Below are 144,179 nucleotides of genomic sequence, written 5' to 3' on the forward strand. Positions count from 1 at the left end.
GTTACATGTTAATGTTAATGTTTAATGTAACATTAAAGATGCAATTTTCGTAAGTGTGCACCTTCGTTTCTAAAACTACCTATGCACCGGGCCCAAAGAACTTCTCATTGAACTATATATATATATATATATATATATATATATATATATATATATATATATATATATATATATATATATATATATATATATATATAGCTCTGCTGTCCTATGGCTAGGATCCCAGGATTTTTCGTGGCGTAAGGTCGACAGAAACAGGTGGGCCGATATCCCGGCGCCAGTGCTGGGCAGAGCAATGGCTTATACCCTGGTGTCATACGTAAGTGCCGCGAGTCGCCCCTAGAAGATCGGAGCGGCCACCAAGCTCCGTGAACGACGAAGACAACGGGTGCACGAGCACGGCAGCACGAGGGCGCGCTCGCAGTGTTCGATCCAGGCGGGCAGCAGCTCCGAGCTCCTGGGCGGAACGAGGCGAGGGTTCCTGCCAGGCGAGCCGTCCGTGGCAAGGTTCGGAGGACCGCGGAGCCGAGCGTGGACGACCCAGGGCCCCTGCTGCCAGTGCTCGAGACGCTGGCGGACCCGAGGGCCGCCGGTCCCTGAGCTGTCGCACCTGAGCTGTGCCGAGCAGCGTTTCAGTCTGGCACAGATGTTGCTGTGCGAGACGAGGTCCTCACGTGTGACCGCTGTACGTGGATTGCGAGCGGCGTACGAGCTGGGCACTGAGGTCGTGCTGGACGTGCGACTGTAGCACGTCGGTCGTGAGCGGCGTCCGAGCCGGACATCGAGGACGCGGGGAATAAAGAGTCCCCTGGCTGCTGCCGCTGCGGCTCCTGAGCGTGCCGAGTCCGAGAAACGTGCTGAACGGGGCCCGAGCGTGTGGTCGTCGCGGCCAGCTCCAGCACGGGTGACCGCACGGTGCCGTGACGACCGAACTGTGAGCCTCGCAACCCGGGACTGTTTCAGCCCGTGGACACACTGACTACAGTTACGCTGTCATCAACTCTCTGTACATATTCATATTTTAAAGGTTGCTTTGAGTTTCATAAACGCACATAAATGACTCTCTGTCTTTCTTCCGCATCACTGCGCACTAGCGAAAGTGCCGAACAGTCCTAATCACCACACCTGGTAAGGCAGAGGCTGCAAGAACTCAGCAAAATGAGGCGAACAGAACATACATTCTTTGGAAGCACGTATGTAACATACAACATACGTTTCAATAAAGAACAAGCTCAAAACGAGCATCTGAGCCTGATAACTAACTGATAAGACGCTCCTGATAACAATGCGAAGCACGTATAGCACGTTGCACGTTGGGAGTGACGTACCTAGGCTCCCGTATATAAAATAACCAGCCCAGCAACTGATTTCAATGTTTTTGGAGCACTGCTTCGGGCAGCGGCATACTGTAAAAATTACCATTACTCAGATTACTATATATCATTACTCTAAAATAGCATCGCTAGCATTACTCTAAAGCCACAAAGCACTGCGTATACCCCCTCAGCAGTTGTAGTGGTGGTTTTCTAAACTTCGCTGGACATCCACTTCCGCAGAGCGGGAATGGCGGCAACTTTTTGTTGTTGTTGTTCTTAACGAGGAGAAATCTGCGCAGCGTGAACCTGACGAGCGACCGACCGACAGACAGACCCAGGCGAAGCTGCGAGATGCTAGGCAAAGAAAGCTTAATTCGTCTTAGAACGATGCCTAATTGCACGAAGCAGTGGTTGCGGCGCGCACCGTATTGAGCCTTTCCACGGCGATCCCGTGGGCGCTGCCATGTTTGATCACGTGGTCACGCGTTCATTGCTTGCCTCAGCTGCCTTCGTTGCCTCTCTATTTACAATGAATGTACATGACGCCGGTGCGGCTCTGCAAACCTCTGTTTCGGCGGACATCGTAGACGGTGAGTGGGTGGACGACACGCGAAGCTTTGGCGACAGATTAAAAGGACATGTAAGCGTTTTCGGAGCTCATCACGCTTTGTCTAAATGGCGCGAGAAGGGTATACGGAGCTTGTAGTAAAAGCGGGGCTAAACATGTATTCCAAGCTATCCTAACTTTCAGCTTATGAATTGAATCAGTATCAGTGCGTTAAGCTCTCGGTTCAACCTTTTTTAGCAAATACCTTTAAGCAAGGGCTTGTCAAGTTTTGAATTCATTGTTGTGCCACACTGCGTGCCTTTCATCGAGGCAACGGGCGCTCCCCCCTCGTTCTTCTGAAATATTTGCCCTTGTGCTGGCTTCAATCATCCACTGACGACCTTCAAACTTCCAAGAAACTGTCGACCTTTTCCGTGAGTCAAACTGAGGAGCCAGGGGGCACAGAGCACCACGACGAATCCACTGACAGCCTTCAAAATTCCAATGAACTGCTGACCCTTTGCCTTGGAGTCCGGTGGTATGCAGTTTGAACCTCTATCGAGACGGAAGAGGGAACGTCACCACCCGCCTCGCGTCGTTCCTGCCCAAGGGATTTAAGGCAGAACCGGCCCATGGTTAGAGAGTAGCCACCAGCCGCCCTGCTATTATATGCTATTGTATGCTATTGTATGCTATTGTATGCTATTGCATGCTATATGTACATATTGTATAAAGCTTTTTGTCTCCTCTTCGGCTAAACTTAGGGCTAAACTGACCTAAACTAAGGGTTTAGAGCTAAACTGACCAACTTCATACACGTTCTTCGTGTAATATCTGGACTGAGATGGGGCCCCTCTGAGCGAAGTTTGCTCCAAGTGTACCAGGTACTTTTTGTGGGCTACATACGCTACAGCATGCCTGTGCTATCTAACATGGAATCATCTTGTATGCGCACGCTGGCGAGCCTTCAGGTACAAGCACTGCGGATATGCCTTGACTTGCCACGCTGCACGTCAACTAAGGGCACAATAGCGGAAGCACGGGCTTGTCCAATCGACATGTACAGGTCTTGTGGGCCTGTGCGAACCTATCTTCGCCTGCTGGCCAGACATTCACCCCATCCTCTGTCAATACTTCCAAGAACGAACCATGACTGTGGGTTTTCTAAAGCAATTGCATGTCACGCAAGCATTATACCTGCAAGGTTCCAGGCCACCAACAGCACCGAGACACCTCTATGGACATTGCCAAGATCACTAGTGAGGCTTCAGATACCCAGAATTATGGAGAAATCCCACGTTTCCTCCATTGGCTTGAAACAGCTCACCCTGTCCCATATATTTACATTATATAGTGGGACTATACCGTTGGTTCGGTCACACCATCTGCCAGAACGGCCGCATTTGTCATCCCACAACTTGGTATTACTCGACGATTTCAATTAGACCACAAATCGACATCTACGGCTGCGGAACTTACGGGAATACGGGAGGCTGTCCGTTTTATGAGAACGTAGACACCTCACAAATAGACGGTATTCTGCGATGCCAAATCAGCGCTACAGGCGCTGAAATGCTTTTTTAAAGACAGGACCATATTACCTGCTTGTGCTGGAAATCACCGAACTTCATTACAGTACCGAAATAAGTGGCTACGTGATCACTTTTCAATGGGTGCCTAGTGACACCAACTCTATGATCATGCGCTCATGCATGACTTTACAAAAGCATATACAGAACCCACAATGACAACATTCACAGACGCCTACATACGACCGACCCAGACGGTAAATTCTGTTTGCCCCCGAAGGTTACGCGGAGCAAAACGTCATTGCTACACAGGATTCGGCTGGGCATTGCTTTCACCCGTCGCTACGTGCACCTCATCGGCCAGTCGAACAGCCCCGATTGTAAACACTGCGAGATGCCTGAAACACTAGAACACATACTGTGCTATTGCCCAGCATATATGCTGGAGCGAAGGACGTTGGAAAGCTTCCTAGCCAGCGTTGACAGGCAACCACTGTCGGAGCAAGCTATCCTCGGCCCATGGCCTAACACTGCAACTTCAATGCGTGTAACTAAAGTGTTGTTGAAGTTTCTGCAGGACACCAAGCTCGACGAGCGGCTCTTGCAAGGCAACTGTCTTATATACATAAGCACTAACCACTTCTCTTACCATCAACCATCGCAGTACTTTCACTCCCTTTTCCTCTTCCCCAGTGCAGAGTAGCAGACTAGAGCGCACTAGCTCAGGTCGACCTCTGTCTTTCCTGTCAATAAATTCTATTCTAATTAAAACATTCTTCGGCTGAGAGTTCGTCTCTCGTCATCGACCCCGAGGCGCTCACTATGTTTATTTTCTGCCCGATTGCTCGCGGGTATGCTCAGTCGCGATATGTTTCTTCTTGCTGGGCACAAGGCTTGCAACGTAGACGTTCTGTACGTTACAATATATTGTAGCAAATACTTATTATCGCTAGGCTCTAGCAGACTGTGTGGACCATTACGAAACGTTCAGCTTCGAACGTTAGTGTGCTGTGACCACTGTAATCGCCGTTACCCATGCTTCGGTGCATTGCTTCAAGTACGTGCCCGTTAACTTATTCTTGATACGTTGGTGATAGAGTGGGAGCAAGTTTTCGTGTGAGTTGGGGTGCATGTGTGTAGATAACGTGCGAGAAACCTAATATGTGTCAAGAATCGGAGCTATTCCCTTTGTCACCGTGTAGCGAGCGGTGCTCACTCGCGCAAACGTTCCGAGGTTGAAGTCCTTTCCTTGGATGTTAGCGCTACAACGTTGGCGGATGAGCGATTTTTATCCTCGAGGGAAGCCGTACATCGCGAAGAGCCGGCAACACAGCCAGTCCTTATGTATAGCAGCGGTTCGTGAACTTGGACGCACACATACATTCCATACCTGAATATGCCACTCACAATTTTCGCAGCTAACTACTGCGCACGTCTTCACTTCTCCGCTCCATATTTCGCAGAATTAATGGAGCAATGTACGTTAGAGAAAACCCAGTTGCATTTCCGACAGCTGATCGCACAGAAGCAGGGCAAAAGAGGTAATGGCTTCGTATTCGTGCGCTTTCGCTGAGGCAACGTGTGGCGCCCCGCCGAAAGCTCTACCTCGCTCCTCTAGAGCAAACTGCTTAGCGAAAAGGGTCAGTACGGTGCACCAATGCACCAGAACGAGGGTATATAACGGCGCAGCAGGTTATCCGCGTGCCGCTGAGAATGCATCTTCGGCAACTCGCACTGCACAAGACACTGTTCATCTACTTCTTCGTGAATGTCTTCATTGTCGGTGTGATCGAGCCTCAAGGAGGGAGGCCCCGGTGGAGCCAGTCTCCCGGCCCCGCCTCCCTTGACCCCAGCAAGGAAGTGTTCTTTCTCCACCTCTCTCTCTCTCTCTCAAGGAAAATAAACTAAAGTGTGCACGTCATACTGTCGTGTATGCTATAACGCTGTCACTACGTTCTTCGTCTTATTTTATCTCCGACCGTGCTATGTGCCACGCTGCCATATGTCTGCTTGCATCCAGCCCGCACTCTCCTGCCACATGTAAAAAGCCTTTCACGATCACCAAAGCGCGAACCCCGCCTGCTGCTTCACTTTAACATACTATACGACCTTCACTGTACTTCACTATACAACCTTCTGTTGCGTGGTCAAAAATGAGTTTTACTAATGTACACCGTTACTAAATGACGTGGCACGCGCGGCGGCACTACGCTGTCGACGGCACTGCGGCAGCCAGCGGCTCAGCCTCTGGTCCCAAGCCAGCGGGGGGCAATTCCTCGGGCACAGCCGGTTGCGGCATCGGCTGGTTGACGGCGGGCCTCGCAAGCAGCTGCGGCGGCGTGCGCCGAGCCGATCGGTACACGGGGCCAGGCGCGCCCGCCTTGGTGGCCACCCCGTAGACGTGCCGACTAATCAACGCCAGGATGGGCAGGTAGACCTCCTTGAGGGACACCTCCCGGAAGCCGGCTTCGACTATCACGGCGCTCGCGTCGCGACCCAGGTGGCAGCCGCACGTGAGCAGTTGCCACAGCGGGTCCAGGAAGAGCTGCAGCTGGTAGACCCACGAGTCCCGCGGGCAGGCCACGTGCTCCATGAACAGCATCTTGCCACCCTTAGGTGCAGCGTAAGGAATATGGATGTCTTAAGTGGAGAACGAAACAAATAAGATTGTGTCGAGCAGCAGTTTGGGGGGTGCCCATGTTTAGGCTATACTGCGACTATTTCGTACTCATTGTCTCCTTTCAGTTCTGTGTGCCCGCACTCACGAAGCAGTTTGAATGCACTTAGACGCATACAGGTTAGGAGTCAGCCAATCTTGATAGCGATGACAGCAAAGGCTGTCGGCCTATGGATGACAGTTCTCAGGAAAAGCTTGAATTTCCTGTTCCTTTCATCGCAATGCCCAGTGGTCGATCTCGGCGAGCGACGCGACGGTGTACAAGCCAATACGAAGGGACAAATGAATGGATCAGAAACGAGAAAAGTTACAAGCCCGTGTTTTGTAAGATTTAACGCGAAAATGAGCCCTTTTGTCAAAACCGTAGTGCGGGGCTGATTCACGGCATCCTGCGTTCGCCATGATCGCTAAAGCAAGTATACGCGCGCAGTGTTTCTTACGGGAGCGAGGACCCTTCGGCACTCGCTGACCAGCTTGCGGGCGTCGGCAACGCTGCAGAGCACGTGCGTGGCGATGACCGCGTCCACGTGGTTGTCCGGCACCTGGGCCAGGTCCTCGCCGCTGGTCAGCAACCACTGCTCCAGCTTGATGTGTTCGTACTGGCTCTGACGCCGCAGGAACTTGGACCGGGCCGTGGAGGTCCGGTCCACTGCCACGTACCTGTAGCAGGAACACCCGCACAGCAGTTATCATTTGAAATCTAATCTATAAAAGTACAGCGCTTCAGAACACACTGGCAGCGCTTCTGAGATATTGCCATGATCGCACTCGTAATCTCAACCGTAATGGGGGGGGGGGGGGGGAGGGCAATAGTGAAGCTTAATTAGCGGTTGGAGCTCATTAATTGGTTTAATGCTGTAGAAAAAGCTTCATGAATTTCCTGTTCCTTTCATTGTGGTGCCTAGCAGCATGTGCTACCCTTGTAGCACTTCTTGAACGCTGCGAGACGATATTTACGTTGAAGGGTTTTAATAAACTATAGAAAGCGGGCCGGGTAATCAGGATATGAAAGTAAGGCGCGATAAGCGCTTCACTCGCCAACTCGAAAGTGCGAGATTGTTTGTCGACTCTAAATTTTTCTGTCTGAACCGCTTGTCTTTAATTAACCCTGCTGCCCTGGTAGATTCGTTTCAGAAACAAACATGAACGCCGACCGGTTAACTCTAATCGCGCCATCCTGTTGCCCTGAGGGCATTTTTTTCTTTTTTGTCTGTTAGCCTTTAACACTGTGATGTCAAAGGCAAATCTAGGCATGAAGACTTTGTGGAAATAAATTGTCAAAATGCGTGCTGTGTAAAAGACGATTTATTGTGACGAAATGATTTTATATCAGTGTCTGGTGAGCTAGCACACAAAACGGTTGGGATGTGTGATCACACATTTACGTTGACTTGTAGGCAAGCAGGCAATAAAGGAGCAGAGAAAAAAAGAGAGATGTCATTGTTACCTGACGTTCCTGAAGATGTGGCCTAAATTTCGTCCCGGTCCGACGTCCACTTCAAGCACGCGGATGGCGTCCTCGCGCCGCAGCTCGGGGTCGTGCGAGACGAGGTCGTTCAGCTCGAACATGATCTCGCGCCGAATGCCCTCGAAGGCGCGCTTGATGAGCGGGTGCAGCAGCGGGTAGAAGACCCAGGTGGCGAACAGCTTTCGGCAGCAGTGGCTGCGCTGCAGTGCCAGCAGGAGCACGGCGGCAGGCAGCAGCATGGCCGCCGACAGGTACGTCGCGAGCGTCAGGAGCGAGACTCGAATCATGTTGCCCCCCTCCGAAAGGTTGCCTGTTGTTCTTCCTCGGAAACGTCAAGGACAAGCCGACGGAGAAGAGCTTCGCTTCCGTTTCTTCTTGCCCAGGCGAGTGCCGCGTTCGCCACGCGGCGCATCGCACGAGACGTTCCTGGCCAACGTTCGAGAAAAGACGTCGACGACGAAGTTTTGGCTACGAAGTTCATTCTCGCTTAGTTGTTCCCTAGTGAAATGGCGCAACCCACTCTGGGTAATCGGCATTGAACTGGGCGGTGAAAAAACTGTTCTCAATTTTTTCTGTCTTTATTTTCTTTGAGGAAAGTAAGGTGAAATGAAATAGGTATCTTGTAAATGGGATTTCAAGTGTCCTCTGTTACAGGCCTCCCACTCTGCCCGGAGAATCAGGTCCCTCCGGACCTGAGTCTCCGGGGCATTCGTTTAATATATGTGGAATATCTGCTTTTGGATGAGAGCATAGCTGACATGTGGCAGAGTATACGTCTGGGTATATGAGTGACCATGGATTGGGTAGTGTGTCTGTTTGGAGTTTTCTACGTGTTACCTGTTCATGTTTGTGTAGATTTTTGTCCGGGGTTGGGCAATACAACCTGTGGTTTCTATATAGTGTATCGTAATATTTTGGTATGTGTCAATTTGGTCCTTCGCCGATATAAGATCCGGGTCGCCCATTGCCCTGCTGATAAATCCCTGGCGCAGTATTGTGCCAACGGGCAACACGCGGAATCCCTCCATGAAACTTTACTTTCTGCAGCTGCCGGCAGGCAGCGAAATGAGTTTATGCTTGGGCCGTCGCCCCCGTCGCGGCCAATGTCGCCAATTCCCGTTAGTGCAGGCAAGTTCACACTTAAAAAAAGAACATGAAATTAACTGTGCCAAGTATTATATTTAACGCCGCAGACTGTAAGATGTGATATTACTGCGAAATTCGAGCAAGAACAATGAAGCGGTCAGCGCAAAATCTTTTTTTCGAAGAGTGCGAATGCGCCCCCTTCACTGCGGGGCGACGGCGGGGAGCCACGGAGGAAGGAAACTCAGGAGAGGCCCTGACGTCACTTTCTGTGAAAGTGAAGCCGGAAGTTGGCGTTGCCCATGGCGTTGCTCCGCCTATCGGGTCAGCTCTCCCCTCTTGTTTACATTTATCGCGAAACCACGCCGCGCTGCGCGCAACCGTGGTGCTCGGACGCGCGCGCTCCGCAGCAATACTAAACAATCGTTTGCACGTTAACATGATTCCGCCAAAGAGGGCAATATTTCCCGCGGATATTCCTTCGTCCGTTGCCATTACCGTAGTGCGGTACATTGCGTACAGCGTTGCATGCGCGTTCATTTCACGAACTTTAGTTCCTCGTGTCCCACCTGGCCACAGCAAAATCCGGGATAGCACGGTCCAGCTAACGCAACAAAACACGGAGACTAACGCGAACCTTCCCGCACAGCGCCTTTGCCACGGTACGAAGCCTACGGAGCAACACGTGTGAATGCACAGCAGAACCAAACCAAAGCCGCCATTGTGACCCGAAAGGCGTGGCTGCCACGACAAAGAAATAAAAAATCAGCAAAAAAGAGCAGAACCTACTACGTCATTTCCTCCACACTTTTCTCCTAGCGCACGGCACCGTTAATAAAGATCTATAAACGGTGGCGCACGGAGGGGATAGGGCCACAGAACACCTATACAAACTTAGAGAAGGGAAACTGTACCTTCCACAGTGCTACGGAAATAAGCGTAGCGGTGGCGTCGTGAACTAAAGTATGTGACCACGGGTGGCGCTGTACAACAGGAACAGGTCAGGGAAGCAGTACAAAAACTGGAAGGAAATTGGACAGCCAAGTTCGAGGAGCTGAAAGCAGACCTGAGGGAGGAGCGGGAGAGGCGGTTAGCTTTGCAGGCGAAAGTCGCCGAGTTGGTCAAGGTGGAGGCGGTGCAGGCCGCGCAATTAGTAAGAACCGTGGCCGAGCTTGGAGAAGAGAAGGAAAGGAGAGCAGAACTGCATAGGCGGCTCGATGCGCTTGAGACGCGCGCAGCGGAGAATGATGGGTCGGGACACCAAGGCGGGGGCAAAAACACAGAAAGTAGGGTAGACCCTGCATGCGAAGTCGGGGACAGGGTGGCAGAGCAAGCGGTAGTCAGCTCGCCGCCGGTGAGTCGGCGTAGTTATAGCGAAGCAGCGCAACACACCCCGCGGGAGGCGACGCTGCAGCCACAGGGGCGCCAGCGAGCGCGAGGAGAGGAGGGGAACAAGCTAACCCCAAGGAATGAGCTTATAGCCAATGATAAGCACAACCTGGAAGTTAGGAGGGAGGGAAAGAATGCCCTAGTACTTATCGGTGGTGATTCAAATATGAGGAGGTGCAAAAGAGCTATAATGGAGCGTGCAAAGGGCGATAGGCGGGTAGCAGTCGGGACGTTCCCAGGCAGGACAATGGACGCGGTACTGAAAGAAACAAAAAGCGAGCTTTCTGAGAATGTTGCAGAGCGCAATTTGGTAGTGGTAGCGGCGGGGCTAAATGATGTGTTGAATGGTGAAGCTGCAAAAGTAGTGGAAAGATTAGCGGAGGGAGTGGACGATTTAAGGGCGATAGCACAGCAAGTCCAGATCGTGGTATGCACAGTGCCGGAGGTGCAAGGAAGGAACGGAGCAATTGCCAAGGACGTTGTGGCTGTAAATTGTGAAATAAGAAAGCTAAGCCAGGAGAAAGGATTTGAAGTGGCAGACATAAACAGAGAAGTGCATAGAGCAGGCTTTGGCGGAGGCTTTACACGAGATGGCATCCACTTTAATGGAAGGCTAGGAGCCGAGATCGGCTGGCGCCTGGCAGGTCGGGCAGTAGCTTTTTTAGGGGGTCCGCTGCGCCTCAGGGCGTAGGGGTAGGTAGAAATAGTGTAGAAAGTGCAATAGAGGCTGACGCCAATAAAATGGCCACTAGGAGGTCCAGGAAGAAAACTACAAATAAATTTAACACCAGGATCAGGTACATAAACATGCAAGGTGGTAGAAAGAGAGCGAGGTGGTTAGAAATAGAACAGCAGTTAAAGGACGAAGAAGTAGGTGTATACGCGCTATGCGAAACACACCTCAGGGATCTAGAAGACCCACCGCTTATTGAAGGCTACGTCTGGGAAGGGAGCAATAGGACAACAACGGAGAGGAAGGGAGGAGGAGTAGGTATGCTCATACACCAAGGAACAAATTGGCAAAGAATAAAGTTAACTTGCAAAGAACATGTCTGGGTATCAGGTACAATTGCCGGTAAAAAGGCATGGCTAGGAGTAGTTTATTTAGGGACAGGGGACAAATACAGGCAAGAGAACAAAGATCTAGTGAAGTGTCTCGATGACGATATAAAGCAGTTTGGAGAAGGTGCCGATATTTGTCTGCTGGGTGACATTAATGGCCACATCGAGGATCTGGATGGATACACAGATTGTAATGGGAAGTTGATGCTAGACTTCTGTGAACGACACAACCTAGTTATAGTAAATAGAGAAACTAAGTGTGAGGGACAAATCACGTGGGAGTCCCGTAACAGACAAACGACCATTGACTACTGCTTAATGTCGCAGGGATTGTATAGCAAGCTAGCAATAATGGAAATAGACGAAGAGGGGAAGTACAGCCTCGGAAGTGATCATAAGCGTATTAGTCTACAGTTGGGAGCCCTACTCAAAAGAGAAATACAGGGAAGCCAAAAAGAGTACGCAAAATTAAATGACACGCAAATAGCGCAAATAGCGGCGGGCATAGAGGAAGCAATAATGAAACATCCCATGGAAAGGTGGGATTATAATCAGTTAGAACTACTCATTAGTACAAAAATAAAAGAGGTAAAAGGAGTAAACCGCTGGAGAGGAAAGGGGAAGCCACGTAGTTGGTGGAATAAGGAAATTAGAGAGGCCATCGAACAACGACGGTGGGCATCTCGGGAACACAGAGAAGCAAAGAGGGCGCAGTTATCTGAAGAGGAAATAGGCCAAAAATGGGAATATTATCGACAAAAGAAACAACAAGTGCAGGTCCTCGTCCAGGCTAAAATAAAGCAGTCCTCTGATCGCTGGCTGGCTGAAGCTCGCGATGCAACTAAAGGGGGGTCAAGAAAATTCTGGAACCATATAAGCTGGCTGGGTAAAGCTAATCACAGAAAAGAGGAACAGATTCACGATGCCGAAGGAAATTGTTTAGAGGGAGATGACGCTGTGAACTACATTGGTTCAGTTATAGCAGAGTCATTTAGGAAAGACGATAGGGTAATCGCCCCAAGTGAGGGAGCAACACAGAATAGCATAATAGAAAACAGCTTACAATTGACCAATCTTAACTGGAAAAAGGCGGAGGCAAATGTTCCAAAATGCACGTCCGCGGGGATAGACGAAATTCCAATCAAGTTAATTAATGAACTTGGCCCAAGAAGCAAGGAAACGCTGATAAAAGCATTGGAGGCAGTCATAACAAATAAGCAAATTCCGCACAGCTGGAAACAGAGTAAAATGAATTTGATTTATAAAGGAAAAGGTGATAAGAAGAACATAAAATCTTTCCGACCAATTACGATAAAATCAGTTATATATAGGCTGGCGATGCAGGCGGTGAAATTAAAAATGCAGTCATGGGTAGAAAGTAATAGAATACTTGGAGAACTTCAGAACGGGTTCAGATGTGGTAGGCGCTTAGATGATAGCCTGTTCGTGCTTACCCAGTGCATAGAAATAGCTAAGGCGGAAAATAGACCTCTGTATTTAGCCTTCCTGGACATAAGTGGTGCATACGACAATGTGAACAGGGAACTCCTGTGGAACATATTAAAAGCTGGAGGTATCGGTAATGAGGTAATTGATTTTCTACAGGAACTATATCGAGAAAATAATGTTGAAATAACATGGGAAGGAATCAAGAGTACGACAACTGTCGAGGTTCACAAAGGATTAAGGCAAGGTTGTCCTCTATCACCGCTGCTGTTCATGCTTTATATGATAAGCATGGAAAGAAGGTTATAACGAAGCAATCTAGGGTATAATCTGTCGTACAGATTAGGCGAAAAGGTTGTTGAGCAACGACTACCGGGTTTAATGTATGCGGACGATATTGTACTGTTCGCAGATAGCCAGGAAGATTTGCAAACTCTGGTTAATTACTGTGGGGACGAAGGAGACAGTTTAGGTTTCAGTTTTAGTGCAGCTAAGTCCGGTGGGATGTTTTTCAACGATACAACTGATCAGGAGCTTACAATACAAGGCCACAAAATACCCCGAGTGGCCGAATGCAAGTATCTCGGGGTATGGATAAACAAAGGGCAGATGTACACGGAAAAGCACGAACAGTCTCTAATAGCAAAAGGGCGAAGAGATGCCGGGATAATGAAACATAAGGCATTGTGGGGTTACAACAGGTATGAGGTACTGAGAGGCATTTGGAAGGGAGTAATGGTGCCGGGGCTTACTTTCGGGAATGCGGTCCTGTGTTTAAGGGCAGAGGTTCAGTCGAGACTAGAGGTAAATCAGAGAGCTGTGGGAAGGTTAGCACTAGGTGCCCACGGGAAAACCACAAACGAAGCAGTACAGGGAGATATGGGCTGGGCGTCATTCGAAGCACGGGAAGCTCAGAGTAAAATCCTATACGAAAAACGTCTGAGGAAATTGGATGATAACAGGTGGGCAGCTAAGGTGTTTAAATACCTATACAGAAAGAGCGTTGACTCACAATGGCGGAAAAGAACTAGAAAGCTAACCAGTAAGTATGCCAGACACGAGGACGAAAAAGGACAGAGCATTAAACGAAAGGTTAAAAATGCGGAAGGTAAAAATTGGATAAATTCAATGGGAAAGAAGCATAGTGTAGAACTATATCGATACTGGAAACAGCAGATCAGGAAGGAAGCGTTTTATGATAACTCAAGAGGCAGTGCCCTACTCTTTGAAGCTAGATCAGGATGTCTTAGAACGCGGAGCTATAAAAAGAAATTTAACGAAGAAGAAGACACATGTACTGTGTGTGGTAAATATGTAGAAACAATGGAACACCTCATACTAAAATGTGATGGTATCAACCCCGATGTCGATGCGGCCACAGTCACCCTTCCTGAGGCCCTAGGGTTCAGAGATAATGATAGTCATGTAAATAAAGGTGCGGTGGAAATTAGCAAAAGGCGATTGGAGGATTGGTGGCTCAAAAGCAGAGAGGTGACATAAGGTTAAAAGGGTAGGAAGACGTATTTAAAGAAAATCGAGAAATTCAATAACACACAACGCAGATAAAAATAAAAATTAAAGGCAAAATAAAAATCTGAGCATGGTGGCAACTGCCATCGCCCCGTTTCAAAGGGGACGCTCCTACCTTCCATCCATCCATCGGAAACGGAGCTTTGCACACGCTTCACCAGGTTTGCACACGCTTTACCAGGTGTTCTGTGGCTTTACTGGGTTTCTGGCTGCTGCGCCTCGATCGTGCTCCCGCCAGTTTAGTTGCTGTGTAGCAAACGTAGCGCCTAGATATTTATGTAGGCGCTACGCTTGCCACACAGCAACCAAACTGGCGGGAGCACGATCGAGGCGCAGCAGAATACATGTAGCGCTGAGTCATATCGAGTTAAGGCACACTCTGAACTGACTTTTAAGGGCATTCCGAGCGGTTTTTCGTTTATTACGCCGCCGTTACGGCGAGTTGTGCCGCCGCGCTCCAGCTGTTGCATTTCGTGTAGGGCTACTGACAGAATGCGGTTTCCAGGTGGCACGATGGCCTCGACTGGAATAAACGCACACGACACCAAAGATTGAGTAAGCCTGAAAATATTTTATTTGCATTTTACAAGTACAACAAAAAGCACACGTCTACGCATCCACACAAACGCGGTTACATAGTCAAGAACATAGTCAAGAGATGGCTCATTAATAAGGGTAGCACAAACGCACACGAAAGAAGACCTAAGCTACAAGACGTACGGTCGGCTGCTAAGTATATTAATTTCCCTGTCACCGCGTGTCACTTTTATACAGCATCTTTACAGCACTACCAGGCCGGGTAGTTTGGCGGAAAGAACGCAACAGCTTATACGGCCGTCAGCTGCCTCTTCCTTACGGGTGTCATAATTATCCTAATCTCCGCATCAACGTCGTGCAAGTTCGCATACAGGTATCTGTATCTGAACCACATGTGCCAGCTTAATACACGTGTAGTGAAATTATGATAACCACTGCGTCTTATCAAACGTATTGGTTTTGCAAATGCGCATTACAGCTGACGGAACGACATACTGTAAGTGAAGCACAAGAGAACAAGGACAAAAGGAGGATACAACACTTGAAGAAATTAAGAATTAGTAGGCATACAGCAAACAAGCGATGACGGAGAACACACAATGATGCATCGGGTGTTCTGCGACATCGGTTTGCGTACTTACGGTGTTATGGAGATCAACGGCATAAAAACGTACCTTCAAGCGTACTCCCTCAACCTCCGCCGCATTCATTATGATAGTCAACGCCTAAACAAAATGAGGCACTATTCTTTGCCAAGAGTAGACCTTCTTACAGCAAGTCTATGTAATGACTCGCAGACGAAACCAGCATGCTTTCGAAAATGTTTTACCGCCGAAGTATTCGAACGCCAACGGCCAGGAAACACATCGATACCAATAGGCTGTCGGCTGTCGGTGGTTAATCGAGCACAAAAACCTTGACGCTATGACTAAAAAGCAGCTTCAACAATCAAATTAAAAGAAAATCAACTTCCTATTTGCCTGAGGTAAAAAAGCATCCTTAGACACCTCGATTGTTCATGTCAATGGTTTGTGTAAATTAAAAAATTCAGCATGTTCAGCGCCCCTAGCAGAGAAAGCACAAATTAAACTATTCGACCAAATTACAGTAGCTCCACTTACGCGCTTATGCTGAAACGCGCCTCGATTGATTTTTCGCCCTCTGTGGCCATTTGTTGAACTTGAGAGTGTGCGGGGCCTGGTAGGGCTTTTCCTCAGTTTCCTACCTCCATGCTTTAAGCACTGGTTGGCTCATTTATCCCATGTTGAACATAACCAGTATTTTTTCAATTTACCTTTCTTCTTGTTTAATTGCTTACAACTATGTTATGTTGCTCCAGATCCGCGAAATATCGCAAGATGGGTTTCTGTTTCAATGCTCTGCTATACTTTTTTTGAGCGCAACAACGCAATTGTGAGCGACACTAGCACAATCCAGACTTTGACTTTACTTCAAGCCCAACAGAGACGATCCAAGCCAATCCGTTAGAGCGTCTTGAAGTAAACAATTTGCGCGCTACATAAGTTCGCGGTAGCATAAGTGGTCTCGATAACCGAAGTTAGTGCTGCATACCGAAGCTGGGGTACCTGTCGCCCAAATCGCGGTTCTCAGCCCGGTTCAAGGTGTTCAAATGATGTCTACCCAAAAACATGTTGCGGCGGACTCGGGAAATGACGGATTCCCGCGAAAACGGTCGCTCGTACGTCAAGCGACAGACGTCGAAGACGACGACTTCTCTCCGTTCCCGTCGACGATCGCCGACTTTGGATACTTCTTCAACGATTTCGGCCAGCTGAGGCACCTGAAGACCGGGGAGCCATACCTGTTTCAGGTGCGCCCTGACGACCTTAGCTACAACCAGCGGCGCTACGAAGCTCTGGGTGACGTTATCACGGAACACGTTTACCAACTCCTGGAGGAAGAGACACACCTGACGCGAGTCACGGTGCCCGTCAACGTCCAGGAAGATGAGCCGAGCTCTTTCATCTTCGTGTCGGAAGATGCGTTCACCAATAAGGACCGCCTCTTGATCCTAATACACGGCAGCGGCGTCGTGCGCGCTGGTCAATGGTCACGGCGGCTCATAATCAATGATTCGCTCAAGAAAGGCACGCAGCTGCCTTACATTAGAAGAGCGCAAGGGCTCGGCTACGCCGTGATTGTGCTCAACACTAACGATACTCACCGCGTAATCAACGGCGTGCGGGTCCCCGTGCGGGAGTGTGAAACTGCCGAGAAACATGGGCGCCATGTCTGGGAGTACATCGTTGAGAAGAGAGCACCGGCGCGTCATGTCGCCGTCGTGGCGCACAGCTACGGAGGTGTCGTTGCTGTTAATGTGGCAACGGAGTTCTTCGCCTCGTTCTCCGCTCGCGCTTTCGCTGTCGCCTTTACGGACTCCGTCCACAGCTTCGCACGTCAGAAGTCTCCCCCTCGTGTTGGGCAGTTTTTCCACCAGGTTGGCCGGAATTGGGTTTCGAGCCCGGAACCCCTCGATCGGCCTCTCAGGGAGCGACATGATGGCACCGTCGACGTGAAGCGCGTGTCCGCCGGCACGGTAACCCACGAGATGACGTCGTGGTCCAGCTTCGCGTCCGTCTTCGAGTTTCTGGAGACGGCATACCTTAAGAAGTCGGCCGGGAACGGAGAGCATAACGATTTGTAGTTTTCCTTGCGACTAGGTAGCGCAGCCGTCGTTTTCTTGCGGAAGTGTTCTGTGAAAATTACCTTACTGCTTGCCAGTATGTTGACAGAACGAGTGTGTACCTCACCGAATAATGTAGACACACAAAACTGCCAGCATTGTCTAAAACGCCAAGCTTTATGCATGAGCACCGATGGTAGCCTTGGCTTTCTTGTTGATCAGCAGTACTCGTGTAAGTTAATCAAGTGCCTCGATTTGCTGCATATTTAGGAGATTGTATAGCGAGGTGTACTTGTTGAACGGTCAAGGTGCTGTGGCCCGTTTCTTTTGCTCAATGCGTATTCTTGTAAAGTAACAGTGCAGGAGACAGTAACTTAAAAAAAAGAAACACTCGATGGACTTTGTGTGCAATACCTGAAATGACTTCCATTGTTTCTTTAAAGCCACTGTCAATTTAGTTGAATAGACCTATGCAGCATGAAGATTAGTTACAAACTGTAGCAATCAAAAGATATGAGCAGGATTCATGTATAGTACAGTGGAAAAGTATAGATACACCTACATCAGGCACTACATTATTGCACCTGTCTAGTTTTTATGTCAAATCTTGGCTGTCCCTATGGTGACAAACAGCCCTCCATTCCTAGTGTGTATAAAGAATTGCTGTATTTGTCTGTCTTGTATGTTCTCTGCCCAATGCCCTGTTCCTTCACTAAAGTGAGCCCATTTGCTCACTTCAATACTATGCCATTTGGAACAGCACATGCTGATGCCATATTTTGGTGTGGCTCTTGCAACTTATGTGCTTCCAGAGTTGTTGTTCTTGGTTGTGAAACATTGTTGCATTCAAAGGGACACAGAAGGAAATTAATCTAGTTTAATAGAATGATGCTATAATATAGCATACACACTATGTTTATCATTTACACAGCAAGGAAACTGCACAACAAGACCTAGTAATAAAAGGGAAGTCATAAAGTATATGGGAGACAGGTAGTTTTTCACCGCTTTTTAAGACCAAACCAGCTCACAGACATGCATGCCTTGATTAACCTTGTTGGCATTAACCTTGTTCTCTGAGCAGTTTTTCACCAAGTTGACTCTGCCACAAGTTGTTTTCCTTTTCAACTGTGATGCTCTCTTAATATCCAAAGAAGAATGTCTTGCAAGAACAACTCCCCAACACGAAACAGCAATTCCACTGGTTGATTCCGGACAGGTTCTTTTTGCTTCTCAACTTTGAACTTGTATTCCAGTGGCAGATTCAAAAGCACATTCACACTTTCCATGGGTTAACATGCACCATCTTTCTCTGCGATGAATGGATCTCTCTTACTTCACCACTTAAACATGAATTAACATGGAAGTGCTAAAGTGTACAGCATCACTTCTGCAAGCTCCACTACCCAAGTTCTGCCGTGCTCAAGCATGGAGTATTATGTTTTCTTCTGGCAGGTTAGCGTTTAAGAAACCTGAGCACTCACTCGAGATATCGGGTAGCTCTTAAAAAACAACCCGAAAAATCAACTGTAAGGCACTTTTCATATAGAATAGCTGATTGAGGTCAAGAGGGATTGTTTGCCTATAGTATCTCTTTAAGTGCAACATGTTTTCTGGTACTTATACGCTAAAAAACTCAACAGGAGTAAGCTCTAGATACACCTCTGTTGCTACCTCACCTGTCAGGTTATCTGTTGTGCTCATAGTTGTATAGAACGAGATGAACACAAGACAGTATGCACTGTGTATAGAATTGACCTTGTGCTCTGCATATCACCAAAAATTATTGTGTGATAGTCACTTGTGATGTTCGTAATTGAATGGAAACTGAAGGAAAATCTTGGAAAATTGCAGCATTAGTGTCAACATTTTGCAAACCTTAGCTAGTATTATTGTTGAGATCAACTTCAGTATTTTATTCTATTTTAGCCTGCAAAATATCTTTCCCTGCAGATATCTGTTAGGAATACGGTTGCCTGCGTTACATGATGCATCCACCCACTTTTTATAGTGCTTGTTCCGTATTGCACTCAGGAAATAAGAGCATTGTTTTATGAGATTTAGTTCTGTACATATATAACATCCTTCGTTTGCTTCGGAAAAATACAGCAGACTACAATTTAATTGTTATTTCAGTTATCACTTCCCACAAAATACTGCAAATAGTGCTTATCTTGTCTCAAGCTTAAGCTTTTCCTGTGGGATAGGCAAAGATTTCAGCATGTAATGTGGCATTAAGCAAAAGAAACGAGTTCCTGAGCTAGTGTTCTTACTTGTACAATGATTTTCTATTGCATTTAAGACAGAACTTTAGGGGACGCAAGTGGCCTTAACACAGCATTCTTTAGACTGTAATTTATGAATGTCTAGGTATCCTCAACAGAATCTTGGGGAGATTGCACAACCACACTATTTTGCTCACAACAGAGGGAGATATATATCTGGTGGGACATTTTTTTTTTTTTTACATCTGCACTCTCCATATTGCTTCAGGTCAGAAAAACAAGGTATATGCTGGAGCCATACCTATGATTTCACTTGTTCGTAACAAGCATTAACATTGGAGACTTCGATTCCAGCATGGAAGGTCACCTTGCTCATTGATTCTATGTTGTGAGGCACATCCGGAACACCTTGAACGTGATTCTTGTTGATCAGTTATGAAATCAAGATGTGCCCAGGTATCTGCGCACTTTTTCTCCAAATAGAAATTTACTCAAAGGGGCACCTAATTGACAGGTTTAAGTTGTCTGTAATACCAAGTTTCAAAAATGCCATTGGCTAAAGTTTGCTACGATGAGATTTGTTCCATCATAGCCAGCAGGTCCCTTTCCTCATGATTGTCCTCATAGCCTTAGGCAGTGCAGATATTGGTAGCTTCTAAATGCTTCATGAACAAAACATTCTGAACAAAACAAAATGAGAAGAGAGAGAAGCTCTAGTTGCCAGATTCTCATTAAAGATTAAGAACTTGATTTTGCAAGACTGGCATTATCCTTTACATGTGTTAAACAAACCACCAAAGGACTAAAGCAGCTAAATACTAATGCACAGGAAGCAAGATATGTGCTGGCATTTAGGGAACCTGCTCACTTTTTATGTTATGTTCAGAGTGCAGACGAAGCACTTGATATTCCAGTCTTTGCTGTTTCTTGCATTTTGCTATCCTATTTTATTTCACTTTCTATTTGTTAATCCACAGATAAGGGTCAATTATGTTGAAACTTGTACATTGTAATGAACACATTCCATGTCCTTGTGTTGACGTAATGCTTGTAGTGTACTTGGTTTGTAAAGCTGTGGTTTATAACTCTGGGCCGATATCTTGTACACGCTCGAAAAGCCGACGTTCCCTTTCACCTCACGTGATTGGCCTAGGCCGCGATATTGGCACAGTCTAGGACACTTACGTGAGACAATACCGAACGACGGTTTTTCGAATGCATAAAAGATAACGGCCCTGGTCACACTGTGTTGTGCAGAAGCTGACAACCTGGATGCAATCCTTAGCAGTTTCTACTACTGCATTGCTATTATGGAATGCATCATAATACAAAGGAGCTCAAATCCGAACTCTGTATTGCTGAAATATCTGCATTCAGTTTTATTTTCACTGCTATTCTTGGTGTAAAATGGCCTGGCTACATTTCAAGCAGCACTTCCTTTGAATTTGAATCTTTGTCTTTAGCGATCAAGATTGCTTGGGTGTCATCAGTAATGACCCATACATGTGTTAAGAAGCATATTTTTATTACAGCATTTGTTTGTTGTATTACAGTGCTCTTTTTTAACAAAATAGTTTGAAGCACAAACTTATTACTATGTAGAAATATAGGAACATTTAGTTATGTATTGTGTACACAGCCTACTATCATTTCTGATGAGCTTGTGACCCATCCAAATCCCAGACACTCTTTTAAAGTTTATTGCTTTGGAAAAGTAAACATGTCTTTGTTACAAGTGGTCATTTCTTTCACTGTAGCTATTTCCATTTAACAGGTTCTTCTACATATTCTAATACAAATGACAGCTCTTCTTATATAACACTTTTAAACACAGTTCAGTACCGCTGGATACTTGTATTGCACAATTATATTTTGTGGCACTTGCAAGAAATCGAGCTTGCAAATTGCTATTTGCAACAAATGTCCCAAGGCCAGCTTGGTTTTCAAACACATAGTTTGCGAATGTAGTTGACTAAGTCATTCCATATCCACATTAGTCTGGATTATGTTGCTGTTTAACTTTTCTGTTGCACGCTGTCTTTTCTCAACCTTATAAATGCCCTCAGAAGAAAAATCACACAGAGCAACTGTCTTGGTGCACGTATGTTCTTTGTATGAATTGTAAATAGAAAATGATAAATGCATAGACAGCAGGAAATAACAAATGCACTTGTACATTACAAAACACTGTTGTACATAAATAATGGGAAATAACTCTTAAGATGAGAACACACAGTGCATTTGTCTTTGTTAGTCATGACCTACGTGAGTTTGTGCATATAGACAATGACAAACTACTTCAGAATAGACACTGCCTGAGTTCCAAGGGCTCTCCAATCATCCTAACAAAAGAATGCATGCCACTTTGTGTGCAATCTACCATTATCTGTATTATTTTTTCACCCACTGAACTGTAACTAATACGTTTCTACAAACTTAAGCAACACCACTGTAAAGTTGTGCCTAATGTATTATTTGCCAAGAGTCCTTAGTGAGACTGTCTTAGTTTCTAGAACTTAGTGCTGATGCAGCAACCACAGTTGAACAAACTGCTGCAGTGTACATTCAGCCCTGTAGTAATGTAGGAAGCAGAGTTCAACTCTTTCAAATACAACCTCTTCAACTACACTTTATGGTGTACACTAGTAGACCAGTGACCACTTGACCTGCCTGCTGGTTCTCTACCAGCGTCACATACTCTCAAATAGCCAGTGGCTGGAAGCACATTGCATTCAAGCAGTGAAGAGTAGAGCACCACTCAGTAGTGTGTCCAGAACTTTCTTTTTGTGGTGTGTTCCAGATTTGGTGTGTGCCTGTTTTGGGAGGGAAGGTAACAGAAAAGGAAAACAACCATTTAGATCTTGAGGGAGGATATAAGCTTTGTTTGCGCACCCACTTCACTCCACCACTGCCACCACTTTTCACCTAATTATTTCTTCAGTGGAGCAGTCTTGTCAACAGAGTACAATCTAATGTTGCATTCAATTTACAGAATTTATGGGGAAAATAAATCGATGTAGGAAAGACTGAGACAGAAATCACAGTGCACACACAACTTGTCAGTCACTGTTCACTGATGCTTTGAAAAACAGTAGAACCTTGCTGCCAGCAGGGGCAACGCGCTGTAAAAAAATTCTTGCGACCTGACGTGGCAGATGCATGGCCACTTCCTGAATAGTGCAGTAATGCGAGATGTCATTCACTTGACAGCCTTGCCAACGAGTGTTGGCCGCACCAGGAAGGGCATCTCCTGTGGGTAGTGGATCTTCTCATACATCTCCCGGAAGCCAAGAAACTCAACATACTGCGGCACGTCACGTGTCAGCTGGCAGCCGTCGCTGACCAGCGACCACAGAGGCTGCGCAAGCTGCTGCAGCCGGCGTGACCAGCTGCCTTCTTTGTAGCCTATGTGCTCCACGTAGTAGAAGCAGCCACCCTGCATCAAGGAACAAATGGAAGACCAACTTTATCACTGATTTCCTTTTGCATTGCTTATTGGTTTCTAGTGAGTTGGCCCTGCAATTGCATTGCGCTGCTGAGAGAGATAAAAAACGGCAGGAAAGGTGATTAGATGGTTTGATTCCTGATTATGGTGGCCATGCTCTTATATGAGTAAGAAATGCAAAGGCACCTTTTCACAGATTTCGGCACACATTGTGGGTTAAACTAGGTGTAGTAATCCAGAGAACTACACTGCAGTGTAGTATCTCATGGGTGTAAAGGTCAATCCTTTGCCACAGATTTTAAATGTAAATGGCTCGCAGTGTTAAAGAAAGGAAATGCAGGCAAGACAGATGACAATTATTGTTGTGAGAAGAGTCCCAAAGGTGTTTTTTTTTTAAGAGTGTAGAGTACAAATCAACGTACAGGCCACATTTCTTTGCAGTACGACCACCCGTTAGTCATCATCGTGCATTGTCATCTCATCACGCAAATGACACTTGGCACGAAACCATTTTGGTAGAACTGGCGCGCTATCAAGTGTAATGGCGCTCCACCGGCCATTATGCTCCTTAAGTACTCCCTATGTGACTCCCTTTCCGGTTCACTGCATTCACTCGAACGGTTTACGCCCTTTGGGTACACTCTAAGAACAATTTACACCCATTGAGTAGTATCTTGCCACACAACAATAAATTTCATCTGTCTTGTCCGCATTTCCTTTCTTTAACGCTGCGAGCCTAGTACTTCCCAGTAACGAACGGCATGCACGTTATCAGCATGACATAGCATTGCCAACAGGAAAGTAGCGGGCACGGCGTTTTCAAGAAAGGAAACGCAAGCAAGGCAGATGATGAAGATTATTGTTGTGTGGCAAATATACACCCCGAAGGGTGTACATTTTTTTTAGAGTGTACGGGTTGGGCTGCCTACTCTCGGGTGGACGAAGTCGGGACAGTGGGGTGTGGCTTGTGGCAACCGACCATAATTTGAACGCCTGGAGTTACTTAACGTGCACCTAGATCTCAGCACACGATCGAGTGTTGTTGCATTTCTCCCTCATCGAAATGCGGCCGCCGCGGCCGGAATCGAACCCGCCACCCCGAGCTGAGCAGCGGAACGACAGCCACTAGTAAGCTAGTTCCCGGAGCAGGTCTGGTTGTTTACTGAAATACTAAAGACCTATTAGTCGACAACATTATCAATGTCACGAGTTCACACGTATTTAGACTATCTATAGATTTCACGGGAAACCTTACGTTCAAATTCTGTAAACCGTATACACAGTTATAAGGTTGTGTATATTAGCCTGAAGAAACGAACTGCCTCGTGACGGAGACACAATTAGAAAAGTGCGCATTCCTTATTATTCTTTTCGTGTTTCTTTATATTTGTTTCCTTGCGTCAAATCGTGTAACACATTATTCCATCCGTGGCACGTTATTCATCCATCATTATTCCACCCCCTCACTCAATCCCTCTTTGGCTGAGGGGGGGAGGTATTCCTAAATAAATAAACGAAACTAAACGAAACAATTACAGCTTTCAATTCTTATGTGATACGCGTACATGAAACACAGATATTGCTAGATCAAATATCGATCTATTGTTTTGTCATTTCAGTCATCTGCAGGAGATATAATCGGAAAAGAAACAGTTACTTGAATAGGAGGGAGGCATATCAGAATAATCCTGTGAAAAAGTACGAGGCCTGAAGGTATTCGTCTGTAAAAATCAACTATACAGGATAATCAGAACGACAGAAAGCTGAGTTAGTTTGTAAGGATTCATAACGCAAAGAATGGGTAAGGCGTGCAGACACGGACACTATAGAAGAGAAGTGGACAACACGAACGCCGTATCAACTAAAGGAAGCACTGAGGCGAAATAAAGAAAGAAGACACATAACTAATCTGCGCATGCTCTGAAGTGGAGTGGTAGCACCACGTGTCAATCGGGTACACGTGCCGGTCTACGTGAGAGGCAAGTGTTATGGCATTTCATCTCTTCCTTATGTAAGGTATATCGAAGGCTGACTCACGCGCGCACTTCCACCATTATTGATATGCCAAGCATCGACCATAAGACGCGTATCTTCATTCCTATGCTTGTACAATATCACGCATTCAGCTAACTGAGGCGTGCACTTTCAATCTTGGCAGTCTTGGCAATGTAAGCAAAGATTAGAAGGCGATCCACCGGTTAACGACCTTTTATGTTCCATTAGCCTCTGATTGATACACCACCCCATTTGCCCGACGTAGAAATGGCCACAGCTAAAGGGACCTTTATATACCACACCCATACGACAGTCAGTAAAATTCTTGTTCTTGATGTGCTCTACTGGACAAATATCTTCTTTTCTTGCCTTTCACCTGCTCCTTTGTTTCTCTGTACGGCAGCGCATATCTTACATAGCATATTGGGGGCAGCGAAAACAACATTAACACCATATCTATTTGCAACTTTTTAAAGCCTGTGCGATACTAAATGAATGTAAGAAATAGCCACTACTCTTTTCTTGCTATTACTGCATGCTGTAATCACGTCCGTCCCCCTCGAAATCGACTTCCTTAGGCGTTCAGCCACAGTAGCCACTGCTATGCTAGGATGCCCTGCTTATAATAGGCGCCGGACCTGTGCATCAAAACTAGCGCTCATTTTGTGCATGCACGATCTGGTGAGAGAAGACTTAAGGCACGACATGGCAATTCCGTTTTTTACTACTTTGGAATGCTTGAATTGAAAGTTAAACAATGGCTTCGAAGATCTACGGCAGTACTGCCAACACACGTGATTTTGTTCTAGGACCAAGAAAATGTCTAAAAACTGTATTACGCTTCTCTGAGGAAATTTCTTGGTAAACTGCAATCCCCCTCCATTAAGTTTAAATTGCTCAGTTACTGAGGTAGCAGCGGAATCAAATTCGTCCCTATTGCAGAAAATCAGGTGATCATCAACGTAACGAAATACCTCAATAGCACAATCACCCAAGACCTTCTCTAAGCAGCTGTCAATCTCGCTCAGGTAAATATTACTAAGAATAGGGGCAACCTTTGAATCAATACAAATTCACGATTTATCCAGAAACATGCCATCTCTCCACCCAACCAGCGTCGACTTTAGGTACATTGAAAAAATTTCTAGAAAAGCACCCGTGGAAACACCGCCTCTATCTATAAAAGCCGACTCTTGCACTTGTTCTTTAATGCACTCGTTTACGGAATTTAACAACCCGTCATGCGGCAAGGAGTAATACAAGTCTTCAATATCAATACTAAAAGCTGTACAATTACCAGGATTTTTCTCTGTCCACTTCTCTTCTCTAGTGTCCGTGTATGCACGCCTTACCCCTTCTTTGCATTATGAAAGGTGAATCACGAGAATCGATAGCGCTTGAAGCTAATGCATACATACCATTTTAACACGTGAACAAGCATGCCCGCGCGCGTTACGTACCCTCACAAGAATCCTCTTGATTTCGCGTATCACCGCTGCCATGTCCTCGACGGAGCAAAGCACCAGCGTGGACACGACGCAATCCACGCTGTCAGACGCTATCGAAGACATGTCCTCGGCGCAACCCAGCACGAACCGCTCGATCTCCACGTTGGGAAACGCGCAGCGATTCTCTCTGAAGATGTTCTCGAAGTACCGATTGGGTTCCACCGAGATCACCCTGCTGCCCTGCGGGTAGTAGGCCAAGTTGGTTCCCGTGCCGACGCCGATCTCCACGATGCGGATGGCGCCGCGCGCCTGCAGGATCGGGTCGTCGGACACGATTTGTGCCATGTCGGCGAACAGTTCTCGCTTGAAAGGAGCCAGGATAGCTGCGTTGTGATCGGCGTAGTACTTCGCGTAGATCCAGGCGAAGAAGCGCCGCTGGGCTTCCTTTCGCTGACGGCGCAGTATCAGGCACATCACGAATAGCGTGAGCGGAACGCCGGCGAACAGGTACAGCGCGAAGTTCTCGCGACTCCTGCTGTACACAGGAGGAGACATGGTCTTCTCCAAGGACGGGATCGGAAAGGTCCCCCTACATAAACTCATACGGCACGCGCCAGACTCCTTTTGAAGGCGAACAAAAGCGAGGAAAAAGAGCGAAGAAATGTAAGTGGCAGCGCAAACAAACGCTTTCGGATGGCCACGACCAATGTGCCGTCGTCTGCTACTACGGTGAGAACCCCTCTGCCGCTGCTGTCACCTCCTTCCCGCGGCCGCTGCTCGCTTCGGCAGACGCGCTTCTTTTGGCGTACGCGCTAGCGCTGGTTCCTGGTTTCGGTTGGAGGGGCACATCGCTGGAACCGGTTTGCTGCTTCTCTTGCCTGGAAGAACGAAAAAGAAAAAAAAGAAAAAAGAAACGATGCTAAAAGGGGCAGCGGCGGGCCGCAGAGACGCTTTGGAGCCAAAGAATTGGGGTTCCTCCGGCCGACTTTGGCGCGTACACGCACACGACACAGCGCCGTGAAGAGGAATCTGACCTGAAAGGCTGTAGCGGGCATACACAGCGCTCTCAAGTCTGCGTAACGGACGAGGAAGAAAAAGGAAAAGCCGATATATGGGCAAACCTCGGAGCGTATAGCCGTTTAGCCGTTTTGCGCAGACTCGCTTATTTGCCCGGCCTCGTACTACGTACGTCTTTCCCAGTGAGAAAACGCCCCTTTCTAATCGAGCGGCCGCCCCGATCGCAGTTTCCGGAAGGTCTTGAAAACTTGAACGCGACATGCAAAGACGAGTATGGGAAGCGTACATGTAAGATAAATTGCACCAGCTGTCATGGCCTGCGCCTGTAAAGATTTCCTTGCCTAATACATTCTTTTTTTCGCTTTTCTGGCATTCTTGCGTATCGAAAGACGTAATATGGGCTCGTACAGCGATTAACAAACACAATAAAGATAGCCTTGTTCTCTTGTTCGATAGTACGCTCATTTTAGACCGCACTGTCTCGAAGGCCTCAGCATACATAGCACATATATGTTGCAAGCACTTTTCCGTTATCTTGCGCCTGGAAATGCCAGCAAATGTGTAGCTTTATCGCGGAAACTTAAAAATTTGCTCAGCGTTGCTTCAATCCGTTGCATAATGGCGCATATATTCGCGCCTATAGATTAAGTTCGTTGGCACTAAGCCTGAGCGATAACGAGCAGTGCACGGTGTCACTTCTACACCTAGCGCAATGCCCTGACGTGCGTTCTTCGGTATTTCACGCTCCCTGCCTTCGCGCGTACGTCTTCTTTTCTTTCTTTTTTGAGGGTGGCGCTGTAGTGGCGCCGAACCACTATAGAGCACGACACTATACGAGCGCTGTTATACGCTGCCAAGGTTTAACGCCTTGATGGCCTACATAACCTATGTTGAGGGCACAGTTCTTGTCGCCTTACTTTCATGTGCTGCCACGTGCTTGCAATGAAAGGCAAGAACATAAAGTGAAGCAGGAGACGCTTTTCTGGCAGTGTAACTATATGCGGCATTAAATCGTGTATGGGCAGCAAAGAGTAGGTTTGCACGTATTCCGTTGCAGAAGACCGGTGCATGCACAACACGTCCGCGTCTGTTTCACCGTCCCTCTTTTGTACAGCTGTGTGGTTGTGCAGTGTTTGTAAACGTGCTTTGAGAGCATTTTAGCGCCATGGAGAGAATTAGGGACAACAGCGCGCCTTACGTAACGTCTGCGTCTCCCTCTTTTCCTGTTTCCCAAACGCTCTCTAAATCAAATATTTGTGTCACTGTGATGCTGATCTACCTGTTACAATTCGTAATATGCGGAATTGCGTTATACAGGATAGATCTATCTACGAAGGAAAGGTTCTTGTGATTAAGTTGGTCATAGCGTGCACCGATGACACTAAATGGTGATTAACTAGATGACAAAGATATGAATGGTAAACATTGCGCTAGAGGGAAAAAAAGGACGCGGAAGAGCGAAGAGTGGACGACAGGACACGTACACTGTATGGACTATCAACTATGTGTCGTAACATTCTTCATTCTGTCGGGAGTTGACTGTAGGCTGTCATGCCTCGAAGCACCCGTGTGCCTCTGTTTTCGCGAGGCAGCGCCCTAAGGGACCGTTTCCGGACACGTTTCCTTTTGTGAAACATAATATGGCGCGATTCTCCTTCGGCCGCATTATTTCAGCATGTCTATGCGGCGCGTTCTCCACGGCAAGACCATATACATACGAATACGGAAGACCTTCGAAAACGACCGTCCGGGTGCCTCGAGGAAAAGCGTAAATGTATGTGGGATGTGTAGTTATACCTTCAATTTGCCTCGCTAACTTATGTTTCAAGGTGTCCGCTTCCCGTATTCCTGGAATTGTTGGCTAAGTATACATAGGTGTGAACTGTACGCCGAGCCTTTTATGCCTCATCACGTTCGTCGTACACGGAAAGACGCTTCACAATAACCTTCCTCATTGTCTTCCTCGGTACTATACAACACGCGAGCAGGAACTGCGCCCTATGTGCATCAGAGAGGCAAAAGAGTTGAAAAATGGAGCTTCTTTATGAAGTTATTAAATTATGGGGTTTTAAGTGCCAAAACCACTTTCTGATTATGAGGCACGCCGTAGTGGAGGACTCCGGAAATTTAGACCACCTGGGGTTCTTTAACGTGCACCTAAATCTAAGTACACGGGTGTTTACGCATTTCGCCCCCATCGAAATGCGGCCGCCGTGGCCGGGATTCGATCCCGCGACCTCGTGCTCAGCAGCCTAACACCATAGCCACTGAGCAACCACATTTATGAAATTATTGAGAGGAAGCTTTGGCTCGGGTGCTATCTAAATACATGTAAAAGGCGAATTCGTTTCTCTCAGCAACCACTGCACCAAATTTGACGAGGTTTGTTGCATTTAAAAGCAAAACTTAAGATCTACTGACTGTTGGTTTCGAATTTTGATTTACGTCAATTTTTTATTAAATATTGGCGAAAATCGGAAATTTTCAGAAAACGACACTATCAAGTTTATAACTCCGTAACTCAGCAACGAAAAGTGATATTACACTGCTATCTAAAGCGGACAAAATGATTTTGTTAACATGAATGTAAAAAAAATTTGTAATATGTAAATACGGCTTCTGCACAACCCTTGTACGCAACGTAACAAACTCACGTAATATATAGATTGACATATCGAATCTATCCGCGTTGAATGATCTAATGGATGCCGTTTACAGAACTGCGATATCTGCTCTCGACGGAGAGCTATAGATTTGTAAACTTCGTGCCTCTATGTTTTCGAACTTTTGTAATTTCTTTCTACAAAATTCAGGCCCTGAATCGAAATTCTGCTTCCAGCAGTCACTGGAATCTAACCTTCTCTCTCAAACGCAACAAATTTCATTAAAATCGGTCCAGAAGTTATCTGAGAAGCGTTTTTGCGTTTCACATGTATTTGAATAGGCCGCGACGGAGTTGGGCCCAAGCTAAAGCTTCCGCGCTATAGTTGCGACGCGCAAGTGCCTTTGGCATATTCTGAAATTACTGGGCAAATATGAGGCAACGGGCGTCCGGTTCTTTTTCATTGCGCCCGGGGCGAAACTTGTACGAATAACTTAATTTATGGCTCGGCAGTATGCTGCTTATGAACGACAGATGCGGGACACAACTAACTTGTTTAAACCAGGCTGACAAAAAGGAACTGCACCTCCACTTCCCTTAAAAAAAAGAAAAAAGAAAAAAGGACAAGTTTGACGTTTAAGGCGCCATGCAGTATGTGCAATCATTCATTATGCAGTTCCCTTTAGGCCTTTAGAACATAATATATGCGGGCTTGCACGCTCCGTGTCTCCCCAGTTTCTTCGCTCGGCCCAGACGCCCTTCCTTTCTTTCTTTTTTTACAAATCCGTTCAGCGCATTCAGATGCACGCATACCAAAATTCGAAGGTGATAGTTCGTGAGCGAAATCTGTTAAATACAAGCCCAGCACACAGGTTTTCGAAAATACCGTTACAGTGAGCTTCTTTCGTAACGGGTACGCTGCGTGCGCCAAATCGAGGAAGGCACTCGCTCTATGTTGCGTCGTATATCGGCGCGAACGAGTATATATGCGAGTGCACACCTTGCAGCTTCGTTTTCCCGCCAACGGCGACACTGCGGCATACCAGGTCACAGGGGTCCACGGAAGGTACCGAGTGCCGCTCGCGCTCACGGCGATTTCGATGGATACCGTGTATGTCTTTATGTAAGGGCTAAGCAGTCGCGGGGACACAGATCTTGAGAGAGAAACCTAAAGATAAATGAAAATGTGCTATAGAGCATATGGCAGGCACTCTTCATTAATGGCTGCTCACCGGTATCATTAATATAAAAACATATAGCTAGTGTATTTTGCAAGAACTAAATCCATACAGCCAAACATGGAGCCAGCAAAAAAAAAAAAAAAAAAAAGTAAGAAGCTTGAAATGGAGCTATGGACCGTTCAAAAAGTGATAGAAAGCAAAATGATAGGCATAGCAGGTTCACATGGCTGCAAAGCACGTAGCTTAGTCAAGATAAAGAGAAACAAGTGAAATTGGACAGGCCAAGTGATTAACTGCAGATAACGGACAGCATAATCATAGTAACAACTAAAATCGGCGTCAAGATCAGAAATGCAGAGTTCATGGCCAGAACTAACAGCTGGCAGGGAAACTGCGTTAAACGCAGTAGGTCAAACATGCAGAGCACAAAAGGGCAAAGCCACTAAAGGCATCCCATGCTGTTTATGCATGGCACATGCCTTCATCAACAGAACTGACACTGAGTACAAAAATAAATTTATTGGTGTGGAACATGAGAACAGATCATACAGCATTAAATTCATGAAAAAACTTCCAAAATGATCCTTTCACTTCACTGACAACAGCAGTAATGACACAACCTCAACATCAAACAGAAGGATAAGACAATACAGTACTTTGGGGCAGCAGCAGCCATGTAGGAGATAGGGTCTGCAGGCACTTGCAATAAATTTTTCCTCTGAAATGCTTACTCAACAGCCAACTTCTAATTCAGTGATTAAAAAAACAAAACAAGAACATAGACAGAATATAATACCAAGTGTATAACATAAGCCACATATTGTTCAGCATTGCAGATACCTACCCATACATAAAAATGCAAATCTGGGGACATATAGCCACAAAAACACAAGTTCTATTAAAACAAGTGAATTCAGCAGACACACAACATTTACTAACAACCACAGTGTCATGCTCTTAAACACTACAAACCCATAATAAAACATAAAAGACAAAACTGAGCAATAAACAGCCTCAACTAGAAACATACTATATATAATTTTATATCTGTTATTTGCAAAGCACAGTGGAACTCATGTAGTCATGTGCTTTGTAGGGATCAAGTGAAACTTGAGGGCAATAAAATTTCCTTTCACTGCAGGAAGAATATTGTCACGCATCTTGAGAACTTTTGGTGCCAACAGACAGTTATGAATCCAGTGGCTGTTGATTGTTCAGACAGTCATGATCTACACATTGTAGAAATCAAAGGGCATGCTTTGAATTTTCTTTCAATGTAGTACAAGCGAGAGGCAGGAGGCAATGCAACTTTTAAAATTTCCGTGTCAACTTTCTCATGACCTTATAGACTGTGGCAGCCTCTGGACCAAAATTTAGCAAACTGTTTATCAACATAAAGAGAATAAGATAACATGGCATTAGAAAACAAATGAAAGCATAAGATGGCAAAGTTTGTAGACTTTTGCAAAGTCAGACGTGCAAAAATACCACAAGGTACACTATGTTACAATAATATCACTGGTGCAGTTGTCGCGGCATGACATCTAAGAAGGGAACTTATGGCCTTTATTTTCTCTGCCAACAGGCTATTCTCCTTCACCAAATAACTACATAAGGGGGAGCTTATAAAGAGTTATCTATACTAGTAGTCTTTAGTGTTCCCATTTAGTGTCCTTTTCAGTAATATTTGCACCAGAGCATGCCTTATATTTTTTACAGTCAGATTTTGACATTTATTTAGTTGCATGATTGCTGGAGGTTTTCTTGAGAAAGCATACCTTGACTCCAAGTTTCATCAGCATGGCAGCAAACTTACTACATGCTTCATGCGAATTAAGCAATTGCATTGGTAAAAGTCATTATCAGTGCTGGAGTTTATAGATTGCCGAGTTTTACAGACAGGTACTGCAGGACACCCAGTAAGACTGAAATGAAATAAACTGCTTTTCACGATCCTAATCATACTACAGTGCTAAAAATGAACTGAAGATGAAAATAAACTGAATTTTAATAGTGATAGTGGTGGGATGGCTATCATCCAGCTGGAAACTTGAGCATTCACTGCAGCACAACCTAGTTATAACTACACAAAAGACATGAATACATTAGACATGTCATTTACACACAAGAACTTGTTCTCTTATCATACACATGCAGCTGTTCAGGTGAAAGACAGTGGTTTATGTTGGTGAAGATTGTTTTTTTTTTGGTATTTATGTGGCAAGTGAAAATGAGAGAACTAGAGTAGACTTACATTAATTCGATTTCTCGGCTAAATTGAACACAGCCTAAGGTCCGGGCTGGCACCCACGCATTTCAATGGGCCCAAACTTTCGTAATTTTGATCCTAAAATTGGCTTTTGCTGGATAATTCAAACTTGACCAGTCAGCATGTATGTGCCTGACCCCTGTGGTGACCCCTTCAGTGGCAGTGTCTGTCTCGGTGGAGCTTAGGTGACAGTGAATGCGTTGAATACATGTCATCTCCCACTTAAAACGCCTCTTTTTGGCCCACCCTAGGAAGATATTCAAGCAATAACAACAGTTCACAATGTCTGATTACGGTACTCACGCAATTGTAACAAATGCTTTTTTGGAAAAAAAAAGGAAAATTGGGTGAACTGTTTGCACGGTGAAATCTAATACGAAACAAAAACTGCCTTCACAATGCATGCTTTACCGCATACCACGGATGTATTGCGGCGAAGTTGACTTTAAAAAAAAAAAAAAAGTCTGGCAAAGCTGACTTTAAGAAACCGGCCACCATTGTGCAACAAGTTTCCTGCTAAAATATCAGGTGTGCGTTAAATCTGTTTCATTTAGTAGCTTTATAGCCATGGCTATGTTACACACATGTAAAGTAGGCGTGCGTTTGATTTGGAGGCATGTTAGCATCAGGCAAATACTGTCAAATGAATTGCCAGTGTGTTCTGGCATTTTTTATGAGTCTTGTTTAACCCTACCAGCCGAATAATTGAATCAATTTTGTCAGTACCATCAGGGTTGAATTAATAGAAGTCGACTGTATAACACCGAAAAACACAGAGAAATTAAAAAAAATACAGAGCAGTGCACCACTGTAAAGGGTGGTATATAAGAGCAGAATTTTAAAACACCAGCATAAACAAGCACCGTCGCATTAAAAAGCACCCAAAGTATATAATACAATGACTACCTAAAGAAATTAATGCTCACCTAAAAAGTAAACACAAGAAGCCTGTCATACAAACAAAAGCTTACGTGAACAACCTAGAGGAGCAAATAACACTCTTTGATTTGATAACTAAGCATAACAGTGTAAAACAAAGAATAGGGACTCTTCTTGTGTTGAAACGCCCCAAAGATGAGTCCCTCCTCTACCAAGTACTAAAACAAATACCTGAATACATTGCCAAATATAGGAACAAAGAATGCCTGTGCTACACAGATGCAAGAAATGCACAAAACAATAAGACTTGTATGTATAATGTGTAAAAAAAGAATTGCCTGTCAGAACAGTAGCTATTACTGGCACACAGTGTGTAGTACATGCCTTGATAGAGTGTTTCGTGGCACAGAAGCAAACGGTATGCATTGAATTCCTGTGCAAATGATTAAGAGCATCTAAAAGACATCTAAGCACAGAGAAACATGATATGGTGTTCAGATCTCTACTCATTGATGCTGATGCATTTTGATTCACCGCTTCAACACAGCATGTTGCACATCAGATGCACAATAATTCTGTTACTGTTCCACTTGTACTACTTTGTCTGGATTAGATAGAGCAAAGGGTGCATTAGAAGCCAAGTGTAGCCTATATACTGCTTGCAGGGCAAGGCAAATGCATAAAACACAACTTAATTGCAACTATAAGGGCCTCAAATGCAAGCTTCTGTTTCCCAACAAAGTTCCCGCACTCATAAATAGTAGTGCAAGCCAAAGAGAAAAACTTTAGCTCTCTGAGAATACTCCCAAGGCTTCCATGGCTATGACACAAGTCAAAGCATAAGCTAACTTTTTTTTTACTTCAGCTAAGGTTATTTCTGCTTACGAGTGCAACTCATGCAAATAATCTGATGAATTAAATTAACAATCTTGATTACATAGTAACGACCTTGCAAACAAATAATTGTGACCAAAATGCATCGTTGTCCAACATACTACTTAAAGCTTATCTTGGAAACCTAAACTTGGAAAATGGGAGGGGTTCAATCACATCTGCTATCAGCTAATCATGCTTGAGTAACCCACAGCGTTAGCAAGCACAATTCTGATTCTCTGATCTGTGTGTGGACCCTAAAAATGCAACAAAAGCCTAGAGCTTGGCAGTGCAGCCAGGATGAGGCACCAGTGGCCACCCCACCTCAGATGTGGTTGGCAATGTGACGGTTGAGACTGTGACGCGCCGTCTTCTGGCCAACCACCTCAACTTGGAAGCCGATGGATTCGAGCTTGGCGATGTCAACAATGCGCCTCCCGTCAAAGAGAAACGGAGGTTTGAGCATGGCATTATAGATCTGTTGGTAGTCCAAGGTCTGTGTAAGAGAAAATAAAGGCTGATTACCAAATGGCGCTATTGTGCACATTTTACTAAGCTGCAACAGTAGGGTTATCAGTAATGTGTTCTGTAGATGTGGCCAAAAGAACTTGTTGCCAAAGCTCAATTAGTATTATAAAATGTATTACCCAAGTGCCAGAAAGCCCCACAGTGGTACTGATAACAAAATATCTTTTACCTATAGAAGAACTAGGTACAGACCTTGAATTCATCCCACTCTGTGCAAATAACAATGGCATGAGTGTCTTGAGCAGCAGAGTAGGCATCCTGGAAAATCTCCACTTGCTTCAACACTGTACATCAATAGAGAATGCAGCTGAGGTCAGGACTTCATCATCAAAGCAACATAACATTGTAGAGGCCCTCTCAAGCAGCATGTTACAAGCCCTTTTACACACATTGCTGCAGAAGCTTGGTCTAATACATTACAGACTTGTGGTGTAATTCACTATTTATTGCTCTTCAATAATGATCTATGATAGTATAACAATGCAGTGAATGGACAAAGTCAGGAAGCTATCACACATCAGCAAATGCCTAACCTATCTTAGCCAAGTAAGTTACCTCCTGAGGAGAATGACAGTTTGGGCTGGTTTGTAAAGTAGCACACCTAATATAAAGAACGCCTGCCGACCCGAAGTTTCATACACTAACCTAGACAATATACATAATGAAACTTTGTAGGTAAAGATTTAGTAACGTCTTTTTACCTACACCAAACTTGCATTTGCATTATCCCTGCCTCGGGAACTGCGCAGCATTTCTCCATCAGTAACTTGCACAGCAACGAAAATTGCAATAAGTCCTGCAGTGAACTATTCTAAATGGGTACTGTTAGTGGAGGGCACAGTGGTCTTGCACATACCATCGCCCTGCTCTCCCGAGCCAATGAGGTCACTGAAATGATATCACAAACACAGGAAAGTATAAATTAATACGATGAGCGAGCGACATTTCAACAAAGCGCAGCATCTCATGTTACACACTCACTCGATGATCTGCTGCTTTGGAACTTTTGGGTCATAGATGTTGAGAAAGGCTCCTTCTTCCATCAAGTGTTTGCACACGTAGATAGCGGCACTTTCTCTGCATGTTGGTAATGGATTGAAAGGTGGGTAATGAGTTAAAAAGTGTGCACCGCATTGCAAACAGGCAAACACTGAATGGATTCATTTATTATACAGACACATTTGGTAGACTGTATGCATACTGTTTTTGAACTGTTCACATCAGCAAATGAGTTATGAGCGAGTTCACAAGGTACAGGAAGCTACAAGAAAGACTTGGCTCTATATATCTTCATACACGCATCAGCTTTCCCTTTAACAAAAGTTCCTCTATCTAGTGAATCCGTAGAATTGATTCAATGCTCCGACACTAGAGTTGTTGATTAATTTGCCATGGCCCTATTATGGGCTAGCCTCCTGGTCAGCTTAGTTAGTAGAGTAACTTCCCAGGGCAAGGCTGAATTTTGGATCAGGTCAACTTTTTTCCTCAACAGAACCCACTTCAGTTTCCTTCTTGGTATGGTGTGACTTTTTGAGGTTAAGCTTAAAGGGGTACTGACCCAAAAAATTCTAACTCGGAATAACTCGTATTTTACACTGGTGCAAGCTCACAGGTATAATCTGTAAAGTATCAACAGCAAATGCTGCTTAGAACACATTTTAATTTGATACTGCAGTTCATGCGAGTGGAGAATTGGAAAGTGATGCATCTATTGATGTACTTATCAGCATGGGCTGTTTTAGTAAACAACGCTATGTCACGAATTTTGGCGATTGATTTCAGTGACGTGTGACATGGTTGGCTTCTCTCGCCATTCAGAAGACGTTTCAGCACTGTTTGCACTGAATGTCTTGCACTGACCGCACACAAAGCGTACGTACATGCACACACGAAGCTTAAGTGCATGCTTCTTATCGTTTATGGATTACCAAGTTACTGGTGTCATGTCACTAGCAAAGCTGGTGGCTACATCCTCTGACAATTTGTTTAACTACAATGGATGTGAATTTTTTTTTGTAAAGTGTGCTTGCTGAAAAAATTATAATAAAGGTACTGTATGTACGTTAACGATTATGTTGCTACCGACACTTTACGCAGTAGTTAGGCAGAATATGCAAGCTGCAGCATTAGTTTTGCATGCTCTCTGGTTAGACACTGTCACCAGATGTCACACTGTCAACAGCAGTTTACCTTGAAACTGCCGTTGTGTGCAGGCGTCCATCACAACACAACACATGTGCACCGCGCCCTAGATACCACATGCATAACACAGTGCATTGAATACGATGTAGTATAGACACAGAAAAGTACCTATTGGACTCCTGCCAATGTGGCCAGCAGCTCAACGAGAATCCGCTATCCATGTAGTGTTAATGTCTGTGCGAAAAATTATCGAGTACTGCGTAAGAGCCAACTATTAAGCGTCAGATGCTATAATTAGGACTGGTACTTATGGTAACTGGCAGTACAAAGTATTTTTTCAATTTCAGCTCCGATGGTAGTACAACGATAGTGGATATTCGTTAAACTACTGGCTACATTAACAAAGGCACTGAGCAACAGTGGTAAAGTTGCTCCACTATAGCTCTCTTTACCTTCAATAGCTTCACCTCGTGCGCAAGAGGGAAAGTGAGGCAAGACAAACCGACGGGCGAGGTGCGAAATGAACAATAGGGTGAGGAAAGCAGCATAAACAGTGCCAGACAAGCCAGCACCGAAGCATGGCACGCGGCTCTCGCTCCGTTCGCGGTTTGATATGGTGAAGCCTTTTATTTTTTTCCGTGCAGTTCTGCAAAATGGAACCATGAGCAGTCGTGCCGGTGTATTGTTTCTGAAGAGGATATTCAAGGAAGGAAAAAAAATTCTAGGACTTTCAAAGGCCTTGAAAACGCACTTTTCAATTTATTACAAGGACCTCTATACACCCTGTTGGGGCACACTTACGCATGTTAGTGGCCTGAAGCCAGACTCATGACTACAGTGCTGACACTCGTATTTATTCTTTAAAATCACTCCTATTCATTTCTGCTCCAGCTACTGCACACATAGAAATTGTTCCAATGATGAAAAAAAAAAGACAGTTTTATACAGAACATTCCTGATTACTTGGTTTGAGATGGCATGAGAAGATAGTTTACTTTCTGAGAAAATGTGTGATCTAAATTTGATTCAAACAAATTTTTTAATTGTCTACATAGTGCATGTAAACAAAAAATAGCAAAATTGTGCGAACCAGAAACAAATGAACAAAGTGCCACTGTAAGCAGCTCTGAATATAGTATTTCAAGGATAACGCTCCACTGTGCGCGCCAGTGGTTCATAGTGGGACAATACACACCTCGTGTCACCAGTGTTCTTCTTGAAGGCAAAGCCAAGCACGGCAATCTTTTTCCTGGCCACAGTGTTGAAGAGCCGCTCAATAATTCGTTGGGCAAACCGAGTCCTCTGGAAGCTGTTCATTTCCACAACCTGAAATGTAATAATGCCTACATGATGTTCCCCCAAAATCTGGTGCAGACTGAATTCTGTGCATTAGCATTTTCCCTATAGACAAGAATTTGTTTTACTCTCACACCCGCATTTAGAAGCAAGCATGCACAATCTCGACCCCTGCCATAGTCTGTTGGCATGGCCCACAAAGGGACTGCAGGTTTGATGACGTGAAAGCTAATGGTAAGTGAACACCAGGTGGCAAGCATGCGATAAGAACAGCCTTGGGGCTATCGTGGACGTTTCTTCACCTGTTTTTACAGCTCCAGCAAAACATGGCTGCTGCCTACAAGTGCTGAAAATTCTTGTCTATAGAGTGCAGAGTGCAGTAAAATGGAGCTTCATTAGATTCTGTGTGCAAAGGAGGCAGTAAACCTTTACCTGATACCAGTAGTTGGCAACCTCTGGAAGCTTGAGGCATTCACACAGGTAAACCAAATTCAGCACATCTTTCTGGAAGCAGCTGCCTCCAAAACCTTCCAGGGAAAGATAAGAACCACAAATGAGAACCAAAACTTGCAATACACTTGGTCAACAATAACAGCAGCTAAGTATACATGAGCCTTGCTGCTAAGCTTTTTGCCGGACGTTGTTTCAGCAAAAAGAATTTCGAACCCCGCATACCTAGGCACTCCATGTGGCACAAGGCAGTTACTGAACTAATTGAATTTCTCAAGCTAAAATACGTAGAAAAATCATAATGTACGACTTACACACGACCTAAAGACATGATAGCGTCGGATTGTAATTCAAAGTATTTCAATGTTTTCAATCAGGACTAAAGTGTACAGTGCTATAATGCTTTCTAATCTATTCCAGCAATCTCTTCAGACAGCCTGCATTCCGGAAAACTGGAAGGTCGGGACGGTGATTCCCTTGCACAAGTCTGGAGATAGCCATTCGCCACATAATTATTGGCCTATTTCACTTATGTGCATTTCATGTAAAATTATGGAACATGTCATTTACCCTCACCTTGCACCATTCTTTCAGTCAAATGCCTTTTTTACAGATCATCAGCACGCATTTTGCAAGCCATTTTCCTGTGAAATTCAACTTTTATTTTTTAAACATGAGCTAATTTCCATACTTGCAGGAGTTCCATTGTTGACTGTATATTCCTAGATTTTTCAAAAACGTATGACAAGGTTTCTCAACAACTACTTTTTTAAAGCTAAGTAAACATAACCTTGATCCTAACGCCATAACACCAAGACTGCAAACAACTGACACATTCACAATAAATGGCAAATCTGAGCGATATGATGCTTTGGTATGCACGGCTTTTAACGATTATTTCAAATCAGTATTTATGCGAGACGACGGCTCTCTTCGCACTATTCCACAAATCTGCCTTCAATTCATGATGTTGTGGTTTCCGAGGCAGGTGTTTTCAATCTACTTCTGAAAATTGATGCAAAAAATCTCCTGGGCCAGACGAAATTTCCAATGCCTTTCTGAAAAGTCATGCACAGTGGTGTTCCAAATATTCATGCATCTCATTCAATAGGTCATTAAATGAAGGCGCATTACCGGATGACTGGAGAACGGCCAGAATTAAGCCTATTCATAAAAATGGAGACAGAACATGCATTCAAAGTTACCGTCCAATATCTTTAACCTCAACCGCATGCAAAATTTTAGAACACATTATTTTTAAACATATAGCTGATCTCCTTGACCAAAATAACTTTATAACTGATGCACAGCATGGCTTTAGACGTGGATTTTCTACTAACAGCCAGCTAGTTCAAACTATACATGATTTTGCAGAGGCAATAAACAAAGGAAAGCAGACTAACACTATATTTATGGATGTTAAAAAGGCATTTGATAAGGTTTTGCATAATAAACTTCTTCAGAAGTTAGGCAACGTATTAAAAAATGATAAACTACTTACATGGATAGCAGCTTATCTAAAAAACCACCGCCAGTTTGTGGCATTAAATAATACCTCTTCTACTCTACTCTCCGTTGATTCTGGCATTCCCCAGGAATCAGTTCTCGGGCCGCTCCTTTTCTTAATTTTTATAAATGACATTGCCTCTAATATATCAGTTTCTGTCAGATTGTACGCTGATGACTGTGTGTTGTATCAAAAGATTAATAATACTGAGGATCAAGTTAGGTTAAATAATGATTTTACAAAAGTAATATCTTGGTGCGACCGATGGCAAATGCCTGTTAATTATGATAAAACATTGTTCATGCATATAACACAGAAAAGGAAGCGTCTCCTGTTTAACTATACCGCTAACAATAATCACCTCTCAGAAGTGAACAGCTACGAGTACCTAGGACTTCGCATTTGCAATAACCTCTCCTGGACGGAACATATGGATAATGTTACTGCTAACGCCCTTCGCAAATTCTTTTCCTTCGACGTGCCTTGAAACTCACGTCCCACAGTTGTTAGATACGGGACCATGTTAGATACGGAGCCTACTTCGAGTTCACCAGACCACATCGAATCACACCACAGCTAATTGAGGAGCGAAGAAGCACCGATGCCACATTCCCTAGGCGCGGCACGAGCAAACAAGTTGGCGGACCCCACTTCGTGTGCAGCCGGTGGAGCTATTCACTGCTTGACTCTTCCCGAAAGCGAAGAGAGAGCCTGGCACTGTTCCGGGTAAAGTGGGTCCCGGAGCAAGACGGCTGTAATGCGCCGTGACAACCTGGCGGCGTCGCCCCCTGCCCTCTATGGTGACAGCGCATTGCAAGTCAGCACGGCAAGACCGCAGGGGGACCAAGGAGCGACTCCATCACACGGGCGCCTACCATTGGCCGAAAATGACGACACCCGAGCGGGCTCGCCGATTGGCCGAAAATGGCGTCACCTGAGCGGGCTCTCCCATCGGCCGAACGTGACGTGTCTTCGCGACACCGAAGGGCTTAAAAGACGCAGACCGGGAGCAGCAGGAGAGCATTCCTAGAGCATTCCTGGATTCATTTCTTTCGAACTTCTTGCGACGGGCCGCAGCGTCCGAGTTGCTGCCGGCCCATAATGACTTTACTACTGTTAATTGACCCTCACTGTAAATAATGTAAATAAACCTCCCAAGTGTTTCATCCCGACGTCCTCCTCAACTCCTACACAGTGTACGTTTTCTTACATATAAAACCATTATTTGTCCCATGTTGGAATATGCTGTTATAATCTGGGATCCCTTTACAAAATCTAATATTGCTAATCTAGAAAGAGTGCAAAAGAAAGTGGTACGGTTCATTTACAACTCATATGGTCGTACATCTATCACTCATCTAATTAATCAAAGTGGTTTGCTTCCAGTCTCTGATAGAAACCGAATATGTTGTTTAAAATTCTTCTTTCAGATCATCAAAGGGGAATACAATATTTACGCGTCCAATATTATATCGTACTTCGGATATGACACAAGACAACAGCACAGTCTTACAGTGACTCCATTAAATGCAAGAACTAACTCCTATAAGTATTCTTATTTCCCCACAACAATCACAGACTGGAATAGTCTTACTAATGATGCATTATCACAAATTTCACTGAAAATGTTTGAAACCTATCTTTAATTACCTTACATTTGTTTGGAACTGTAATATACCCATGTGTTGTGCTTGCCTTTTCTTGTATCTCTATCGTTTGTGTTCCTTGATTGCTTGATTTTTGAATTTACTGATAATTTTTGTGTTGCGCTTGCTCTATCTGTATCTTTTATTTTCCATTCATTTCTGTTTCTTGATTGCTTGATTGTTGAAATTTACTGATGATTTTTGCTCATGTTGAAATTTGTTTCCACCAATGTTTACATTTCTGTTGTATGCCCACCCTGGGAAGGTCTTGTATTAGATCACAGTATTAATAAATAAAAAGAAATAAAAAACGTTCTCAAATGGCTGCAGTCTTTTCTCACTGATCGTTCACAATTTGTCGCAGCTAATAACACTTCCTCTGTCACTTCCACAGTTGAATAAGGTGTGCCACAAGGCTCTGTGCTGGAACCTTTGCTTTTTCTCATTTATATACTAACAATTTACCTGATAGATTATGCTCATCAATTAATCTCTTTGCAGACACCTGTGTCATATAGCATGAAATTAACAGTGACTCCGATATAGGTCTTCTTCAATCCGATGTCAACCATGCTCTTGATTGGGCTAATACGTGGAACATGGAACTAAACATTAACAAATGTAAGTACATGCGTGTTTCTCGTCCTAACACTACACTGTCTTCATATCATCTTAATACTAGTAACCTTGAATCTGTGTCCTGTTACAAACACCTAGGCGTATTCATTTATAATCTTTCTTGGAAGATGCATGTAGACCATATAACCAACAACGCTAATCGCCTGCTGGGCTACATACACTGAAATTTTTATCTTTCTTCTAGTTCTGTAAAACTACTTCTTTATAAATCGTTAGTTTGCACTAAACTTGAATATGCTGCATCTGTCTGGGACCCCAGTGAAGAGACGCTCACCTATTAACTTCAATCTGTTCAGAACCGAGCAGCTCGCTTGATTCTTTTTGATTATCACCGTAAGTCCAGCGTCACTACTATGAAAGCAAGCTTATCATTACCAGTGCTATTACAAGGTAGGAAAATATTCTGCCTTTGCTTGTTCCATAATATATATTATGGGAACCCCGTGCTTAAGAATAAATTGATAACCCTCCATTGTAATGTTTCACCTCGCATCGACCATCGTCATAATGTGGGTGTTCCTTCATGCCACGTCAACCATTTCTTGAATTCACTCATCCCCAGTACATCAGCGATTTAGAATATCCTTCCCCGATCTGTCGTTGAAATAGGTTAGTTAAAGAAGTTCAAAGCTTCTTTAACTAACCTGCTGTTGTCATAAACACAAGAAATTGTAGCATTCTCATCCTTTTTATTCTTGCTTAGCTCATCTTGTTTTTCCGTTTTGATCCCACCAAACTTTGTTTTGTGGGCATACATTACTGTTTACATCGTCATTTCTTTTGTTTTCTTTCTTCGTTGATAAGGTCTCTTTATGCTTTGTATGCTCAACGGTACTTTTCCCCTCGTACTGTGCGCTATTGATTGTTAATTTCCTTCATTGTATTGATGTAACCCTTCCTTTTCCTTTTTAGTTTTATCCAAATTTACTGCTTTTCTTTTTCCAATTTATCCAATGTATTCACTCCCCTCTGTAATGCCCTCTGTAATGCCCTCTGTCCCTGAGGGTAATGAAGTAAATAAATAAATAAATAAATAAACAAACGAGAAAACATAATTATGTTACATGAAAACTCAAGCCCCTTTTCCAGCATTTCTACCATTCATAGACCGGCCATGACGTCCGCCATTTAAGCGCACCGACGCGCGAATATCTTGGGAGGCTACAGAGTGGCACACCCGGTTCCTTGCAACACCTCCAGATGGCGCTCGCCTCCACCGCATCATGGCCAACGCAAGAGGCCGCATTTCTACCAGAAAGCCCACCTTCGTGCATAACGTTAGCCGCCAGCATTTTCCGGTTACCATTACGGTTACATAAGCTGCATTTGCCGGGAAGCAGTGGGGGGTCTTTGAATGCTATCGCGTTCCACACTTAAAGGTGAAGCTTAAGCGTCCTCCAAATTTTTAACCACCAGATCCCTGACACGTTCGCTCACATGGATCATGTCTGAAACTTTGGTTTCCGTTATACATCAGTTCAATAAAGAGGGATGTGGGGCTGTGAGAATAAACGAAGGAACTTCATGACCACGGAGACTTTCTATAATTGGGTGGGTTAAAAAAATCGGCTGGCTACAATTGATAAATTCTTTTTCTTTGGCTTGTACTGTCTTTGAGCTGTCTCAATAGCAACTCGACTCACTCACTGAAACCAGAACTGTCAACTGTACATGTTTTCTAATTCATATTGGTACATTCTAAATACTTCAAAAATTCCAAATAATGAAGTTTGAATTGGACAGAATACCAAATAGCATGATACATTCGATTGCATATTAAAAAATTATGAGTATTTGCACAACCCTAGCCGGTATTTATCAGGATTTGGTAGAATTGTTGAGAGAGGGCACTCTCTGCTATAGCATAGTTAAGAAGTATGCTGCATTATTTAAACAAGGGTGAATGAGCATCGAAGATGGCCCACATTGTGGCAGGCCAGCATAAATCAGCATGTAAGAAAACGTCTATGTGTGACACCATGTGTTGGCAGATTGCTGGCTAAACATTTGGAGGATTGTGGAGCTGACAGAAATATTGAAAACCACAATCCAGCATGTCATCATCAGAGATATTCATTGCTCACTCATGGACAAAAGCACATGCAGTGCACAAGGTCCAGTAACAATGTGGAGATGTTCTGAGCAGATTTTGCTAACTTATTTTAACGGTACATGACCACTGATGAAATGGAGATGCACCACTTTCATCCTGAAAGTAAATGGCAGTCAGAACTATTAAACATTATCCCTTTCTACTGCAAAGAGGCAAATAATAAATAAAGCCTGGTATGTTCCATCAACAGGGAAAGTGATGGCTTCCGTCCTTTCGAATTCTGAGAGTCTGTTGCTGGCAGATGTTTTTCATTTGGTTGGGGGAGACCATCACTGAATAATACTATGTTGCCTCAATTCATTGCCTGCAGAACGTCATCAAAGCTAAATGACATGGTATGCTTTGGAAAGGGGTCATTCTCAACTAAGCTCATTCTCAACTGCCTACCACGTTGACTGCATGTCTTCAGAACTGTGTGGTTGCTATCCATGACCGCATCGATACCGACCACCTTCATCTGCAGTGGTTGCAGCAAGCAGTGGTTTAATTTTGACTCAGTGCAAAGCATGCGCGATGTCCCTAACCTAAAAAAAGCCACTGTGGATGGAAAATGATCCTACTGTGGCTCATGTGTTGGCATCAAACCAGCGAGTGACGTGATAAATGATCAGTTGCCGAGGAGCTTACAAGCGACAAAATAATCCAGATGTGGTAGTGAAAAGCACGTCCACTCAGATGACAACACATGTCCTACACCACTGCGGCCCTGTGAGGAAACTTGCGAGGCCCTTGCCACTGCAAGTTTTTATCACTTACAAGACAACAAGAATCACAGCTTCTGTGCTGATTTAATGCAAAATGGAAATGAGGGCCGCAGATCTCTTGAGTTGATAAAAGCAAGTTAATGTACCCGTAAGCACTTGTTTATTGTTTGCCTGAAACATTCAATAATTCTATATTTGGTTTGTTCAGACATTTTTTCCAGTCTCGTGAAATCCAATTCAACGAGGTTTTACTGTGCGTGCAACATGAAATGCTAGCTGCTAAGCACTCGCAGCCACTTGAGCAAATATGATAGCCGAGTTCACTGAAGTACTTCCAAATTTTGACATATAACATTGCCTCACTGCATGTGAAAAAAAAAATATTAAAGAATGCTATATGTTCACTTGGAGCTTACACAAAACAGCACATCCCACTTACCAACACTAGCTTGTAGAAACCTTGTGCCAATTCTGCTGTCACTTCCAATGGCGTGTGCCACTTCAGAAACGTCAGCTCCAGTTGACTCACAGATTGCAGAGACCGCATTGATGCTAGAAATCCTCTGGGCTAGAAAAGCATTTGCAGCCTGCAAAGGCAAGATCAAACAACTCTAGCAAGCCATAAAAACCACTTATTAGAGCACATTTCTTCCGAAAAACAATAAGCGGATAACTTCAAGGAAACAAAAGCATCATAGTATAAGAGCCTGCACACTGTCCTTTTACTTGCTCTGCATCTCGTGACTGATTGTTTGACTGACTGATCAATGTAACTTAACATCATAAAGCAACGCAGGGCCTCGGAGGCATTGTAGTGGAGAACTCCCAAGTTTATTTGGACTGTATGTGGAAATGGAAGCATGATCTACATTCCAATAGCAGAGCACCACAGTCACCGAGCCACCAGGGCCTGTGCTAGCTGTTTATGAAAGAACGAACACTAATTAGTAAAGAAAGCATAACTAATCATGTCACAATATCACCATTTCAGGCATAAATTCTTCCTAGGCCATTTGAAAATGTGAAAGTTAGTCCCGAGGCAGTACTTACCAATTTGGAAAGCTCCGACGACCAGGTGTTCATGGTGATGATACGGTCTTCAGGAATCCAGTGCTTGTACACCGAACACAGCTCTTGAATAGCCGCCTGGCCTTCGGGTGTCTGCTCTCCCCCAATTAGGATGCGGTCTGGGTGAAGTAGGTCCGCAACAGCTGAGCCTTCAGCTAGAAATTCGGGGTTTGAAAGAACCTGCAAAATAAGTGAAACATTTAGCATGTTGTTAACTTGTACAGTCACCATCATACTTAAGCTGAAAATGTCTCAAGCACCTTCTTGCTTCTCATGGCGAATGTGTTGGAGTTATATAGTTGGGGTGCCTTGAACGAGTGCTACCTTACTGTGTAAGATTATGTGGTTTTACATGCCAAAACCACTTTCTCATTATGAGGCACGCCGTAGTAGGGGCTCTGGAAATTTGGACCACCTGGGGTTCTTTAATGTACACCTAAATATAAGTACACGGGTGTTTTTGCATTTTGCCCTCGTCGAAATGCGGCTGCCGTGGCCAGGATACCTTGTTGTGTCTTCCTTTCAAAGCATTCGATGCTTGCTTTTTAAAGTCGGTGTTTGCTAAAGTTAAGCCCCCATATATGTGTTTTCATTGTTTGGGTTAAGTTTGACAGCAGTTGTACATGGTGCCAATAAGGTACAGAAAAATCACATTAATTCGACAATCATTAATTTGGAAAATCGCATAATTGGGACTTTTTCTCTGGTCCCGGCAGGCACATGTGTTATTTAATGGCATTAAACTCTCATTCATTCAGACGTATTTGGCTGTACACCGGTTCATTCCGACAACTCTCACAGCGGGCGGAGTGCACCACAAAAGAGCAAAAGAGGAGCTAGTGTCCAACCAAAACTAAGCAGCGGAATCTGCATCACCTTAGTCATCAGTGGAAACTGTACAGGAATGCCGGAATAGCCTTCATACTTGTGTTTCATGTCCCGCATGACACTGCATTAGCCATGTGCCTTCAGAACTGTGTGCTCACCATCCATGATTGTGTCGACAGTGACCACAGCTTTGCCTGCTGTGGTAAGGAGTAGTTTCACTTTCACTTAGTGCACATTGGCCGCATGCTTTCAGAACTGCATAGCCACCATTTGTGACTGGGTTGATAGTGACACACATTCTTATTTATCCTTTTTCTGGGGACTCCATTTCATCCACGAACTTAACGTTATCACTCAGTGCAAAACGCTCCTGCAGAATTTGGAACTTACTCGAATGTTATCACTGTTTCTGCATGTCACACATATTCTCACTGAACCTTGTGTAATCAGATTGTGTGCATCGTTCAAATAGTGTTGTATTTTCTGGAAGGTATGCGAGCACCAGCGATTACACTGGAACCTTCAACGAGTCGTGTATAGAGGTCGATGCGCATGGCCCACAGATCAGATTTCGATAATCGCTGATTGCACTCATGGTTATGGTTGTGCTTTGAGTGTCACTTGCTTTTGTGGCCACAGGTTAGCCCCAAAGTTAGTTTCACGATTCACAGTTTTGATACTGTGTTCTTAACCATCACTAAGTGACAATAGCGACCATGATTTTGCCCACAGTGGTTGCAGCAAATGAGTTCCACTAGCTTCAGACTCAATGCGCATTGGCTCCATGCCTTCAGAACTGCATGGTCGCCCTCCATGATCTTATTGATAGCGACCACAGTTTCAACAGCAGTGGTTAAGGCGAGCAGTAGTTTCATTGTAACTCAGTGCAATGCAAGCGCAATGCAAACACAATGTCACAAACATGGTAGAAGCTGTTGGGGATGAGCGATTCTACTGCGGCCTGCATGGTGGCATCAAATCTGCTGGTTACATCGTGAAGGACATACGATCTGTTGGCAACCGATTCACTGGAAAAAAAAAATTTAAGGACGCTTAAGCTTCGCCTTCAAGAGTGGAACGCGATAGCATTATCGCACCTTATTCGCACCGTCCACTCAAACGATCTACGTGAGCCAAACGACGCGATCGGCATGGACAGCCGGGCCTCGACGCGCCATGAAGGCGGACGTGATCATGGGGCGAGTGGCGCGCCACGTGTCAGGGCAGCGCCGTTGCGAGGAGGAGGTCTTCTGTGTTTGCCGCAAGATAGCTCTGCGTGTGCGCAGAGCGCAGAAGAAATGTAGTGGAAACGTACTTCGCTACTCGTGTAACTGCAACTTCTGTAATTTACATGCTCATAATTACCGATATACACTGCAGTATAACTTTCTACGGCACATTTTTAAGGCAACACCGCATTCACTAGAGGCACTTTTGTCCCGCTTTGAACCATCGAACTCGTGGCTAAGTGGTAGCGTCTCCATCTCACACTCCGGAGACCCTGGTTCTATTCCCACCCAGCCCATCTTGCAAGTTGTTTCTTTATTTATGAAGTGCCTTCCGGGATTTATCGCTCACGGCCAACGCCGACGACACCGGCTTTTCTGCGACACGAGCTCCTTAACGCTATCGCGTTAAAAAAATCTGGACACACATGGAATTGAAGTGCATATCTTCAATGAAGACGCAGGTCTTGCACCGCAGCTACACAGCAAAGTCAGTCGCAAAGCCTTCGCTGCTGCAAGCACTAATCAGTCACGAGATGACAACAATTGCAGCTTCCACGGTGCTTTTGCGCAATGTCTAAGAGGATTTCTGATTCTGCCAGTAAATAAAGGCGTGTTGATGTAGTAAGCATTCCCTTGATACCCTCGATAATTTGACATTCGGTTAATTCAGACATTTTTTTTCTGTTCTGGGAAATCCAAATTAATGAGGCTTTACTGTAGTGTCAAGAAGACAGAATAGCAAGGTGTCCTCTGAGAATTTTGAAACTCACACACCTCCTATAGCTGCTTTAGATACCCAAGCACTGTCCATTGCTTTCTAATAAATAACATAGGAAGTAATAAAGAACAAACACAAAGCCAAGACTGCTGATGCTTGCAGGTAATTGTCAGTTTATGCTGCACAGCTTTCTTTTATTCAAACATTACCTTCAGAACAAGAAACGTGCCATCGGAAGAAGGATGTGTTCAGATCAAGGTGTCAAACTGAAATCTTTTCAGGTTCAGTCCAGACTGATCCTTTTTGGTTTGGCTCTGGTTCAGTCCCAGAGCAAAAATTATACAGGTTTGAACTGGTTCAGAGCATCCTAGACTGGCTCATTTGGATTCAAAGAGGGCTGCAGAAAAAAAAAAGAATTTCGCACATGCCTCCCGTTGAAAAAATGCATGATGCGACTTTTGGAGAAACATAGCTTGCTTGGCTACTAGCTGTGTAAGACTGGTTTTTTTTTAACGGTCACTAATGAACAGATTTTCACCACAAAAATTATGTGCCCTACACAACTGTGTCTATAGGGGGGGTCAGAATCATTACATTTACTGAGTTTCGTGGTGCCCTCTGCACCTACTATACAGTGTTTTGCCATGATACTACTCCCCAAAATTTTATCCATTGGATTTGCCCGTGCTGTGCAAATTGAATACCTCCTCTATTGTTAACCACCCATGTATTATGTGTTCATTTTACTTTATTGAAATAAGGCACCCTGTTCTAAGAGAATGTTTAATATCATAGTAAAACAGGCTGCTGGGCTAGTTGATACATGTGCATAGCTAAAAATACAATACAAATACAAGACAGGATGGACGAGGTGACTGGATAGGTGCTCGACTCACATCAAGAGAAATATGTGATGGTGAGTAGAAGTGCAGATTGTACGGAGGTGAGTTCTACATGAAGCAAGAGCTTGGAAATGTTGGTCGCGAAACGGGTGATGCATACAGCACATAGGAGATACAGAGTACTAAAGCATTTTGAGAAATGTGAGTAAACGGGAGGAAAAAATTTCCAATTTTGTCCGAAAGTAGTTTAGATGTTCAGGAAACGTTATCAGTTCAAATAAATGTTTTTCGTTGGCATTTGAATGTGACACCATGAACAGTGGGGTTGTGAATTCAGGTAGAAGTATTGGTATGGCTAATGGAGAAGTATAGGAAGCACAATTTCTCTGTGCTGATGGTGACTTTTGCTCAGGCAGAGATAACACGAGCACCTCGTGTCTCCTCCAAACAGTTGGATGGGTATGCCGAAGGACTTTGGGTGTTCACATAGATTGTGTGACAATGTTGCACATGATACCATACTTGATGCTGTTGAATCAGCTGGCCTTGGCGGTCAAGTATATGAACTATAATATTCCATAGTGAGCCCTCAGGACTGAAGGTATAGAAATGAAGGTCTGGCCCTCAGGATGGCCACACCCACAGGAATTGAAGGTCTGGCTTACACTTTGCAGACACTAGAGTGGTAAATAACAGTTTGATGTTCAAGGAAATATTTCATTAACCGGTAAAGGTTTTTATGGCAGTTATGAGACCTCAGAAACTTTAATACTTTGAGATGTCAAAGGCTGTCAAACGCACCTTATAAATAAAGAGAAATGAATAAAACATGGAGCTTTTATCTGTATACTTAGACTTAATCTGTATATGTAGACTTATCTTTAATTTCATTGAGTGTTTTACAGAACACGTACAGGGTGAGGGGCAAACTCTTGTGATGTGTAAAACCAACTTGTTTAAGATGGAGTAAATTACTACAGTATAGAAAATATTGTATTTATTCGAATACAAGCCAAGGTTTTTCTCAGAATCCTTAGCCTCGAAGTCAACCCCAACTTTTATGTGAGGGATAGTAAAGGTGGAGTGTGTACTATTTGTAATTTTTTCCTTTAGGCGTGCTTTCACGGCAGCACGAATTTCACCTTAGGGTGTGGCTTTGCAGCAGTGCATAACGCAATGCCGTGAAGTCACACCAAAAGGCAAAATTTGCATATGAGCTCCACTCCATGTGTTGAAGCTCCCTTCTCCCATATTTCATGGTCACCATTTTGCGTTCTGGCTGTGTTAGTAATTCAGTATTTCTGGCAATTCATGTCAAGTCTGAATAATCTGTCGGCTACTCTATATCGTGCTATATTACAGTGCTTACTAAGTTCTTTTTTTCTTGGGTCCTTCAACTGCACCCTCACCTTATAATCGTGACCGCTTTATAAACGACCAAATACGGTAGTACCGTGGTGAACTTAAAAGCCCTAAAATTTCTCCAAAAATGGCATTCATTATGTTAGGTCGGTAGATAACATTGGCTGGTCCGTTCGGTTTCGCTAGAACCTTTTCGCCTACAAATAGGCAAGTGCATTAGTGTTACAGAAGAATTAAATATGAAATGGATGAATACTCGTTGCTTATGAAAAAGAATTTTCACCATGGAAAGAGCGAGCCCATTCCAACCCTGAGCAGAGCCCAAGGTCTTGGTTTCATACAAGGTATTGTATGCTCCAATGGTGAAAGGCACATCGTTAGTCGGATCATGACAAGCCGCTAATTGTCGGAGCCAGGTGTACTAATCGTAACTGGATCTACAGAAATGTGGGTGTCGATCAACTTAGAGAAGTCACTCCTCGTGAAACCACAGTCCGAAAGAGGAAGTGATGAGTTGTTGTGTGATGTGATGTTTTCCAAATGAAATTTGGAATTAGAGGTTGAATATATTTCGCTTTCCTGCTGATGTGCAAAGCACATCTCTGCCTGAAGATCACATATCACATGTGATCTCCCCAAGATCTCTGTCACATCTCTGCCAAGATCACATATCTGCCTGGAGGCAGATATGTGATCTTGGCAGAGATCTTGCTCACATATCTGCCTGGAGGCAGATATGTGAGCAAGATCAATGTGCACATTATAGTGGCAAAAGTATTGTATCATTAATAGAGAGTTTGAGTTTAGGGGACGCAAGCGGCTTGCGTACGCAAGAACTAGGGGCAACGATACTGCGCATGCCCAGACCGCTACGTCTACTTGTGTCCTTGGGTTGTTTGGCCGACCGAAAACATCGCTGCCCCTAAGTGGTCACGTTACCTATGTGACTCTTGCGGTGTCGGAGAACTTACGAGTAGCTAGCGGGTAGATAATCTAATAAATCTAATAAAAGCAAGTGTCGACAGACGTCGTTTTTATAGAGAGGTATAGCGTGTCCGGTATTCGGATAAACGCAGTTGGGGCGGCGCCATAAACGGGAGCGGCCTGCATGGTGCATCCACCTGGCGGCGCAAAGCTCAAACGGACAAAAGCAGCTAATATTGCTGTAACCAAGTCTATTCTACTTTGCTGCTGGTGTAAATTTTCAGCACTGGCGTAATTGTGTTGCTGCCAAAAATTTATACCTGCAGCAAAGTAAAATACACTTGGTTACTGCAATATTAGCTGTTTTTGTCTATTTGAGCTTTGCGCCACCAGGTGGCTGCACCATGCAGACCGCTCCTGTTCATGGCTCCGCCCCAACGCCCCAGCCTGCATTTACCCGACTACTGGACACTCTAAACCTCTTTATTAACTGCTTTTAATAAGAATAGTTTTATGTGCTTTACTTCATATGCTTGATTTCGTGTTTTAAAAAATGATAACGCAAAGATCAGACGTTGATGGTGCTGTGAGCGCATGCAACCTCATTGCGGCTTGCGTGTGGGGCCGCTAACCTATAATGTGTTTCTGCTTGCGCACGCAAACGCAAATGCACCCAAGCGCTAGGGGGCCCACTGCCTTGCGTCCCCTAAACTAAAACTCTCTAATGTTCGTAAAAGTCCCCGAGTTGTAGTTCTGTTGTTTTTCGAAAACATCAAAGCATTGCCCCAATGCGTTTATGTTCAATCATTAAATCTGGTCAGGAATTGCTCCTGCCTGGTCGCAGAACAACTGGTCGCGAATGAGTTTTGCACAAGTGTCTGAAAATGTAGAATTTATTAACAAAAATTTTAATACTTCTATTTATTGAATGGGAGTTTTTGGAATTAAAGGAAGCAATTAGAATTGGAGAGCAATTCCAAAATTTTGTGTGTTCCAAATATTGTAAGGCATTTTAGTTGAGGCTTCTTTTTTGACAGGAAAGAGAGAATTGAATGTTTTGATGATCAAAGTTTCAGTTTCAGTTTATTTTTTATTCAAGATACATGGTTGTTAGTAGTATACAGGTGAGGGTCCTAAAGTCAAACGACTGCTAATGGAATCGCTAACGAACCATGCAACCAGGTGATAGCAAGAGATGCTAATGCACCATCTATCCAGTTATGAACAACATGTGATTGAAATGTAGGTTGGGATCAAGTGTTACTGAGCACAACGAGATCATTGGGGGAAGCAAATTGTGATGACTGGGCGCCACGTGTATCTGCGTCAACGGGGCCCCATAGTTAAGTACTTTGCATTTCACAAAAGTTTGTTAATCCGATGTGGCGTTTGTAGTAACGAGGTTTCACTGCACCAATGCAAGTGTAAACCTTTAAGTCCAAAGGTACAATACAGCTTTTATTGTAATAAAATGTGCCACCCTCGCCTGATGAGTTTTCATCAAATAGACCTGCAACACAGCTTTTAGGGTGTACATCTCTATTTTGAAACCAGTTACCTCCAACAACACAGTGTGTTACTAAGACTTACCTGGAAGTTAGCTCCCTGCATTATGTTGGCCTTGAGGATACGGCTAATGCTCTCTGCAGCCTTGACTGGGACAGTGCTTTTCTCAACAACAATCTTTGGTGTAGTGGCCTTCTCGGCTATGTTCCTGGCAGCAGCCTCCACATACTGCAGGTCGGCTGCCCTTCCCTGAATCAGAAATGATCTCATTGCAACTCAGTGCAAATTGTTGCCTCTTAAGTTCTAACTCAAATAAGATTTCATTGTTCTTTTCTAATATGGACGTACTCTCCATGAAAATAAGTAAAGGTGAACATGTAGCTTTAGTTTTGCTTCATGTGGAACCGTGTTTGGGCATTACAAATGAAAAATTACATCCCAGGATCAACAGTGGCCAAACAAGGGAAACCTCAGCCTGGAGCCGACGTTTTGATAATGGAACTTGTTGAAATGTTGGTTCCAGACTGAGGAGTCCCTTGTTTGGTCCTGCTGATCACTTCCAACCAAGTCTTCATCTTCCTTTGAGCCTCTGTCTCATCTGAATTACATCACATGTTAAGCATTAGTCATGCCATGAAATCATGCTGCACAACACAGCATTACACACTGTACATACATTACATACATTACACAAACACAACACAACATCAGCATTACAGTGTGCAGGTGGATTCAAAAATTAGCCACAGGAAATAGCACCATACCTTCTGCACTTTTGACAGCACAAAAAATGCTTGTGAACCAGAAAAACTAGATTTCTAGTTCTGGAGAATGGAACTCGGGTATGTGGCTTGCGCTTGAAGCAGTTATGAACCATGCAAAATGCAGGGCTATTCATAACCCGACTCACGAGTATGAAGGCGATAGCAACGTCGAGATGGACGAAGCCTTCACCGAACTGGAGCTGGTTGCGGCCATCGATGAAAGTAATCAAGGCAGCGCACCGGGAATTGACGGCGTTACATACAAGATGCTAAAAAATATGCGCGACAAAAGCCGAGCTGAACTACTAAACCTCGTCAACGCGTCCTGGGAGAAGGGTTCGTTACCAAAAGAATGGAAAGAAGCCGAGGTGCATTTCATTCCCAAGCCGGGGAAACCACCCCACGTCGACAATCTACGCCCCATCTCCCTCACGTCATGTGTAGGGAAGGTGGTCGAGCGTATGGTGTTCAAGAGACTACAGAGACATTTGGATGTCACTGATCAGATGCCACCGACCATGTACGGATTCCGGAGGCACCTGAGCACACAAGACGTCTTGGTGCAAATACACGAGCTGGTTATCAAGCAAGCGAAGACCCCTACGCCAAGAGCTATCCTGGCACTCGATCTCAAGGGGGCCTTCGATAACGTCACACACGAAAGTATTCTCCGTAACCTACACCAAACGGGATGCGGAAAGCGAACATTCAAATATGTACAAGATTTCTTAAGCAATAGAACGGCAACCATCAAAATTGGAGAGGAGAAGTCGACACCGATAGCCCTGGGAGACAGAGGCACCCCGCAAGGATCGGTTCTTTCGCCGCTTCTCTTCAACCTGGCACTCCTCCCTCTCCCGACTTTGCTTCAAGACATAGAGGGCATAGATCACGCTCTCTATGCAGACGATATCACTGTGTGGACGTCGAGGGCAGGGTCGGAGAGTTGGATGGAGGAGACCCTTCAGACAGTGGCAAAGACCGTGCACGAGTTCGCTAAATCGTGCGGCCTCAGTTGCTCGCCACAGAAGTCCGAGTTACTCGTCATCAAGCCAAGAAGAAAGAAAGGAGACCAAGAGAACGTACGCATCACCATCGACGGGACGACCATAACACCAACCACGCAAGCACGTATCCTGGGTGTCATCTTCCAGAACAATGGCAAGGCGGGGGCGTCGATCAACAAAATCAAAATTTCAACGGAACAAATTTCGAATATGATCAGAAGAGTCACAAACAGACAAAGGGGATTGAAGGAGGACGATGTACTGACGCTCGTCCAGGCCTTCTTGACGTCGCGCATCGTTTACGCGGCGCCGTACCTCAAATTACTGAAAAAAGACAGGGACCACTTGAACGTCATTATACGAAAGGCAACCAAGATGGCGCTGGGCATTCCGAAGCATTCTTCGACCGACAAGCTTCTCGGCATGGCCAAGCACAACGTCGTCGAAGAGTTAATAGAAGCTCATCTGTCTAATCAAAGAGTTCGGCTCAGTCAGACGCCGGCGGGACGTCGCGTTCTTGCCAAGTTGGGCTGGCAAGAGGCAGAGCGGAAGGAAACGGGGCCGTTACCCAGGTTGTGGGCGCATAAAATCCACAGTAAGCCGCTGCCTAGAAACATGAGGTCGGGTCGTAACGACGGCCGTAGAGCGGCTCGTATAGCGGCCTTGACGGAGACTTTGGGTCAAATAGTAGAAGAGGAAGAGGGAGTCACTCTCTTCACAGACGCTTCGTTACCCAAGTTTTCATCAAAAGCAACGCTGGCAGTTACGACGCGGGATGTGCTCGTAACCTGCGCCTCCATCAAGACGTCTTTTCCAGAGGTGGCAGAAGAGGCCGCGATAGCGCTAGCACTCGCGCAGCCCAAGGTGGGAAGAATTGTCACCGACTCGCAAAAGGCGTATAACAACTACAGGAAGGGGTGGGTGTCTCTTGCGGCACTAGATATTCTCCAACGTAAACGCGACGTACCTGAAAGGAAAGTTGAGTTAATATGGACACCGGCTCACTCTGGGCTGGAGGGCAACGAACTTGCCCACCAGTTCGCCCGAGAGATGGAACACCGGGTTGAGGAAGGTGAGCCACAGTCCATATTTAGTTACAGAGACATTACGAACCATTATAAGACGGAGAGGCGCCGTTACCCCGATCCTCACAAATCGCTTAGCAGAGAACAGCAAGCGATCTACAGGCAAATACAGGCAGGATCATTCCCGCACCCTTACCTTCAAAACAAGATGTGCCCGGAAAGGTACGACAAGGATTGTAACTTCTGTAAAACTCAGTTAGGCACGCTCCAACACGTCATTGGAGTATGCGATTTCATCAAGGCGATCCCCCCACCTCTTAACTGCCCCGCTACCTTACCCCACCCCTCATCCACCCTTACCGAGCGATGGGAGACCTTGCTAACCAGCACCGCCCTGGAAGACCAGCTCGTCCTGATCTCCAGGGGCCAGGCGGCTAGGGAAGCATATGGGTCCCGTGAAGAGGGAACCACTTCCATCGACGGCGTCTAAGAAGATGTCGAGCTCGGCTCAATGAAGTTGTTTCTCTCTCTCTCTCTCTCTCTCTCATATGCTAGGCCTTGATGAATATAACCTTTCTTGTGACACTCATGCTTTATTAACACTTGTTCCAGGGTTATATTTTGCATAAATGTGAGCATGCTCTGTAATCAGAGAAGGTAACACTGCAATTTTAGGCTATACTTCAAGCGAGCAGCGAAAAAGAAGTGTGCAAGGCTGCATACCTTTCCAAACCCATAGTTCTTCGTTGGCGTGTTGACTGAAATGAAGATCAGATCAGCCTCCTGAATAGCCTTGTCTATGTCGCATGAAAAGAAGAGGTTCCGTCCACGACAGCTTTTGACAATGTCATCCAAGTGAGGCTGAGTGAAAGAGAACATTGCATGGTTTAGTATAGGCAACATTAGTCTTGCTCTAGGTATGCAATACTGAGATAAATAAAAGTATCTCCCAAATTCTTACTTAAGTAAGCCTTAGGCATTCCAGGCATTCTGATGCCTCTGTAGTTGCGTGGTAGGTGTGCTGCCAGGGAAACCTCTAAAGGATTCATTAAAGAGCCTCTTTTTCTTGCTATACATATATATATATATATAATTCTGTTTCACTAACTAGTGGTAACTGCATCTTAATGATTAAATCAAATAGAGGGGGCACTTTACCAGCCATAAAACACCTTCTATAACAAAAAGTTATGTTAAAAAAAGACATTTGCACAAAACAGGGTGATGTGTGGAACAGGGACTACTCTACATATGGCTCGTATTCCAACAAGACAACAACAAAACACTTATAGACGCATACTGAATAAAGAACACTATTAGATATCGCAAGGAGAATGATGAAGAAAAAAGCTATTTCTGCCAGCAATACGGTTACATTACATTCTGGTTAGCTACTGTGGTGTCAGGCAGAGTGCACAAGATCTACAAGGAGTTAACTGCTCAAGCAAGACTGGCTTAATTCTTCTTTAAAAACAAGAGCAAACAGGGGGTATGCAAACTAGTGTAAGCAGGTTTTCCCACACATGTAGGTTGCCTTGCATGAGACAGTCGACCTAATACTCACAGAACTATTGAAGCTGAGAGTCGTGTACAAATGGTGATGCCAGAGGCATCAGCTCATATGCTCAACCTTATTTCCACATCTCACGCAACATTAACAATCTTGCATGGGTCAAACTAGATGTGTGGAGAAGCACACTGTCAGAATTCCACGTCTCGTGTCCTATATTAAATGAAACAAAAAATCCCTCATAATGGTACTAAATGTTAAGAAACACAAGATATTTTTATGCAATACTAAAGTTAGCCTCAAGATGATGGACGTGGTGTCCTCGACAATATCATGATGTCATGACGTAGATAAAAATTTGATGACGTGTAGCAATAACGTTAGGCGTGATGATGATGCTCATATAATAAATGCTAAGTACGTGCCTTTTGGCTCCATTCATGTGTGAGAGCTGCAGCAATAGCAGCAACAAAGTGAGCCAGTTTATGATGATGTCATGACACACCCGCCTCCTGGGTACCAAAACTAGTTTGTAGGAACAAGTATTAACAAGTTGCAAAAGACTGGATTTTTTGGCTTGTTCGTTTTGCACTGCTAAAAACAAGAGTGTGGAAAAAAAAGAACACAGACAGAGTGATGGAGCTGGACACCACAGCCCTGAGATGGTGTCCAGCTCAGAGTGTGAAGGCATCAATGGAGGGGCTACAAAGGGATTGGGCCATAATATGCAGGCTTCTCCAGAAGCCAAATATGTGCTAGCAGATGCTACATTGCACCTAACATTTGCAATGAAGATGGACTGTGCAGCCATTGTGCATAGCTTTCACAAAGCGGCCTTGTAGGTTTTACAAAGCGTCTACTATAGTCAATTATTTAGGGTACTCTGATGCTTTCCAGTATATTTTGTAGGGTATAGAGGATTTGTACCTTCATTTAACACAGAAGAAACAAACAAACAAAAGCCGAAAATGTCATGTAGAACTCCTTTTAAAGGCTATCATGAAACTAATGAGCCTTATCACAAAGAGCTATTCAAGTGTGCCTAAGCCTTAAGGTATAAAAGTACTCTACAAGCTGCAATATCAGATAGAAGAAAAAGAAACATGCATTTCGTTTCATTAAAGTTTATCAAAAGAAAGATTAACAAAGCGTGCAAGTTCTCTAACCTCGTAAATAGGCAGCTCATCAGAGTTCCACTGCTTGATGCGCTCTGGGCTCTTGTCCGCGACCACAACTTTGATGTCGGGGCACTTGTAGGCAATAACGCTGCACGTGGGACCCCCAACATAGCCCGCACCTATGCAGCAGATGTTTTTCACCACCATTGCCTGCGCACAATGTTCCCACATATTAATGGTACATTGAAGAGCAATATCAAGTTAAGTCAGATTGATACAGCACAGGGAGAGGCCTTCATCCTGCAGTGGACATAAAATAGGCCGATGATGATGATGATGATACAGTACACTTTATTAACAAAACTGGAGGCTTGTCAAACAATAAGGGAAGTAAAAATTGGAGATGGCTGGTGACACCACACTGAAGGAACGCTGCAAGTTACTCTGTCTCAAGATGCTTTATATGTCGACGGCCAAACTAAAATAAATTTTGACAGTTACAATTTAACATGTCTAGAAGTACTCAAGAAAAACGTGAACATACCCCCATCATGCCCCAGCCTAGAACAAATGCTTACCAGTTTATATTTTTCACAGAAACATAAGAGATTGAATCATGCTTCTAAAAGACGTCACGAACAAGCACTCAATCTACTCTTTCTTGTCTGCGGTTGCTTGTCATTTAGGAATGATGCACGCCATTTTTTTCCTTTGATTATAACCTAAGTGCAATATTTTGAAATAATGTACTGGTGATCTTGTCTTCTTACACGTTTTTTTTTGTTGCTCATTTTATTAAATTTGCGTACTTAGTAATTAGCACCATTGTTCTGTGCAGTTGCCTAAAAGCACCTATGCTTTTTTTTTTTCTATAGTGATTTGACATTATTTTTCTTTCTGAAGGTGTCTTTCTTTTTTTAATGCACCTTCTCTGCTTTGGCTGCCAAAAGACATCCAGCAGTATTGTCATTTATATAAATATAAATTGCCACACCATATCCCCAGTTGACATCATGAATTTTCATACTATGTGCTCAGGTCTACGCGATCGTTGACAAATAGAGAAAAAATGTGTGGCAATGAAAATTATGCAAGCACTCAACCTGACGACATTTGAGAAGTGTTCCTCTGCACAATAGCAGCCAAAGTGGAAATAGTGCAAAATTTGTGGCATCACAATGGCACCATCAGCATTATGGTTCAGGCATGAAATTCAAAATTAAACTGTTGCCCTTCATTTTCTCTGGTCATCATCTCGCTTTTTCAATCAATGTGTCAAAAAACGGAATGATTTGTGAAAAGTAAGTAAGGGTAACTTAATCTAGGGATATCTGCTATGCGTAACAGGGGTGTGCAAATAGCAGTTTTTGAGACCAAATTGCACAGGAATCAAATAGTGCCAGAAGCATATCAAATACGAATTGAATAATGCAAGAAGTAAATCAAATACGAATTGAATAATGCAAGAAGCAAATTAAATATATAATATTTTTCTAATAGCTCGTGAATAACATACAGTCATCTCACCATTAATATCAAACAATTTTAACATTCTGGTATTCACAACAGAATGTTTCTGTCAATACACTGCACATAATAAAGAATGCTTTATTAAATGCGAAAAGGAAGCATTAGGAAAAACTAAGCAGATTGTTTGCAAACTTAGGGCCCTTAGGAGAAACGTGGTCTTAGCAATATCATATAAAATTTATAGAGGTAACCTTGTCGACCAATTAATATCTGTATATACTGTCGCAACCAATGTTATGAGAACCAAACTAGTAATGTTGGTCCCCAACCAGACACGTATGCCATCAACAGTGACAGCAGAGTGAAAAAAAAAGTAATTTTTCTTTAGTTTGAAGTGCCGCAGCAGATAATGCCACTACGTATGTATAAGGTATATTGAAATAAAACGCATTCTGATTTAATGCAAGGACAGGAGACGCATGATGTATCAATAGTACCATACAATACCAACTGCCATATGCCATGTCTAAGCAACATTTTATTGCGAGCGATTGTGTTTAGCTGGAAAAGTTTGGCTGACTGAGTGACGAAGTGAGCTCTATTGCATTGTGTCTGCTGTGGATAGGATGAAAATCACATTCTTGCCTGAATTTCATGTATGATCATGTACAGTCAACAGCATTAAGTATTCAAATATTATGGGAAAGATATTCATATTTTCAAAAATGTGACTATTTGAGTTGAGGACCTCATCGAATTATGATAATTTGATTTGAGGGCTTAATCAAATGGGTCAATATTTGATACAAGTGAGCCGACCACATGAATACATAACGGCACTGACAGCGAAAATTCAGCCATCCTCTAGGCAAATCTACAGTGCTCAGCAGCAGAGCTGGTGTATAGTAGTTCTCTGCGTCTCCCCGGGGACTTCTTTACATCAACGCAGCTACCAGCCCAGCCACAAGAATTCCTGCAATGCCTCTTGGACTGTGTTGAAGACCTCCGGCTCACTACACAATACAATCTTCGTGCCCCCCCCCCCCCCCCCCCTCGGCCTGACCTGGCCACTTCGACACACGTTTTCATGCACCGCGACGCTGTCCAACTACCACTAACCCCTGCCTACAATGGACCATTCTGCATCCTCTACCGCATCCAAAAAACTGCTACTCTCCTACTGAATGGCCGTGCAGAGACAGCTTACACTGCATTAAGCTAGCCTACATGGAGACCATGACGAAAAGCCACACATCGCCGCCTGACCTTGTGCTAGAGTGCCATAGCTGGCCTTTAGTTCGGTTTCGACTTCCAGTCTAGGCAGGGGGCCCGAAACGACGACCGGGTGCAAGGAAGGCTTGGGGAGGCCACACAGGAGACCTTTGTTGTCTGGCAGGGCAGACAAGTGTGCATCCAAGCACGCACATCACCGTTAATTCTGGGCCAGACAAAGTGCTGGTGAGAAGGCGCTCCTGAATACCTCAGTGACATATGTTGTTTAGAGTGGAAAATGCTGCGACGTATTGAAGCCGGAACAAAAGGGTGGGGAAGATCTGTTGAGACACTGCACCACAAGGGCTCAGGCGAGCATGGATGGGGCACAAGCTGTAGTTGGAGATAACGGGGTTCTCCCAAAAAGCAGCAAGCTCGCTGTCATTCTGCTGTGTGGAAGAGAATGCGGCCCAATTGATGGTTGGAGATGGAGAGTCAACTGCGGCTATATGAGATAGGGCATCAGTGGCGGTGCTGTCGGCACCTTTCACGGAGCAGATGGCGATTGTAAATTCCAATATATAAGTGAGATGGTGCAGTTCACGTAACACATACTTCAATGAGTTGGTGCGGAAAAATATGCTAGTGGCTTATGATTGGTCAACATGTAAAATTGGCATCCTTCCAGAAAATGCCAAAAGTGTTGTATCGCAATGTAGATGGCTAGCAGCTCTCGGCCAAAGATGCTATACTGGGTCTCAGCAGGAAGTAGCTTCCGAGAGTAAAAAGACAAAGGTCTCCACCCAGAATCAATTCACTGCTGTAAGACGGCTCCAATGGCCACGCTGGAGGCATCCACCATCAACCAAGTAGGGGCGTTTCTGCACGGATGGATAAGAAGCACAGTGTTCACGACTGCTTGCTTGGCAGCAGTAAAAGCAGCCTGAATTTCTGATAACCAAAAAATGGCAGAGAAAGGGCTTGGCGGTTGACCGAAGGAGGTCGGTGAACGGGCTAAGCAGCTCTGCACAGTGTGGTATAAAGCGCCTGGAAAAATTCACAAGCCCCAGGAATTGCCGTAACTGGCACAGTGGGGTCCTTTGATTTTCCACTTCTGGCTATCCGCGGGCTGCCAGAGCCAGCCCCAGCGTCTTCATTTTTCTCGGGTTGCTCTGCCCACCTCACCATGCACTTACACCGGGTGTTCATTTTTCTGTGGCTGGACGGTTCTGGCTACCCACGAGCTGCTAGAATCTGCCAGGACCATTATTTTTTGGCTCATCTCTGGAAGTTCTCTGGCTAGCAGACGACTAAAAGAGGCGATGGGCACTCGCCACCATCTTTGTGGGGACTTCATGGATTGCAACGCGGGCGCTTGAGGACTTAAATTTACCTCGCTCAGCCTCAACCTAGGGTCATCTTCGGATTTACTTACTTCTAGCTTTATCTTTATAGGTGCTAACGCACCGTTGCGCATTGCGAAGCGGTGTGATATGAGCAGTGGTGAATCATTTGAAGCTTTTGTGTGTGTATGTGTGTGTACCCCAAGGCGTCTTTGCGGCGGTGATCAGTGCGCCGCGCTCGCATGCGTGCATGTTATCTGCATCGTGTTCCATGCAAGTTGTACACGCTCATTCATGGATATTGCGGTACAGTTTCGGTTCATCTTTCTCTGGTGGTGTTCCTTTTCACATATCTCGCATATGTATGCGGAGACATCTCGTTTTTCTGCAGTTAGCGAAGGTGTTGCAGCTAGCCCGTGGTCGCTCCGTCTCTCCGAAGTATGCTTGGGTGGCAACTCAAAACCGATATGTGTCCGAACTGCAGGCCGTCGATGTAAGAATGCACTGGTTGAGTAATAGGCATACATACATTAGACACACATACAATGGCTTATTGTTCTCACGATTGTGACCAATGTTGTTTTTCGTGTGAAACTTTTCGCTGGTCACAGGCGGCGTGCATTTTCATGCACCAGCCGCATCCCCAGCTCCTTAGGGTCAAAATGAGAAGCACCATCAGCCACGACAAACTTTCTGAAATCGAAGCCCAAGCAGGTCGGCATGAAATTTTTTGTGTATAAAACGTACCCAATATCCTGCTTTTTCATGTCTTCTGAAGTGAAGACACAACACCAACTCATCAATGTCGCTGGTGGGCAACGTGATCGCTGCGAGCAGGGATCTTTGAGCTCTCACTTTTGAGGATACAATCACTTATGCTCGATTTCGCGTCTTGTCACCGGACGCGTCGGAGACCTTCTGTTGTGCTGCACAGGGTGAGGTTGGCCCAGTGCGCTTCCTGTGCCGAGTCGTGCGAAATCGCACGAAAGTGATCGCATCCCTTAATGCAACTATATTTTCTCAAGCTGGCAACGCATAAATGGGCCGACTATGCCGAGCGCGCGCAGGCCTCACCGGGCACTGCCATGCTGGTAGCATGTTTACACTCGGCCAGCCGTCCCGGCGTTCGATTTTGCAAACTTCGGGCAGGCTCGGGTTGTCTTGGGATCCCAGCCGACGTGACTTCCTATCAGGACTAGAACTAGCTGGCTGCCATCTGGCTGCCGGCGGGCTGCCAGAACTCTGAAAATCGAAGAAGCCCAGTGTTTTAGGGTGGGGATGATCCTGGATGGCCTTGATGTTGGACGAGAGAGGGCGTGTACCTTTGGATGATATGTGATGGCCCAAAAACTTGAGCTCAGATGCACAGTAAACACACTTGGAGGCTTTCACAACCAGGCCGTACTGCTGTAGACATTGGAACAATGCACATAGATGGTGGTGTTGTAATCGCACCGCTGACCCGAGTTGTTGGGGTCTCGGTGCTGACGCCCGTTATTGCCAATGGGTCGCAAGCCCCAAGGGTAGCGTTGGTCTGGCGGCCTGGGGCACTGGAAGCATCCGAAGGTCCCGGCAAAGCATGAGAAGACTGGTAACAGAACAACTTGTTTATTCTAACATAGCAAAAGAGCGGCCGGTCAGTTCGACCGAATTGGAGAGACGGGAGAGCACGTAACTCAACAGTACAAATCGGAGCCTCTCTCTTGGCGTCCGGGGGCAGCTGCTCTTATACTCCCGGCGTCGCGGTCCAAAAGGGAAGGAGGGAAGGTCACGGGATGAAGGTCACGGGACGGCGCAGCAGGAGCCCACGACGGCGCGAACTGTCGGGCCGAGAGACCTGCTGAACCGAGTGTAGTGACGCATCGCCAACCCTCACCCACACGACGGCGCGAACAGTTGAGCCGAGAGACCTCCAGGCTCCTCATTCGGGGAACTCCGCTCCCCGGCTGCCGCGCTTTGACAAGCGAGGGCACACACACACACACGCACACACGAAGACACGTGGCACTGAAACACGCCTGGGCACGCTTGGCGGGTAGGCGTTGCGGCGGCGTCGGACGGGCCAAAATGTCCGCCGCTTTGAACAAAGCCCCGGCGTCCGTTGCATCCGCGCCGGCATTACCGCGCGTTGTAGGCGAAACGTAACAGACCGCCCCGCCGGGGGAAGGAGATCCCGATGGTCAGGGGACTGCATCCGCTGTCCGGAGGGATGTCGCTCGATGATGCTCATAACTGAAGTTGGGCGTCCTTGGGCGTTTCTTGAGCGCAGCGCACAGAGAAGGCCTCGTTCTCACGTTCAGGTGCACACAGGACACTGCAAAGTGACTTCGGGAGAGTTGACATTTTTGTTCTCGTTTCCGGCAAGCGTTAGAACCACGCCAAAAGTCAACCGCTCAGTTAGCAAGCACGGCACAACCCTCACTAAGCCCTGCCAGGCTCTTTCCCCTTTTATACTGCTGCCTATTTCCTTACAGTAGTTTAGCAGCACTCAGAACGCATCCACAAATCGGAAAAATTGCACTAAAAAGCACATCATCACTTTGAAACACTACACAAAAGCAATAAGTTAAAAAAAAATCCTGCCTCAGGAAGAAAAACATCAGTAACAAGCAATTTTGAGGCTGATTCCCACGTTAGGGGCTTCGACTTAAGCCATCGGCGTTACCGTTGAGACTCCCCTTTTTGTAACGCACCTCAAAGGAATATTGTTGCAAAGCGAGGCTCCAGCGCAGGAGGCGACCATTTTTGGGAGAGATGGTCTGCAGCCATTGGAGAGGGCAGTGATCCGTTTCAATGATAAACCTCGAGCCGGCTAGGTAACATGACAATTTCTGAACGGCCCACACGATACACGCACACTCTTTCTCGGTGGCGCTATACGCCTGCTCACGACTCGTCAGCTTACGACTAGCATACAGGACGGGGTGTTCTACTTCTCCATTTTCCCGTTGGCACAGTACAACGCCCATGCCTCGCTCACTAGCATCACACTGAACAACGAACCCTTTTGTGTAGTCGGGCGATCGTAGCACAGGCTGGCTTGTTAGGGCGCTCTTTAGGGCGCTAAAAGCTCTTTCCTTCGTCTCATCCCAGACGACTGTTTGCGGCTCTGTCTTTCTTAGAGCATCCGTCAAGGGAGCCGCGATATCAGAGTACCTGGGGATGTACCTCTGATAGTAGCCGGCAACACCTAAGAACGACCGAATATCGGTCTTCGTACGCGGTTGCGGGAAGTCTCGCACAGCGGCCACCTTTATTTCAGAGGGGCGGCGACGACCCCGACCAATCACGTGTCCGAGGTAGACAACCTCGGCCTGTGCTAACTGGCACTTGGGAGCCTTGACTGTCAAGCCCGCATCGCGCAGGCGGGTTAGCACTGCCCGCAAGTGCGCCATATGCTCAGGCCAGGATGCGGAGAATATCGCTACGTCGTCTAGATACGGTAAAGCGAATTCTTGCTGTCCCCGCAACACTTTATCCATGAGGCTTGAAAAGCAGTATGGCGCGTTCTTCAAACCAAAACTCAAAACTTTAGGACGGAATGTCCCCATGGGTGAAATGAACGCCGCATACCTACTAGCCTCTTCTGTAAGTGGAACCTGCCAATAACCCCTGACAAGATCTAGGGTGGAAATAAACTGAGCGCTACTCACTCTCTCAAGGCGCTCCTCGATGTTAGGGATCGGATAAATTTGATCCTTAGTGATGGAATTAAGCCTGCGGTAGTCGACGCAAGGACGAGGTTCCTTGCCCGGTACCTCAACTAAAATCAAAGGGGAGGTATAATCACTCTCACCCGCTTCAACAACACCGAGCTGTAGCATTTTCTTTACCTCAGCCTCCATAATATCGCTCTGGCGGGGTGACACCCGGTACGCCTTGGATCGTACTGGCTCTGGGGAGGTAAGTTTTATGTCATGAGTAAGGACAGAAGTCCTACCAGGCCTCTCAGAGAACAGACCTTGAAACTCTTGTAAGAGCTGGTGTAGTTCTGTTTTCTGCTCAGGCGACAGCGATGCTTTACTTATTAAGTCACTAATGACTTGATCGGTGTCTTTCCTGTTCGTCACTGAGCCTAGTCCCGGAAGCTCGACCGGAAGCTCTTCTAACTTTCCCGCATCGGGAATTTCCTCTCCAGTATCTGGTGCCTTTAACGCTACAGGCTCAATTTTATCCCGTTCGGGCGTGCTCTGAATACTAGCTTGCTGCGCCTCTGACCCTTTCTCATCGTTCAACAACGTCGGTCCCGCAACTACCGCCTTTGCAGCGAGCTCCCGAACCTTCGATCTGGTTAAGGCCTGAACGCTAGCCTCACCAAACAAAAGCCCCTTCTCGCGCAGGAGGTGATCGGACCTGTTCGAAAATAGGTACGGGTACTGGGGGGGCAGCATAGATGACACTGCGGCCTCCGTCTCAAGTGCTCCGAAAGGTCCTTCAATAAGCACTTTTGCTACCGGCAGACACACGCTATGAGCTTCCACTGCTTGCTTGATCCATGCGCACTCGCCCGTGAACATATCGGGTTCTACGTAAGAGGGGTGAACTACATCCATTGTAGCTGCGGAATCGCGAAGCACTCGGCACTCTTTCCCGTTCACGAGGAGGTCTCGCATGTAAGGCTCGAGAAGCTTCATGTTCTCGTCAGTGCTGCATATAGACAAAAACACGACTTGTGTTTTTGTTTCTGGACACTGCGCCGAAAAGTGACCCGGCTTCTGGCACGTATAACAAACGCGCGCTTGCCTCATCTCGAACCGCTTTCTGCGTTCGGCTTCGGTTGCCGCCGTCTCCTTACGTTCGGTCGGACTGCTTTCACTCGCATCCGAACTACGTGTGTCCCCCTTTGCTCTCATGGGTGTGAACTTCGGCCTCTCAAACTTGGAGCCAAATTCACCCTTTTGACCGTCCTTAGCTCCGCGAGCCCGACGCGTCACAAACTCCTCGGCTAACTCAGCGGCTCTAGCCACCGTACTAACGTCTGGCCTATCCAAGACCCAGTACCGCACGTTCTCAGGTAACCGACTATAAAACTGTTCTAGCCCGAAACACTGCAGAACTTTCTCGTGGTCACCAAACGCTTTCTCTTCTTTGAGCCACTCCTGCATGTTTGACATAAGCCTGTACGCAAACTCTGTATATGACTCACTTTTGCCTTTCTCATTTTCCCGAAACTTCCGACGGAACGCCTCCGCTGACAGCCGGTACTTTTTTAGCAGACTCGATTTCACTTTGTCGAAATCCTCTGCCTCCTCTCTCTCCAAGCGAGCGACTACGTCGGCCGCCTCGCCGGGTAGCAAAGTGAGCAAGCGCTGTGGCCACGTTTCCCGAGAGAACCCCTGCTTCTCGCACGTTCGCTCAAAGTTAACCAGGAACAAACCAATGTCCTCTCCAAGCTTAAACGGCCGCATCAGGTCAGTCATTTTGAACAATACTCGTTCTCCTGCACCGTGTGCCTGACTTCCATTACGAGCGCGTTCCATCTCTACCTCGAGACGCTTCATTTCCAAAGCGTGTTGACGGTCGCGCTCTTCTTTTTCTTTCTCTTTTTGTTCTTTACGTTCGCGCTCATCTTTCTCTTTCTGTTCTTTAAGTTCGCGCTCCTGTTTCTCTTTTTGCTCCTCCCTCTCCTCAATTGTCTCAAGGCATTCCGACAGCTCGTCATCCTCAGCTTCTAACTCAAGAATAGCCCTTAGCAGTTCTGGTTTTCTGAGTTTGTCTGAGACATCCAGACCCAACTCTCTTGCAAGCTCCAGCAATTTCGGTTTGCGCAACGACTTCAAATCCATGGCTGCTCTGAATGCTGCTTTCTCTACTGCCTACTATTGTTTTGCCGCAAACTAACCCGGTAGCAACGACAACCACAATTACCAGCTCTGTTTCTAACTCTAACAAAAGCCTGGCAAAACTCAGAAGAAGAAAGTCCCGCACTCACCAAACCTTGCAGCCAAGACTTCAGCGCAGTCGTTCCGCTGCAGGCAACCAGTCATCACACAGGGCTCGTTGCGCTGCTCCCGGATGGTCGTTGTGCTGCTCAGCATACAGTCAACCGCATCTCTTCGCTGCTGGCCTCCGTTGGCGCGATCTCACCGCTGGCAACCAGATGTTGGAACCGTACCGCTGGCACGAGTTGTTGGGGTCTCGGTGCTGACGCCCGTTATTGCCAATGGGTCGCAAGCCCCAAGGGTAGCGTTGGCCTGGCGGCCTGGGGCACTGGAAGCATCCGAAGGTCCCGGCAAAGCATGAGAAGACTGGTAACAGAACAACTTGTTTATTCTAACATAGCAAAAGAGCGGCCGGTCAGTTCGACCGAATTGGAGAGACGGGAGAGCACGTAACTCAACAGTACAAATCGGAGCCTCTCTCTTGGCGTCCGGGGGCAGCTGCTCTTATACTCCCGGCGTCGCGGTCCAAAAAGGGAAGGAGGGAAGGTCACGGGATGAAGGTCACGGGACGGCGCAGCAGGAGCCCACGACGGCGCGAACTGTCGGGCCGAGAGACCTGCTGAACCGAGTGTAGTGACGCATCGCCAACCCTCACCCACACGACGGCGCGAACAGTTGAGCCGAGAGACCTCCAGGCTCCTCATTCGGGGAACTCCGCTCCCCGGCTGCCGCGCTTTGACAAGCGAGGGCACACACACACACACGAAGACACGTGGCACTGAAACACGCCTGGGCACGCTTGGCGGGTAGGCGTTGCGGCGGCGTCGGACGGGCCAAAATGTCCGCCGCTTTGAACAAAGCCCCGGCGTCCGTTGCATCCGCGCCGGCATTACCGCGCGTTGTAGGCGAAACGTAACAGTGGTCATGATCTTCTGGCATAGGGCTCGCGATGAGGACATCATCAAGGTATGCGAACACAGTAGGGAGGCCCCAAGTGACCTCCGCGATGAACCGCTTGAAGGTATGAGGCAAAGTGCGGAGTCCAAAAGGCATCTGCTTGTACTCAAACAAACCAAAAGGCGTCGTTATGGCGGTATTAGGTACGTCGACAGGTTTGATAGGAATTTGGTGGTATGCCTTAACCAGGTCCACTTTGCTAAAAACGGCGCAGCTGTCGAGGCGCGATGTAAAACCTTGGATGTGAGGCAGCGGACAACTCTCATAGACAGATTAGGCATTCAACGCTCGATAGTCTCCACAGGAACGCCAATCACCGGGATCATGCTTGCGCACTAGATGGAGCGGAGAAGCACACATGCTGGATGATGGGCATATAATGCTAAGTTGCAGCATGTTGCAAAACTTCCATTTGGCAATAGCTAGACGGTCCCCAAACAAGCAGTGTGGTCAAGTAGCTGCTGGGGGACCACGAGTGACAATGCGGTGTGTCAAGCTATGTTTAGGCAGCTGAGTGAAGTTGCATGGCTTTGTTAACTCTAGAAAATCCGCCAAGGTCTTTTCGAATGGAGAGGAAGGCATCGGCATGCGGATGCATATGGGAGCAAGGTCGGACAGGTCTCAAAAGATGGATAGACAAGACAGACCATCTGTGAGGCAACGATGCCGCGCACTGACGTCCAAGTCGAAGTAGGAGAGGAAGTCCGAGCCGATGATCGGGTGAATAACACCTGCGATGAAAAAGATCCATCAAAAGGTGCGGCGAAGGCCGTAGTCGAGGGTGAGAGATTGGAGTCTCTACGTCGCTCTAGATGAGACGTTGGCAGCAAGAAACGACTGCCCTGACGACCTGAAACAAGGAGCCTTAGATGGGGGAACCACGCTGATTTCTACACCCGTGTCTATAAGGACGCTGGAGAACTTGTCAGTTACCATAAAAAGGCGGCTGGGACGACAAGCAAGACCACACACTGCCATCAGTGATCCCAGCGGGTATTCCCTGGCCATGAACAGGGAGGTGGGCACTTCGTGGCTCAGTGTCGGAAACGCCCGTGGTACCAGCAGAGAGATGGAGGGCTGGGACTCCGATCTTGATGTGTGCGCAAAAGAACACGATGACTGAGGCGAGGCGCATGGGTCCCCTGAGTGAGGGGGGTCTCCGAAGTGCGGTGATTGAGGTGGCAAGCTTATCAATGTGGGCCACAAGGCGCAAGATCGCTGGATTTGTAGGCGGTAACACAGCAGTGATGGACGGGGAAGTCGCCTTATGAACCTGATCGGCGAGCTCCGCCAGGTGGTCGAGGGTGATGTGGCCAGCCGCCGCGAGGACGAAGCGGATGGGCTGGGAAAGGCATCAGAGGAAAAGCTTTCAAATCAACGCTGAGTGGGTAGGGACGTCACCCTCCCCATGAAGCTGTGGCATCCGCCACAGCAGTTGGGAGAAGCACCGGTCACCAAGGTCCTCCTCGGTAAGGAGCTGCTGGAGGTTGGTGCGTTCCAAAGGGGCATGAATCTCTCCAGCACCTTGGTCTTGAGGTGCTGATATGGTGTAGTGCCCATGGGGGCGGAGAGAATGTCCGAGAGCTCACTGGCAACATCAAAAGGAAGGACTAAGGCGACGTGATAGCAGCGCATTGTTTCTGAGGTGATGCAGTACAGGCAGAAATGCGCCTCGATCTGGCGGAACCAAACTTGGGGGTTCTGGGGCCAGAAGGGTGGGTGGCGAAGCTGCAGCAATGAGACATCCTGTGGACGTGAGTCCTGTTCCGTGGAGGGTTCGGGCCGATCAGTCGTTGTGTTCATCCTAGGTCACTACTTGTAGGCTTATGCCTAAGGCACAAAGGAAAGAGACAACTGACCTGAATCGATGCCAGAATAGAATTGCGAGCCGTGGATTCGCATGCCACGGCCAGGCATCGTCTTTATTTTCTTCTCATGCGGACGCATGCTGTCTGGGTTCTAGGCGCTGCCCAAGGGAGGTCACTACAGGTTCATCAGAACTTTTGCTTTTGAAGCACCATCTTGGCATGCACAAGTGCGCGCAACACAGCGCCTGAAGGGGATATGCTATATTCAGATATGTTTAATTGAATAATGGTGCAAATACGGCTTACGCTAAAGGGGTGGCTGAACAGGCATTTGTTAATCGAAAGTAATGAAGTAGTGGGGTTACTTTGCTGTGTGTCATAGTGAGATGCAACCTGTTCTCATACACAGTGGCCCAAGTTTTTATTCTAACAAGTTTAAGAAAAGATTTTACACTTACAGTTGGCTGCTTTTACTAAAGAAATGCAATAGCATTTTTTGGTACCTATCATTTAATAAAATACTCCACATTGTTGCTTGCCTTGCCATGCCAACCTGGAAATAAATATGAATACTACTACTGGAAGTGTGCTTCCCAACCATAGAAGTGAGTTGCTAGAGAGATATCAGAATCAGATAATTCTTTTATTATTAGAAGTTGGGTCACATTACAAGTATTTAGTATGCAGAAGGAGGTCCCATAGTCAAAGACTGTATCGGGACCTCCTGTACAAGAACAGTTATTGTAGTTAACATCTAAAAGCAACAACAGCATAATTTTAGGAAGTATACAAGCAACAAGAAAATAACGTTTACAGAACAAAATACAGAATTGATTACAAATAATAACAAGGTTTAGCATATCTCATGGTAGCAGCAAAATTGTGCGGGAAAGAAACACCAACAGTTTATTTACAACAACAAAAGAAAAAAAAGAAGAGACAAAAGAAGAAAAGAACGAACAAAGACCGACTACAGTAATCCTTGTCGTTAATCGGTCAATAAAAGATGCATCTTTAGTTCTTTTTGAAATTGTGTTAAAGATCTTGCGTTTTTCATTATGAAAGGAAGAGTGTTCCATATTGATATGGAAGTAAATTCTACAGCTTGTTTACCATAGTTAGTGCGGATTCTTCGTAAAAGAAAATTGTTATTCGATGCAAATCTGATGGTACTATGAATCATCAGGTTAGAAGGCGAAAATGGGATCGATGGTAGCTCATTATTCACAAATCTGTAGAAGAAAATACCTAGGTTGTATTTAGCGAGTCCAGATATGGTAAGGACGTTATTCTCGTGTAGTAGGGAAGAGGAATTAGAAAAACGTGGGCCGTAAGTAATTATTCTTATGGCTCGGTTCCGAACAGTCTGGAGAGACGCGATATGAGTATTATAGGTGTTACCCCAACATATTATGCCATAAGTAATGTGAGAGTGACAAACGAGTGGTAAAGTGAGAGTAATGTGGCACGTGTGAAGTAAGGGCGTGTTTTAATTAAGATGCGTATACCATAAGCTATTTTCCTTTTTATTTGAGCAATATGATTGTGATATTTCAAATTACAGTCAAGTAGAATACCAAGGAAAGATGAACATGAACTTGGAGGAAGGCGGTGAGAACCAAAAGTGATAGGTGGAATGGATGGTATGTTTCACTGATGTGAAGAGAATACAACAAATTTAGTTTTAGTTTCATTAATAGATAACATGTTAACGTTACACCACCTTAAGATATCTTCTAAGTCAGCATTTAACTTATTAAACGAGAGATGAAATATCCTTATGATAGGTGAATATAGTGGTGTCATCCGCGTACAGAATGCATTTTGTGGAAGAAAGACAGTTAGGTAAATCATTAATATAAACTAAAAACAGAAGTGGCCTCAGGATAGATCCTTGGGGCACACCAATGTTAGTAATTCGCTGTCGAGAATAAGCGTTGGAAGCAAGGATGGACAGACTATGTCACCTGTATGCAATAAGAAGTCTGTACAAGACAGGCAAATAGTGACATTTTGTGTTCTTTTTTGGATGATGCGAACCAAAAAATGCAACCTTTTTTAGGGAGCCTCAGTGAAAAAAACATCCGTGAGCACAAAATCTTCTGTTATAGTTGCAACAGAATTTCTTTTCTTATAGTTCTTAGAACAAACACGAACGTCACTGTAATTATTATATCAGTATAAGAATGATTAGTTTTCCAACTACACTGAAGACAAGTAATTTGCTTGGCACCATCTGACAAGTTTAGGTTATAAGTTTTATACAATGACAATATTGTAACGATGTTAGTAAAACAACGATATTTATTAAAGGCGAACTTGTTCCCACAAGTAAAAGTCACTGCGGTCGTGAAGAAGTCCGCGGCAGTCGCGTTCGCAAACTGGGCTCGAACCGTCTTCCTCTTCTCCTCGTGTGACACCTCGTGCGCGTGGCGCATGCGAGCCGGGTCCAACTTGCTGCCCGTGCCACGAAGATCGCTGCCTGTTGTTGCTGAACAACACCACTGTACGGCGTGCACAGTGCCCAATGCAAAGGGCGCGCAACTTGAATGTCACCAAGTTCGTTGTGGCAATATCAACGTTGTTCTCCTGTGTCTTTCATGTGAGCCTTTCTAACACTCCTTTACAGCTCTAACTAAACCATCCTCAATTTTCGTAGATAATTCCTATGCAGTTATTTCGGTGTTTGCTGCCTGCCACAGCCTTTGTGAAATGGCTGGAATTAAATGGTGCCAAAGCAGTTGATCAACTTTTTTTTTTAATCCATAACTGTGTAAGGAGAGAGGAAAAAAAAAGCTTTAAAGAAACTTTAATAGCCCTGACTCCCCACAAGGCAAGCAGTGGCAGACATGGTACAATTCTTGTTCATCCTGATAACAGAAAAACAGCACCACACAGATTAAACCAGAACAAAAATAGACTCTAGTACAAGAAATGTTGTACACACAGCTATGAAGTCAGGCATAGGTAGGCAAAAGGCCTGTATGTGTAGTATATGGACATAGAATATTACAAAGAGACCCAATCCTGCCAGCACTCCGGTCACGTGGCGAGCAAAGCCTCAACAAAACCTTGAACCCCAGAAGTACACAGCAGCATCACACACCTTCCTGAGATAACCAAACACTTTCCTTAGATAAATATATATGAACAAACTATAATACATGTCTCTGAACATCTATGAACTTTAATTATGGGCAAAAACGTAATCATGTGATAAAGTTCAGCAATGCACAGAACACTATGTGACATCACGGTAAGCATCAGTGAATAGAAATTTAATTGTACAGGATGAAAACATTGTTTGAACACAACTCTAAATCAAAACAGCACATGTGTTCAACTAGTGTGGAGCCATGTCAAAGGATGAAGCACCACAACAAATAAATAAATAAATAAATAAATAAATAAATAAATAAATAAATAAATAAGTACAATGTAAAAGTGAGAAAAAGAAAAGAAGGAAAGAAGGCTTTGAAACAAAGAAATTTACCCTTCCCCTACTAGAAAATGGTGGTAAGTGAAGCTTGTCCTGCGTGCACCTGACCTTCGTCACGGTCAAGTGACCCACAGGTAGCGGCGCCTGACTGCTTTGGCCTCCCGCTCCCTTAGCTTGCGATCTTCTTACTGCTGTCGGATTGCCTGGGCATGGGCGGCTCTAATGGCTGGATTGGCGTACCGAAGCCTAGCGCTTTCATGGGCGAGTTCTCGCTGCCGCTCGTCGAACACTGCCCGTTCCTTCAGGGAACGCATAACACATGGCTGTCCCATCCGTTTTCCGAGACTGAACGGAACAGAAACGAAGCCGGTGCAGTGCGCATGTAGCCCTTTCCTCCCCTTTCCTTCCCCAACTGAAGCAAAAAGGCTCTGATTGGTGGTGCGCGTGGCATGAGCGCACGCCTATGCAGCTAGAACCCTTGCTAATGACTCGCGCTCCGGGGCCAGCACAGCTGTCAACTCATCAAACTGCCCTTTTTCACAGCTGCTCTGTTTTGGGAAGAACTGAGTTTTGGCATGACCATATCGCCACCAAAACTTGTGAACCAATACAAGCTTTGCTTGAAAATGGGAAAATAACACTACATGGTGTAAAGTGATAACCATTTATGCTGAAAAGAATAGTGTGTAGAGTTAAGATAACTAGAGCTGAGGTATGTCAACCATGTTCATAAGGTGCTCAGTTAGGGTATCAGGCACTTGGTACTGTAACCTTTGTGTTCCATATTTGCAAGAAATGGGTGAATTTTACTATATTCAGGGTTTCTCATACGATAATTTGTGGGAGCTTTAATCGCAAGCCTGCTTGGTGTAGTTAAGATATTTCTCTTTTGATTAGTTTCCTGTATTACAGATCTGCACAGCTGGTAGTGATAGGCATACAAACAATGTTTCTATAAGAAAATCATAGGCCAAGCGTGTGATTAGTGTCACCACTTTTCTTTCGAGCCAAGACAATTTCTTTAAGTTAGCTGAAGTAGTCGTAGCCTACACCAACACGGCAGTAGCTTAGTTGAGATAAAAAGAGTTTAGTTATACAAAAGCAACATTATATTAGAGGGAAGGAAATTGCTAAGCCAGAAAAGTAAACCTATTACGGAGGCTTATCGTGATGCTAAGCAGTTCATGTGGTAATTACCCCAAGACATGCTTGAAGCAAACAGGCTGCCTGGTGTCTTAACTCATTTACTTGGCAATGGGTGAGAAGACGCACAGCTTAACACAGCTCTCGGCACACTTGCATCGCATATGATGCTGTCATCTCACTTGTAAAGAGTATGCATTGCACATGGCACACTAGCTATTTACATATGCAATATATATGCCACACGTACCTTCTGTGCTGCATAAATGTGAAGAGCTGTAGGCGCAAGAAGAAAAAGAAGGAAGAAAAAGACAAATGCCGCATTCTGGCCTCAAGCTGCTAGTGTCATGTACTGCATCTGGTGTCAAGGAATTACACTACAACTAATTTCACGTCATGATTATTACAGTTATTACGCAACATTAAGAAAGCTAGAACTTGCAGACGGATTTAGGTATAACAGGTTTAGTCTCTACATTGATATTCTCGATAACTGTAAATGCCTCACACCCGTATTACTCTTATTGCATACGGTAAGTCAGGAATGAGAGAAAAAAAAAACTTACATTAGACGTGTTTTTAGAGTAAAAAGGAGGCAGAAAGGTGCTGACAAGCTGCTACCGGTAGCGTAGAACTGTTGCTGCACGTGGCTCATAAACTGTCCGCACAAGGGAACCAATTCACGAAAGCGCACACAGCGAATAAGTACCGTGCGGGACATAAGTACAGTACATTCGTAACGGATAGAATCGACATACGAAACACCACCCTCGGCATATCGACACCTTCTTACAGGTCTTGTCGCGCTCCCAAGAACGCGATCTGCTTCGTCTCTACCGAGGAAACGGATTCCAAGAACTGTACCCCATCACGTAGCCCGGCTCTGTACAAGATCAATGACCACTTGCGGTGAGGAGCTTACCTTAGTTTGTTGAAGGCCACAGAGAACTTCGCCTGACAAACTTCGCACGAGCTGGAGCTCACTTCGTTTGACGTCCTGTTCACAGAGTGGTCACGACTGCGGCTCAGTAGCGTTTGACGTGGCCCTTGTCAGAAATCGTCGCTTTGACAGCAATACGCTACGCCTACGACACCCACACTTTCCCCAGTCGGGCGATCAAAGCCAGAATCGCAGCAGCACGCCGCTCCGGATGGTAGTCAGTTCGCACCGCGCAACTTTGAGTGTTGCATTCGTTTCTGTTGCGCATATAGTGCGAGTTAACGCAGCCAACTCACAGAATGATGCATGGGAATGAAGCAACCACAGACACCTCAGCAACCGCACACCAAACGTTGAATTGGGCGGAATCGCTGAATGAGGAGCGAAACTACAGACCTCGCTCCAAGCGGCGGTCTACGTGACCTTCATCATCATCATCAGCAGCATACCTCTAGCAGATCATAGCGCTGTCGCGCTGTGTCGGGCAGACACTTTACGCCATCTAGTAGTAAATAATTAAGATAACAAAAAAAGCCTAGCCTTGGAGATCCCTAATTCACCTCAAATAAATAAGATAACAGAAATGTCCTAGCCTTGGAGATTTGTTCTTCACCTCACGTACGATGTTGGAATATTTCTACACCGCAACCTCACGGCACGGGTTTCTCAAGGTAATAAATACTAATCTTACAGTCCATGCGTTTGCTTACTGTAGGAACCAGAAACAATAGATGGTGTCGAAAACCCGACGTCTATGACGTGTCCTCGGCTCCCAAAATCGTTTCCGCGCATTCAACCAACAAAAGCATAGGCTTTGAGATTTGCACTTTAAATCGAGAGAGTTCCACTATATAAGGGTTGGTGTGATCCACCTGCTGGATGCACCTTTCTCCATGGTGTTAATGGTGTGATATTAATTGTGGTTCTATCCAAGGAGGTTATACAAAACTTCTGGAGTAGCAGTCCATGCAGCCATAGAGTTTCCTACAAAAATTGGCTGCATGCATAGCACGGAGGAAGGAAACTAAGGAGAGGCCCTGACGTCACTCTTTGTGAAGCAAAAGTGAAGCCGGAATTTGGCGTTGCTCATGGCGATGCTCCGCCTTTTGGGCCACCCTCCTCGCTTGTTTACATCTTTCGCGAAACCACGCCGCGCTGCGCGTGGTGTCGCGCAACATCTGGCAGAGCACGGTGCATGTAACACAGCGCAACAAGACACGTGCGGTGACTAACGCAAACCCGCCCACTCAGCGCCTTTGCCACGGCCCAAAACCTACCAGAGCAACACGTGTGAGCGCTCAAAACCATAAGAACGCCGCCATTGTGGCCCAAAAGGCGTGGCCATACAACAAAAAAAATAAAAAAGCAGCAAAAGAATGAGAACCTACTACGTCATTTTCGCCACACTTTTCTCCTAGCGCGCGGAGGGGGTAGGACCTCTCCTTAGTTTCCTTCCTCCGTGATGCATAGAGTTTCCTACAAAACTTTTGTAGGAAACTCTATGCATGCAGCCGCCTACGAGAGCAAGTGAAGCCACGGCGGCCATATTGTTAGGGGCAAAAGAGGCACGTCCTCAGCATAGGCGGCAGCGGAATACGCGCGTCATTCGGTTGTATTTTTGCCTCCACGATACAAAGATTGAGAAGCAACCGCTTTTAGTTGCATATAAGTTCTCGAATCTGTGTTGTTATTGGAAAAAAAAATTCTGCGTCCATTTCTTCAGCAGGCTTCGAGATAAGCAACCGGTGGGACTTCTTCGCTGTGTTAAATTACGAATATTCTCTCGTGTGGTGTGACTGCGTAATATACCCCACTGATTACCCCGCTGGTCGGTGAGAACGATTTTTCAGGCACCTTTTGTGAAAACTTAATACACCTTCCACGAGCAACTTCTGCAATACCGGCGCGTGCACCGACTTCACTTATTGGTTTGTTCTATCTCTCGTGAGTGGGGGTTATCGTATATGGCCGTGGACCAGTGCTTAAAGTCGGGGGGGGGGGGGGGGTAGGAGGGTCCCGCTCCCCTTCCATGTCTTAAGGAAAAGCTCGCTTCCCCCCCCCCCCCCCCGCCCTTTTCGCTTCGGCAGGTCAAATGTACGTGGCACTGTGGTACCCACTCGACAAGCGCTGGAGTTGATTTTATTACCAGTAGTGCCTTGTGTGGGGCAGTTCTAATTGCCAAATTTTTCGGTTAATGGTTTAATCTCGATTAATCGGCTGATGTGGCATGAATAAAAGCAGGAAAGCAGGTATTGTCGTTCTGCTGCGTGCATTTCCTCGTGAATTAGTGACGGTTCACTTTGCTTTCTTTAGGTTACGAGTTAATTTTTATTCGTTTAGTTGTGCATCACGAGTGCTGTACGTGTTATACCAAAGACGCATGCATTTTGTCCACCTTTGTAGGTTAGTAGGTGCAAAACCATAAAATATACTGTCGTAGTGCCTGCGGTTGTCAATGAAGAAAGGTAACTATAGTGTTTGGTATTGCAGCTATACTTATTTGGTTTGAGTTCATATATTGAATTGAATTGAATCTTTATTTTCTTGTGACGTACATGAAGGATGGCGGGCGTAAAAGCTGCACAAAACCAGCTTGACTAGCTCCCACTGCCTTCAAAAGGACTGTAAAGCAGTGACATCTAATAGTAAACATAAGACTTCAAACATGAGATATGATAATTATTACAATAAGAATAATTCAGAATTACTGCAAAACAAAGTTTGACAGGATACAATAGTTATTGCTCAAAGATAAAAATATAGAAGGGAAAATATACACGCATGTTGAAAAGACAGAATTGGATTACAGTTATACAAGTGGGTAAATCACGATGGGAGCAAAAGGCGTAGCACATCAGAAACAGGACAAAAGAAGAACACAGACACAGTTATACAGTCACAGTTATAGTGAACAGCTGGCATAAATTAACAATAAATTTAGAAAAGCAATGCTGCAACATCTGTTTAAGTCATATTTTCTATGTTTACATCAATGTCAATACGATAATTTAACATCTTTGGAATAACAATGCGTAGCATCTGGTCACCATACTTTGTGCGAGATCGAGGCACTAACCAGCGATTATACTGGCATGTGTCATATTTATCCCAAGTGGGTTTTAGGTTGGCCAGTTCAGAAATTATTGTTCTTTGTTTAAGTTCCTTTTTTTATCGCCTTACAAATGTTGTAGTTACAAAGATTCTCTATACCTATTAACTTATATTTTTCTTGTATATAACTAACAGAATGATTATACTCTGTTTAGCAACAATATTAAGAAATGTAGTTTGAAGACTTGGAAGCTTATCAATGTTTGTTTGCGTTGATTCGCCCCAGACTAGAAAACAGTAGTGAGCATAGGATAGAAACGATGGATGGCAGATAATAAGTGTTGTTTTAAACGGAAGTAGATAATGGTTGCGATAAATTACACCAAATATACGTTCAGCAAAATTTTAAACTGCGCGAGGAAGACAGGACGTGAACAGAAACATAGACGCACACACACGCGCGTCTATATATGTTTCTGTTCGCGTCTCGTCTATTTCGCGCAGTAAAAAAAAGAAAAATTGCTGAATCTTTGAACCGACTAGCCCGACAACATGCCTTACTTCAAGTATACGTGCTGTTTTGTTACCACCTGTTCTACTTGTGTGTCCCATAACATGTTATTCGAAAATATGACACCTAATGTTATGACAACGAAAATATGGCACCTATCTTTAACCCTTTACCTCCCGAGTTAGCGTTGAAAAAAAAAAAAAGAACGTTTCCAAAGTGCCAATTTTTTTCTAATTGATTGATGTTTACTGCTTGAAGAACTCAGCTATCTCTTGATTGTAAAATAAAATGATCCAAAAGACAGAAGTCTAAACAGCTCCCAAAGTCGTTATTTTTGCTCGTCGCCTAAAGGTTGGCGACAGAAAGGTCGTAAAGTCAGACCTTCCTTTATTCTTTTACGTGTTTCACTGCCGGATCCTGTGATTCAACGTTCGCTTCACTGGTATATATATATATATATATATATATATATATATATATATATATATCCAAATTACACGCGTACTTCCATTTCTGCCGTCTCCACATGATGTCGTTTGTTATACGAGCTTTCGCCACAACAAACCACGACCTCAACAAACCCAAACCCCATGGTTGCTTATTGGCGTTGGTGTTGCGCTGCTAAGCACGAGGTCGCGGGATCAAATCCCGGTCGCATTTCGATGGGGGCGAAATGCAAAAATACCCGTGTACTTAGATTTCTGTGCGCGTTAAAGAACCTCAGGTGGTCAAAGTTAACACGGAGTCCCCCAATACAGCGTGCCTCATAATCAGGTCGCGGTGCTGGCACGTAAAACCCCAAAATTTGATTTTTGAACAAACCCACAGCACGAAACTGATCACGTAGCAAACGCACAGCACCCGAAAAACAAAAGTGACGCATGCATACAGGCAGTGCACCAGCCTTTCTACCCTCAGAGCAAAAGCGCATGTAGCTTTCACGGTCACTACTATCGAACATTGCTGAAGATGCCGAGAATGTCTCAGCGAATAAAAGAGTACGCAACTATTTTCTATACAATGTAAGTATTTTGCTATAAGCAGGGGTAACCTGTCCTCGCATTAACCTTGGTAGAAAGGCTGGTGCACTGCCTGTATGCATGCGTCACTTTTGTTTTTTGGGTGCAGTGCGTTTGCTACGTGATCAGTTTCGTGCTGTGGGTTTGTTCAAAAATCAAATTTCGGGGTTTTACGTGCCAAGACCGCGACCTGATTACGAGGCACGCTGTATTGGGGGACTCCGTGTTAACTTTGACCACATGAGGTTCTTTAACGTGCACAGAAATCTAAGTACACGGGTATTTTTGCATTTCGCCCCCATCGATTCTTGGATATTTATTTGGATATTTGGATAATATATAGATATTTGGATAGATATTTGGATAGTATTCTTGGATATTTTTTTTAATGTTTCCGACGTTTCCGGAAGAAAAATCTTTTCTTTGTCCTTTCTCCATGCCTTCAAAAATTTCGAAAATTTTGCATGTGTACCTGCAGCTATCCACTCTCGTACTTCCATGTTTAAACTTTCACAAGCATTATGGAAATAAAGTTTGTGAAACTTCCAACTTTAAAGACACTGGACTTTGTTTATTTCTAACAGAAAGCGCCTGCATGCAGTCCAATAGGGAAAGGGAATGGGTGCTGTTATTTACAGGTGGCTATAGTACACTGCCGAGTTGTTGTGGCTGTTGCCCGGGATACAAGCCCATGCTTAACTTAGGTCTAATTAACAATTCACATTGGCCACGCCACAAACAAGCAAACATACACGAGATAATTATTCAACCCACTGCTTGCGGCAATTTACTGGACTCATAAATTATGGAAGACGGGATGATCTGCCTTCTCAACTCCTTCTACAAAAACAGGAAGAAGAAGAGTAGCATTTGTCCTCGTGCCACGCACCGTCCCGAGGATCGCATCACGTCCAAAGGCCAGACAAACCAGTTCTAAATAGGTCTTTGAGAATCAAATCCTGCAACCTCTTGTGAAGCATTTTAAAAGGTAAGACTTGTTTTTGAGTGGTAACTGAACGATAACTGTAAACGGAGAAACTCTGCCGTTTTAAACGAGAAGGCGTTCAAGTGTTAATTTTGGCAAGACAATGCTGACCTTGTCTGAATCGGAAAAGTAACCGCGATGTGTTTGCACAGCTGTATAAAGCATGCCCTCGATACTCATTTATGAACAAGCGCGTAACGTGTAGTCTGTCGCAAAAATACGACATTGGTGCTTTTAAAAGGGACATCAAATTTAATAATTCAAATAGTGTGCCCTTTTCAATAAATTAATGTCAGAAAGCTACCTGTTTGTGTAACTAAGTGGAAGTGAATTGTAAATAATGAAAACTGCTACATTTATTCGCACGCTTTATAGCAAAAACTTTCGCTTCGCTGCGTATAATTTGTGAGACACCGTGAGATCACCATCCTACATCCAAGGATGCGCAACCCTCGAAACGAAGCAACTTATCTGCGAACTTGAAAATCGCTGCCAAGGAGAGTGCACGGATGTTATATCTATTTTCCATATACGAAAGAGGGATCCTGTATGCCATTTTACCGGCAATCGAAAGGTTCCGCCATTTACTACAGTCATGGCGGCCGCATTCCAATGCAGGTGGGGGAAAAAACGAAAAAAGAAACCTTGCTTGTGTACTGTGCTTTGGGTGCAGGTTATATATAACCACAGATAGTGAAAACTATTACGCAAGACCCCCCAACACGGCGCCCTTCGTAACCAACGGTGCTAAAGTTTAGGGACTGTACACCTCACAATCCAATTTTAACCGTACACAGCGTCATTCTAGTGCGAGTACCCGTGCTGTTTATCTATCAATGTCTATGCTGTGACCATACGTGTGCCTTTGACTTCCCACCGGACACATGTGCGTGTGTATTGCGTCCGTTTTGTCTGCGTGTGCGCGTGGCTTGCCTTTGTGTGCGTGCACGCGTGGAGATCGACGTCTGAAGACGCTCCGGGCAGGCGTCGTCTACAGGTGCAGACGGATCCATGCTCTGGCGACAGCTGCGCCTGCTGCTCTGGAAGAGCGTCTACCTGTACAAGCTGCGCCGAAACTGGACGATCACGGCGCTGGAGGTGCTGACGCCGCTGCTGCTGACGCTCGTGCAAACGTATCTGCACTGCAACCGCGACCAGCCCTCGTCGACGGGACAGTCCACTCCGGGCCCTCTGTCGCGTCTCCTGGTCGGCGACACGGAGGCCGAGGAAGTGGTCACACCGTCCTTCTACTTCCCCTCCACCATCGCCTTCGTGCCGGCTCCAGGCAAGCGCTATGCGAACACTGTACGCAGAAGCTAAAGCTGTTCTCTTTAGCTTCTTCGTGTGTGTATAGGGTCCTCCGTATTCGAGTTTTATATCTTTTTCGAAATTCGGGGTGGGGTGGGGTTCAAAATCGGGCGATACGTTTGAAAGAGGAAAAAATCTGGGAGTAATCGGTCGTTTTGTTGTCTGGCATTCCAGAGTTAGTGATTTTTTCTGGTAACTTTTGCAAACGATCAACACAAGCAATAGCTTCCCTTTGGACAGAAACGTTCTATTTAAATAAGCGAAAGCGCTCACGGGAACATAGAGAGCTGCTGGCAAATCATGTAACGCAACTCATCTCTTTAAATCCTCGTCGTCGGCAATATTTTTACATTTAAAGGAAACCCCGTTAACAAAACAAAAAAAAAACAACTAGAGACGATTTTGGCAATCCGTGTTTTTTTTGCTTTGTTTTGTTCATTTTTTAACAAAGGAAACAAACAAGACTTGTAGTTGACACGGACATCCTTTGCAGAAGGTGGGATGGTATTCCTTATCTTATACAAATCCTTATTCACGTATGCTTAATACTATGCTTTGGGGGTATTTCTGTGTCCATCCTCGACCTGTAATGCATTTAGTCCTTGTTTGTCGCAGAATACCTCCCATGCTAAGCCAAGTTCTTCCTGTGAAGCATCTGCTGTGGCGTTCCACGCCAGTATTTGCCGCGACATTTCATCATTCAAACTTCGTCACAGGCTTTGTCACACACTTCGTCACGGAGTGTTACTGTCTGACGTAGCTATGGCGCTCGCTTGGTCTCGATGTTGGCTGGATTGAGCATTGACATTCGATGGAGAATTTCTCCAATTAGGTGCAATCTTCAAGATTATAAGAAAATGGAGTACAATGAAATGCAACTGCCTCTAAATTTGCCATATAAGCAACTGCATGCCGTCAAGCCTCTAATAAAAGATTCATTAACGAATTTTCGTTAGTCTTCTGAAACTCACGGTATTAGAAACAAAGTATGTCCTCTCTGAGAGCCTCTTAAAAAAACCTATGTTAATAATAATAATAATAATAATAATAATAATAATAATAATAATAATAATAATAATAATAATAATAATAATAATAATAATAATAATAAAATGCTCTAGAGGCGTATGCTTGCGCCGTCTTATATGCGTGTACGATCAGCAAACGAGTATTTTTTTTATTTATTTTTTTTGGAAACTCCGTGCCTTATGGTGGTGCGGCTGAGCGTCTGTGGCACAGGGCGGTTGCGAGCAGACTTGGCGGTGCTTGCCTGCAGCAGGGAATGTCTCCGGCGAACAAGTGCTGCGCCACGCGTTCCCGCGTGCGAAGCTCGAAGAGTTCGCTGACGAGCCTGCGATGGTGGCCAACCTGAGTGCGCGCACCAACGCTTTAGGGCTGGCCAACAACTACGGCGTGGTGTTCGAGCAGGCCGAGCGAGGCGTGCTCAGCTACACGCTGCGCTTTCCTTCCTGGCAGGAATTCTACACCCGACAGACGATGCGGCCAGGAGGCGTCACCCTCCGGCCGCCATTTTGGCTCTCGGGTAGGGTGACCCTGCGTTCGTTCGTTCGTTCGTTCGTTCGTTCGTTCGTTCGTTCGTTCGTTCTATACGCCGCGGTAGCCCAGTGGCTATGTTGTTGCCCTGCTGAGCTCGAGGTCGCAGGTTCGATGGCGGTGAAATAAAAAAAACCATGTTTATTTAGATTTATGTGCATGTTAAAGATCGCCAGGCGATCAAAATTGAGCCGCACTCCCCACTATAGGACGTGCCTCACAATCAACATACTTTTGGCACGTCAAAATCCAATTTTTTTTTCTATTCCTCCGTGTTGTTAAGTATAGTCGGATACCACTTAATTATAGGTCTGCAGTGAAGCCCCGCCCACGCCCTCATAACCGCCAGCCACTGTTCCTCCGCGAGGCTGCAAATAGTTTGTGTACTTTAAAGTTTCCCTTTTACCTAAATAAGGTGGTAACAACAAAAATAAAATTATTAGCGCCTAAATTTATAAGTTTTTGCCCGTATATTATAGTGGAACGGCGAAAGCATAATTCTTTATTTAACTGGAATAAAACGCTTGCTTCGCTGCAACTATTTATTGTAAAGTTTCACTTCAGTTGGCAGTGAAGTTTCATGAGTAAAACGGGCTCAGCAACGAAGTTAACTGTACCGCGGACTTTTCAAGAGTGAAATGCTCAGACTCCATACAATTTGTCCATGTCTGTTGCACACTTCATCGCTTCCGCCGATGAAAACACTCTTCAAGAACAGCAGACGCTCCGGAGCTACCAAGTACGACGCCATTTTGAAAACGACGCATGACGATTTTGTTTGCGTCTGTGATTGGTTGGCAGACTAACACAACCCCGCGCGGTTTGTGTGCCTTGGTTGCCAACTGCTGTGTTTTTAAGTTGTATCCTACTATATATATATGAATTGTTTAAAGGGTTTGTTCACTCGTTTATGCACTCACTCGTTCTTCCTATAGTTTATGATTAATTCAAGTGATTAAAGAAAATTACACGAACGGCCGATTGCAGGAATTTGTGTGTCGCGTGACCTGTGTCCTGGAATCTATGTGACCAGAGTCCGCATTAACAAAATAATTTCTTACGATATAAGTGTTCATAAGAACACGTGCCAGCCAGTATTGACGTCGGACATATTATTAGCTTTGGCTTCATGAATTGAGCGCCATGTGTTTAGACCTCTTTCTACTTTTTTTTTTTCGTATAAGGGCAATAGCCAGCACGTTAGTCCTGCTTCGCGTCAATTGAAGCTGCCACACCATTGCGATGTTCTCTCTCACTGCAGAGGCAGAAATTGCATTACAGCGACTAGAGCGCATTTCTCGATGAGCGGCCGTATTTTGGGACGATGTCGCAGCCCGAAAGTTGTCTCTCCACGTATGCCGAATTCAACAATTCAACGAACTCGCACGGCACGATGGGATCGCTACTGAAGTTGACGCTCTGCTCCGGTCCGTGCTGCAGGTATTTTGCTACCGATGATGTCGAGGCTGAACATGGCCGTTGCGCAGATGGTGTCGCCCATCGCGGGTGGCGCGCAGCTGCCGCCGGTCTACTTTCAGACGCGGCGGTTTCCGTCGCCGAAGGGCTTCGACAGCTCCAAAAGCGCACGCAAGATCACGGACGTGAGCGTCATCTACGGCTTCATCGTCCTGGCACCCGTTGCCGTCAAGCGCATTGCGGAGGAGAAGTCAGTCGGAATGAAGGTATATATACGGCGCCGCATGGCGGCACACGGCGAAATGAGAGCTTGAGAAACAGCGGTGTTCTGACGGGATCGCGTATACCCTAAACGACAACGGAACCTCATCGCGGATCCTCTCCTGCCATCCCCTCTCAGTAAAAACGTAAAAAAAAAGTCGCAAGCTTCAGCCGAAGGGCGGAGCGCTGCTAGTGGTAGCAAAATATTAGGCAATCACACGAAGGTTCGTAGGGCTATACGCCGTACAAAGTGCACTAAAGATTCTATAACTAAACAAGCATGGGGCCACGAGCGCACACACCAACATCCCAGCTGCATGGTTAGGCCAAAAGTATCGTGGCGCCTTTGTCTAATGGCGTACACAGTTGACGTCGTGAGTGCCGTATCGTCGTCCTATTCACAGCTTACGCAAAGATAATGGGAATAAGTGAATAGATGCAATGCGCACGTTTTCACTGCGCCAGCTGTATGACTGCGATGAAATCAATGCGTACCACTACGCTATACTGAGCTCGAAATTTAGAATATCTAACGACCTGCGATCTTCCCTGCTACTTGCGTAGTTTGCTGAAGGTGCAGTCCTTGCCAGAAATATACGAACTGCGATGGCTGCGACCTCCAGACTGACCACAGGCTGTTTTGGGACTCGTGTTTTAAGGACTCAAATATTAGTGCCTGCGGGCTAGTACCTGTACCTGCGGGCTAGAACTACAAGAACTTTCCACACCACACAGCTGAACAAAATGTATGGTGAAGTCGCGGAGTAGCCTGGATGGTATTTTGCAAAACGCTGTACGTCACCTGCGTATAGGACGAACACCACAGCTCATGTTCCGCCAAGAGATCATTGCAGCAAGTTGGAACAACATTGCATCTCGCGCTCGCAGGAGCTACTGCGCATCGCTGGGATCTCCGACGCGGTGTACTGGCTGTCCGCTTTCCTGAGCGGCATGATGGTGATGTCGCTGGAGACGCTGCTCATCACCGTGTTCCTGAAGCTTCCCATCTTCTGCGATCCGTCACTACTGCCTCAGAGCGATTTCAGCCTTGTGCTGTTCATGCTTCTGTTGTACGCTGTATACTGCGACCTGTTCTGCCTGCTGATAAGCTGCGTCGTCAAGACCCGTGAGCGCATGTCCAACTCGCTCACTCATTCAATTTTTTTTAATGCATGTGCTCAAAACGAGTATACGCAGACCTAGTTTTTCGAATTGTGAACAAAACAAATGAAATGCTCATTCCGAGCATTTTGACTTTATGCCCCCAAGTGAAAAAAGTTTTTACAGCATGCGGTCTGAATGGAGAAACAGTCTCGTTACCGCCAACGTGTCGCGAGTTCTCGAACCGGTACGCGCAGTTGACGCGCGAAAACATTACATTGCTTAGCTGTATTGCAGTACGAGTGGTGAAGTGGCGAGGAACATTATTCACCAACAAGCGAAATAAGTGCGTCCAGGCGTTCACAAGTGACTAGCCGCTATTATATGCTCTAGCCCCACGGCAGGGGCAATTCATATATGTTCTGTTTCAAGACCCCACTATAGCAAATGTCCTTTGAATCAGGCATATATCATTCAAGTATTTGATCAGGGCAAAATACTGACTGTTCCTGGCCTGTCGCCAACCATTCTGATGACAGCGGTGTATGCTGTGTTCGCCACCGTGTGCCTCTGGATGCTGACGTACGAGGTGCCCATCTTCTTCATGGACGTGCCCGGTTCCGTCGAGTACGCGGACCTATCGCTCGGCCAGAAAGTCGTCACATCCATATTTCCTAATATGGCCCTGCACTGGATTATCCGCATCATCAGCGCGCACGAGGAAAACAGTTGAGTGTCTCTATCACGTTACGACAACTGCATGACATCTTCGTCTCAGTAGCTCACTTCATTCGCACAAACTCAGCGCCTGAGAGTCAAAGAATGTTGAAGTACGACTAACGCAGCCGGACATGTGAGCGCTTACGTTTTCTTTTTTGGCGGGTCGAAATGGCGTCGTTGTCCGTTGGCGAGGCAACACAGACAGTTCACGCGAACATATGGCGACCGCTTCTCGAACTGCCTGGTTTATTCCGCTGATGTCACCTGAGCACGGGTATGCACGCCTGTCCGATCGAGCGGGTCGGGCTGAGTCAACCATACTCGGTTCAAGGGTGCAGGCGAGTTGACTAAGCATGACAAGCTGATATGTGCGGCATTTGTCGGTACTTGACTAATTAGTTGACGGGGTTTAAGGTCCAGCCAGAAACAACACCCGGGATACGAAAGACACCGAAGTGAAGGGTTCTCGATCAATTTCTACCGATCTGGGTTTTTGAACACGTGCCTGGCCTAAGTGCAAGAGGGAAATTGTATTCCACCCCAGCTGAAATCCAGCCGCCGCTGTCGGAAATTGAACCATCGATTCTGTGTTCAACACGACCCCGGCGGCAGTGGCACTGACCTATCCAGGCTGGTTTCGTCGAGTTTATGCAGACGCCTTGCACGTTTTTAAAAAATGATTTTCAATATACAGTCGTCTACATGCTGCCGCGTTTTCGGTGTGCTCGACATGTGCAAAGGCCGAGGTCGGGACGGCTATACGTCACACTTGCCATTTTCTGAATAAGCTTCGGAACAAGCAGAGAAAGCTTGCCTTGAAAAATAGGTGCCACAGTTGCTCACTCAAAGGTGGCATACTTAAAACGCGATGTCAACTAGGCAGGATGAGGGAACTGCGATATAAATCCGCTCCGGAAACAGTATACGTGTTCGTGTGACGTACAGAATTCGTTTAATGTTGAACTTGTACGACAACTTTTTCGCAAAAAGTGTCGAATACTCCCATGTTACGCCTTCTTTCTAGACCAGGGGGCTCGCTGGAGCAACCTTAATATGACCGGCTCGTTGTATGACAACATAACCCTGACGGTGATGATGTGTGTCGTCCTGAGCTACTGCGTGTTCTACGCCATCCTGGTCTGGTACCTGGACAACGTGTGGCCGTGGCAGTACGGCATCCCCAAGGAGCCCTTCTTTTTCGCCAATGTGAGCGGCTTTCTTGAGGAATGTAGCCTAAGTTCATCGACTCGAAGCTCTTCCTCCATTTCGCCGAGTTGAGTGCAGCTGATAGAGACGCTACGCGTCTATAGAAATTGCCACAGATGGTCATGAAATGCAGTAACCACTTCAGTCAAGGGGTGGCGCTGTTATCTACTTGAAACGAGGTGGACGGTTGAGTGGAAGAATGTTATAGAATGTGCGGGCATGAAGCGAACGTGCATGAAGCTTCAGAGCGGGTGTTTTCGATGTATACATACGCTACCCGTGATAGTGAAGGGGTCGTGTGAACACCGATATACTTACTTGTATGATGGCGTGCACTCAAGCGTAACTGAGTTAAGGTGGTAGGTAGTACGTTGTGTTACGGTGTGCAAACGGGAAAATGTCATGATCTTACATTTGGCAACGCTTAATGGCCTCAACCGTGTGTCGTACGAAGTTGTGATTGAATTTGGGTCATTTTGAAGAGCTATGTCTTCTTTGTTTGTGACAGTGAAATAAACTGATACTCTAAGCAGAATTAGGGCTTCTCCATAGTCACCTCTGAAAGGGCAGTTGTGGTGCTAAGTACGTCGTTCTAAGTAATTAACATGGAGCAATTGATCATTTGTGCAACTATCTTTACCGCGCTCAACACCGGCTGGCAAAGAGGGGCATTTATTTATTTATTTATTTATTTATTTATTTATTTATTTATTTATTTATTTATTTATTTATTTATTTATTACGTACAACCGTCCTCATTTCTATGCATTAGACAGTAGTGCGCGATACAATAAAATAAAAAAAAAGAATACAGTCGTGAGAGTTTAGGCAATAAAAAGAAGCCATACAAACTGTATACCTTATATAATTATAGTGGCATAACCAGTAATTCGTCACCAAAGTACAAAAGAGGGAATAAAATAACAAATTGAGTACGATCTATACAGAAGATGCCGTTCAGGGAGATAATATACGTAATTCACGTAACGCTTGCGTGCAGCAGACCGCAAGCCGAGCCATCGTTCCACGAGCGGTCTGCTTCTACCGTGCACGTTACGTTCATCGTCGTACTCGTGGCCTTTCAGATACACGCGGCGATATGAATGTGGTAATACCATAATATTAATCCTGCGAAAACTCAGGACGTGGATGCAGAGTGGTGAAAAGGGAAGTTAAAAAGCACCTGAACGTGTAATATGGGCATGAAAGTAAACTTCAACGGCCATCTTGGTTTATAGTACGTAGCCATGCGGCAAGTTCAGGTGGATACCTAGTTATGGCTTTCTTGTGGGCAAGTTTGTTTTCAGCATGATGAACTAATAACAGCTCAAGTTTAACGAAAGGGACACATACACAGCGCCCGCGTACGTCGTCATTTCTTCCCCAGACCTTTCTCTCCTGTTATCACGCTTTTAAACGGCCAGTTAGATGCAAACTTTCCTTTCATACTGTTTCTCTCCGGCATCCAACGAGCTGCTAGTCAACATGATATGTGAAAACACGGGAGCAGTGGTTTGCGCAAACATGCAGTGAGTGTGCTTGCAGCGGTGCGACTCGTAAATTAAGTGACTCTGTACCAATGTTCACCGCCCAAGTTAAAGGAATAAATACGCGTTATTCGCTTGCTGCCCAATCTTTAAGGGTAAGCAGGCTGAGTATAACTATTGCTACGTATACACAGGTGTGATCGTATATTCTTGTGCGTTTGCTTTGCAGATGAGCTACTGGTACCCCAAAGCGCCAAAAAGTTTGCAGCATCAGCGGAAGGATGCCACGGATGCTAGCATTCCGCTTGAGAGCGTCGGAGACCGGGACAATCCTGGCATAGTGCTGGACAACGTCACGAAGGTCAGCCAGCACTCGTCAGGTTTAGCGCAGATGGTCTACCTGGGGCGGGGAAAATTATCCCGAAATTTCCCACTACAGCGTCCCTCATATTATGAATGTCACCTTATGACGTATCAATCAATCAATCAATCAATCAATCAATCAATCAATCAATCAATCAATCAATCAATCAATCAATCAATCAATCAATCAATCAATCAATCAAATTTCCTCGCGACGACATCTGGACACTGTCTGCGATGCATAGCTATTTTTCAGCTGTGATAACTTTATGACACGTGCGGTTTAGGCTACATGTCCGTGTGAAGTTCTGCGAGGTTCAATATCAGTACATTATTCGTTCAACGTCGATCTTTCTTCACAGGAGATGGTTAAGGCACTTGTGATGCTGCTGAAAGGCTGTCCATGATTATCTGCATGCAGGCGTAAGTTTTGTATAAAGTGATCATCCTAGTTGGCTTCTCCTTAGTATTTGTCTTTGTGGGGAGGAGCCCACTTTAGCGACTGCGTTTGTTTACTTTAGGATAAACCGTGTTTTTCTCAGTATTTATGTCTGTGCAGCCTAGAATGCTAGAATGACCGGCGATATGCGTCCTTATAAATAATTAATATGCGTGTCGGTTTCATAGACAATACAGATGTTACTTTAAATCGTATGTGGCAGAGAGCGTGATTTTACCTCTCTTATATATTACTCAATGAAGTAGACATTACACGAGAAATCATATTGCGTAATTAACCTATTAAAATCGATCCATCCGTCCATCCGTCCGTCCGTCCGTCCGTCCGTCGGTCCGTCCGTCCGTCCGTCGGTCCGTCCGTCCGTCGGTCCGGCCGGCCGGCCGGCCGGCCGGCCGTCCGTCCGTCCGTCCGTCCGTCCGTCCGTCCGTCCGTCCGTCCGTCCGTCCGTCCGTCCGTCCGTCCGTCCGTCCGTCCGTCCGTCCGTCCGTCCGTCCGTCCGTCCGTCCGTCCGTCCATCCATCCATCCATCCATCCATCCATCCATCCATCCATCCATCCATCCATCCATCCATCCATCCATTCATTCATTCATTTGTCGGTCCCTCCGTCCGTCTGTCCACCCGCAGTCAGCGCGTTGTCATGTATACTGCTGTTTATGTATCCCGTGTACGTCACTTCTCTCAGAAATCGTGAGTGACCGTGTGACAAGCCTAGCCTCACCTCGAACTGTTGCAGATATACCAGAACAGAACCGTGGCCCTCCGTCGCGTCAGCCTCAAGGCGTACCCTGGCGATGTCACCGTACTTCTAGGCCGCAACGGTGCGGGCAAGACGACTCTACTGCGGCTCATTACGGGTCTCGAGCAGGCGTCCGCCGGCAGCGTCTACGTGGCCGGCCACAATGTGGCGCTAAACACGGACGCGGCGCGCCGCTCCATGGGCTTCTGTCCGCAGGAGAACATCCTCTTCCTCGGCCTCACCGTCCTCGAGCACCTGCAGTTCTTCGCCAGGGTGCGCCACTGAACATTGTTGTAATATCACCATGCAGGGAGTACAAAAAACTGAGAGGGAGCGTAATGGGATAAAATTGTGGAGCCGGAAAAAGTCGGTCCAACTTGCGATGATGTCGAGGTAGGTTTTAGCGTCTTCTACTGCCGCGCTCACCGCACGCTCTCCTGAAAAGACAACGGGTGCGAGGCCAACGTAGTTGCACAAGACTGTCGAGAGAAAGTGAGCATGGGAGCGGTTGGCAAAACAAGAACGCATCGATTAAAACTTAACTGCAACACAACACACTGGGCCAAATCCGCCGAGCGCAGGGCCGATTTTTGGAGAAACTGGGGAGAGAAAAAGGGGAAGTTGGCCTTTGAAGGCTGTCTGCGTGATGTCATACTCTCTCTCATAGTTTCTTTCTTTCCTCTATGGATATCACTAGTCTGCGGCGCGACCTTGTTCAGGGTTCTACAGCGAAGCTGTTAGCCTCTAGTTTGCTGGGATTTTCCCTGTCCGTCAGCAAAATAAAAAAATTAATAATAATAATAATAATAATAATAATTGATCCGAAAAAAAGTGCACATCTTCTTTGGAATCAGGCATACAACACCATAGCTCAGTATTCATTTCAATAAAGAAAAGCACAAAACAAGCGTCAAAACCGCATGATGGATGATAAGGCGCCTGTGAACAATGCGAGGCACATTCCTTCTCCCCGCGTGTGTTTCCGGGTGAAGATTACGGTTGAATAAGCTGCTCCGGTGGGAAAAGGGCAACAGCAGCATACGAATCAGTGAGTGACGTCGCCAAACTTCATATATACAAGGGAGACTTCCCTAGCAACTCCTTCAGTTCATTGCAAGACCGCTATGGGTAGAACACGCAAGGACTCCCAAAGAGCAGCGTGAATACGATGAGGGTCGAAGAGTGCAAAATTGTAATGCTCACCAACAGTGTCGTGCTAAGACTAGGCAGAACACTAAAGCATTCCATATGCCCATCGATGGCATTTGAATGATTTCTAACAGCTTCGCTGGCCATCCACTTTCGCAGGGTCGGGATGGCGAGTCAGTTCTTTTGTTCACTTTGTGTTCTCCATGCCGTGTTTCATGGGTAACATATGCCACCAATATCCAGCATTTATCCTACTAAAACTAAGCAATGAATTTAGATGTCCGTAGAGATATATTGAAGATTCTAGAATTTATATATAATGTGCTTTACATGAGTTCACGCTTCCTCTGTGGGCCAACATTAAGTCTATGTCATTACGCATCCTGTTCCAGTAGTTGCAAGGCTGTTTATTCTATTCGCGATTGTGCCTGATTGTGTCACTTATATTAAGCAAACATCTGTAGCAGTGGTGAAATTCAAGTCCCGGGCCTAACGAACGTTGAATTTTTGTTGTGCAGATTGCTGATTTATGCTTACACACTTTTCAAAAGGTAACTCAAGAGGATCTAAAGAGTGTGCACATGTTTTACTGCGTGCTTAATATCTCGTGCTGTCATTTTGGAAAACACATTTTACCAGTTTCAACCAAGATTCTACAGGTCAGTTTCACATAATACGTGGTTATTTAACCAGGCTGCGTTCTCCTCAAGGTTCCAAAACACTGGCCTGACTGGGCTTTCCTACTGTTATCATTGAACAGCGAACAGCTTTTAAAGCCGACTTATCTGTTTGGAAACATGGCTAAACAAATGCTATAAGGCGAGTATAATCTTATGCCGACCAATACATGAACTTGTGCATTTTGTGTGAGAGGCGCTTATTAGCGTAAAAGTAACCCTGCAATTTATAAAGCGCTGTAGAAAATGATATATTTGCAGTGACATCTGCTCCAAAATCTCAAGCGTGGCGTATTCCCGCACAGCGGAGGTCTCGGAGGCCTCCGGTGCACGACTCCTTGGATGGGAGTCGTGCAGAGGGAGCATGGGATACTCTCCGCGTAGGTTCCCTGTATACGGAGCCATATGCAGGAACACTAAATCGGCGTGCGGCCAGGGGGCGCTCGCACCATCTAGACCTGAAGTTTCGCACAGAGGAAACGGGAATCATGATCTTTAAGGAAGAGACGAGCAACGACGGGGTATCAATTCAACAGGATGTCGTAGCCCTAGTCAAGAAATATAAATACCTGTGACACATAACCAAAGGAAATACCTACTCAAGCGTCCACCAATATAATCTAAAAATGAAAGGGAAGCGGAATGCAGCATCAGTGAAACATAGAGCACTTTGTGGCTACAATAAAAATGAGGTGGTGCGAGTAATTTGGAAAAATGTAATGCTACCAGCGCTGTCGTTCGCGAGTGCAATTCTGTGCTATAAGTAAGCAATCTTGTCGGGGTTGGAGATTAATCAGAAGGCAGTGGACCGACTGGCTTTGGGTGCCCACGATATAACGACAAATGAGACAGTGCAAGGTGAAATAGGTGGGGCTTCTTTTGAAGTCAGATGAGCGCAGAGCAAGATTCGTTTTTAAGAAAGACTAAGAAACATAGACATAAAGAAATGGCTGGCTAAAATGCACAAATATCTGCACCTCAAACGCATTAAACGGAATGGAGGAAGAGGTCAAGAAAGTTGTCAACGAAGTACAGGGCAAACTGAAAGTGGAAATAAACAACCAGGAATCATAAAAAGAAAGTGAGAGAAGCAGAGAGGCTAAACTGGATGCAATGGATGAAAATAAAAAGAACGGCAAGAAAGAAATCAGAAGAAAATTTTTGCATGATAACGCAATTGCTGATGGAGGCCCGAGCTGGCTGCCTGAGGGCAAAAACATAGCAAATATAAGCCACAAGATGAGCACGCTACGAAAAATTCTGACCAACTAGAGGCTAACAGCTTTGCGGTAAAAAAATGAATGTACTGATAAAATCCGAGTCATTGCAAACGTAGGTAATGGAACAATATAGTGGTAGACGTTCTAAATACGAAAGATCGATTTCAGATAGGCAAAAGGCTAGATGGCTATATATGTAGTAAAACTTGAACAAATCAAGCAGGCTAGGTGACTATTTGTCCCCACCCCGTTTCAAAGCAGATGTCAGTAAACATCATCATAATCCCATTTTGTAGCTGTGTAACTGCGACGCTCCTATGACAAGATTCCCGCCATCGCGCTTGTGCCATGAGGGGAGCCCGAACATCAGAAGACGTTATAGTTGTGCGGAGAAGACGAACGTCTGGGTGTGCGAGAGAGGAGCGGATGGACAGGTTGACATGACAGGGGAAGCGCGATTTTAGCAATGGCCTTCAGAAATTGCGGATCGAGGACAAGCGAAAGCATGGTTCAAGAAATTCGAGAAGACGAGTTTACTCGTTTTCGAATACATGCAGTTTTCTGTAGGTTCGCGTGAAAGTGGTCATCTTTTTTTTTTTTTGCGTATGTGTGTGTGTGTGTTAGAAAGGGTATCGTGGGTTGCTTACGCACATTTTCCTCTCATACTATGCAGATCCGTAGTGACAACTGGGTGACGACGAACAAGGCCATCGAGGAGATCCTCGTGGCGTTCAACCTATCCGAGAAGCGCGACACCCTCGCCAGCTCACTTTCTTGGGGCACGAGGCGAAAGCTTCAACTCGGTGTCGCCGTTGTCGGCAACCCTCAGGTCTGCACTCCATTCTTGTGATTTCATGTCTTTCTTGGCAAAAGTTTGGCATTACAAACGTTGTAGTAAGGTATGGCACGTTGTGTAATTTTGAGCGTTTCTACGGTTGTCTTGGCCGGGAGTTCAAGCCATTACCTTGTGCTTTGCAGTAGGACGCCGTATATCCCTCGAACCATCGCGAGAACGGTATCGTCCTGTCAATGACAACAATATTATCCATGTTGCTAGAAAAAAAATCGAAGAACTCAAATGAGTTAATTAAATAATAATAAAAGCGGGCGGACATGAAATTGCCGATACTTACGGCTATGCACTAATTCTGAAATACTCTAGAAAAAATAAGCTATGGTGGATCGCGGCATTTGCCGAGACAGATTGACGTGACGCGGAATAAGGAACCAGGCACTAGGTCTGTTTGCTGGGCTCAATGTTTAAAGTAGTGAGACGGAGGTTTGAAAGAGTACAGTGCTCACGGAACAAAACGTGTCAATATAGGGCTATGTAATCTATATACTATCGTTTACACCGTTTACGTTCGCACACTTATATAAGGGTCCTCATCACCTATAGTGACTAGATTCGTAGCTCCACACATGGTACTCTCGACTAATTGCACATATGAACTGTCTACACAGTTTCCCTGTCGCGTTCCATTCGGAGAGCACTGTACACTATTGGACTTGTGGATGTCATGTGCGGTGTAGGACTCTTATCTCCTTCGTGCTTAATGCTGCAGTTCTTTAGAAGATGAGCAGTTTACATTCGCAGGTTACAACTACAAGCTTAGCAATACCCGAGCATTAGTCTGCAGTCAGGTTGGCAACTCATGCTTCAAGAAGGAAGAGAGTACGATGGCAATTTAAGGTATTTTTTCCTGCAATTCATTATTCTAAGCGGCGACCAGCTGCCAGTTAACGTTAAACGTACTCAACTGATGAACAATTAAGTTTCACTAAATAATCATTTTATTAACTTTACGCGTGCATGTTGCTATTGCGGAATTCAAAACGCTCAGCGTTGAAACCTTGTCCGCTTGGAAGGAGTCCTGGGGAGGTATTCTGTAAGTGTGCACCTAGTGGACTGTTCATTTAGGCCGCCGGCTGATTGGTTGGAGCTGCACCAGTGAGCAGGAGACTGGCTTGGGGGCGATTGTTTCCTTCTCACTAGTACCCCAGCCCAGTCAATCAGCGCTTCAGCAGCAACTTAAATGACCTGTCCACAATGTGGACACAAATGCCGCTATGTCAAGAGATGTCGCAATTTCCGTTGAATCTGAAAGTCTGCGGCAGACATTGAGAAAAGCTGCATTATTTTACTGAAATAGTTGGTGCATATCGACAGGCGTGGCCAGCATAACATCATACCGGGACGACAGCGCTGTTCACGCTTCCTTTCTGTCGTCCCTGTGTAACATTATGCTGGCCGCACCTGTTGAGAAGCCACCTCTGCAGCAAAATTGTCTCCGCTCGTACTTGTCTTCGAACGAATTGGCATCCTTCTCCATTGATCAGGTGTTCAGTATCGCCGTGCCTCGCAGATCGTCGTGCTCGACGAACCGACGGCTGGTGCCGACCCCGAGTGCAAGGGGGCTCTGTGGGAGTGCGTCCTGCGGTTCCACGAGGACAAGACCATGCTGCTGACCACACACAGCATGGAGGAGGCCGACACGCTCGGAGACCGAATCGCCGTATTGGCCGCCGGCAGGATGCGCTGCTGTGGCTCCTCGCTCTTCCTGCGCAACACTTATGGTACGTGCAATGCGGGTGCTGATTTCTGCAGCGTTATCTGTACTCTGCGTTTTGCTGCACGTTTGCGTTCATGCATACATAATTTTGCTGTGTGTGAGTGTGCCTGTGTGTCGATGTGAGCGTTTTATACGTATTTAGAATGGATTTAGCTCTGGTTACGCCATGGTCACACACCGCAATTTCAAGTCACTGGGCGCAAGAAGTGGTCCAAGTGGCTTCTTACCTATCCCGTTTATCATTCTGGTGTGATCGTATATCAGTGCATTGTGTATGCTTCCCACAAGCGAAAGCTGCGCAGGTCCGAGAGCAACCGTCTGTTGCTTTCTTGCGCACAGGTACGGGATACTGGATCCGCGTGACTTTGGAAGAAGGCATCGTCTCCGATGAGCTTACCGAATTGACCCGCATCTTTCAAAAGCACGTACCCGAAGCCTGCATTGAAGATGGCGAATATAAGGCACCGCTTAATTACCTTCATCGTGGTGGAACGCAGAATATCAATGTCGGAGACATCCGCGCCGATACCCTCATCGAGGTAAGCGTCAGGATTCGAACATGCGCGGGTGACCCAAATTACACTTGATATTTTATCATACATCGTGTTACCCAGCAAGAAGTTCTATCGGTGCTTGCATTGCAGCGCTGTTTTATTTCGACGCCAATTATGTGTTAGGTGCACGTTTGCCGTGCTCCTCACTCTTCTGTTGTTGAAATTAGTAATGTAGAGCATCACACTGCATCTTTCTTTTTATCTTTTGACAGTGAAGGTAGTACACGCTTATCACTTATAGCGATTTTTCCCTCGACTATTCTTGATCTGCGCAGCTGCTGAAGGAGCTGGAAGAAATGCGGCACGGGCGTTCGTTGCAATGGCTCTCGGTCCACGTGGCAGCTCTCGAAGATGTGTTGAGGCAGGTGGAGCACGATGCGGACCATATTAAGGCCTCACAGCAGCCGCAGCAGGCACCGAACGTTGAAGTAGTGCGACGAGAGCCGACGGTAGGCTGCCCTGCCACCGCAGTCGAGGCGAACTTTTCCTCGAGCGGCGATGTGCGACCCCGCCTGAGACAGCAGCTGGACGCACTGGTCACCAAGAAGCTGCAGTACAGTCGCCGCGACTTCAGGCTGCCCACGCTGATGCTGCTCTTGCCGCTTTCGGTCAGTGCTCGGCGGATAGACTCACTCACTCACTCACTCACTCACTCACTCACTCACTCACTCACTCACTCACTCACTCACTCACTCACTCACTCACTCACTCACTCACTCACTCACTCACTCACTCACTCACTCACTCACTCACTCACTCACTCACTCACTCACTCACTCACTCACTCACTCACTCACTCACTCACTCACTCACTCACTCACTCACTCACTCACTCACTCACTCACTCACTCACTCACTCACTCACTCACTCACTCACTCACTAACTCACTTGCTTATTATTTCACAACTATTATCACTCACTGCTTTGCTCACTCGCTCACTTTCTCACGAGTGTCCTCACTCCAGAGTTCGTTTCAAGCCACGACGCTAAACCCCATAAATAAGCTAATAGTGTTCGAAGACAAAGTGTAAATGGTCGTAAGTGTACGTACCGGGGTAGCGCATCGCCAACGCCTTACAGCGGCGCTGCGTGACATTACAAGGTCTTTACTAATTACATTTGTCTGACTTGGCGATGTCTCTCTGCGCATCGGCAGGTCCTGCTGCTGTTCGTCTTTATCAACCAGACGCACATATCTCGGAAGCTCAGCTACTCCGGGCCCGTCGAGTACTCGCTGCTGAAAATGTTCGGCCACACCGTCGCGTTTTACACCGCTGACGAGTCAACCAAAAGCGGACCTGCTAAGGAATACGAAAAGTGAGCTCGGCTTCATTCTTTGGGAGAGACTAACAATGCTAACTTCAGCGCCCACCGAGCATTCACGTGCACCTCGTATCAAGATGGTCGCGCAGCGATGTGTCACGCCCTACAAAACAATGAGCAAGTCCAGTCGAAATTCGTTTTTCTTAGATCTAGCCTTAGTGCTGCAGTTGAATTTCGATTTCGCTGTCCAAGGTCCAAATGCACATAGACAGAGAAATCATCTCGTCGAATAACCGTGCACTTAGTCAATTTGCAGTGTGTAAAAGAGAAATTCACCGTCCTAGCGAGTAATTAAATTAAAATTATTTAGACCCTCAAATCTCACACTTCAAATGTGCATGGCTGAACAATTTATGAAAACAACATTACTCGAGAAAAAGTGTTAACGAATTTCTGGTAACTGCTCGCCATAGAGCTTACAAATGCAGAAAGAAATGACAAACTCAACGCGATAATTCACAGAGAGCACACAATCACTGGTTAGGCTGCAAGTTCTACTCACGGAACCCCAAACAAGACAGAAGTTCACAGGAAGACTGTGTAAATTGCTGCCTTGATGAAGACAAGACCCATGCGAGGAACGCTAGCTCCAGCAACATTCCTTATTCGACAGCTATTGATCACATTATTCATATTGATGGTATAGTGAGTGGAATGTCACGAGTTTGGAGCCCAGTATTCAAGCGAGTGCCCACAATCCAGCCACCGTCCTGTGCATTTCGCATGTGTTTCTTATAGCGCACTGCTAACTTCTTACATCGGTGCTGCGGGACATTATCATCTCATCTCATATATATATATATATATATATATATATATATATATATATATATATATATATATATATATATACGAGGTGTGACACAAAAAAAACGAGACTGGTCCAATAACTTATTGTACTTACTGAATCAGTTCTCTGTGACATTATCATGTTCAAAGTAGTCCCCTTCAGCATTCACACACTTCTGCGTTCGGTGCTGCCATTGCTAGTAACCGGTCTGGAACGAGGTTTTTGGAAGGCCCTTCAGGAGATTCTCCGTTTTTGCCTGAACCTCTTCAACTGAGGTAAAATGGGTTCCCTTTAAGCAAGATTAACTTTAGGAAGCAAAACAAAGTCGCATGGAGCCAAATGAGGTGAATAAGGAGGATGCCCCATCACAGTAATGTTTTTGCTGGTCAGAAACTGCTTGACAGATAGGGCCGTGTGAGCGGGTGCATTGTCCTGGTTCAACAGCCATTCATCACTCCACAACTGTGACCTTTCTTTCCTAATTTTTTCACGAAGTCTTTTTAGTACTTCAATGTAGTAGTGTTGATTAACAGTCTGACCACTGGGAACCCATTCAATCATTACAATTCCATTAATGTCGAAAAAGACAATTAACATTGCCTCGAATTTTGATTTTGACATGCGTGATTTTTTGGGTCTTGGGAATCCTGAAGACTTTCACTGCATTGACTGGCGCTTCCTTTCTGGGTCATAGGTAAAAATACATGTCTCATCACATGTTACAACAGATTCCAACAAATTTGGCTCGTTTGCAATGCGTTCTAACATGTCCACACACACGTCTTTACGGCACTGTTTTTGGTCAACGGACAGAACTTTTGGAACAACCTTCGCACAAATCTTCCTCATGTGTAATTCGTCCGTTAAAATACGTCAAATAGCTTCCCTATCCAAGTGAACCAACTCCGCCACTGCGCGAACACTTAATCTTCGGTCACCACTGGTCACATCACAAACTTTGGCAATGTTTTGGACTGTAATCGCTGACCTTGGGCGCCCAGCACGTTCATCATCTTCCATACTGTCCCTTCCCCTTGAAAACCGCTTATGCCATTCAAACACATGTGCACGAGACAACGTTACATCTCAATAAGCCTCGGTTATTATCTGAAATGTTTCCGTGGCTGATTTCTTAGGTTTCACAAGAAACTTGATGTTGATTCGCTGTTTGGTTTTTACATCAGACATTTTTCCGGCATAATGCAGTTGCACGTGTTCACACAATGACGCAGCACTCCTAGCTGGCGTGATCGATTCCGTCGAAACTGGACGCATGAATAGATTAGGTGTGTGGGAGTACGTCAGCAAAACAGTTGTTGCCAACTCCACTATTTTTTCAAGCTACACACTTAGTCTCGTTTCTTTTCTGTCACACCTCGTATATATATATATATATATATATATATATATATATATATATATATATATATATATATATATATATATATATATATATATATATATATATATATGCGTGTGCGTGTGCGTATGTACTAAAATAGCTGAATGAAATATGAGACAATGTTTCATAATTGCATTTTCTTTTTGTATTATTTGCGTTATTTCTTTGTTTCATTGTCAGACCTTACAATTTTTACGGACTCTCCATTTCTTTTATTCATGTCGAGTTTTATGATTCGTATTTTTTACGCGCATGTTCGTCGACGTTGTCTTTCACGTCAACTTTGGTTGACACACCTTTCCTTCCTTTTCCTTTTTGACCATGAGACCAGGTGGACCGGTTCCGGATACAGTGAAGTCGATATAGCAACGTATCTTAGTTTTTACTATACTGACGCTAATTACGCCTGTACCGTTTGAAGGCAGCTGGAGCCGCTTTCAAGACACTATTGCCTCTCTCGACCACTGCTTGATCAAGCGAACATAAACTGTGCCGTAAACAGGCTTTGCCTCAACACGTCTATATCTACGGCGGTGCACCCTTTACAGCAGTATCGCGCAATGTGGTTGATGTTTGACTACACGCTAATTACGCTATTTGCCTACTATGCGACTAAGTCTCGCCTTTTACGGGTACCGCCAGAGCCGCCTTCAAGGCACTATTGCCTCGCTTGACCAGTGCTTGCTCCAACTAACCCCCTCCTTTAGCAAAACTGTGCCGTACACAGGCTTTGCCTCAACACGTCTATATCTACGGCAGTGCACCCTTTACAGTAGTATAGCGCAATGTGGTTAATTTTCGACTGCATTGACGCTAATTCCACCTGTATCGTTAATTTTACTTACTCTGGGACTAAGTCTCGCTTCATGCGGGTACCGCAGGAGCCGCCTTCCAGGCACCATTGCATCGCTCGGGCACTGCTTGATCCAAGCGAACCCCATCTCTTTACCAAAACTGTGCAGTACACAGGCTTTGCCTCAGCACGTATATATCTACGGCGGTATACCCTTTACAGTAGTATAACGCAATGCGATTAATTTTCGACTATATTGACGCTAATTAAGCCCGCACAATTATTTTACTTACTCTGCGAGTAATTATCCCTGTTTTTGTCCTGTTGAGACCTACGTTTTGATACCTCTTCTGACTCGCTACGACGCTCTGGAGGAGATAAAGGACCGTTTTAATTTTGTAAGTCATCTAAAAAAATCTCTTCAAAAAAAGAAAAAGGAAAAGAAAATCGGCAGAACTGGTCCACGATGATTGTCGGAAAGCTCTCCCAGACGCAGCCTGTTTTGCCCCGCTGGCACTGTAGTATTTGGCTTGAGTATCGTCCGCTATATAAGAGCGCGCGTTCGTGAAGTGCGCGAGCAGCAAGTCGATAGAGGTTAGAAATAAGCAAAAAATACCCACACCAACGTGGGGTAAACGGGCTAAGAATCCTCTCGCATTAAGAAAATGTTCCTGCAGGTTCCTATCGCAGGAGCAAAGTGCCGAAGTGCGCGACCTTGGCAAAGACGATCCGTACCCGTGGCTGCAGAACTTGGCGCTGAGCAACTACCGCCGATACCGCTCGCAGTATATCATCGGCGCTCAGTTCAGGTCCATCAACAACCTGTCGGGCATGCCAGAGAGCGCCATCGTGCCGGGAAGCAAGATAGAAGGCAACGAGACGGCTTTCGAGGTGCGACGCGACATAATGTGTGCAACCAGCTTTGTCTACCGAGCTGTATATACAAGTATCAGCGAGTTTGCCTAGTTTCATGTGGGCATGTTGGAATACATATCGGCGTACCCTGCAGCTCAATGTACCTGTCACATATATGCTTTCTTCGTACAGTTGTAACTCTAACAAAGAGTCAAGCCCCTTGGGTTTTCTTGTTTTTCTCACTATTGTAGAAAAAAATGCTTTAATCCACCAGAAAAAGAAAGTGGTGGATGCTAAGTTGTTTCAAGCGTTCTGCAATCCTTTCAATATTATACAAAATTTTGCTCGATTTAATTCGTTTTTTTTATTATTGCAGCACATTATTGCTTGACTGCAAGCAAGATCTGGCGATAATGAGGACGGTTGATACAGTGAAAATTTGCGAAGAGCAATTTCTATAGAAATCGTTGTAGGCTGACAGACCTGTAAAGCGTAAATGTTTTTGTCGGTTCCTGACTCGTCTTTCTCGTTTCAGTTCTTATAATGCGTAGCATTCTTGAGGTACTTAATGCACTTTTAGGGGGCTGGGTTTATACGCATCTTGCCGTTTTCTCGCCTTCATGGGTCATAGGGCAGTACATGGTAAAGTGGGCAGTGTATCGGGCTGCTGTGCTTGTGGAGCATGGCTCTAAACGAACCATTGCACCAACTTCCGTCACTGAGTATGACGCAATGTGTACATGTGTGCCGCTCTTCAACGAACTTCGTTTACGCCGACACAGGTCACTGTAGATGCGGGACTAGATATGTGCCGCTGTTCAGTGAAAGTGAAACTTTTTTGACACCGACTTCGAGCACTGAGTATGTGCCACTTGGTCTGGGCATGGTCTTCAATGAACCTCCTGGATGCCAACTTGGGTCACATGGTATGCGCCAGTAAGCGTGTGCGGCTCTTCAATGAACGTCTTTGACGTCAACTTGGGTAACTAGGTATGTGCCACTGGGAATGTGCCACTCCACAGTGACGAAAAAGATCCTTAAATTTATTCGATGCTGAGCGCAATCGAAGCCACGTCACAAAGGTTCCTCATGGAGCACAGCCCGGCGCATTAGCAGGCTGCTCCACAAATGCACCTGGCATGTCCTGCTTTTCAAAGGAAGCCTTTCACACCAACGCTTTAACATGCTGCGCCATAAATGCACTGGGTATGTGCCGCTCTCCAATGAACCTTCGCCCGTGGGCGAAGTATGTGCCAGTGGGCGTGCGGTGAGAGTGGGAACAAACGTCAGCCTTCTCAGGAACCGGCGCGCCACGCTTGTCGTCTCGGAGTTCACGCGCGGACTTCTTGGCAGCGCCACTAGATGGCACAGCATCTCCAGAAGAAAGCGCGAGTGAGGAGACCGGTTGCCGCATGACGCGTTTGTAAGCGTTCGCAAGCGCTGGCGCACCATGCAATTCGGAGGCCACGCACAGCCTTAGTTCCGGTGGCATGCTATAGATGGTCCCCCTTATGTACACGCCTCATACATACCTCTTTACGACAGTGGCAAAACGTTGTTTCGCTATATTGATTCAACGCTAAACGCATTACCGTCGACAGTCATCGTCAATTTAATTCTGTCCAATTCTTTCATATATTTCTTTTATGGTCTTAACTGCACCACGGAGCACTTTTATGGGGCTGTGGGTGGAAGTAAATTTCCAGATATCTGGTCATGCGTTTTTGGCGCCAAATTGCGTTAACAAATATAAGGTCTTTCCTCCCGTACTCTACTAAAGGTACTAGTGCTTAATGTATAAAAACACGTCGCATGCATTGAGCCTGCTACGATGATTTCTTGTGTCTTTCGAGTACAATTTTCCAAGCAGCGCTCTAACTTCTGAGCGAAATTGGTACCAGTACGGGGCCGAATACACGTACAGGGTATCGCAACTCGTACTCTCCTAGCTGTACGGGGCTATTCCTGCGAGGTATGCGATAACATTAACCTCGGTGCATGCAGGTGACGGCGTGGCACAGCGGTTACTCGCCCCACTCGTCGGCCGTGTCCATCGTTGCGGCGTCGCGCGCCTTCCTTCCCGGTTGGCGGCTGCGCGTGGTCAACCACCCGCTGCCCAAGGAGAATCCAAGACCGGAGCCGGACCCCACCATAGTGCTCGTAACGCGCTTGATGTGCGCCGTCTTCGCGCCCGTCGGGCTGGCTTTCCTCGGCGCCACATACGTCCTCTTCCCCGTACAGGTGCACAGTACAGACCCTCTCACCCGCGGGTTTGGGCTCTACAGTTGGTGCGTTACGACAAAAGAATTAACAGCGCGAAGCGAGCGAAGATTCAGAAAAAGAAATGATATAGCGCAAAACATTTGTTGCTTGTCAGATCAGTTCTCCCGAAATCCTAAAGCTGGAGGCGGTTTCGCAAAGGGAAATGTTGTCATCCATCCGAAAGCACCACGAAGCTACAAAGGCTATGTCGTGTTGCTGTCGCGTGGATGACCATTCATGCGAAGATGATGGTTATTATGATTATTTTATTGGCATGGTACTTCGGTGCGGGGCGGCAAATAATAGTTACCTCGCCTGCTTGCACTATTCGGGTTCTGATTCTCCTATTCTGCGTTCTAGCTGCGCCTCGAGCTGTCAGTTAATTTGGGCACGCCTTGCGATCTGCTGTAGTCTTCTGATTAGCATAACGACCGCCCGTAAACGCATCGGTCCAGGGTTCGATCTCCGTACTAGAACAAAATTGTCTACGACTGTGAACGCTTTGTTTGTCGGAAACCTGCATTGATCTTCTTTGTAGCTTCGAGCTACTTTTAGCTGGTTGACAATTATTCATTTCATTTGTTACTTGTGTTACTTGGGCGCACATTGTTTTATTTGCTGCACTCCAATTTCCAAGTGCATATTAGTGTAATGGGGCGCACGGAAGATGATGATGTATATCACAAATTTGGCGCACGGACAAGCAATCAAACATGAAACGATCGGTGACAAAACTACAAATTCAATATTAAAACACTGCTGTGCTCGTACAGGCCTTAGAGGCACAATACTACAGCTTAATCATGACTCGCTTTCTAAGAGTCGTAGGTGGCTCTACGATGACCTACGAATGACTGTGTATATATGATCTACGTGTAGCACGGCAAGAGTCCGCAGCTCGTGAGCGGGGCATTCTAAGCGATCGCTTCTTGGCTACTTCAGCAACATTCAGTGGTCATTGGTTGGTAATGGCGTCTCCGACATAAAACCAGCTGATTGGCCGAGACACGCGGTGAGGTCAAGAAGTTTGGCGTGAGCTAGTGCGTTTCTCGCATATTATAGACGGAACGGTCGCGCTACCGATGACTCAGTTAATCAGCATAGCCATATATGTATACGTACGTGCCCTGCAGATGTGCCGGTGACCGAGGCCTTGTTCCCTGTGGAATCACGCAATAAAATAACCAATTGCACCTGCAACATACTGATCACAACAAATATACTTGGAATGCATAATTAATTTGTTAAACGACGCCTTCTTTGCCTATATATATATATATATATATATATATATATATATATATATATATATATATATATATATATATATATATATCACGAGGCCGCATAGGTACACGGCGTAACGTACGTGCTGGTCGCAGGAGCGCGTGCGCAACGTGAAGCTGCTCCAGCTGCAGTGCGGGGCCAGCTCAGCCGCGTTTTGGGGCTCGGCGTTCGCCGTTGACCTGGCGTTGCACGCGCTCTGCTCGATGGTGCTCCTGAGCCCGTTTATGATTTTGGACCGACATCAGGTGTACTCGGACGCCTCCACAATTGGTACGTCGTCGCTCTGCAGTGCGAACGGTGAAACTTACAATTTTCTTGAAAATCTCAAGGATGTCGGTGAGCTTAAACAGAGAGCCCAAAGGGACACCGAAGAGCAACACTAAAGTCAGTTCAGGCTGGTATAAGGTATCTGTTCGACGAAATTTCTTATGCTTACTTATTTGGCACAGAAATGTTGAATTTGCGTGTGTAGATTGGACATGTAACTTTTACTCTTTATTATGCTGTTTTCAATGTTTATGAGTAGCTCTTTATCAAATCGATGAATATATATATATATATATATATATATATATATATATTATTTCGCGGTATTCGATTCGCACTCGACGGGTGTTGTTCGTTTTTCTTTGGCGACACAACGGTGTATATTAAGAGGAAGCTTTAGCTCGGGCCCAACTCCGACGCGGCCTATTGAAATACATGTAAAAACGCAAAAACGTTTTTCTGAGATAACCCCTGGACCGATTTTAATGAAATTTGTTGCATTTGAGAGAGAAAGTTAAATTCTAGTGACTGTTGGAAGCGGAATTTTGAGTTAGGGCTTGAATTTTGTTAAAAAGATTTTCAAAAATTCAGAAGTTTGAAAAAAATAGACGCACGAAGTTTACAAACTAATAGCCCTGCATCAAAAACAGATATCGCGATTCTGTAAACGTCATCCATTAGTCCATTCAAAGCGGACAAATTTGATATGTCATTTTACATCTTACGTGAATTTGTTACGCTATTTACAAGGGTTTTGCAAAAGTTGTAATAACGCATCGACACATTTTTTGAGGTTCATGTGTAACATATCAATTTTGTCCGCTTTAAAAGTGCTATCAGATACAATTCACAGAATTGCTATATCATTTTTTCTTGCTGGGTTACGGAGTTGTAAACTTGATAGTTTCGTTTTCTGAAAATTTGCGATTTTTGCCATTTTTTAATAAAAAAATGACAACCTAAATCGAAAATTCGAAACCAACAGTCACTAGATTTTAAGTTTTTCTTTTAAATGCAGCAAACCCCGTCAAATTTGGTGCAGTGGTTGCCGAGAAAAACGAATTCTCCTTTTACATGTATTTAGATAGGAGCACCCGAGCTAAAGCTTCCTCTTAAAGTAATGTGATGAATTTTCTCGAAAGCTTACGGCAACAACGTGAATTAACGAATTCCCTCACAGTATGTGCTACTGAAAACTGTCTTTTCTGCTCGCTAGGCTGCGTTACGGCGCTGATGTTTGCAGGCGAAAATTCAGCGCTTGTTGTCCGTAGCGGGACAAAACGGCACGTTTCTACGCGTAAAGCTCGCTGCTCTTTTGGTCACGTTGTGGTTGATGCAGCTGCATAGTTCTTTATATCATATATAGAAACGATGTGTGGGCTAAATTTGCGAAGAATCATGGCTTCGTAACGACTGCGCCTCTGCACCCTTTGGTGCAGGTTCCCTGTATGCCTTGATGGTGAGCTACGGATGCGCGTCGATTCCTCTCGCGTACGTCGTCTCGCTGATCTGCGACCAACCGTCGACGGGATACGTGACTATCGCAAGCATCAGCATTGTCGCTGGTAAGATTCGTACGCATGTCACTACATGCATACTGAGGCATTGTGACTGATATTCATCTGGAAGACCAGTAACTCATGGCACAGTCACAAGCTTTACGACCGTTAATACGGGAGCGGATGCCGCTCGATACAGGCGGAACACTCTGTCGATCGGCTGGTTTATTCTAGAAGTTTGTAGGCTTAGAGGACGCGCTCGCTTCAATCACTCGCGCGCCGTCTGCTACCATCGTCGCCGCCTGGTACCTGGCACATGCCGTGTCACGTTTGCATGCACATTGACTCAGACTGCAGCAAACGACGCGCAAATGCAATCAAGGAGCGCATACGCTTAACCTAACTTACAAGAATGTACTGGCTGCTCCCAAAAGTTATCCGCAATTATCGAGCGGCACGCGCTGACGGGTTCACTATCACAAAGCTTGTGACTGTACATTCCCTGCTGAATATGGACCAGTGATAGTCGCATCATTTATTCACGAGATAATTTTCTTGTGATTAAGAGAATATATTTGCCGCGTTCGAAAAAATATTGGAAGACTGCTTTAATTGGACACTGAAAAAAAAAACAACGCATTAGCCTACATTGATATAGATTACTGGTATCCTATTACAAATAGGTCGATTTTTCCAGCGAGCGGGAGCTTGATAAGCGAAAGACAGATGTCGACACCCCCTTGGCTTTCGCGAACCACTTTACAGCGCTTTCAGTTTAATCATTTTTACAGTGTTCCCTGGAGTCAGTTATTGGTATAAATAAAAATAAAAAAAATGGATGAACTGCATTCTATAGTGAGCAAGGACTCAATGTCCCACCTTTTGTTAACTTTTGTTTTCAAAAAAAAAAAAAAGGGCCTGCATATGCGGCGCATTGTGTAAAAGGGGAAGTTCTGCTTTTACTTTCTCTGCTAATACACGACCTTTATTTTCGCCAAAGGAATATAAACAGTGTTCTGAAAAAAAAAAAAAAAAAGATACTTCTAACGGGTCTGCTGTTGATTTTCATTATATATTAAAAAAATTGTTGTCATTCGAAAGCAGCTATTAGTAGTCTTCAAACTAGGATTTCAGGAAAATAATGACGCAGGTTTTCACAGCGCAAGGAGCAGTCGCAGTACGAAGTAAGATGGTGCTACCGCACGATAGAGTGACTCCGCGTAACTATGCTGATCGCGGCGCACCCTACCGATGCATGCACCGTCATCGTGTGTTGCGTCTGCAGGCATGATTCTGAACGTGAGCATGTCGCTGCTATATTTACTGCCGGCACTGCTGGAACCAACGAACAACGAAACGAGGGACACTACGGGACTAGACACAGCCCTGTGGGTCTTCAGAGGTATACCCAGCTTCTCCCTCGCCTGGGGCATCTCTAACTGCCTCCAAGTGAGTTCTCATCACGCGACTCAGAGGTCATATATATATATATATATATATATATATATATATATATATATATATAAACATTGCCGCTCTTAAGCTACAGTTACTCGATTTCGATGGAGTGGTTGCTCTAAGGCATAAAATTTTCGTGCAGTAACATTTTAGAGTGATTTCTACTATTGATCGTGTAAATACATTATTGTGGTGTGTTTCTGCGTGCAACTACCTTAATCCCTTAAAAGGGTGGTGAAGGAGAGTGGTGCGTTTTTCACAGGACGCGCAAGCATCCAGTGAGAAAGACACCGATCAAAAAGAAAAAAAAATGTATGCGTGGCATCGCTTATACAATGATTTTTTTTTTCAAGAGCGGCCATTGCTCAGTATTTCCTCCAACCAGTCAGCACGATGTTGGCCGAACGTAGCGAAAATGGAGGCGTATTGTTTTATCAACTGTTAGTTCTCACTGGACCTCCACCGTGCTTCACGGCCGTCAGCATGGCGCTGCTCTCTAGTTGCGAATGCTTTTCTTGCCAGCCTTCAGAGACGTGTTAGAGCCAGCCTTAGATGTGGAGTCGTATTCTGCATCTAATGTGGTCACGAATATTCTTTTTGTTTAGTGTCACTGTGGCTAGCTAAAGAATTTTTGCCTGCTTATGTTGTATGCTATCGGTGGGCACATTGCCGTTACATCATTGCGAAATTATCACTAGAAATATAAGCGCAGCTACTGCGGCTTACTCTTGTTTGTTCACTTATTCTCGAGTGCCTAAGTCGTTAGCCTCCCGCCAACATTAAGTTCCAGTTTTCTTACTAGTATTGTCATATCTCGTTACAACCAATCTGTGCTGACAATGATGAGGATGCTTTTTTGTTTTCTTTTACAGATTTCACAAGAAAGTGTTATGTGTCGCTACATGTCAACTTTTGACCGTCTCCTCTTCTGCCAGGACTTCGGCCTTGATAAAATTCCGGATCATCTAAATCGGTTCATTGAGTGCTGCCCGGGTGAGCTCACTGTTCCGGAACTGAAGTATCGTGTTTTAATGATAAGCGAAAGTATACGCAAACTTTATTCCAGTCGTGTTCTTCGCTTTGCCGTCTTATACATATTTTGTATCTCTTGAGACTAGTATTATCATTCATCTCGAACTGCATGTGTTATTCGTTTGAGACTAGTATTTTCATTCATCTCGAACTGCATGTGTTATTCGTTTCCTTACGAAGAGCACATTTTAGAATATATTTCAGTTAAGTCATCTTCTATTGGGGGTTTCTTACATATTGTGCAACGGTGCAGGTGTTAGGATAGGAACGAACGTGTAAGGGGACACCAGTGTTGATCATAAACCCTGCTTACCGCCATTTATGCCTGCTTACTATCTTAACACCGCTTGAATGACGTCTGCAGCACTTCCCGAATGCTATGAAACAACCATGAATAAAGGGAAAATCAGACATCCACCCGTTCGTTGCAATTGCTACAAAGGAAACCCATACGGGTTCCTCGAAATAAAAGCCTCAAAGTTATAGAAAAATTCGTCCTGGTCCGGGACTCGAACCCGGGACCACCGCCTTTCCGGGGCAGCCGCTCTACCATCTCAGCTAACCAGGCGGCTAGCAGATGGCAGGGCGAAGTCGAATTTGGCGACAACACGAAGCAAAGGCAAGAGTTCGACGTAGTAGTTCTGCGGAAACCCGCAAGGTGGAGAGAAGAACTCTTGCCTTTTCTTCGTGTTGTCGCCAAATTCGACTTCGCCCTGCCATCTGCTAGCCGCCTGGTTAGCTGAGATGGTAGAGCGGCTGCCCCGGAAAGGCGGTGGTCCCGGGTTCGAGTCCCGGACCAGGACGAATTTTTCTACAACTTTGAGGCTTTTATTTCGAGGAACCCGTATGGGTTTCCTTTGTAGCGATTGCAACGAACGGGTGGATGTCTGATTTTCCCTTTATTCATTACTTCTCTCCACCTTGCGGGTTTCCGCAGAACTACTACGTCAAAATGAAACAACTATGTTGATGGTGCTGTACCAAGAAATCTAGTTGGTGCAGTTAAATATGCCGGGAAAACACAACGGATGACGAGCTAAGACGCAACTGGCTCGAACGGGTTCTACCGCTTGGGTCTCAGTTAAAGACTGCGCTCGAGAATGAGCACATGACGTCTAATGACGTCTACGTGTGTCGTCTGTTCGAGACTTGTGCAGACTGCGCTTTATGGCAAAAAAACACGTATGCTAAATATATGCCCATTCTAATGATTGCTCTATCCACTAAGTTTTTTATTCGTAATTGCTTTTCGCCATTAGCCGGCTGCCTTAGCTATGTCCAACATCAATACTGATTGGCATCTAATTTTTAGAACGCTTCGAGTGTAAGAACGTCGTTAATGTGTGTGGCTACACGTCAGCTGTGGCTTTTTAACCACAACGCCGCGAGTGGTATTGCAGCAAGGATCCCCCCTGATGTCTGGCGCTTGCGATGACGGACTGATTGTTCACTCGCTTCAGTCCTTGGGAATACTCTCACTGCCGGCAAGTCGACCAGCCAGCAATGAGCGTCGTAGCGTTCCCGCATACACACAACGAATGCAGTTACACTGCGTAAACTTCGCCTTATTAACTCAGTATAGTGCAGTGAAAAAGTACGGGTCGTGTCAGTAAACAAGGAACGAAAACCAGCGGAATATCTCGCGTAAGGAACAAGGGTTGTCCCATTATTTGCCATCGAGTCCCACTGCGGCTAGCAACTGGTGAAATACTATACTAGTTTTCGCTCCACCTCCATCGACTCGACGCGCCTAGCTTTCGCTGAATGAACTTCACGGAGTTGGCGCGAAGTAATGTTTATCTAGTAGCATGGTGGCCTAAACAAGAACCATTATTGCGATGGGATGGCTGGCTTATTGGACTGCTTGGGGTACAAAGCTTTTGAATGGGCTGCAGCAGTATCATGAGAGCGCATCCGCTGCGGCCCGCAGAGAAGTGCCACGACTGCATCATGTCCAAGGGCTGCCTCACGTGGGACAAAATGAGCGCCGGCCGCGACGTCTGCCTCATGCTGCTGGTGGGCGTGGCCTTCCTCTCGCTCGTCACGCTCATCGACTCCGGCCTCGTGGGGAGCCTCGCTACGCGCATGCGGGCTCGCCAAGCCGCGGTCGCGGCCGGGGTTGGGGAGCACCGCAGCGTCCAGGAAGAGCGCGCTCGCGTCGAACAGATCGTCGCCCAAGGACGCCGCACGGAGACGAATGGCCCCCTTGCGACAAAGGCATGACGAGTTTGCGACCTACGGTGTGTGTGTGTGTGTGTGTGCGCGTGCGCGTGCGTGCGTGCGTGTGCGTGTGTGTGTGTGTGTGTGTGTGTGTGTGTGTGTGTGTGTGTGTGTGTGTGTGTGTGTGTGTGTGTGTGTGTGTGTGTGTGTGTGTGTGCGCGTGCGTGTGTGTGTGTGTGTGTGTGTGTGCGTGTGCGTGCGTGCATGCGTGCGTGCGTGTGCGTGTGTGTGCGTGTTTGACATGCACCTAAATCTAAGCACGCGGACTTCCTCGCATTGCGCGTGCGTTGGTCGTTGAACCCGCGACCTCGCGCTCGGCAGCGTAATTAGGCGCGGATTCCGCGCAGGTGGTCTTGTGCGTGGACAAGCTGCGAAAGAGCTACCGCAGCGTCGAGGCCGTGAGCGGCCTCTCGTTCACGCTGAACAGCCACGAGTGCTTCGGCCTTCTCGGCATGAACGGCGCCGGCAAGACGACCACGTTCCGCATGCTGGCCGGAGACTTGGTTCCCACGGCGGGCAACGCCTACATCGGCGATGCAGATCTTGCCACCAGCAGGAGGAAGGCGAGTGCTCGAAAGCCGCGTCGCACGAGCGTGACGCTGGTCGAAACGCGTTGTTGGGCTGTCGTTGGTTTTAGGTGGCTTGAAAACGGCGCCATAGTACACGAAGGAGACATCGAGAGGATCCAGGAGGAGCCGTAAAAGCTGAAGGTTTATTTATATGCTGCCGTGTGTCACCATATGCACCCTGTTATCAGAAAAAGGAAGTCTGCTGTCTACGGGGATTCTTGCATGTACACGCAGTAATATTGTTTTTCACTTTTTCTTTTTATACCCGAGTGCTCATGTGTATATTCGGTCCCATAGAGTTTCTCACTACATTACCTAGAGGGAAATCTGGCGCTGCTGCGCTGTGCTATGCATGGGAATGCCGGTATATTGTGGATTCGGATTGGCATCGTTCTCGTAGAGACAGGACACCTTGAAGACACGCTTGGTAAGTACCGTTCCGCCTGTCCCAATGATTCATTTTCTACTAGAACAGCACGTGATAAGCTGTTTTAGCCTTATTATTACGCAAAAACATGTTTTGTTTAACTATGAGAACTTGTTATTGTGTGTACGACTACATGTTATGTAAAGTATCAGCGGGCCGCAAAAGTTGGAGAACAGACGACAAGGTTCGCGCTCGCTTTGAAACAGTTGGTCGTCTGTTCTTGCTTTTCTTCGCTTGGTCATGCATCGTGGGTGAGTAAAGATGTAATATGCATGAATGGAAACATTTTATGAAGATTTTATTTTGAGAACGCGTTATTTGCGTAGCCATATCCACGTTTTAGACGAAGCCTCTTGCAACACCAGCCAACACGAGCCTCGCAGACACATATACCGTCATTCCCATGACGGCACGGTGCCCCCTTAAGAAACTCCCATAGACGGTGGCGCCAGATTACCCTCTAGGTGTTATAGTGAGAAACTCTATGTTCGGTCCATTGCTTGTCACCTGGCGTCTCGCTTCAAGATTCACAGTCCGCTTGGCTTATCATGTTAGATAAGCTCGATATACCGAGACAACGAAGATGCTCAAGGATGATTCCTTTGTCGAATAGTGCGTTCAACACGTGTCGAGTAATAAACTTTCAGTTGTTAGTGCGTCTTGTGATCGTCTAGATGCCTTCTTGTTTGTCCATCGTGCTCTCCGGCAAAGCACGAGCATGCGCAAACGTCATTCTGTTTCTCACCACAAACGCGTCCGCTTCTAAAAATATTTTTTTTTCTTTTTTCTTGTGCCTCTTATGTCGAAAGTGGCTAGATCTTATTTATTTTATTTATTTATTTCAGATACTGTCAATCCCAGTGGGATTTTTACAGGTTGGGCATATATACTCACAAATAGCGATAAAAACAGGTTTACCTAATTTCAACACTGATATTTGCAATCGGCACGAAGCAGATATACACATATGGTATGAAAAGGGGTGAAATTGCACAGGCAAATACAATGTTCACACATATTTTATTTTATACAACGACGTGAGTGATGTGTTACTTCCGGCTAACATATTCTAATTATTGCGCAACAGTTTTTCTACAAGGGTTACAAATTTCGGCAACGAAGTGTTAGTCGTTATGCAGGGGTCCAGGCTATTCCATTCTCTTATTGCAAGAGGAAAGAACGAATATCTAAAGCAGTCAGTTCGAAATGCATATTCTTTAAGTGTTAGTGAATGCTTATGGCGGGAAGGTCCGGTGTCAGCCAGGGATATATACGACGAAGTATTTATTTGTAATGTATTGTGTATTAATTGGAACAATAATTTTAGTCTTGCTAGTTTGGCGCGGTTTCGCAGAGTAGGAATACATGCTTGTTTTAGCAGTTGGGTAGGTGAATCGCTTTTCTTGTATTTGTTAAAGATGAATCCAATTGCCTTTCGCTGCACTCCCCTTAGTTTGTTAATAAGCTGTTGTGTATACGGAAACCAAATTGTGTTACCACATTCGAGGACTGGGCGAATAAATGCGTTGCATGAGAGCAGTTTAATTTCCGGTGGCGCAGCTCGAAGTCTTCTTCTGAGGAAGAACAGCCGTTTTAAAGTAGGTGGTATGATACTGTTAATATGCGATTCTCATCTTAGGTCATGTGAAATGATCAAGCCAAGATATTTGTGCTCATGAACTCGGGTGAGTGGTATGTTATTGATAGCGTATTCGAAGTCCGACCTATGTTTTTTGCGGGTTATAGATAAAAAGGCAGTTTTTTTAATGTTCAGTTCCATCTGCCACATTTTAAACCACTTCACTACATCATGGAGGGCGCTGTTTAAATCAACGTGATCATTTATAGAGTTAATTTCATTATACAGAATGCAGTCGTCGGCAAAAAGCTTCATTTTAACGCGGATGTTAGAGGGCAAATCATTAATAAAAATAAGGAATAAAGTGGGAGCAAGGACGCACCCTTGAGGCACCCCCAATGTAACTTTTGCAATGGAAGAAATTTCATTGTTAACAACAACATACTGAAACCGGTTGGTTAAGTAATCTTCAATCCAATTGACAATAGAACCATTGCCTAAAGTTGTTTTCAGTTTGCTAATTAGTTTTTGATGAGTTACTCTATCAAATGCCTTCAAAAAATCTAATGCTATTAAGTCAACTTGTTTTTGATTATCAATGCTTTGGGATAAGTCATGCGTTAATTCAAGTAATTGGGTTATGGTTGAAAGTCCCCGCCGGAAACCGTGCTGGATAGGCGATAATATCTGTGCTTGCTCTAGATAGCTTGTGATATGCTTTAATATGATATGCTCTAATAATTTTCCTACTGTGGACGTTAGCGATATTGGTCTGTAATTACCGACATCACTTTTGCTTCCCGCTTTATGAAAGGGGATTACTTTCGCAATGTTCCATTCCTTTGCAAAGCTACATGTTGATAAAGATTTGTTAAATATTAGATATAGATATTTCGCGCTGACTTCGGCATATCTTTGAAGAAAAGTGTCGGGAATATTGTCCGGGCGGTTTCCTTATTTTTGTGTCTATTGATAGTAATAAGTTGAGCACTCCTGACTCAGTTATCGTTAGCATGTCTAGTGGTCTCTGGTTGTAGTGATTCACCGCCGGAATGCGACCATCGTCAGCAGTGAACACAGACTGGAAGTATGTATTTAATGAATTTGCAAAACTTAAATTTTGTTCCGGAGAATTGAGAGTGTTGCTTTGTTTTTGAGGCTAAGATACTTCCAAAACTTTCCAGGGGAATGTTTTAAAAAGTTAGGAAGCGTAACAGAAAAGAAATGTGCTTTCGCTGTACTAATCTTTGCTTTCATTTCATTGACAGCACACGTGAGTTTGCGTTTATGTTGAGGACCTTTAATAAATATAATAAATTATAGCCAAATGATATTATAGCCAATCATAGCTCCTGCTGCAAATCTTCAGGTTTTACAAATACCTGCAATATCTAAAATATGAGAATGTGTAGCTAAGCGCTCAATGTGAGCTGCACGCAAAAAATAATATATATATATATATATATATATATATATATATATATATATATATATATATATATATATATATATATATATATATATATATATATATCGAACGGGAATAGAATGCGGCTCCACAGCGCGGGAGATAACCGTAAAATGTGTATAGTTGCTAACCGAGAGAGCCGTTGGAAGAGGCGCGGTTTGGACACCACCTGTTGCACAGGAGTAGTTACGACTATTGGTGACGACGGTGTACATTACAAACTGCGACTGTCCGTGTTCCTGCTTAACACGACGCGTGGCGCCGCGTCGTCTGCGCAGTACCAGGCGCGGATCGGCTACTGCCCGCAGACGGACGTGGCCCTCGACCTGCTGACTGGGCGGGAGATGCTGGCGCTCTACGGCCGACTCCGCGGCATCCGGGAGTGCGACCTGGCTGCGGTCATCGACCGCACGCTGCAGTTCGTCGACATGATGCAGTACGCTGACGTCACCACTGGGAAATACAGGTAATCCGCGCATGTGGCATAGCGCAAGGCTATAGCTCATCCCAGGCACTCTGCGGTTGGTCGGTTCCTGTCTCGCCTCGTTCCCGGCCTCTTCAATAATAACAATAACAAAAATTTGAGTGTCCAATGGTGGCACGTGCTCTCCCAGGTGCGAGAGCACGTACGCGCGCATCAGTTTCCACTAGACCGCACACATCCCGCGCGTCACGAGAGGGAGCGTGCCTCACTCTGCCATTCTTGCCTTGTGGCATCTAGCGCTTTGAAAGGCTGCGTTAGACGGCACAGCCTTCGGGGTCGGCCTACATATCCCAGTTTCTTTTTTTCTTGTAGCAGGTAACGCTACCAGGCTGCTGCGTGACGTTGTGCTGCCTTCGGGATCGGCCCTGGTCGTACCTAAACCGTTTGTAACGTTTCTACGCCGAGGCTAATAACAAAACTGTCGTCGTGCCGTCACCGTCATACATTAGTCATCGTCTTCATTCCTTCTAATGCCGCACGCAATTCTTCACACACACAGCTGCTTGTTTTGCACAAACACGTTGCAGGAAATATCCAGCTACCTGCAAAATATTTCGCAAGACATCGATTCCCACAGTGCGCGATAGCTGCTTTTTGGCGCTTTAAGGACTGAAGTACCAGCAACTTAAAAGCGCGCGGCGTTTATTAACCTTCCTGCAATGTCAAGATGAGATTTTTTCCGAAAGTTTACTACATTTATTTTAGGCCGAATAAGTTCATACGCAGCACACATGGCCGACGTCACTTCCTTGGCTATTATATACGGGGTGTTTCAGCGAACAGTTTCCTTTTTCTTAATTTGCCTGTGGCAGGCCACACAATTCTAGTCCATGAGGTCTTCTCGAGGAGGCAGTCATTACTTGCGACAAAAATTGAAATGCATAATTGACTAATTAAGAAAAGTGTACTAATTAAGCTTTTAACTAATAACCTATGGCACATTTTGCAAGTTACAAATTCTAGCTGGGGAATTCGCAAGGCGTATCAGTTTGGAATGTATTCAGAGGATGACACCAGTTCTGAGATATTAATTCCCGAACTTTGCGGAGAAGTGCATTGGCGTTCCAGTTACTTTTGTGCTTCAATTCATAAAACGACGTTTTGGTAAGAAAGTAAGTGGAAAGACAGTGGATTTTTACCACAAGTTGGACGGCGCATCTCTCGTAAATGTTGTCCACATAATTCTTTTCAAATGGATATACTTGCAGTGTCACCCTACTATAATTTGTAAGTTGCAGTATGTACCATAAGCTCAGTAGCTAAAACCTAATTAGTGAACTTTTGTTAGTGAACTTTTGATATCTCCGCCTGTTCGAGTAGACCAGCTCATGGACTACAATTGCGCTATCTGCCACTAGAAATTAAAAGAAATTTTTGAACGTGTTCTCTGAAACACCCTGCATAAACAGAGTGATCGTATGCAGGTTAAATGTGAAAAAAGATCACTGGTCATTTATGTGTCCAACACCCTTATTTGCTTCATGTACTGCTCTCATTACATGCTCGTGTACTATTTATTTTACCTTCAAGTTACTCGCAAGTGCTACCACTAATACGTTTTCATTATTTTTGGCATTCCGACATTGTGCTGGTGATCGACCTACTACTGTGCTTTAATTAATCGAGGGTTACCACACAGTCTTTGTCTGAATCACGTGATTGTGTCGTGTGACTTATTTTACGCAATATGTAAGATAACTTGTTCTATTTCTGAAACAAGCGGATCAACGGGTAATACATGGTTAACGGGTAATACAACGACTCAACGGGTAATACATGGTTAACAGGTAATGCAACGGGTAATACGACTCAATGGGTAATACAGCCCTGGTTCGGCGACTACGGCGTTCTGCTGCTCGACGCGAGCCATCAAGATTGGCGCGACATGCCGGAGTATGCAAAGACATGTATATATCCATAATTTGGAGCATGCGCTTTAATGAACCTCAGCTGATCATTTCTAAGCTCTTCCAGGTGATCGCAGAAAATGGTTAACATTTCCGCAGCTATCTGAGGTGGAGTTTGAAAACTGGTTGGCGCATTTTCGTCAACATGATGCAAATAAACCCCCCATGGAGACATCGGCAAGGCGAGTGCAAATTGTGCTCTTCCTGTTCGTGTATCTTCATGTAGTGTGTGTTTTACATGCGATAAGAAGTCGTACTTAGTGTTTTGCACTGGTTCGTGAAGCCGTTTGTACGAAGCCTCTTGTACGTCATATGCCTGAACACACACACAAAAAAAAGAAGAAAACATTGGCGAAAAAGGACCCAGAGGTGTGCACCGAAATTCTTGAACCAAAAGCAGTCATTCACCGAGTGCATGCTGGATGACGCAGTACGCCACACCGCCGCGAATACAGAAGCTTCATGAAAGCCCGTAGTGTCTGCGCCTTGTCAGCGCAAGTTCATTACGTGTAGTATACGTCAGGGGCACCACGTACAAGAGCTGCCATGAACATGCTATCGCGTCCTTTCAGTTGTATAATTTTTTACGCGGAGCTCCAATCATGTTGACCGGGTAATGTCTTGACACGTTGGGCAGAGAGAAGGGGACCTGACAAGGACGCTCGAAACAGCGTGACACGTTAGAATGTCGTGGGTGTGACGTACGAGCGCTGCAAGATCGGCCACGTTTTCTAGCGGTGGCACGCGTCGCAAGCTGTCCCTGGCCGTGGCGTTCGTGGGCAACCCGAGCGTGGTGCTGCTGGACGAGCCAACGGCCGCCGTCGACCCGCAGGCGCGCAGGCGCATCTGGAACATACTCGCGGCCGTCAAGCGGAACCTCGACCTCTCGATACTGCTCACCTCGCACTGGTAAGCCACACTAGTTCCCTCTATTCACTTTGCGGAACCCCACTGTATACGCACGAGCCGAACGCTTGCAGTGTCGGGATAATGTGGCTTTTCTAATATATTCCAATTCTGCTGCTCTCTGCGCTTCGTCATTCTCACCCGTTCCTGTTCACGTCTCTTCACGTAATGTGTGTTTTACATGCAATAAGAAGTCGTACTTAGTGTTTTGCACTGGTTCATGAAGTCGTTTGTACGAAGCCTCTTGTACGTCATATGTCTGAACACGAAAAAAAAAAAACATTGGTGGAAAAAGATTGGTTGTGATTCTCACGATCACAACCAACCAATTGATCAGTCAGTCATGGAATTGTTCGATAAGTCAGTCTCTCGATCGATTGGTCGATCGACCAGTCGGTCAGCCAGTCTGCTTGTCCCGGTGGGTTCCTTCCGTACGTTGAAAAACGATTATGGTTTGCATCTCTTTTCTTCCCAATCTAAGCCTCCGTGAGACCTTCATTACAAGTTGAGCGTCTCGCACGAGAGTTGTGCTGCCCTGTACGGAGATCACATCTCTTCGCAATGTGCGTTGCGCATCGCACAGCGAGGTTACAAGTGCTTGCGTGGTTCTGTGCTCTGGTTGCGCAGCATGCGGGAATGCGAGACCCTCTGCTCTCGCGTGGCCATTCTGCGCCAGGGACGCTTCGCGTGCCTCGGCTCCACGCAACAGCTCAAGGAGGACATCGGCCGCGGAGCCACGATTCTGGCGCGTTGCGCGCCACAGGATGCAGGTGAGCGTACACGCAAAGACAGGAAGGCCCGCGGACGTGTTCGAACTGCGCGCTCGATAACGGTTTCGGGCTAAGCAAAGCGAAGGCTGATCAAACCCGTATGTCGTGTATTTTGTTGATCGATTCGCGGGGCTTGTGTCTAACACCCGAAAGCAATACCGAGCCTATGGGAGGCACCGTAGTTGTGAGCACCGGATCGAGTTAAAGTTCTTTAACGTTGATTAATCTAAACGCGAGAGCGGAGAATGCGTCCGACGCATTCGAAAATCGAACCCACTGCAGCAGCACACCGGCAGCCAGGCCCCAGCGGGTCGACACGGCCGGTCGCTTGGTCCGTTTCGCGGGTGTGCGAAAAAAGAAAGTGGTTTCCCTTCATGTCAAGGCTCATGTCTCTTGTAGAGCAAACGCTATTAGAAAGAGGTTTTGCTTGAAACTATACTTTCAGCACTACGGCCCTTCTCCGACCCAACAAAATCCTAGTGACACAATACCTTTTAAAGTCAGTTCTTATTGTTAAACGATCTTTTACGAATCTAAGAAATGTTTGTTCAGAAGGCACGGGCCCGTACTCACATCAACACGTCCGTACGCGAAAAAAGAGTCTCCAATCTTTTCACATAAGAGAGTATTTTGTTTGCTTACCTATGCATACAAATTTAACGTGATGTTACGGTTTCTAAAGATCACTTTTCATCCTGGATTGCTGCGTCATTCGGTGGCACTTGCACAATTCTACGCATTCATGTTTGGCCATCGGTATCGATGCCAGCGGTATGTCTCACACAAAGTATAATAATCGTCTCAGCAACCAGTGGAACGAATGATGAATAAACGCTTTACATACACTCAATCATTGCATATCATTGCACATAATGGTCCTGGAGAGATTCATTTCAAGGCCAAACTTGTCTAACAAACTCGCTGGCTACAATTAGTAAATTGCAATATGTGCCATAAAGCAATCGATTAAAAACATAATGAGTGCTGTTCGTTAATTAGTTGAATATGTGTTTCGATTTCTCGTGCTAGCAATATCCGCCTCCCCGAATAATCCAGCTCAAGGAGAATAATTATGCTATCTACCAGACGATATTTAAAAATACCGGAAAACTTAAATATGATCGCCCCGGTATAGTGCTGCCTGCATTTATATAGCGTTACGTTACACCAGAATATATAAGGTTATCGTTTCTGGTTTTATTTTGAAAGGCTAATAGATATGTTGTTCACGGTGATGGACACTAGGTTTGACGAGGATGCTGAAACGTCACAGAGGCACAAATGCGACGGCGATAACATAATTAGCTGAAGGGACTGTCCATATGCCGTTAGCTGCCTTGCTAGCCGGCTAATTCTCGCGTTCGGGGATTTCGGTGCACGTATACGTCCACGTGGTTGGAGTGGAGGGCGTGCTTTGTCCTGACAGCACGCGGGTTCGTTCCGCTCACACCCCGCAGAATGTGCCGGACGGAGCAAGCAGCCGTCTACCCTTCTTGCAAAGCATTTTCGAGGACCCACGTCTCAGGCTTCTGTGGCAGCCGTTCATTCAGAATTGTCTATGACGGTGTGCACCACTTGTCAGAATTTCACGTACTATTAGCAGACCACGTCCGCTAGTGTTACTTAGCGTACTGCTATTATATATATATATATATATATAGAGAGAGAGAGAGAGAGAGAGACAGAGACAGAGAGATTAGCTGACAGAGAAAAAACTGCTGACCTCACCGTAGCTGTTTATAGCACGCGGCTGACACCTGAACACCGGTCAGCAGTGTGGGGAACGAGGAGAAGGGAGGAAAAAATGACAGGAGGAGGGTTCTCGGAAGTGGAAACTGTGCGGCGCTCTGTTCGAACGGTATCTTCGTTCCAGCTTGTCTAGCTTGTCGCACCAGCTGGCTTAACGTGTGCTTTCGTATGTCCCTGTGCAGACGTGCAGGGCCTAATTTCCCGTCCTGTGCGCATAGCCGACCTCAATAGTTCTCGGAGCGCGGAAATCGATAGGAAAAAAAAGCTTAATTTTGTCGCTTATTCATTATGCACCCCCGATTCGGAGGTCAGAGTGATTGTTGAACGGGAAGTTACGTTAGCAAGTACATTTGTTTTCTTTACTTTTTTCCCAGTAAAATCCGTGCTCCAAAACCTTGCTGTTAGGGTAGCTGTGAAAAACAACAGGCGAGAAGCTATAGACGAGCGCGCTTCCTTTTTTTTTTTTTTTTTTCATGTCCAAAAAGGACGCGTCATTAGGTAGTGGTGGCCATTGCATTAGCGTTGCAGGGCTCCGCTCCGAAAACGACGTATTTTTGTAGCGCGGTATTATTAGTTGTCGTTAGCAAATACAACACGCTTCGATATGGACACTCCCGCTGGGGCAGATAAACTGCGACTCATTTCATCGATGTGCAGGCCGTGGTTCGCTCGCGAGAAAAGCGAGATGATGCATGGACAGTAAAGGGTATGACCATGACAAAATCAACCCGCCGGCGCTCTAGCTTCCTCATAGACACATGCTCCCACCGTCAATACGCGTGTGTGTTCCTACTGTATGCATTTACTTGTCTGCGTCCCCTTACGGTCCTTCGTTCTATGCTAAACGCTCTAATCAGCGCTACTATCCGTCTTGGAGATGGCTTTTTCTGTAAGGCGTACTTGCATAGCAGTTAAGCCCGCCGCAGTCCGACGTGAAAATTTTTAAATATATAAGTACGTAAACAAGTGCGTTGAAAGTGCTTGCAGCTTTTCAGCGTTGATTGAAAAATCAGAATGAACGAAGAAAAAAATGAACGAGAATTTCGAGCGCCATTCCATTCACATTACTTAAACCGCATACAATACTGAAAAGTAAATCGCGTTATATTTTTGCAAACACTTGTTAGGCTTGCGAGAACGTAATACATTAATTTATGAGCAGGCTGTTTGTTTGTTCATTTGTATTTTGTTTTGATTGTTTCTTTGTTTGTTTCTTTGTTTGTTTCGCATTTCTTTTAACTCGCACGTGCGCCAGCAGTGTATACGGCTGAGTAAGAAGTCAGAACAAACCGTGCAGGCTCACTCGCTCCCCGCACTGTTCGCCCCCTTTTTGTACATGGCCCTACCATTTTCTGCAGGCTCCGTGTGCACATCGCTGGAGAAGCGCTTCCCGGGCGCGCAGCTTCGGCGGCGCCACCAGCGCGGGGCCCTGCTTCGCTTCCACGTGGTCGCGCAGATGTGGCACAAGCTATTCGCTGGCATGGAGGAGCTGCGTGCCGAAGGCCTCGTTTCCGAGTACGTGGTCAGCGACGTCAGCCTAACCGAAGTGTTCCTGCACTTCGCCCGACGAGAGGACAAGGGCATTTCCAGTCGTGCGACGGCGTCTCCGAGCGAGGCGTCCCGTTAGACCTCGCCGCTCGCCGCTACAACTTCGCTATTTGTTCTCGCCCAATATAAACTCAGTCCGTCTCTTCACTCGTGTGTGCATGCGTGCGTGCGTGCGTGTGTGGGCCTGTGTGTGCGTGCGCGTGCGCGCGCGCGCGCGCGTGTGTGCCTGTCTGTCTTTGTGTCTGTGTGTGTTTGTGCGCGTGTGAGAGAGAAAAGGCGAAAAGAATGGCTGCACGGAGAGTTCGCTTGCCATAACGCCCCTCGGCGACTTCAATGACGAGGAGTTGCTCGAGAAAAACGCTTTCACTAGAGTGTAGTCGAGTCGATGATAAGAGTGCCAGGTTGGAACGTATCACTCGGACCAGCCGCGGCGGCTTAGTTGGCTTATATACGTTGTTCTGCCAAGCACGAGGTCGAGAGTTCGATTCCCGGCCGGGGAGGTTGCATTTAGATGCTTGCGAAATGCAAGAAACGCTCGTCTACTTAGATTTAGGTGCACGTTAAACAATCCGGGATGGTCAAAATAATCGGAAGCCCCACACTTAGGCGTGCCTTATATCAGGTCATGGTCTGGGCACGCGAAACCACAGATTTTTTTTTTTTTTTTTTTTACTCGGGACAGTGTCAATGAAGCGTAGTGACCATTAGTCGACGAGTGATGCTGCAATGTAGTTAACACACAGAATGAAGATACACTGCTCTGTAGCTTTTAGGGCAATGAATTTATTCCAGGTTCGATGGTTCGTTAAGACGAAACATTCCTCTTAGGAGCTCCTGATCAAAAGCTTCCTCTTATGAGCTTACTCTATTCTACTGCGGAATCGCCATTAACTGTTGTAGTAGTGCAAGTAATTTTAACGATGATTGTGTGAGAGTAGTTGCGCTATTTTTGACGCTCTGTCCCTTTGTCGCGACGGTTTTCTCAATATTTGTTGTGCGAGGCACGAACTTCATGGATAGCGGTAGTTACTCGAAGCGCTCTATGGAAGCACTCGATGCAGCCCTCATAATTCTCATAAAATATTGACACGTACACGTGATTTATTGAGTTATGTGCGCAGCTCTAAAGTAAACGTCACCCTGGAGCTTTAAGACATTCACATCTATAGTTATTTGCGGCGCGAAGTAGTCAGCATCGCAGTTTACGATGATACATATTTACAACGATATGACGATAGATCATGCTGAGAAAAGGTATAGATGTTTACAGCAGGCAGTTTAAGACTGTTCCCAATCGGTTGGTAACTTGGCAAGAATACTGCTCACCAGGAGACCAAATTTGCAAGTGAGCTTCAAGAAACAGCTCCCATTTTTTTCTTTTAATCTATGGGAGCTGTATTAAAATGGCGATACTATTGGTCAACAGTTCCTGTAATGTTAATCGGAACATAGCAGAAAATGATACTCTCGGTTATAGATGCGTCATGGGAACGCCCCCAATAGAATCCGGCGCTTCCGCAACACATGGCTGCTGCGACCAAATCGTGCTTTGCTTTCTATGTAAGTCGGAGTTCCACAAGCTTAACGTGTCCAGTAACTCCATAAATCCCGTTGCTAAATTCGAGTCCGCGTAACGTACAATACGGCCGTATAAACCGAACCGACGATAAAAGGTAACGAACGTCGCGTGGCGCGTCTAGAAACGGCAGGCGACGGCGCCTACATGGTAAGCACCAGACCGGCATTGCGATGTCATCAGGTTGCCTGGGCAGGAATGCGCGTTTTCCATGTCCTGTAAGTGGCGCATAAAACTCCTACGTTATGTCAAGCCAGTACTTTTGTTTCCGTCTAAATTCAGCTTTACCGTGGGCCAGTCTCTCGCGTCTCATATGTCGCACGTCCTCTCACGGAGATCGATCGTTCCATCACTGCGGGGACGAAGGTGACCGGCCCGGCGACGCTGGGCCGAAGGGCCACAGCATGCCGGACTTCCTTCGCGTCGATGTCCGGATGCACACGGTGACCTCGCCGTTGTCCATGACGTTTACTTCGTCGCTATGAAACTCGTTCGGCGTCCCCGTCGTCTGCGCGGACGCAACGTCGACCAAGCGCAGCCGCGCGAGCGCCTCCTTTTTGCTAGCAGTTGATGACATCGGCTGAGTCGTCTCGCTGACGCCGCACGCGTAGTGCGTCCCTCCGTTCGAGCAGGCACCGTCGGCTTTTTCGTCAGCGCCGTCGTGTCGGTTCCGAGTCTTGCGTAACAACAAGAGTCGGGCCCCACTGCCACCCGCGCGCTTGACGACTTCGTGGCACGGGCCAACGTCGGCCTCCGTCACGCCCAGGGCAACGCGGCTGCTGCCACCGGATGTCGCGATGTCGTTGCGCTCGTCTTCTTCCTCGTCGCTTGCCGCAGTGCTCTCGTTGTGATGTGAGCTGCAAACGAGAGGAGGAGATGGATCTTGCTGAAGCCCACATATTTTCTGGTCCACGCCTCGAGGCTGAGCACGTGAACTGTTGTGGCATTCTGCTCTACTTTGCCAAGCGGCAGTTGCAACTACGTTATGGCCTGTTTCGGCGGCAAGGGGCTGCTCCGATTCGGTGCCAAAAATTGATAGTGTGGCTTTCGGGAGTGGTTCGGGCGATGGCGGTTCCGGCGCCAACGCTGAAACCAAAGCTATGCCGTCGACGGCAGCACCAAGCTTGGAGAGAATGGTCGTTTCATCGAAAGAGCACGAATACTTTCTCCAACTTATCGCCTGGTCTTCGTCTACGGGGAGCAAGATTTCGCACTTCGGATTGTTATCGCACCCTTCGTTGAGCCACTTCAGGTCGTCGTAAAGGTTGCGATCGTCGGGTGATTTGCAGGAAGAATTATCGGAGCATGCGGAATATGAAATCGGAGCGATGGTCGTCGACGACTTGTCCGCGGGAGAGTTGCACTCGGAGGTCGGGAACTCGCGGTCCTGTGTTGGGTCTGGAGGCGACTTCTGGTCATCGAGGTCGACCACTTCTTCAACCATCGACAGGGCGTATCCATCTTCCTGAGAAGGGTCCCACAAAGCTATTTTATCTCTGATATGTTGCTCTTCGCGCAACGATGGTCTTTTCGAAACCGATTCGTCGCGCGTGATATCGGCGACCGCGTTGGACGGACACTGCTTGCAGGCCTCGAGCTCATCTTCGAAAACCTCGGAGGGCTGTGCTTTCGCGCTCCGCACACTGGTGGTTGTTTCTGACGAAGCACCTAAGCGCGGTGGAGCCTCCGCGTCCTCCTCAAGCTCAGCTCGTCTGACGTCGGAGTGCCTGCCCCTCTCGCGTGGTGTGCAGGGCGCTCCGCCGTCGTGGAGAGCGCAACCCATCCTCAAACGGCTGCTCTGGGTGACTAAACCGGGGCAGACGCTCCTGCTGTCGTCGTCAGCGCCGTCATACTCCGAACGCCTCTTGGCTGCTTCGTCCAGAAGGATCAATCGCTGTTCGCCCGAGTACGCACTCCCGAACGTTTTCCACTTCTCGCTGTTCGCGTCGATGTCGCCGAGATCGCTGAAGGAGCTGCACTCAGCGCCTGCTCTAGATTCTAACTTCCTTTTAATGAGAGCCATCGGCCTGGGGTGAGTGACCGCCCGCGATATTGAGAAGGTACTTTCTCTTACACGTGGCCGCGGGCGGCTTTCGCCGACGGCAATGCGGTTGTGGAAGCACCGTGTGGAGCTCGGCTTGTGACTGGCATTGGCTATGTCGGGGCGTCCTGGCGCGTTGTTGTTGTCTGCGGGTTCAATAGCTTCGGAGCGCAGGTCCGTGCTGCTGAAGGGCGAGGAGCTGTCTCTTGCGCCAGCCGACCCGACGGCGGCGGGTGGCAAGGTCCCCGAGCGCGCACCGTGCAACACGTTGAACAAGCGCAGGCGATTCCTGGTCCTGGCGAACCACGAGAAGCTGCTGCTGCCGGCGGCAGCGGCGTCGCCAGTGACTTGCGGCTGGTTGTCGTCGGAGCTTGACGGGCTCAACATCCGCTTTTCGCACAGCTGCTGCTGGTCAGAACGTTGCTCTTCTTCCTCTTCGTCTTCACCTGTTCTTACCTTCATGCTGCGACTGTTGTTGGCTGGCTGGTCCCAAGTGAAATGGCACGCAGCCTACCGCGGGGAGAGGCCAAGAATCGGGCGATAAGTGGTGGTAATAATAGAAACATGAACTAAAGTTTAGAATAAGAATGATGCACATTCCACACGCTGCGAATCGCTATCGTGAGAAACCTTTTTCAAGGAGCCGTTTATCCATTATTGTTCTGGGGTTCTGCAAAACGTTACCAAAGTGTTGCCGTGTGGCATGGCACATGCGAAGAGTGTGGTGAGGGTGACAATAATTCATGTGTTCCATTCCTGCGTATGTGGCCCGCACGCACATGTTCCCGCTCTTTAACGTAAATAGTTGCTATAGGACGTGACAGACCCGAAGGACAGTAATAAGGGTGACGATAATTCCAAACCTTCCATTACTACGTCTGTGGCCCGCGCGCACATGTTCTCGCTTGTTAAAGGAAATTGTTGCCGTGCGACGTGACACACGCACGACAGTGGTAAGGGCGATCTTATTCACCTGTTCTACTTCTGCAAAGCAAACTTGCGTAATCTGTAAATTCATATACAAAATTTATCCGCTTTAGATGCTCTAGTAGACTCAGTTTACGAAACTACGATACTGTCTTTGGTGCATGGTTAAGGATTTGGAAAGTTCGTGTCTCTCTTAATTTATTTTTTATTTTTTTGCCATCTGACTTTTGTAATGTTTTGTAAAAGGTTTCAGGTTCAAAATAAAAATTCTGCTTTGTACAATTACTAGAAATAAAACAAACAACAAATTTTATTAGAATTCGTCTAGGTATCGTCTCATGAAAGCGTTTCTGCGTTTTACATGTGTTCGAAAAGGCCAGTCGGAGTTGGCGTATACGCTTCCTCTTAACGCTTATCAAGTTATTCTGTGCTGTGAATCGGTCGGTCCTTTTTTAATCGATGAGTGGAGCATACGGATTCTGTTATAACTACTTGATTCTTCTACGGTCCCGTTGGCTTGTCGTGCGAGCTACTTTCACCTTGTGCATGTGCAATGTCAAAATACCTTACTGCTGCTATTTTCAATAAATCTTTGCAAGAAAGCGCTTTCTCAGATGACGGATATAACATTGAACAATTGTACAAATCTGGACCCCGTGGTCTTGTTTGCGATCCTTAAGTGTCACTGCTTGCAAGATATTCAAGCATCCTGTTTTCAGTAACCGTATGCATCATGTGTGTGGCTATTCGTTGCTTTAGCACCCGGCTGTACTGTTTCCGCAGCGGTCTCTCGCGCGTCACACAACTAACCTATAGTTCGTGCATGATTTATTTGGTGCGCTAGACAATGAATACTCTGTCGAATGTTAAAGTTTAGGTCCTAGAAAGCCTTTGATGTGGTCCCTAATTTCGCGCTAGTTGAAATGCTGGCGTGGTTCAATATCGGCCAAGCTGTTATAAAGTGTATAAAAGATTATTTAAACAAGAGACGGCAAGGCTTGTGATAGGCGGATCATAATCAAGCGAAGCCGATGTGCCGTATGGAGTGTCACGGTCCTGCCTTCGGCCCATTTCGGTTTTTAACTTACTGAATGACGTAAGTGACGGAATCTCATTTCGCGTGGCATGACTGCGTCTTATAAATGTCATGTTGTCTATACAACTTAAGCTCGTGCTGCACTTTAGGATGACTTGAACAAGATTGCAAACTGGTGTGAGACGTGGCGCATGATCGTTAATTTGCAGAAAATTGTGCACGTTTCACAAAAAAAAGAAAGAAGCCGCATAATCATACTTGATATAAAAGGCACAGAACTGTCGTCAGTTTCAGAATTCAAATATCTCGGCGTGTATTTAACTCGAACCCTCATGGCACCGCCCTATCGACTATGTTATATCAAGGCTTCTAGCTCTTTAGGCTTCCTGTCAAGCTGGAGTGGACTACCCCGCAGCTGCTTACCAGCAGAGGTGAAGCCAGCACTTGCCTCCACGTCACCTCTGAAACAGGGCCTTATCAGCGGGTCACCACTTACAGATCAAGTGCTGTGGCTGTGTTACTGCAAACGCTAAGCAAATTTGAAATTGAAAGCTGGTTGTTTCCGAAGAAAGTATTATTTTCTATCGAGCATTGATCACGTCATGTACAATAAAATGTTCCACGCGTCGTTCAGGCTTCATCCTAAAACCAGTAGCACAAAGATACACTTCGACCAGTATCTGTACGGTGTGACGAGTATGTGACGCCCCCTCAGGCATAATCTTCGTTGGCCTTCCAGGCTCGGTGGCCCGCCAGGCTCGGTGCGCAACATTGGCCACCGCACCAAATAAACACCAACGAGCACAGCTGCTCGCGGTCAGTCATCGTTCACCACGACCACGCTGCACGGCCTGTCTCTAACGGAAAATGCCTCGAGCCTCCCTCCCACCCCGCCTCCCCGCGTTCACGAACCCGGGCGGATTGTGACATACGGCAAAATAAGTCATTAGTACGGAGTGAGAAGAAAGCATTTCATTTCTTTCATTGTAAGGTGATGTATTATTGTGCCCCTCCTAATGTTGGCGGCGGTGTGGCTTCATTCTCGGGACATCATTACCATCCAGCAAATTTTGTTTTAGATCCCATTCCTTCAAGCGTGGAAATACTAAAAAGTTGCCAATGAAATGCAAGAAACTCTAGACAAACGTGCCCTCTATTCTAGAATACGGTTGTTGCGTGGGACTCCTGGTTGCTGACTCACACTGACGAGTTGGAGCGGATACACTGCAGAATCGGCTGTGCGTTTAATAGGTGGCAATTATGATCGAAGTTTCAGAGTGTCTTCTGCTAAACATTACCTAGCCTTAGAATCTCTTAGGAACGAAAAAAAAAAAAGAAGCTCCGCTTGAATTTTTTTTTTACAAGGTGTACAACCTTGGGAAGCACGCGTATTTCAACACCTGACTACATTTCTTCATGCCTTGCCCTCATGTATAAAATAAATATGGAGCAATACATATATTCTTATAAGATGTCCTTCGTCTTGAGAACGATCCGTGATTGGAATAGACTGTCACAAGAAGTCGTCAGTTTTACCTCTAGGGATGCTTTTTCTTGTCTTTCTTGTCTGTGACTGTCTTTTATGTGTTTTTGAATACATAATGAGTTGTTACGAAAGAGACTTAGTTTAAATGGTGTCAACGTTGTGAATCGTTTGTGTATGTTCATTACAGCGTGTTTTGTGCCTGCTACCCTGCTATCTGTTTATTTATTTATTTATTTATTTATTTATTTATTTACTTACATACCTACAGCGCCCAATGTTGGGCATTAGAGTAGGGGGAAGGAATATACAAATGATGAAGATACAGATGATTGATGTTACAAAAGGATACCTCTAATACACAATACAACAAAACATTGACATTGAAAACACAGTACTTAACACAACATTACACCTAAGGTTATTATGAAATACAATATAAATACACTTTAGTACAGAATACAACGCAATGATATTATTAATAATTATAATTATAGTAAAGTAATGGAAAGAAAAGAACAGCGAGTAAGGCACGAAGCCGCGGACAGAAAAGGTTAATCTCCTATTCTGTCCGAAGCGAAACGCTTTTTAGACTAAAGATATAAATGTTTCGACAACAAAGTTTCGAACACAGATGTCGTTGCTGTAACAATTTCGAGCGGCAGTTTATTCCAATCATGTACAGTTTTTGGAAAGAAGGAATGCTTATATAAGTTCGTACGGCATTTGTACTCTTGTACCTTTAGCGGATGATCTGTTCTAGGTGATATGTAGCTGGGTTCTTTATGCATGTGTCCCTGCACAAACCAGTCTTGCCTGTGTAAATATTGAAGAAAAGTTTAAGTCGCAAATATTTCCGTCGGTTCTCGAGAAGTGGCCATCCCAAATTAACACGTATTTGTGATGAGCTCTGAGTGAAATCATAGTTGGCAGTAACGAACCGGGCGGCGCGTTTTTGTATTCGTTCCAGTTGGTTAATGGCTGTGTTTGTCTCTGGGTCCCAGGCTGAGCTGCCGTACTCTAACATCGGACGAACGTTTGTTAAATAAAGCGTTTCTTTTACCTTATGGGGGGCTCTCCAGAAATCACGTTTTAGAAAATTTAGCATACGACTAGCCTTAGACGCCACGCTCTCTATATGGTCATTCCAAGAAAGATTATTTTTAAAGACAATGCCTAAGTACTTGTAACTACTTACCTCGATCAATGGTTCAGTGTTTAGAAAGTAATTTTTAACAAGTGGTATCCCTTTATCCAGATCCTAACCTCATTACCTCCTCCCTCCCTTCCCCGCGCCGCTGTAACGCCTACGAGCGCTGCGACTGCTTCAATAAATGAATAAATAAATAAGTAAATAAATAAATTATACTTGCCGAAGGAAGTATGGTGATGTCACGTGTATGCCAAGTGAAGTACGTCAGATATCTCGTAATGTATATTTAAGTATTCTGTACCTTTTGTGACCCAACTCTCAATTTCGGGACATAATAACTGGCGGTGACAAAACATATTCCACTTTCTAGTCAAATACGTAAATATATGTTGCAATAGTTGGTGGACACCTTTAAGGACAGGTGTCATATATCTTCTGGCTTCCGACAATCCTGTTCGAAGCGGACAAACATCCACAGAGGGAGAAAAACGGGGGAGGGGGGGGGGGGGAATACGTGAAAGCGGTCGGCACTGTTAAAAGAGAAGCTTTTGAGCGGTTTTTTCTAGGAGACCATTTCCTCCCATTCCATGGTAGTCCACTTCAACAACCGTTCTTACGCACTGCGCGTTGCTTATGAACGCATGAATGCAACGAGCCACTCGTCACTTCGTTTTTGTGTAAATTGAAACAGTAAAAGCGAAAATGCGCATAAACATGAGAGTGAGAGATAATTTTATTTATAGAAGGCAAGGAGGCCGTATAGACATGAAATACGCAAGATCCCTAGTGTTTGTTGCATTTGAAGGAATGTTTGCCGGCGCACCGCTCTTCACGTGATGCCCTATGCTCTCAGACGATCTTTGGTAAACGGTCCCTCACCAGGCCACATAAAAATTTCCATTATACGCTGAAAGTTGTTACGTGCGCTCTAGAAAGCGTTCTACCGCAATAATTTTTCAAATTCGTTCATTAATAGCCGAGATAGAAATATTTCAGTGCCGCGAACCCATAATTTCAGACGGCGACCGTCACTGCCACAAAGACGCTCTCTCTACTTGCCCCGTCTAGCCTCCACCCCTGCGTTCTCCTATAGCGGAACTCAAGGTTGATCGCGTGAAGCAAATGTCGCGGGCCCCGCCTTCTTTCTTTTTGCTGCACAGCGCTGTTGCGTTTGTCTCGTTTCGCACAGCGCAGGATTTTGCGCGCTGTGCACGAGGACACCTGACTAACGGTGTAAGTCAGCGCTACACGAACGCTGAGAAGGAGATTCTTGTTGATGGGAAGGAAAGGTTGGGGTAAAGTGCAGCGCAGTAACTGTCTCTCAGCAGAGGACACCTGAACCGCGCTGCACAGGGGGTAGGGAATGAAAGTAGGGGGAAAGTGCACCAGAAACAGCAGCACGCCGCGGAAATGCTGAGGCAGACACAAGCGGGTCAAGGAGCATGATCACGTGCTGGAACACGGTGGAAAGTGACATACGTAGTTTCGTTGTCTGCGCGCGCGACTGACTGAACGACGTGGGAACAAGCAGTACATCTGTTGCTACGCTGCGAAGTAAAATAAGAACACCCAGATATACGGTTTGTGCGTTTTATTATTTCTTTAAACTTGAATTCCTCTATTGAACCAACAGATTACACAAATAACAGATGTTGGCTTGAATAATCCTCGAAATAACCTGTCACTATGAGCTACGTCACAGCACGGACATGTAAGTACGTAGGCGCACTTGCGCATATACGTGACCTCTCCCGCTGGAAGCGCGGCGCCAGCGAGAAGGGCAAACGGCGTTTGATTTGAAATTTCAGCATTTTCCACGGCACGTAGCAATGTAATACTCAGCAGACACGATCGTTAGCGCGCATTGTAGTATGTACTTGCTCTTGTCAGCTCAATATGGCCAGACTTGGTGAGAGGCCTTTAAAGGAGCCCTAAGCACTATAAAGGAAAGGATAGGGATTATTGCGACGCTGCGAGCTGCGGGTAGCCGACAAAAAAAAAAGTTAGAAAAAAAAATGTGTAGATGCCAGGTACTTGCAGGGTGTTTTCTTTTCTTTATCAAATTTAAAAAAAAAACGTGGTAGAAGCGCATTTCTAACCTTAGAACTAAATTGTTCGATGAGGCAGCCATTGCTTCTATAAAAATCAAAATACTTATCGAATAGTAAACATAATTACGCTAACTAAATGTTGAATTCATTTACGGCACATTTCACTCTGCGAACACTATGACCGATGAGTTCGCAAGGCGTATCCACTTCGAACAAATTATCAGGACTGCTCCAGTTTCGAGATATTCATTTTCATTTGCAGAGAATTCGTTGCAATTGGATTCGTTCCTTCGGAACTTACCGGCTACAATTCGTAGGTTGAAATATGTGCCGTGAAGTAATTAATAAAAAGTTTACTTGCGTAATTGTATTAATTTTTCAAGTAAGAATTTCTATTTCTCGTATAATGGCTGCCTCAAGTAATTTAGATTAAGGTTATCTGCCACAGGCAATGTTTAAAAAATGGCGCAGCTAAAAAAAGATACACCCTGTATGTGAGAATCAATGCTATGCGAATAATTTTCCAGTAGCTGGCTATGTAGCCTCGATTCGTCTGGAGTTTTCATTTTTATTTGTTTCCTAATATCTCTATAGGCCCTGGGTTGAGTACTATATAAAAGTATCGCTGGTCCGCGTGGATCACTAATAATTAAGACGTGCCTCGCATAGTTGAAGGCTGTCACAGCAGTGCTGACGGGTGCATTGCAATGATGTGATGATTTCGCCAGATCGCCCGCCTCCTCGTTGCCTGGATGGGTATTCTGTAAGTGCCCAGTAGACTGTCCATCTCGGCCGCCGCTGATTGGCTGGAGCAGTACGAGAAAGGAGGAGGCCGCCTCGTTCTGACTGGTACCCCAACCCAGCCAATCAGCACTTCGGCAGCAGCCGAAATAGACAGTCCACTAAGTGAATCCCTTATACGAAGGAGTAAACAAGCTAGGCTAATCGTCGGAAGCACCCCGCAGCAGCCTCTCTTCAGTCGGCACACATTCTTAACGTCCGAACATCGCACAGCGCCTGCGAGAGACGCCGTCATGAACGGTTTTTGATTAAGACATCGATTTCGTTAAGGTGCCTCCAATTATTTCCCTAGCGACTTTGCTATCAGCACTCATGGGCTACCGCAGCAGCTGCAAATCTAGATGTGCATAACTATTTAGATGGATACATGGATAAGTTGGTTTTGCGCCTTGAGGCAAAAGGCCCGACACAAGAATTGTACAAACTGTGTGTGTGGTCGCCCGTTAACATGGCCGAAGCTGCTCACAATACTACGTGCCATTTACTGGCCACCGGGTCAGGTACACCTTCGGGCGTTACATGTACAGTACTTCCGGTCAGTTGTGAAAGTACTGTCCTGTCACGGTTATCCACGTGCGTGAAAGAAGACCATTATTTAAGATTGTGTCCGGATATCCGATTTTAATTCCGGATGTTATTGTCCTAAAACGCCAGGATTGTCTTTGCTAGTAACGCAACGGAAAGGTGAAGAACAAAGAGTGATCATAGAAAGCCAGTCTTCCTATACTTTGAATGGCTCCCAGTAATGCTCCCATTCAGTCGGTGTCGCTTGACCAGTTGCAGACAGCGAATGTGCCATTACGAGTGGATGGCACGGCACAGTCTTCACTACATGGAGTTAGTGAGACGGGCAAGAAGAATAAGTTTTATTTCGACAGATGATTTGGACAAGGGGCAGTTTAATGCAATGCATACTCAGTACAACCAGCGCAAAACACGACTGTTAAGTAAACGGAATTAAAAGTGATTCAATGCTACTTGAGTGGACTTAATCCCAGATGCTGCAAACAGCAGCATACATACAGTGCATTAACATACATTTACGCATTTGTACAGGAATACATGTCAGATACACACCAAAATTCACATAGCACAGATAATTTCTCAGCTTCACGATACTTCGACGTATAGTAATGTAGAACAGAACAGTTTTCTTAGATCAGTAAACCGAAAATAACAGCATAAGTCATGGCGCAGTAACAGACTTCTTTGCATACATTAAAGTTCAAATAGCTTCAAGTTTTAAAACTTATCTGAAATGGGTAAGCGTAGCAGAGCACCTTCGCTGGGAGATGAAAAAAAGCTATTCTGGCATTTGTATTGAACTTTCCCAGTTCGACGCTAAACGCACAGAAGGGACTGACATTTTTAGACGATCTATATATACCACGTCACATCCTCCAATGTGCAGTTATTTAGTGCATCGCTGTCGTATTGCGAACTATTGAGTGCAGTGTGGGTTTCTTGTTTTTTTCTCTGCGTCCACGTACTAGTTGCGTTAGACAAAAAAAAAAGCTTCCGATGACACATACCAACAAAAATTGAGGTTTTACGTGCGAAAACGACGATCTGATGATGCACGCCGCAGTGGGAGACTCCGGTAATTTGGACCACCTGGGGTGCTTTAACGTGTACCTAAATTAGGTAAACGGGTGTTTCCGCATTTCGCCCCTATAAAAATGCTGCCGCCGTGGCCGGGATTCGATAGCGCAACCTCGTGCTTAGCAGCCCAACACCATAGCCACTAATCAACCACGGCGGATGCATATCAAGAAGTCCAATCACCACACTGGTCGTATCGTAAACTGATTGCGAGTATTGTGTGGCGCAATTGCAGGACTGTCGTGTAACTGAAGATGGAAAACGAATACACTTTCTACAGTAAGGCTCCATTGCGCTGTGTGTATGTTAGAGGTTAAGAAAAATGCATTCGACTGAGCACAACCGCGCATGCGTGGTTGCTCGACTTTCATCACAGCGTATGAAAGTAGCGAAAAAAACAAGGCAGAGCAATACAGCATACGTAACCATTTACCAAGGACGGTGCTCATTTTTTATTTAGTTATCGAGAAACGCAGAGGTAAGGTTATTATAGGTTGAGAACAATGGAAGCAATTCGTAATAAATCAAGTGTGCGTCCTTATATCGAGATTAGGACAACAGTGGTAGCATGTGCAAATTCAGTCACTATTCAACGCAAACGCGTTCAGATGCATGCGAAGAGCAATGGAAAGACGCAGCGTACAGCAAAAAAAAAAAAAAAAAAAAAATTACGGGGGTAACTCTGGTAAACTTAATTCGCTTCAACGCCATAAATACAAGTAAAGCGGACACATTTTCTAATCAAGATTTTTTTGAGCGTGCTCGTGCACGTCACTTCTCTAGACGTTTACACACGACTTGGCATAAGGGGAGTACATGTAGCCCCTTCGAAGCAGCTGTTTGACAATGGCTCACGCGGTGCACTTCAATCACGAAATCACACAAGTGTGCGTAATCTGAACTACAGTCAGCAGGCAACGACGTCACAGCCGCGTGAAGGGCGCCATGGCGCTTCAGAATTCTTGCCTATCTTGCAGAGTACGCGATAGTTGTGGACACAAAGATCAAACTACGGCGCGGTGTATGCGGTGAACAAGAGAAGACAGCGGGTAGCACTGTCTCATAAGCAAACGACAGGTAATACATAAGTTGGACTACGTAGATCCATAAAAGCATTTGATGAGTCAAGGACACCAAAAACTAGAAACAGCGAGCCCGGTTATCTTTACCACCAACCGGGTCTTAAAGATGGACGTCATTATAATCACGAGCAAATCAGGGAATCTTTGTTGGCGAGAATAACCACCCTCCCCTTTCCCATTCATTGACATTGTGTCCTTTTGTAGTGGCATGTTAATCTTTTCGAGACAGTGATGAGCGACGTGGAAGAACCGAGAGTGTGTCAAGACCGTTTCTGGCACGAGAAAGGCGCCTGAACAATAGCGCTGAATGCTGAAACGAGCGCAGAGGTCAACCCATGGTCCAAAGCCAAAGAAACCAGCGGTTCGACCAATCAAAAAGCGCATGTCCATAGACGATAGTAAACCATCTAACCAGGAACCTTTCAACAGGAATGAACCGGGAAAGGTGAAGAAACTGTGACGTTGGAAATGCTACCAAAACAAAAAATTCGAAGTGCACCAGGTAGCAGCGGAACTCATGCCATACGTTCTGGATCGAAAAAAAGGATCACAGAGTAGGCCACACACACACACACACACACACACACACACACACACACACACACACACACACACACACACACACACACACACACACACACACACACACACACACACACACACACTACTACGAAAGGGCACAATGAATGAACGTCCATTACTCTCGCCACCAAAAATTTATAGATCCGCTCATGAAAACATGACAGTCCTTACTAAGTACCAAGTGGTGTCCACTTAACTAGACCTTTACAGTTCTGCTTCGTATTAACCCCATTTCTAGAAGCGCTATACATTCGTTGAGCAACGTGCCACTCTTCCAAAACAGAAAAGCTTACTACACAAAACTTGAATATGCCTGCGGGAAAAGGCAACAGCGAACTGTAGGAGCACATCCGATGGACGGTCTCGGGACGGTGACCACGCGCAGTCCTGAGCATGAACTCGCCGTCAACACAGTGCAGGACACCGCCAAGTCAGGCGTTCACTAATGTGAGGAAGCTTGTATAGAGCACGCGGCAGGACGACCGGGCTGAATATAGTTGCTCGTGAGGCAAGGCCAGGAATGTTCTTGTAAATGGGAGGGTTGGAACGTTTCTCTTGCACCACAAGCAACAGCAAACACTGAGAACCTGAAATGACAAGCCCTGTTTGTTGGTCATCCGAAAACATGCAGGCGCAATACAGTTGTGTGTACGCGATATTTACCAGAATTAAGTGCAAGGGTGCCAGGCTAAGTCCAGTCTGCCAGCAGGACGCCGCCGGCGAGAGAACATAGAAGCAATAGCAGTCACTCATGGAACGGGTGATGCTGGTGTCTGAAGTAATCTCCTTTGGAGCGCAGAACGGAAAGTCGATCTGCAGGAGCGTGCTAGGTACCCACCGCAGTCGAAAACAGGAGTGCAGAACCTGTAACGACACAATACATATTTGTTAAACACTGGAGGACACAGTCGTAATACGAGTCCCGTGTAAAGGACATTTACCAGTAGTAGTGCAGGGCGAGGAGACAAGTCCAGTCTACCAGCAGGACGCCGCTGGCGAGGGAATGTAGAAGCAATAACACTCGCTCCTGGAACAGGTGATGCTCGTGCCCGAAGTGATCTTCTGGAGCGCAGACCGTAGAGTCGTGCAAGAGCGCGTTATGTATGCTTGTGGACCAAAACAGGAGTGCAGAAGCTGTAACGACACAGTGCTTATTTGTTAAACACTGGAGGACACAGTCGTAATACCAGTCCCGTGTAAACGACACTTACCAGCAGTAGTGCAGGCGAGGAGGGAAGCCCAGTGAAAAAACGAAACGAAGATACAATGGAAAATAGAAAATACCCGACTGGATTGTGCCTGACCCATGTGGTGTAGAACTGTGAAACGCGAAACTCGCCATGGTTCTTGACGCCGCAGAATCTGACGTTCTCCATTTTGAACTTTTTGAAGGTGGAATATACTGGCTTAGCTCCACAGAAAGAAAAGATGTATAAAGTGGACTATAGTTACAAGGACTGTTCAGAAGGATGGAGAGCAAGTTAACGTGAAAATCAACGAAGTAGCAATCGGAAGACTATCTCGAAGACACCAGACAAATTCAGCAGTGAGATAAAAATAAAACTGTTCAATTCGAGATGTTTCACACCTGGAAAGCAGAACGAGCGAGTTCGGAAGAATGAACAATAACTACCATATCGCGCCATCAAGCAATTCGAGAAGACCGACTAGCAAGAAAATTAGGCGTAGTATTTGACGCCTCGTGGTTAAGATCAGGAATGTTTTGAATGATTCTCTTCAGACAGGAGGAAATTTGAATGCCGATGCACCAACACTGTGAATGAATTTTCTAATAAATTCTTGCAATACCAGCAAACGTAATTAAGTTTGCGTTGATGAAGTTATGCTTGGAACATAAGAAAACCAGGCAAAAGGCGTGTACATAGAAGCGAAAAAGAAGTTTTCCGAGCTGCAATGAATCTTAGGAAATGGACGTCGAACAGTGAAGAAATGAGAATTTAAATTCGCATCAAGGTGCCGTTCTTACGTTATCAAGCCAGCCCAGTATTCTAGGATTTAACTGGGACACGGCCGACGGTATTCTGCTTTCCCATCGATATGAATAAGACTCGAGTGAAATGCTCACGAAGCGACGAGTATTTCAAGCCACGGCAAAAATATTTGGTCGGCTGGAGTTTCTAACGTCCTGCACTGCAGCAGCTAATATCGGTATTCAATGACGGGAAAAACTCGGAATCTTGGGACAACCCTCTCCCAGACGAAGATAAATGATTTATGGAGAAATATACTGAGGAAGATAAAGGACTAAATGCTTCAAAGCATATCGACAACAAGAAACTGAACGTAAGCACCGACACTTCTCGGACGCAAACCCGGCGGTGTATTCAAGTGCAGCATTCATGGTATTGTTATATCAGAGCGGAGACAGTGCTGGTCCTGGCAAAGGACAGAGTAGCTCTAATGAACACCGTTGACAGTCTCGCAAATTAGAACTTGCGAGCAACAGTGAAGTATCGGACCACTTGTACAATCGTGCTGCATTGGAGAACGAAAACGTATGAAGCAACTGCTGAACACAGACTAGAAAAAAAAAAAAGGATTACTCAGCAGGAGAACAATGGGGATACGTCAATAGTACTGAAAAATTGAGCAG

At 45.7% G+C, this 144,179-nt stretch overlaps 5 protein-coding genes and 1 long non-coding RNA gene across 7 annotated transcripts in view; 2 read left to right on the forward strand and 4 right to left on the reverse strand.

The window, feature by feature from the left end:
* Positions 1-5,539: 5,539 nt before the first annotated feature.
* On the reverse strand, positions 5,540-8,023 carry LOC126537091 (thiol S-methyltransferase TMT1A-like). The gene is made up of 3 exons (XM_050184235.3): positions 7,517-8,023; positions 6,510-6,729; positions 5,540-6,003 (listed from the first exon to the last, which is right to left on the reverse strand). The coding sequence occupies exons 1-3, from the start codon at positions 7,822-7,824 to the stop codon at positions 5,599-5,601; spliced, it is 933 nt and encodes a 310-aa protein (XP_050040192.1). The 5' UTR covers positions 7,825-8,023; the 3' UTR covers positions 5,540-5,598.
* An 8,016-nt stretch (positions 8,024-16,039) lies between these two features.
* LOC126537090 (cotranscriptional regulator ARB2A homolog) lies at positions 16,040-21,191 on the forward strand. Its single transcript, XM_050184234.3, has one exon. It carries the CDS (start codon positions 16,215-16,217, stop codon positions 17,247-17,249), a length of 1,035 nt encoding a protein of 344 aa, XP_050040191.2. The 5' UTR covers positions 16,040-16,214; the 3' UTR covers positions 17,250-21,191.
* LOC126537093 (thiol S-methyltransferase TMT1A-like) lies at positions 20,962-27,624 on the reverse strand. Its single transcript, XM_055073700.2, has 3 exons — positions 27,376-27,624; positions 26,354-27,219; positions 20,962-22,889 (listed from the first exon to the last, which is right to left on the reverse strand). The coding sequence occupies exons 2-3, from the start codon at positions 26,942-26,944 to the stop codon at positions 22,653-22,655; spliced, it is 828 nt and encodes a 275-aa protein (XP_054929675.2). The 5' UTR covers positions 26,945-27,219; positions 27,376-27,624; the 3' UTR covers positions 20,962-22,652.
* A 4,016-nt stretch (positions 27,625-31,640) lies between these two features.
* On the reverse strand, positions 31,641-78,708 carry sgl (UDP-glucose 6-dehydrogenase sgl). Of its 2 annotated transcripts, XM_050184233.3 has the most exons (12): positions 78,265-78,708; positions 60,137-60,298; positions 58,184-58,321; positions 54,749-54,913; positions 47,238-47,435; positions 46,627-46,774; positions 39,561-39,655; positions 39,028-39,158; positions 36,672-36,767; positions 36,547-36,578; positions 35,883-35,974; positions 31,641-35,658 (listed from the first exon to the last, which is right to left on the reverse strand). In XM_050184233.3, exons 2-12 carry the CDS (start codon positions 60,293-60,295, stop codon positions 35,488-35,490), a joined length of 1,425 nt encoding a protein of 474 aa, XP_050040190.2. In that variant the 5' UTR covers positions 60,296-60,298; positions 78,265-78,708; the 3' UTR covers positions 31,641-35,487. The 2 variants fall into 2 exon arrangements, with proteins under 2 accessions (XP_050040190.2, XP_050040189.2); XM_050184232.3 differs by lacking the exon at positions 78,265-78,708 and having other exon boundaries at positions 60,137-60,319.
* Positions 78,709-84,859: 6,151 nt separating this feature from the next.
* Positions 84,860-127,364, forward strand: LOC126536664 (phospholipid-transporting ATPase ABCA3-like). Its single transcript, XM_072287606.1, has 25 exons — positions 84,860-85,133; positions 86,433-86,699; positions 88,151-88,392; positions 89,276-89,513; positions 90,028-90,216; positions 91,233-91,414; positions 93,131-93,262; positions 94,460-94,735; positions 98,182-98,337; positions 99,875-100,085; positions 100,421-100,620; positions 100,911-101,243; positions 101,793-101,953; positions 105,622-105,835; positions 107,804-108,040; positions 109,444-109,618; positions 111,055-111,180; positions 112,400-112,563; positions 113,445-113,565; positions 115,535-115,722; positions 116,172-116,391; positions 120,048-120,333; positions 122,994-123,167; positions 123,792-123,934; positions 127,042-127,364. Exons 1-25 carry the CDS (start codon positions 84,860-84,862, stop codon positions 127,308-127,310), a joined length of 5,178 nt encoding a protein of 1,725 aa, XP_072143707.1. The 3' UTR covers positions 127,311-127,364.
* An 11,786-nt stretch (positions 127,365-139,150) lies between these two features.
* The window catches only part of LOC126537096 (uncharacterized), a 5,777-nt gene continuing 748 nt past the window's right edge, over positions 139,151-144,179 (reverse strand). Inside the window, exons 1-4 of the long non-coding RNA XR_007600747.3 lie at positions 142,777-144,179; positions 142,507-142,699; positions 142,229-142,429; positions 139,151-142,152 (exon numbers count right to left, since the gene is read on the reverse strand). The exon at positions 142,777-144,179 is cut by the window's right edge and continues 748 nt beyond it. This is a non-coding gene — a long non-coding RNA (uncharacterized lncRNA). The remainder of the gene's footprint in view (positions 142,153-142,228; positions 142,430-142,506; positions 142,700-142,776) is intronic.

This window comes from Dermacentor andersoni, chromosome 4, assembly GCF_023375885.2.
Source record: "Dermacentor andersoni chromosome 4, qqDerAnde1_hic_scaffold, whole genome shotgun sequence".
NCBI classification, from domain to species: domain Eukaryota; kingdom Metazoa; phylum Arthropoda; class Arachnida; order Ixodida; family Ixodidae; genus Dermacentor; species Dermacentor andersoni.

Bases quoted from the DNA above. Each gene is read 5' to 3' on its own strand.
- LOC126537091 (XM_050184235.3), bottom strand. From the start codon at position 7,824: ATGATTCGAGTCTCGCTCCTGACGCTCGCGACGTACCTGTCGGCGGCC. The intron at 6,730-7,516 runs GTAACAATGACA...TTCCTGCTACAG, and splicing joins CACATCTTCAGGAACGTCAG to GTACGTGGCAGTGGACCGGA. The intron at 6,004-6,509 runs GTAAGAAACACT...GCTGCACCTAAG, and splicing joins GCCGAAGGGTCCTCGCTCCC to GGTGGCAAGATGCTGTTCAT.
- LOC126537090 (XM_050184234.3), top strand. From the start codon at position 16,215: ATGATGTCTACCCAAAAACATGTTGCGGCGGACTCGGGAAATGACGGA.
- LOC126537093 (XM_055073700.2), bottom strand. From the start codon at position 26,944: ATGAGTTTATGTAGGGGGACCTTTCCGATCCCGTCCTTGGAGAAGACC. The intron at 22,890-26,353 runs GTACGTAACGCG...TCCTTGATGCAG, and splicing joins TCAAGAGGATTCTTGTGAGG to GGTGGCTGCTTCTACTACGT.
- sgl (XM_050184232.3), bottom strand. From the start codon at position 60,319: ATGTGGGAACATTGTGCGCAGGCAATGGTGGTGAAAAACATCTGCTGC. The intron at 47,436-54,748 runs GTAAGTCTTAGT...CTTATTTTGCAG, and splicing joins TGCAGGGAGCTAACTTCCAG to GTTCTTTCAAACCCCGAATT. The intron at 35,975-36,546 runs GTATGTGCAAGA...ATTGATGTACAG, and splicing joins CTCGGGAGAGCAGGGCGATG to TGTTGAAGCAAGTGGAGATT.
- LOC126536664 (XM_072287606.1), top strand. From the start codon at position 84,860: ATGCTCTGGCGACAGCTGCGCCTGCTGCTCTGGAAGAGCGTCTACCTG. The intron at 88,393-89,275 runs GTATATATACGG...TCGCGCTCGCAG, and splicing joins AGAAGTCAGTCGGAATGAAG to GAGCTACTGCGCATCGCTGG. The intron at 111,181-112,399 runs GTAAGATTCGTA...TTGCGTCTGCAG, and splicing joins AAGCATCAGCATTGTCGCTG to GCATGATTCTGAACGTGAGC.